This window comes from Anguilla anguilla, chromosome 15, assembly GCF_013347855.1.
Source record: "Anguilla anguilla isolate fAngAng1 chromosome 15, fAngAng1.pri, whole genome shotgun sequence".
In the NCBI taxonomy this organism is placed as follows: Eukaryota; Metazoa; Chordata; class Actinopteri; order Anguilliformes; family Anguillidae; genus Anguilla; species Anguilla anguilla.
The window spans coordinates 12,172,802-12,292,452 of record NC_049215.1 but is presented as its reverse complement, the minus strand read 5'-3'; the positions used below and the strand labels follow the sequence as shown (position 1 = coordinate 12,292,452).

Sequence of the window (119,651 nt, the reverse complement as noted above, 5' to 3'; positions counted from 1 at the left end):
AATGTATACTGTGAGGGTGGATCTGTGCAGATAAATGTACAGAGACTTCATGTGTTATGTGATCAGTGATAGATCAGTGTGGATTCTATAAAAACATGGAGAAAGCTGGGATAGATCAGTGTATATGAGTGAAAGAATGGCTCAGTGCATTCAACTTTTCCCAAAATAAAGGCACAAGCAACTCTGCAGTCATAAACTGTTAGGAGGTACACAGAAAACCAGTTCTACAGCTTCAATCTGAACCTGTCACATGTTTACAGGTTTTAGGATTTATGATTTTACCCTTCTGAGTCACCCTCACCTTTCCCTCCTCTCCCACATTCACAACCAACCTGCTTTCTCAGACACAGGCCTCTCGCACACACACACACACACACACACACACACACGCAGGCGTGTCTCTCTCTCTTTCTATGGTTATGGTTTCTGTCAGTGGCAGTTTTTGTCTGTCTGCACAGTGCCATTAAAGCTGAGTGATTCCTCAGGGGGTGGAAAGGGAGAGTGAAAACAGCTGCAACAACACAATCTCTGGGGACTGAGTTTGTACCTGTGGGTCACAGCCCCTCCCTCTGCTGTCAGTAACTCACTCTGTACCACCCCCGCTGAAGAGACGTGCGTTTACCGGAGGAGATGGTTAGCGTGAGGCTAATGGCTCATTTAGGCATGTCTGCTTAATTAGCAGCTAATTACACTGCTGTCCATCACACCAGACACATTCCACTGCCCCCTTGACAGAAATATTATCTTGCCCAGATCTGTGCATGCAGAGCTTTGAGGTATGGTCTATGGCTGCTTTGCTGCATTTTCTGATTGGTTGACTTGTGTCAGCTCCTTCCTGACTGGCTCCTGTTAGTCCCTCCTACACAGCTCTGCTGATTAAGTACAGCGCTGCTTCCTTGTTTGTATGTTTCATTCTCATATCCCGTCAGGTGTTCATTCCTGCTGCTTATTCCACACTCACTCCAAGAGCAGAACACGCAGTCTTGGTTCTTTGAGTCTTGGAGCAGTTGCCACCAGCTTTGCGATTTCCAGTTGTAGACCCCTAGATCACAGAACTGCAATATAACTGGAAGAGCTGACCCTTGTCCCGCAGATCAGTATTAAAGACGGAAATAAATGAATTTATAAATGAATAAATGTTAAAATATTAAATATGTTTCATTCAACAAATTGCATTTCTTGAAGTTCAAACTAGTTCTAATATTTTCAGCATGAGCTTACAAATGCTCTGTTATGAATCAAAATCAGTTAAGTTTACAAATGCTCTATTATGAATTGAACTCATTTTTATTCACAGTACGATTTATTAGTTTTATCAGAACGGTTTCATTTTTTATTTCAAGGCACCCCTGGGGGGGGGAAATGTTGGTCTAGAGGTTTTAGTCTAATCTTAGTCAGTCACTCACCCTCTGTTTTTCCTCTTTCTGTGGTGCATTATTGTAAGATTATATCAGTCAGAGATAGTAATTCTACAGCACCAATTTGGACAAAGAATTGTGGAGCTCTACTTAACCCTGTTTTAAGTAGATGGTCATTAGTAATTCATGCGCAGTTGCACTGATACAGTGAAACATCTATCTTTCCCATTTCACTAAAGAGCCTTTTCATCATTAACTGAATAAGGAAGGCTGGCATTACAGAATTATAAAAATGTTGTTGAATAATTCAATAAAAGGTTAAGAAGCTCAAAGACTAATGCCTGGGTGTGATGCAGTCCTGTACAGCCCCTGACCTCACTAATGAACAGTCTAGAGTGCTACCCTAGGCACGCACACACACATTGCTGAGCTATCAGTAAGCCATACACACACACACACACACATTGCTGAGCTATCAGTAAGCCATACACACACATACACACACTCACACAAATACATGGACATGCAAACACACTCACATGCACTGCTGAGATGTGAGCATACCCAGGCACGACTCCAGCCATTCTGCCAGCCGAGGTGAGCTTGCACCTCGGGGGGGGGGGGGGGGGGGGTGGGTCATTGACCACAAACTACACCACAAGGGCTTCATTCATGATCACATTTCATTGAAAACTGCGTGTAAGAACGTTTCCAAGAACATTTCAGCATTCATCATTTTTTTGTATTTGATATTTCTTATTTGTATTTGTTCATGGCTGTTTCCTTATGCACTCACATGAACAGGATCCCGCATAAAACAGAAACAGCTTTCATACAAACAGCTAGCTTTCATACACCTGGGATATGCACAAAAACAAAGGTCTGCACATGTCATGAATCTCATTATTATTTTTTGGTAGGAACATTTTTAAGAACAAAAGGAAGAATAATTTAAGAAATGTTTTGGGAATGAGGCCCAACGTGTGGATCTCAATTTTTTTTATCCCACTTCCTTTGCTGCGCTCCTAGACAGATGCAGGTCATTTAGGGCACCTATGCCCAGAACCAACTCTTCTCATTGACCACAAACTACACCACAAGGGCTTCATTCATGATCACATTTCATTGAAAACTGCGTGTAAGAACGTTTCCAAGAACATTTCAGCATTCATCATTTTTTTGTATTTGATATTTCTTATTTGTATTTGTTCATGGCTGTTTCCTTATGCACTCACATGAACAGGATCCCGCATAAAACAGAAACAGCTTTCATACAAACAGCTAGCTTTCATACACCTGGGATATGCACAAAAACAAAGGTCTGCACATGTCATGAATCTCATTATTATTTTTTGGTAGGAACATTTTTAAGAACAAAAGGAAGAATAATTTAAGAAATGTTTTGGGAATGAGGCCCAACGTGTGGATCTCAATTTTTTTTATCCCACTTCCTTTGCTGCGCTCCTAGACAGATGCAGGTCATTTAGGGCACCTATGCCCAGAACCAACTCTTCTCATACACTCACACATGAACACACACGCGCGCGCACACAAACATGCACACAAACACATACACACACACATTCACACATGCACACACACACACTACTGAGCTCTCAGTAAACAGGAGGAACGCACATATCAACCTGGAGCTTTATTCAAATGGAAAGCAGTTACACTCACCTCACCTCCTCTCTCCTCTCAACTGGGGAAATATTGTTGGCTTTGTTTTTAGATTTTTAAATTTATAATATCTGACATTTTGATGTAACATCAAACTATTTCTTGACCAAAAAAACTTACAGTAACTACTATATATTTACACATTGTAATTATCTTATTAGCCATTTCTCACTTCATAGGATATTGATTATTATTTATCTGCTGCAGCATGGTTGCCCAGGGGTTACAGAAGAATAGTGTTATATCATCTTATTTAAATAACAGTTCCCATAGATATTCTGGCAGTTTTCCTTTTTCCACAGGTTGATTACAACATAAGGCAGTCCTTATATTAAAGAACAGGAACTCCAAATTATCCAGTGTTACAACAATTCACTTTTCAAAAGGTTTTTTGGTATTTTTGTTAACATGGATCCAAATGGTCCCAGTTAGCAGGGAGTTAATGAAAGTCAAATAACAGTAAAATAACACATTAATGAGGATTGAATTCCAGTAAAGGAGCACATAATTAGGAGGCCTAAAACAGGAGGAAAGGGTCTTATTAATGAGAGCTGAGTTAGAAAAGGCATTATGGTCTGAAGGGGCAGCTTGGCAGTGCGTTCATTCAGGACCCTGCTGGCACTGACAGTAAAGACCACCAGACCAGCTCAGTGTGTACATCATCAAATTCATGAGCTGGAAGTCTCTCATTTAAGAGCAGTGAGATACCTCTCGGTTGTACTATCAACTCTTGAAGTAATTCAGAGCTTTAAATGTCCATTTATGTTATTTTGTCATTTGGAAAAAATTGAAGTTGCAGACGATATATTTACGTACAAAATGTACAAAACTCTATAAAAGCATTCAGGATAGCTTTCTCCTCTGGGTTTACCTTGCTTCTTCCCTGAACAAAATCCAGCATGAGGTACTCTGGTGAGGTCATTAAGATTGGCTCCCAGAATTCATAGTTCATAAATTAATCATCGTCGTCGTCGTCATCATCATCATCGTCATCATCATCGTCATCGTCATCATCATCATCGTCATCGTCATCGTCGTCATCATCATCATCATCATCATCATCATCATCGTCATCATCATCATCATCATCGTCATCATCGTCATCATCATCGTCGTCATCGTCATCATCATCATCTTCAGTGTTGACCTTCCCAGACAACACATCCTCAATCCAGTCCTCCAGCTCTTCTGCAGAGGGCAGGTCTTCATCGTCTGCCATATCCAACCAGATGCTGTCCGCCTATCAAAGAAGAATTGCAGTGGGGTCAAGGGTCACAGTCACTTCCTGGTGACATCACTTAATTTATAATAATCCCACAGCCTTATTAATTAATATCCAGTAAGGGTCAGATCTCAGCCATTTACTAAAGTATCGTCTGATGCTCAAGAATAAATCAGTTCTTTGCAGAATCTTGAGTGTTTTTGACTTACATCGGTCACATTCACCACACCGATTTGAGGCTTGAACAGGTCCACCTTGAAGGTCTTCTCCCAGTACGTGATCAGCTGAACAGCAGAGACAAACACACAAAACTTTCAATAACACAGAAGTGCAGAACAGATGACTCTAAACATGATAAATATTGGTGTGTTTTTATAGCACATGCTGGTGTGTTTTAGTATGTTTTAGCTCTCTATGTGTCCTTCACCAGGGGAAAGTCATCCGGGTCGATCCACACGATGCTCAACTCCGTGTTGTGGGTGTTGTCTCGAGCCACTTCTTTCAGGATCTCCAGGAACTCAAAACCATCTGGAAACAAAATGAATGATTTTTTTAGATATTAGACAGTCTCCGCATAAACGTGCCATTTTGACAAGGAAAAGATACAGTATGAAGAATAAGAGAGTGTGTGAATGTCTCACCAGGATCTTCTTCCTCAGCAAAAGCAACAATGTGGATTCCGTCCATGTCATCTTCCTGAAAATGGATGTTGAGGGGAATTTAATGCATGTGCCAGCTGGAGCAGAACATGTGAATCTCCTTACCACTTCTACTGACATTTCTACAGATTTCAATCCATCAAAGTATCTATTGCTCTTAACGAAACACACATAATAACCCTCTGTAGCCTCTACAGAAGGACAGGGTCTGAAGAAAAAATATGAATGCAATAGTTATTAAAAAAACATATGAATTACTCTAGGTAAAATGCAATCATCAGGCACAAACACACACATACACTGAAAAGAATCTCCCAGGAAGAGGCTGCTCACCCAGGTCTCAAACATGTCTTCAGCACGCAGCTTTCTTAGTGTTGGCCTGTAAAAAAACAACACAGCTTCACTGATAATATAGTAAGATTTGTGGTAAGAAAACTTTCAGAGCAGGAAAGAAATGTTTCTGTTTGTGATAAAAAGATTATTTAGATATCCAGTTGCTACCCGTAATGTTCTGTCTTTGGGTCTTTGGGCCATTATGTGGCATATGAGTGTATCAGGTATGCCACTGAGACGGAAAGCAGGGACTAGGTGCATCTTCGGGACTATGGCCAGGTGTCTGGGCTCAAGTACTTCAGAGCACAATATTATTATATGAGTTAAACATACACAGCATACATTTTTTATGTACAATTTATTTATACAGCTAGATTTTTCACTGAAACAGTTTAAGTACATTCTACAAGGGAATCTTAGTGCCAACCTGAGATTTGGACCAGAACCCTGATTTGCAAGCACAGGTTCTTCACCGCAGAGCCACGTTATTTGATTTGTACAGATTCAAGGTGTCTGAACTCTACCGTTTGTGCTTGTTAACAAAGTCGACGATCTCCTTCTCAGAGTGGGGCTTGCCAGGAAGAGTCACGGGCTCATCCATGAAGGGCTCGTAGAAGTCGACCTCGTTCATCTTCAGCGTCAGCTGCTTGGCCACCTGCAGCAGTTAACACAGCCTCATCTCTGTGACCAGAGGCCAGGACTTGGGGGAAGGCACTCGTGAATCACTAACTCAGCAGGGGATCCCCCCGATGTGTGGCTGGGGGCATGACAAGGGATCTTTCATTGGGAAATGAAGCTGTATGCTTCATAGAGAAGACCACTTCACATTGGCATTCACATCTGTCAAATAAACTACAGCGTTAGTCACATGTTCAACACATGTCTGCCTGCTTCTTTATGATGCAGGCTAATGTGAGTTGCAATAAATTCAGTCGCACAATAAATGGGTTGTGGACTCATAACTCTGGGAATTCCGCTCTAGGAAAGGCCATCTGTCATTTGGATAAAATTAGGTGAATTATTTATACAACCTTGTCGAGGAAAAGACGCAGAAAACTCAAACTCAACATATGTCTTTAGGTTTGACTAACAAACAATTATAGTGTCATATTTCTCACAAATTCCATTTGGCTAGTTCATTTTGGTGATAGTTGAACTCCACATTCTGTGTTTGTGAAGAAAAAAGAGAACAATAGTATTTGTGAGAAAGACAATTGTTGAATCCAGTTTATTGTGCCATGAATAATCATTTTTGTTTTGTATCAGTGGATATTTTTATTTGTGTTATGAAGACAGTTGTGTTGCTTAGAGAGTTGTGTAGATAGGAGGGCCAGCGTGTCTGCAGTTTTTTGTGTGTTTCAGCAGCAGTAATTAATTTAAGAATCCACACACCTGGTGCTCACGGCCTTAGTTGGCAGTTGATTTGTGTCAATGATAATCACTGATAGTTTAGTTGTGTATGTGATAATCACTGATAGTTTAGTTGTGTATGTGATAATCACTGATAGTTTAGTTGTGTATGTGATAATCACTGATAATTTAGTTGTGTAGATGGTTATCTTGGTACTCACTGTTTTATCAAAGGTGGCAAAAAACTTGATGAAAGGCTGGAAGTGTTCAGCAGCTTCCTGAAAGGCACTGAAGTCTGAGAGAGAAGAACAAGGATGATGAGAGGAGAGAGAGTGAGGGAAAGAAAAGAGAGAGAGAAAAGTGGGAATGAAGGATGAAGAAGAGAAAAGATGAGGAGAAAAGAGTATACACAAGGAAAAAGAGAAATTGGTGAAAGAAAAGAGGAGCAAGAGGGTATGGAGATGGAAACAAGGGGATTTGGGAGGAAAGAAAAGAGAAAGGGGTTTTGTTTTTATTTATTTATCACAGCTATCCTGCCAAACTGTCTGAGTAAGAGTCTGGACACAATGCAAACCAATAAAATTTTGTGTTAAGGATAATGATCCCACTGGCACCAACTGCAAAACCCAGCTTCACTCCTGTGTATCTACATGCTCATATGGCCTTTGGGTGTTCAGCATGGGCTGTAAGGAAAGCAGGAGGTGTGGTGGGTCCAAGAGAAGATACACCTCCCTTATGTATCTCTCTTTTATGAAGAGCACAGCAATTGCTGTTGTATACCTGGCTGCAGAACAAAGCTATTTTAGGGGTGAATAGTTACAGGGCCTCTTGCCTTGGCAGGTCTATTAACTCTCTGTGTTTTCACTGCTTGCTGCCGTTAGCTTCTGTGCAGTCACTGCTGTGATAAGTGATGTCATTCTTTTAGGGGGAGGTCATTATAGGATGGTCGCATTACATGCAGCCGGTTGCTCACGCTCTGAGTCCTCGTTTTTAAAGTATCCAATGAGCCTGATGTCCTCGTCCATGCGATCAAACGCACGCAGCTCCAGGGCATTACTGATGAGCTCCACGGGGTCATCCAGCAGCTAGGGGGCAGCACAGCACTGTTACTCTCACATGTAAAATACTACGGATGACACACTCTGCAGTGCATGCTTAAACTGTGTCTAAACTGTGAAGCTGAGGGCTTGTTTATTTAAATCAGTCATTAATACTGTACTGTACCTGCACCTAAAAGGTTAACTGGGGAAACATTAGCTGGGCTGTCAGGAAAATAGAGAGATGGACGGCAATTTTGTGAACCCTGTCCAATACTCACATCCAAGAGGAACTCCACAAGGGTGTCTGCAGAGAGCTGTCCATCGAACTCAATCACCCGGTCATTTTTAAAGACGTACACACTGCCTTCCTCATTCAAACCTGAGAACTCAAGTAGACTCATTTCAGCATTAAAAATCTACACTTGATTAATTTAAGCCAGAAGTACTGTAGAGCATAAGACCTAACTGCTTTAAAATTACGTTGAGTCAATAAGAATGTGGAAATACATATATTCTATGTGAAAAATATGAGTGATTGGTATTTATTGGTGATTCTGTTTATAAACAATATTGCATATATATTTTGGCATATATTTGGGTTGCATTTACTGTACATATAAGAAAATGTGGTGGTCTCTACAACTTTACTTCCTGTGCTCACCCAATTTCTTAGCGACTTTGGAGTCTTTGTGTGAGTCGACCATCCCAAACCCAATGTCCTTATCCTCCAGCACTTGGGCAGCCAGCTGAGGATAAAAAACCACAACAACAGCATTGAGTTTCAATCTAACATGTTACAAAGCAAAACAAGTTTTCATCAAGTTCTAGCTTTTAGAAGCCCCAAGAAGAAAATCCATACAACTGTTCAGGATTAATCAACTAGTATAAAGGCACTGTGAATTATACCCATTGAATTGACTGAGAGTACAATTATGTGAAGGCAGTTGTTTAATTGTTTTAGTGTCTCTGTCTCTTTAAATAGACCCATGAGGCATTTCCCACAGTGATATCAATAAAGGCAACAGCCTGTCTCTCAGGCACTGACAAACAATGTGTAACACAAGCCCTAGGACTAAGAATAAAGGGGGCACCACCCACATGGCAGACAAAAAAAATTAAGGAGCTAATTTTTCAACCTGGGTGTGTCCCCTTTTTCAATTGAACTGCATAATAATTTGTTATTAATGAGTGCAGTTTGGGGGTGCAGGAGGTTCAGTCAATTTTGACTGGGGTGGGAGAGAATTTGTGCGTGCAGAACTGAATAAATGCTTTTGCTGTTTTGCCTGCTTAGTAATGCTGCGGATGTCTCTTGCCCTGGCAGGAACTAACGGCTACCAGGCCTGAGTGAACTGCAGTGCATGTGGTCTGGTGTGGCAAAGCTGCTGTAAGTTGATAGGGTCGAGGAATTACAGCAGCTGAACACTTCAATAAATAGCCAAGGAAAAGTCCAATTGTTCTCAGTAGCTACTATTAACATTTCAAATATAAAGAGATGGTTGAAGTTCATTCCTTCCAACTGCCTGTCAGTATGGCAAGATTTATGCGCATTTTCAATTTTTGTGGGTATTTCACAGTCCCTAAACTTAAAAAAACATAATAGTGGTCATAACAAGAAACTTCATTAATAACAGTGCCATTCACTTAAAAATAATCAAAATGCCAACTTAGAGAGGGGCCAAGAGTAGGCCTAGAGCTGTGCGGAACACCTTTAAAATGGGACAGGGTCACATTTCCAACTGTTTTCCTGTGTCTGTGCTGGACTATATTTGTTAATGCCTCTCCCTTTGGGATGCAGTAAGTATCTGACTTAATCCATCACTGGCCCTCAACAAAATTAAGGGTTCTTAATGTCAGTTCAACACCAAGGCTATTTAGAGTGGTCAGAATGAGATGACTGGCCAAAACAACAATCATTCATACACATAAAAATCTATCAAACCACCTTTATTTTCCTTACAGAAAAGGAATTTTAACTGTTCAGAAAATGTTTATGAATGTCCACTTAGCTAGATGAAGCAACTTGTCACATGGAAATGGTTCTTGATATAGCCCATTCCAAAGAATGTCACCAGTCTGCAAATCTGTGTAGGATTATCATATTAATTTAGTGAATTAACTGAAAAATTGCAGTAACTATATTTGATTGCAGGTAAATTAGATGTGGGTGCAATAGACTTTAACAAGGATTTATCTGTGGTAGAGTTAACCATAAATCGACAAGTGGTCATTCAAACATGAACCTCAGCGCTGAGGAAATGCAGATAGAGTTGCCAGTTGCAGTGAAAATATTTTTTTAATTGTTTCATATATCAAAATACAGCAGTAGCTAACTTTCACGACTTGCTTTTATTATTCTGATATGCCATGACCATTTGTGTATCTTGGCTAATCAGAGGACACAAATACCATAGACATGTCATACTGCAATGTTAGAGCAGAAGTTCCCTAAAATAACTGCATATTTTATAGATTCTCAAGCGGGTAGATTGTTAGACATCTTGTTATATAAATTCTATACATTTCTCGATGAGCTCAGCTGTAAGACATCTATATCAAAGACACAGAGCTTTGGTTGAACGACCTCGTTCTGGTTGTAAGCTCAGTGTTTCTGTGTGTTGAACATTGTTTTGCTGTTTCGGATTTCAGGAGTTTCTACCAACGTGCACTTTCATTTCATATCAAAAAGAAAAGAAAAAAACCTAGAATCTATGACGTGTCTTGCACAGTGAAATTTCCTCTGAGCTCAAAAGACTAATAATTGATAATGGATTCATTATTCTGAGCAATTGTACAAAATTAGGGTTCCTCTTTATCTGCCTGTCTGAAATTTGACTATAGAGGCACTTGGGTTAGATGATGAAGCTCATTACAGATAGTGGGAATGACAGAACAGGAAACCCAATAAATCTACCTGAACTTCCTCCTCCCAGGAGCTGTCTGAGCACAGTCTGCTCCTAATGAAGGCCTGTATCCAAGGGGATAACCTGCCTACGCTATTCACCAATAAGGGAAAGCAATAATGCATTCAGATCTATTCCTCAATAACCCAGATGTGCTGCCCATATTTATGACTCCAAGCGCAGTTGGCATGACTGAACACATGAATGCATGAATATAAATAACCTGAGCCAGAGTCCAGCAGAAAAAGCAGCTAAACTCAGAGTCTGACCTTGGGAGCTACCAGTTCTGTTAGTCATGGTTGAAAGTCATAGATATATTTATGCTCAGGGGAAGATGGTTATCTTGAAACCCAGTAACATGTAGAAGCAGAGAGCAGACTGAACATGTTTTGTTTTGGTAAATTTTGCTATTATCACTGTGCATTAAACAACATGACATTCAGGTGTAAGGTTACAGGTCTACTGCTGTGTGGCCGCGCTGTCTTTGATGGATAAATGTTACATTGCAGTAATTTTGTGAGGTTTCTGTCTGTAGGCTTCTCCAACCTCTCCAAACAATGCCAACCAATGCACCTATATCCACATACATCCTTCATCTACCTCCACTAATGAACCACCTGGTCTACTGACCCCTTCATCCTGCAGCTATACCTACCCAAACCCACCCATCCTCCACCCTTACCTCCAGCACCAGCTCAATCATCTGGTACTGCTTCTGCAGCTCCTTGCTGTTGCCCAGGGGCTCGTGGTAAAGCAGACAGAGCATGTCATACTTCTTCAGGGCCTTCCTGTAGTTCTTGTCATTGATGTTGATAACCCGGTCCTTCCCATCAAAGGTGGGGAACTGCAGGCCCTCCTCGGCCACACAGAGGGAGGCCAGATACAGGCAGAGCAGGGCAGACAGCCACAGGGCCTTCATGTTCTCCTTCAGAACCAGCGGCCTGGGAAGAGAGAGGGAGATGCCAGGGGCTGGAGAGGTAACGCTGGACTGGGCCTTTGAGGACAGGGAGCCTGCAGGAGGGGTGCTGATGACCTGTCAGCAGGAAAATGGACACCGAGGGGTGGAAAAAAGGGTTTAAAAATAAACAGCAGCACCTTCAACCATGAATGATTCTTCCCAGCCTTTTCCTCTCCGGTATTTTCCAGTTATCCTGTCTCCTGCAGAAAAGCAAAGGAGTCTGTTTTCTGCCTATCTGTCTCTCTCTTCTCTCTCTCCTTCCGTCCCTCTCTCCCCGAGACAAAGAGGAGACAAAGGGGTGGACTGGGATCGGGATGTGGGAGCTATGGTGGGATACCTTACATAGTGCTGCCCCCCTCCCCTGCCATTTCACAACCATTTTTAGGAAGCCAGTTGTTTCTGAGCTAAAAATAACCCCCTGAACTAGAGAAGAAGAGGACAGATAGGAGCGCCATTGGGGGTCTTGCTCTGAACCAAAAATGAGGATCGTTCTCTGAGGGAGTTTTCACAGGACTGTCACAGGTCTCAGGACAAAAGTCAAATTGGGGCCTTGATTTGTCCGCTGTCCTTGCAGGTGCTTCTGACTTTGGGTTTTGTGAACTGGTCTATGGTCCCAACCTTTATGGAAGTTTAAAGACCAGTGGGGGAACTTAACGGACACTTTACACGTTAGGCTACTATTATTGCACATTACTGTCAATGTTATTCCATAAGGCCAGGTTTGGTGTGTACTGTACAAAAGACTGCACTGCCAGCGAGCGCTAAAGTGTTGCAGAACACATTGTACATGACTCCACTGTGTAACCAGAGCTGCAGGAGAAATAGACAGTTAAGTACTGTCCACAGAAATGTCAGCTTGGACAGAGAGCTCTGTGGGGTGGCCACGCCCACACTCACTGCTAATGGATAACATTTGTACAACCACACACTGCTAACAACTAACAGTTCAACACCCACACTCTCAGCTTACGTTCTACACATATGCTCTCTGCTAGCTGACAGTTGACATTAACATTTAACAGTTTTACACATTATTTCACTGGTGCTAGGTTTATGAACAAAATTACAGCTCTCAGATCAGAGCATGAAACTCACTTCGGGTGTACTCTACACCAGCTGATCTGTGTCCCAAAATGTGAACAGTAGGAATAGACTGTGGGCCGATATGGCATAGGACACTGTGTATCACCCGTCTCTCTCTCTCTCTCTCTCTCTCACAGTTAATCAGCAAAAATGCTCTATCATTTGATAGAACATTCCAGTACTCAAAGCTTGCAGCACAAATATTTATGATGTTATTTTGTGGAGCAAAGAGCCCAGGGCTCAGTGTGTAACTCTGAGAGAATGCTCATTCAGAAGGGCAGAGCCTGGAAATAGACATCCCATCAGAAGATGGGCTGGTAATTAGGGCTTTAATTAGCATGTGAAAGTAAAGCAGCAGCAGAACCTGTGACACCCCATATGGGATGACCCTGAAACCCCTGTCCATGACCTTTGCCCCTCGAGGTTTCTCACAGAGAGGATCTGATAAACACGCCAACAGCTGCAGTCTGTCTGTTGCCAAGCATTTACCGCATAGCCAGACTTTTTTTTTAATCTGTGAGATGGGCCTTTAGGTTAGAATAGCTCTCCATGGAAGGAAAGGAATTGCATTTGGCTACAGATAATGAGTGGGCTGCTCTGGTTTTCGAATTTGGAGATTACTGCGTTTCAGTGAAGGGTGATTGACTCTTATGTGGGGTAAAATGCTGCTATGACCCACCTCCCTCCCCAAATAACATTGACTGTGACCCTAACGGTCCCCTGCAGTTACAATACCACCTTACACTGGACCACTACAAGCTAGTCTTATAGTTTATGTCATCAGTGAAACTGCAGGTTCACTGTTAGAGTCAGTCTGCATGAGAAAACAGGTTCACTGTTAACTTTGGTATAGTTTCTTTCAAAGCACTGCATCATGGATTCAAGCTGTGAATGTTAATAACTATCTGATATCTGTTATATTATTGTGTCAAATTTCAGAACCCAAAGGAGAATGATTCTTCATGCTGACGCTGTCCAGTGTACGGTGAAGAATATTTGACTGTCATCTAGTGGAAAGGACATGGTCCTGCAGTCTGTGCAAGACTGTGTGCATTTCCATATGTGTTGATTCCTTAGTAATTTTTGCTGAGCTGTGCAGTATGATACTGTAAACCCCGGTTTTTTTTTAACTCAATTTGTGGCTGGGATACAATTAATATTAAAGTGGAAAGGTTAAATGCATCATAACTAGAAGCCAGATACTGCTTTTATGAATGGTTTGTGGCTGTTTGAAGCCACACAGTCAACATGGTGTCCAGTACTTCACCTTTGCTTTATAGATTCCATGGTTTTTTCCTAAAATTGTGTCAACATGCAGCTGACAGCTAATGGCCAGAGGCTGCTGGGAAATGTTGCAATGAACATTATGCTCCACTTCCAAAGCAGGAAGTTATAAATAACCACAGTTCAACACAGGAATTACATGTCAGAAACAACAGCTAAGAAAGCTAAAATTATCATACGTTTCAAAGGACACACAACCTTTCAGAGTCATGAAATGCATGGTACAGGCAACCTGTAAACAAGATTTCCACTCTTCTTTGGTGTGCACTTGCTTTTATTTTTGCAAGCTGCCTATAATCCAGTGCATATTTAGCAAAGAAAATCATTCACATCCAAAAAGCTGCTAGGTACTGCTTTATCTGTGTGACTTCACTTCACATTCATTTAGCAGATGCTCTTGTTCTCACCAGTTTTGCAGATCACAGAGAAGCACAATTAACTTCTCGGAAATAGCTTTCAAATGTAGCTCGATAGTTGGCTTTGTGCTTTGATTATAAAAACTAGAAAAGTAAGATAAACCCATGATTTAAACCACCGATTTAAATTCTTCAGTTACTTCATATGTTTACTAGTATTTGTCATGCTTTACGTAGTCACATATGGGTAAGTAAAGCACAATTGTGAAGGAGAGTGATGTCTTTGGAATCTAAATTAATCACAAGTATAAATACAGTAGCTTGATAGATAATGGATGGTATTCTTGTCTTGTGGCACCAGGCACCAGTGTTTGCACTAGCAAACTTCTGAAACTGGCAAACTGGCCCTTCGGAATTTTGTGCCAACCATCTTTAGAGGAGAGCAGAAGCAGCTTTCTGATGTCTTTGTCACAACACTACAGCTCTGGATACACAATACATCAGCATGCCTTTACCCTTGTACATGTTTATACATCAACACCCCTACATATAAACACACCTACAGCCCCTGTACCGCTGTACTCCTATAGCCTACCTGTACACAGTGATGTATCATAGTGTAATGCATGTAATGTATCATTGTGTAATCATAGCCTTCTGTTGCATTTTCAGTCAGACAGACTAAACAGGCATTTCCCTTCAGGGTGCTGTGGATGCTTTGATGCTGTAGTGAGTTTGTTCTTCTGTTTGTGTGGAGCCGTGTGCCCGGGAGGCAGGGGGAAAGGTGTTGTGAGTGCCTCGCAGCCGTGCGTAGTGTAGCGTAGCGTCGCGCACTGTAGCGTAGCCTAGCATAGCTGGGATTTCACAGACCAGTGAAGCATGACGCACTGTGCTCCGATCTGGCTGAGCTGGCCACTGGGTTACTGGCCAGCTACCAATACTCCTTCAGTCCTATAACTATATATACCTACAGCCCTATACCTCTGTAGTCCTATACGTCTTTACACCTGCTGTCCTATACCCATACACACCTACAGTCCTGTACCCTATATACCTACTGACCTATACCTCTGTACACCCATACACTTGCACCCTGTATGCCTGCACCCCTGTAAACCTATGCACCTGTACATCTGCTTTTGTACATAGTATACGGATGTAGGCATACAGGTGCTGTTGTGTGTATGTCAGGACGTCTGCTTCTGAGGCATCTATCCCCTCCTCTCCCCACTGTGTCCCTGGGAGCCCCTGGCAGGCAGATGCTCCTCTGCATATACCCACCCCCCTCTGTCTCCCAGCTGTACACCTCCATCCCACACATCACCACCCCCCCACAGCAAACGCAATCCAGCCCCCTCAGTTGCTTTCTAAAGATGGGACTTAATCCCTCTCTCTCACTCTCTCTGCCTCCTCCCATCTCTGTCCATCTCTCCATCCGACCCCTTCTCTCTCCCTCTCCCTCACTCCTTCTTTCTTGCTGTCTCCACCTCTCTCCCTCTTCATATCTCTCTTTCTCCTCCACCTCCTTCTTCAACTCTCTCTCTCTCTCTCTCTCTCTCTCTCTCCGTCTCTCTCTCAGCTCATGGAAGTGGAGCTCATGCGTGGAGCAGAAGCAGTGGTGGAAATAAACGTGCAGCTGCTGCCCCTTACTGCCCTCATTATTTCTTCCCCCTCTTTTTTTCCATCCCTCCATCCCCCCCTGTGTGAAGCCCTCCACGTGTGCTGCCCAGGGCCGTGTAATCCAGAAATGTTGGGAACAGTCATGCGTGCTGGGGGGGGGGGTTACTGGTTACCATGGGGACACGGCGAGCACACGGTGTAGCCAAACTGGCCTTCGCCTCGCCGCGCATGCACCTGGGCGTTACATGTGCACACACCTAAATGCACACCCAGGTGTGACGGGCACACTGCTGCCAGCCATGTGGATAATGCAGGGACTCAACAGGCTCCAGCTCAGAGCCTTACTGCCTGTTTGGGCCTGCATCGGGGGGAAGGACAGGTACAATAACACAGGCACATTCACATGTACATCCAGACCACGCAGCAATAAAACACTGGGGCCAAGGAAGTAAACACGCTGCTAATGAAACATTCAACATTTCTACTATTTCAACTATCTTCATCAGCACTTACTTTGTCTTGAAATGTTGATTGTGCGTGTGTGCAAATAGACACAGGTGTGTGAGTAAGTGTGTGACTTTACTTCCTTCTGTTTGTGAGGCAGAAGTTTGGTGCGGTAATCTGCCCTCTGTAGCCTGCACAGTGTTGGTGTCGTGCCCGTGTATGTGTGGCTTTGATTTGATATACCTGCATATAACTCAGTTTTTTCTTGTCATTCATATTCATGTTCATTATCATTGATAACTGAAACTGAGGAGGCACAGAGTGCTGAGCTCTCAGCTTCCGGGTTTTACATTGTGAGCATGCGTCTCCCATAATGCCTCTGTGCTGTCAGGGGAGATCTGATCATTTTTTAAAATGTTGTGACGCACAGTTCAGTGGTGCAGTTAAGCGCTGCACAACCAATGCATGTGAACCTGATAAACAAATGGCCGATGTGGTGTTGAGCAGGAAAGACAAGTTTGGGATGTTAATGTGATGAGCTTGTCCAAGAGGACTGCAGCACAGTAGCATGCCCATACGTAGCCTCACGCTTGTTATTGGATAAAAAGATACATCTATTTGTTTATTTTCTTTGAAAATCATTTTAAATCCCACTCTCCACCCACAATGAAAATTTTTTTTTTTAAAGAATTGAGGGGGAGACTGCTTTGGAGATATGACATTGATGATAGATTATAGTCTGAGTAATTCCAAACTGTATTTTCCTTCTGACTGCACTTCAGTAGAAGAATAGATGTGCCTACATGTATTCATCTTGTGTGTGTGTCAGACATCATTGGTGTATGCAAGTCAGTATTAAAATGGGTGGAGGTGCGTTTGTCGGTGTGCAGGTCTCTGCATCTCTATTAGTGTTTGTGTCTCTAGCTGTGTATGGCTGTGTGTGTGTGTGTGTGTGTGTGTGTGTGTGTGTGTGTGTGTGCTTGTGTGTGTGTGTGTGTGTGTGTGCATGCGTGTGTGTGTGTGTGTGTGTGTGTGCTTGTGTGTGTGTGTGTGTGTGTGTGTGTGTGTGTGTGCATGCGTGTGTGTGTGTGTGTGTGAGTGATTGAGCCCTGGGCAGGTCAGCTGCTGGGTGGTATACAGACACCCCACTCCCCCCTCCTCTGTAAACAAGATGTGACACAACAGCTGTGGCCCTCAACATATTCCCACTGGACCAACACACCGATAGCACAGCTCAGAGGACAAACAGGGAATTACAGCCCCACTGGTGGTACACAGCCAACAGGACATCCAGGGAACTACAGCCTCAGTGGAGGGACACAGCGAGAGCACAGCCAACAGGACATCCAGGGAACTACAGCCTCAATGGAGGGACATAGCAAGAGCACAGCCTAGGGGACAACCAGGGAACTAGAGCACTGGACTGTACACTTAGATTTGCGTCAAAGCACTGGAGTTCAATAAGCACAATCAAAAGCTTTAATATAGCTCTGTGTTCACTTCGACAGCCACCACTGGTTTGTTTCCCAGTTGCATTTATACATAGATAGCGATCATGCTAACATTTATACTGATCATTATAGCATTTATACAGATCATTATAGGGTTCATACAGACCAGGGTGCAAGATGAGTTTGGAGCTGATCTAATGCAGCGTGGAGTCCCTGTCTGTAGATTTCATCAGAATATTTAACCTCAGGAAAGGCCGCAGCCACAAATGAGGCTGGTCAGAGGAAGAATCAGCATACCTACAGACACGCTGATCAGGAGAGTAAGAGATTTCAGTGCGCTGGCAGTGAGCTGATCAGATTTTAATCTGTGGTTGAGAGGGATTATGGGTAACACATGTGAAAATCAGACTGATTTACCTCCATGCACTCAGGCAATCAGAAGCAGCAGAATCCCTTGTTGCTTATAAAAGACAGAATAACAGATTACTGCCATGTATGCCAAATTAATCAGGGTGAAAACAAACATTCTTTTTGCTGGTATGTCCAGCTGATCAGTGTGAATGGAATGTGTTATATCCTGTTTAGCCCCGGTGCATCAGAGCAGATCAGGCGGAATAAGGCACATCGTAGGCCCTGGGTATGGGGTTGGACTGGACGTAAGGGTGGATGGTGGTCTCGTTCTTGATCTGGGCGGTCCAGTCCTCCTCGATGTACTTGTGATACGGGTCATCGGAGTGCTCCCTGCGTTTGGACTTGACGGTGCTGACCAGGATGGCCACGATGATGAAGGCGAACATGCCGATCATCACCACCAGGTACCAGACCACGTCCTGGAAGTTCTCCTGGGCCATCCGCTCGCTCAGGGCTCGATCCGCCTGCGTCACGTTGTGCCGCCAGCGATCCAGGTAATCGCCCAGCGAGCGGGTCAGAGCGTCCTCCAGCTGCTGCGTCAGGTTCCGCGCCTGCAGAGCCATCCTCGCCCCAGCCTGAGTCGCGCTGGGCTGGACCGGGAGGGGTCGGGCCAGAGACCGAGCTCGCTGGAGAAAGACAGGTGAGATCTGCAGTGAGAGGCAGATGTGAGAGGGTGGAGTTTCAGACTGAATTTACAAATAAAAGCAGTTTTCTTATACAGTAAAGTACAGTTGGGATTTAAAATACCTGTACTTCTGCAATTTGCCCCAGTTACTGACTCCACACCAGGTAAATGAAATAACAAGGTCTGCCTTTCATCAAGAAACTGGCTGACTGCTGAAACAAGAAGTGATTGTGTTTTCTATCAAATAAACATCTCTTTAAGCAAACAGACCAGAAACCCATTAATCTTCAGAGGACAAATATGAATTGAAATGGCATCTTTATTATTTTGCACTTTAATATGTTTTTTTTCCCCAACTGCCGACTCGTTCTGGGTACTTCTCTTTCACTAAGTGTTTACTGTACAGTGCATATTTAACAAGCACACTGGTTTTAAAATAAAAAACAGCAGCTGATGTATGTTGTGGAGATTATTTCATAGCAGATGTCAGTCATTTGTCACTGTGCATTCATGGTTAGACATTATTTATCATTTCACTGTTGTTCTAGAATGAAAGGTTATCATGCTCTGTTATCTGTGAATAAGTCATTGTGATTGATTGAGGTTTACACTGCAGTTCCTTGCTTAATATGTCCCACCAGAATTTACACAAAATGAAAGCTACAGATTTCTTGCACAGAACTTTAAATACAAAATTTAATGTGGTGATGAGTGTGCGGTATCCTTTTTATATTTATAGTACTTCATGTTGATAGTAAGTTCAGGAAATACTATTTAAAAAAAACCTCTATGGAAGGAAATGAGGTACAAAAAGAATTTTATTTCAGAATACGTTGAATTTAATCAAAATCTTAAAAAAGCAGGCTCACAAAAAATCTGTTGTATTGAATTCAGATGTATTGAATTCACAGATAAAAATTCAAACTTATTAATTTCACAGTAAAAAAAACATATCAGTTAAATTCACCATGTCCAATTAAAATCTTTTTGCTTATTTTCTTCTATATTCCTCCTTTTCCTACTCCACTTGATTTCCTTTCCATCTGATTTTAACCCTTCTAGTTCCACATATAGGCCAGACCACTGCTCTTTTCTACTACTCAAATGCAGATTCATCTATTCATGTTTACAGTTTAAAAACACAAATATTTTAAATAAGATCACTGATTTACAGGCTGGGCTACTCTAGCTCAGTGTGTGACTGTACCAGAGCCATATGCATATTCGCTTGTAGGTGGTTCACTTGAGGTTAAACTTACGGTCTGAAGCGGGGGACGATGCCGGCCTGGTTTGGCTGAAGAATGCTGAGCCTTAGAGACGAGGAGTTAACCTGAGTGGGGAGGAGAACCTGGTACCTCCTGCCACATAGTTACTCTGAAACAGTTTGCCGGGAACTGCGTGTGCAGTGATGAAATTGTATGGAGGCTGACCCCTCTCCTCCTATCAGCTCCCTCTGCTCCAGGAAAACATTTTCTCAAGGTCGATTACCAAGGTTGTCCATGCCTCATTGCCTCTACAGCGCAGTGTATCTTTACCTCAGTGGCAGCCACGCCCACAACTAAAAATGTGGACATAGTTTTGGTGGCATCGGGTTCTTTTGTCACTTCACAGGGCTGGATATTGTTAGTACTGAAGCAAACCAGGGTAGACCTTTGTTGGCACTGAAATCAAGCAGGGCTGGGCTTGGTGAGTACTGAAGCTAAGCAAGAACCATGGTTAGTGCTGAAGTTAAGCAGGGCTAAACTTGGTTATTGTTGAAGTTAAGCAAGGCTAGTCTGGGCTTGGTTATTACTGAAGTCAAGAAAGCTAGTTTGAGTATGGTTAGTACTGAAATTAGGCAGGTCTGGGTTTACTTAGTACTGAGCTGGAAGGCCCTCCTAGTGAAATTATGTTGGTGGTGAATATTTTGTTGGTGGGCCAATAGGTGGCACATTCAAGGGTTTGAGTAAGCCATTGCCAAAGCCAGTGACAGGGACAGTGACAGATGCACTTTCTTTGATATGAGCTCTTAAAACTAGTGTGTGTGTGTGTGTGTGTGTGTGTGTGTCTGTCTGTCGGTCTGTCTGTGTGTGCATGCCATTTACATATAAACAATGCCAAAAAAATTAGTTAAGATAAACTATATTTCTCTTTTTGTCCCCATATCTTCTTGTATTCTCTAACAGATCCTTTTGAAACCATTGGGTCATTAATTCCACTGAGTTGGTCAGAATCCAAAACTGGCTCTCTTTATCTTGCCCTTTAATCTCTCACAGTGCCAACACTCATTGGTTGTTGTAAGCGCTTAGTGTGTTATCACTTGACCTTCTTTGTTAAATAGTCAGATAAATCAAATAAACACGGCTTGAACTTGAAAATATCCTTTAAGTTTTTGAGTTTCCCATTTTGTCCACTAGGTTGCAGAAAAGATTGCAGAATATGTATATTTTTTAAATATTTCCTGCTTTACAGTATATGTAAATAATTATGTCTACTTGTTTACAAGTGGGATTTGTATTAGTGAGTTTCACAGTTTGAAACCGTGTTGCTGCAGGGAGGGAATGGTAACAGTGTGTGTGTGTGTTTTGGAGGCAGTGTAAGCTCATGGGACTAATGTCACACAGTCAGATATAGAGATAAGACCATTGCCGCCTCTCAGGCACCTCAGACTCACATGAGTCAGTGAGAACAAGGACACATGTGGGGCAGATACAGTATGTGTTATTTCACATATTTTTAAATATGTATAACAAACCTTTAAAAATCACTCTGTACGCTGCAAAGGGTGTCTACTTATTTGTTCATACATTATTTGTCAGTCACTCTGAAGTCCTGATGGACAAAGTGGAATTTATTAATCTCAATATAATTATAAAGAAGGAGTGAGAATGTACCTCAAGCATGGTACATCTGATCAAGACTTCAGCTTTCAGTTAGCGTGCCAGTCAGTCAGTGTGAGTGATTCAGCTGGAAGAGATTTTTCCAGGGACTAACAACTGCATCACTTAAACACCTTCACTGGCCATAGTATGCAAGCGGACTACATTTCCAAACACCATTGAGTTCAATAACATCTCCTTCCCCTTTTATTATACCCACAAGTAATCACTCTGATTGTGGGAGGGGAAAGCGATGCCAGGCAATCTCGTCAGAGGATAACCTTACCCTCTGGGTGAACAAATCAAGCAAGTTATAAAAAAGTACATTTAGAAGGAGCTGATATACGAGATACAGTGTGCAGGGAATAACAGGATTTTTCCCTTCAGATTCCCACAGAGGAATGAAACACATTAGAACATCACTGTCTCAAACCCCTACACCCTGCTCTGTCAAAGGCAAGCACCTCTCAGTCCCCACTTAGGGAGGGTTGGAAAGGCTGAACCCTCTCAGTGCCACAGGGCGACACACAGGTAAGAAGGAACTTCCACACACATAGAACTTCCACACATAGGTGAGTCTCCCATTTGCACTGCCAGGTTTGGTTGGGTTTTTTTCCTATGTCAAGCAGTAATTCTTTTAGACCAATGAAGTCCTTGCACTAACAATGGAAGGTTTGTTCCTCATAGGCCCACAATTACATCATTTTGTTGCCTTTAGTCAGGCCACCAAGAGACAAAAAGCATGTGGCAACCCAGCCTTCACCTGAATGGAAACATACGGTATATATCATTCACAAAGCTCTTCAGCCTTCTGCTGTTCATTATCTCCTATGTCCCCTCTCATGCCTTTACTTGTGCTGACCAAACTGGGTCTGAACCGGACCTGAATACTGAAGGAAACCTGCAAGCAAAACAAGGCTTCTGTGAGCAGTGACATTAGCAGGTCTGTCAGGGTAATCTTCTCACAGGGTAAGTAAAAACATCCCCAGGTATGCCAGTCGGTGCAGTACTTCTGATGACACATTAAGGCACTGTTCTTGTGCACAGCAGAGGTTAGAAAGCATTAAATAAATGTTAAATTTAAGAAACACTATTTTTTCTTAAACTCTAGGAACATTTAACTCAGGTGAAATTCTTACTGTCACTTTGAACTCTTGGCACTTTTTAGGGGGCACTATGCCTCCACCCAAATCCTGCTCACGGTCCAAAAAAAAAAAAGAAGATCATGTATGTAAGACAAGATTAAAAAAAGAAAAGATACCTGTGCACCAATGTGATGATCCCAAATAGTCACCTTCATGTCCACCCGCATGCCTCTCTGGGTGAGCACATACAATTGTTGTGTATTTCATAAAATTACAGGCAAAGCTATATCACAGCATGTATGTACACATTGAATTGGGAACATTTTGTATTTTTATGCATTTATATGCTACATAATTGAATGTATTGCAACTGTAATGTCACCTTGAAGAAAATGTAGTGGTAAACAATGCTAATTTGAGGGCATGTGCAGCTTTCTGGCCTGCTGAGGAATGCTGGGAAGTTTGGACCTCCTCAGAGGTGAATCATCAACCTCTCTTTCAAAGGCACCATCTCCATGGTAACAGTAGCTTTCTTCAAAGGCACAGGGCCCTCAAGCTGTGGGCTGCAAAAACAGTAAGCATCAGCACTGCCCATCATGTCATGACATACAGTATGCTTATACAGACAATCTAATTCTCTCTGTCTCTCTGTCTCTCTCTCTCTCACGCACACACACACACACACACACATGTTCACATGGAATCTCTCACTCTGGCACACAATCACACAGAAACTCTCATACACAGACACACAGAAACTCTATCTCTCTCAAACACACACACACACACACATCCATTCCACCCATGTAACTCCATTTTTCATCTCCACTCTAATATGCTGGATGATGTTGGCTTCCATCCTGGAAATGGTCTCACTTGTGTGAATGGGAAAAACAAAGGGATGTCCCTTCTGGCTGGTACATTCAGTTCAAAATCACCTTTTTTCATTTTCTTTTTTCTTTCAGTGGGAAAAGTCAAGCCAGAGAGAGAACAAATATTGGTATGGTAAATGTTACAGCTTTAATCATCCTGGTTGACGCAGTCAGGCCCACCCAACCTTGCATGCAAATGCCCCCTGTTGGCTCAAATCTACTCTACCACCTGCTGGTCCTCAGAAGACAGGTCAAGGGCAGTGTTACTCCAGGGTAATATGCCAGCAGGAGTTTCATTTATTAAAGTCCTTATCATAAATGCAGTCATTAAAATTATGAGAAAATAAGACTAATAAAAGTTTAGTATTTTTATTAGTCAGGCCCATTTAAAACTCCACAAAAATAATGTCAAATGTGCCTGAGCCCAGCTTATAAAAACAGGACAAAACAGGTGCTTCACGGCCGGGACACTGTCAAAAATGCAAAAAGAAGAATGATTACCCAGATTATTTCTATGTCTGGAACCGTCCTCCTCAGAGTCAACAGAAAAGCAGAAATGTTTCTATTCTATGATCCATATCTATCTGTTATCCTCTTGTTTTTCTAACTGAATAAAGTGAAAACGTACATAAGGAGGGAGGACTCTGCTCTCCTCTCTAAAGAAAATTGCACGTGTGTCCTGGCATAAAACTTGAAACCAAAGATGATAATGACAGGGAAAAAACTCCTTGCCGTTATCTTTCAGAAGCTGATCAGTGTGTGATGCCAGTGGTGGAGATGTTCAGTTATGAAATATTTAAACTCCAGCAAGCTTTGATGCACTATTTTAAAAGTTATCATATGTGTTTCCCTGTATTTTCACTGATTTAAAAAAAAGAAAAAAATTATATTATTGAAGAAAAATTAAGTATGAACATGTTTCTGAGAATGTGGCATTAAGAGTACAAACAATCCCTAATTAATAATATTTTTAATTAAAAACACTTAAAAGCTCCTTTTACTTCCGAAATTGTAATCAAAGTTGGACAAAAAACCAGCACACACAGAAGTTCTCCTGGATCAGGGCTGGGAGCCTCTGCTGTATGCAATCAGTTGAATGGGTTGGGAACCATTAAAAACGTATTTTTGATGACAAACATTTAACCTCTTAGGTGCTTGGTGTGCTTGTTGTAGCTCAAGATGAATCCTGAGTAAAGTATGTGGGTGTGTGTATGAGAGAGAGAGAGAGAGAGAGAGAGAGAGAGAGAGAGTTACCCCAATAACTACCGAGGCATTTGTGTGAGCAGTAATCTGGGGAAGGTTTTCTGCAGTATTCTTAACGCCCGAATACAAGCCTTCCTTACCGAACACAATGTCTTGAGTAAGAGTCAGATTGGTTTTCTTCCAAAACACCGCACAACTGACCATATTTACACCCTACACACCCTAATCAACAAACATGTATACCAAAAAAATAAAGGAAAAATCTTTGCATGCTTCATTGACTTCAAAAAAGCATTTGATTCAATCTGGCACGAGGGCCTATATTATAAAATCCTACAAAGTGGTGTAGGGGGTAAAGTGTATGACATAATTAAATCAATATATGTAAAAAACAAGTGCGGAATAAAACTCGGCAAAAAAAGAACTGATTTCTTCACGCAGGGGCGTGGGGTGAGGCAGGGCTGCAGTTTGAGTCCAACATTGTTCAATATATATATCAATGAATTAGCGGTGTTACTGGAACAATCTTCAGCTCCTGGCCTCACCCTAAACAACACAGACGTTAAATTCTTGCTCTATGCAGATGACCTGGTCCTGCTGTCACCCACTAAACAAGGATTACAGCAGAACCTGGATCTGCTAGAGCAATACTGTCAGAACTGGGCACTGACAGTAAATTTGAAAAAGACAAAGATTATGATCTTCCAAAAAAAGCCCAGATCTCAGGAAAACAGATACCTCTTTACTCTAGGAAACACCGTCCTAGAACACACACTAAGCTATGATTACCTAGGACTAAAAATCAGTGCGTCAGGGAGCTTTGGCCTAGCAGTGAATGCATTAAAAGAAAAAGCCCGCAGGGCTTTTTATGCGATTAAAAGGAGATTCCATACAATAAATATTCCCATTAGAATCTGGTTAAAAATCTTTGACTGTGTCATCCAGCCTATCATGCTGTATGGAAGTGAAATATGGGGTCCACTCAGTCAGCAAGACTACACCAAGTGGGAGAAACATCCAGCTGAAACCCTGCATGCAGAATTCTGTAAAAACATACTAAAAGTACATAGAAATGCCCCTAACAATGCATGCAGGGCTGAATTAGGCAGATTTCCGACTCTCATTCAAATTCAAAAAAGGGCATTAAACTTTATTGAACATCTAAAAATGAGTCCAACAGACTCCTTACAATTCTTGGCACTCCAAACCCAAGAGCTCAGCCCAGGAAAGTATCCCCTCAGTCAGCTGGTTCTGAACCTCTCTAGACTAACATTAACACATACTAATGCAAACCAGCTTCAGACCAGCACTGCTTCACAACAGCCCATTAGAGTCAACCAAATTATAAAACACATCAAAAACTCCTATCTGGACCACTGGAACAAAGAAACACAATCCCAAAATAAACTGAATTGTTATCGGGCCCTAAATAGAAAATACGCACAGGCAGAGTATCTCTTCTCTGTCAGAGATACAAAGCAGAGACGGATCCTGACCAAGTACAGGCTCAGTGACCACACACTTGCAATTGAAATAGGCAGATACAAAAACTCATGGGTACCAAAAGAAGAGCGAATATGTGGTCACTGTAAGACAGGAGAGGTAGAAACAGAGATGCACTTCCTCCTTACTTGCACAAAATATTTACAAATTAGAAAAAAATATTTCCAAAAATTATCCCAAATTATAAATAATTTTAATTACAAATCAAAAGAAGAAAAATGTGCAATTCTTTTAGGGGAAGGATCAACAGCCCCAATTGCAGCACAGTTCATTTCAGCCTGCCATAACCTGAGGGACAGTGAGTGACCACCCACCCCATATAAACATTGTACATACTTATTGATTTACTTCTGTTGCTGTTATTGTATATGCTGTTATTTGTATATATTGTTACATTTATCATTATTATTTTAATATTACTCTTATTTTACATATTATATATGTATGCTTTGGCAATAAATATGTCTGTATTTCATGCCAATAAAGCAACTTAAATTGAAAAATTGAATTGAATTGAGAGAGAGAGAGAGAGAGAGAGAGAGAGAGAGAGAGAGAGAGAGTCTTATTAGGAGACTTAGTGTTTGGGCAGACACACCTACGCATATCCAAAAGGGCAGGGCACTGAGTAAGTGGGGAGATGTATTAAAACACAACACCCAGTGTTTCTTGCAGCTCATGTAGACTAAACAGAGAATGATAGTCCACTGTACCTAAATGGAACCATTATATTTCAAGTCAGACTGGAAGTAATTTGATTACCATCTATTCAACACTTGTTTTCTTTCCAGTTTTTGCTGACTCAATCAATCGCTGCAGACTACATTAATTTAAGTGGGATGTGCAATATGTTCTTGACACCCTCTTGGAACCGTATTCCCCCAGCAACCAACAAAGGACTACTTCACTCAGACGCTCCCTAAATCCCCAATACACGAACAAATGTGTACTGTCTCCCAGCACAGCACGTACACGGTACAGCTTTAACCATTTGCCCTCTTGGATGCCAATCAAACAATTTCAGTAAATCTTTTCATTTAAAGGTTATGACGAGAACTGCCAATCTATTGACACCGCCCCATATAGGCGTGACTACACGTAGCATTTGCGTACTGTGGTTGCGTACCAGGACGGCGGTTTTGTGAGTGGGAAAACGGGAGTCTGGAAGAAGATACTGGCATCGGCTTGGAGAATTGGATTAAAAAATATATATATTTTAATCTTATTTACTTAAATATTTTTTATTATGGGGGACCTATGATGAGGTAAGAAGAACCGCTGTGTTTTCACTCTAGTGTTTCCCCAGCAAATATTGTTGGAATCATAACGTTACATGGTGCTAGCTCACTAATTGGATCATTCTTATGGAGCATTCATTGCCTGATGCTGCAAGAGTAGCTAACAATTCGCTAGCCAGGACTTTAGCCGCTGGCCAGCTTTAGCACACTAGCTGGGAAAATCAGTGCTGCTGTGTTAGTATAAGGACCACACATTTATGCAAAAAAAACTAAACGGTTGACGTTTCCGGTAGATATACCGTTACAGCTTACTGTAATGTTACCTATATCGGTATGATTTATGTTAGCTGTTTATGTCGCTGTTTATCAATAGCTTCCCAGCGAATCGGAAAAAGCTTGAACATCGTGCAGCATTTTCGGATGGTAGCTAACCGTTATACTTGAAAATATTTAAGTTGGCTGATGTTAACTAGCTACCTGAATAACACCCTGTGTGAATTCATTCAGAATTTAGCTATGCACCCCAGAATTGCATGCAGGAGATCTGGTAGGTCACTGTCAGTTTGTTCCTATTCAGATAGATAGATAGCAGTTGGTAGATTGCGAGTTAATTCTGTCCGATATTAACGATGGATCTATTGCTTTTTCTGCAGCAAGTGTGAACATATGTATCCGAGATGTTAAATTACAAGACGTGGTTTTATCTAATTAAATGGCAAACTAGTGAGATAACGGTACCTGTGCAGTCATAGCTACAACCTGCAACCTTTCATAGGTAAGTATAACTTAGCTAATTGCGAACATGCATGTTCGCGAGATTCTGGTTAGTTCGGCTGCGTAGTGGAGGTCGGCAGGTCTGGATTGCTCAGTGAATTATCTAGCTATCGAGCGTTACACATGACTAGGCCATAGCTATGAAATAGGGATGGTACAATATGCATTTTGGTGGCTAGTTAGCTAGCAAAGAAAGGTGCCCATCTAGGTCAGTGTCGCTCGAATTTGTATTGTGTCTGAAACTAATGTTTTGGAAACCCAGGTATTCAACGATTTATCAAGAGATCGAAGTGCCTTTGCATGCGGTGTGCTTTCTTGCCCATTTAGTGATTGACAACCTCATATTATTCTAATTCGAATGTGACCGAAACGCTACCGCACACGTTTCTGCTGAAATAGAAACGATGGAGCCCGCGATTGATACAGTTCGTCACTTCATAATTTGTCTCCTGCTGACATTGTGCCCAACATATTGTCCTTTTATAACAGGCGTGTAACGGTGCGCCTGCCTTTCACACTGTCGCGACCCAGCCCCTGGTAGCGCATCGTGAATGTATTCCGCGATATATCTCGTTCGCTTACTGATTATGAACATAACAAGGCAGTTATGGTCAATTCAGGCTTTCATCATTATCATAACAATAAACCCGCTTCCTATCGTCTGGATCCGGGTCCTACGCTGCTGAAGCCATCATTCAAAACATGATCTGATGCCCGTCTTTGTACCGGATGCCTTGAGGGCTGCATTGGTCAGATACTGTATTATTGTTGAGGCTCAGAAGCCTGACCGGTTGTAGCCTTGATTGGCAATATTGTTTCATATCACTGTGAGTCACTGTAGATTTGCGGTGGTGTATATTGTTAATTGCAGTTGTGTTTGGTTTTGTTCTTGAGTAACAGAGTAAGATCAACATCATGCCACTCCCTTACTATGATCTCATCTACATGTAAATTTAAAATGCACCATATAAAACTATTACGTGTGGGATTTTTGTCTTCTCTCCCTCCTTTGCTTCCTTGTCCTCTTAGTCTCCGCTCCTGTTTTTGCTACCTCCCCCAGCTCCTTTAGGCGTGACTGTTCTCCCACTCCTCACCCTTTTGGCCTGGTTCCCTGTGTTTTAATTAGACTCACACTCAACCTAAGTGACAAAAGAACGTAGAGACATGCATGTGCAAAGCTCCCTAGCCTGAATTTCTCGAAGCTTGCTGATGGAGGTACATATCTAGGTCCTCCTGTGTATTTGCTATTCTTCCTTGTTTGAATGGCACTGTATAAAGGAAACACGCTACATTTGCTTTATGTGATAAATTGTGTAGTTATGGATATAAATGGCTTTCATCATTGTATTGCAAGACTAGAGGAGAATTAACCAGCACAGAGGTTTGGTCTTATGTGTTGATTTGGATGTGCAGTTCTGATGGCTAATTGAGCTGCTGTATCCTGGGATACCAGCCCAAACCTCAGCATTTCCCCCTGCTGATGAGATTAGTGTCATTATTACATATTTCACTGACTCCATTCCAGACTGGTGTTTCCCAGCCCCCTGCCAGCAGGGCTGTGGTGTTTCAGCTGCAGCACTATGTTGTGGGGAATCACAAGGGAGAGCATCTTTCAGTAATACTGTGCATAACTGAGCTGTTCACCTGATGGTCCTTTATGTGAATGAAATTGATGGATACATTTGGATTGGCCTGAGTCTAAATAACTGTGAATAGTCAGGGAAAGTGGGGGAAATGCTTGTATGGAGTCTTACTGTGGTTTGCTTCGGTCTGGTTGTGGTGTGATTTTACTGTGGTTCTCTTACCTTTCTAGGTAGGTGCGAGTGAGAGAGAAGGAGAAAGAGAAATGGAGGAAAAAGTGGTCAGTTCTCTCTTGCTACCTGCTTTCTTTCTGTTCCTCTCTGGAGTGAACTCGAGCACAGAGACACTGGGCCCGTTTTTCTGTGGTCCACAGTGAGGGTCGCCTGTCCAAGGCTGGCCCAGTGTTCCTGTGTCTAGATCAAAGGAGAAACGCAGATGAGCTGGGCCGGGGGAGGGAATGCGGACCTCCTGCCCCCTGAAATCACTAAGTTAGGAGAGACATGTCACAGGAGAGGTTGTTTGTGTCGCCATCAGTCAGTTTCTTTGGCTGATCTGGGCTTTGTTTGGCCATCAGATCAGGAGCCCCCCTCCCCCACCCCCCTAGTCCACTGTCCACTGCACCGCACTGTTCCACAGCTGGGAACATGTTACATGCCCCTTTGTATCTCACTGTGCCTCACAGAAGCTGTGAGTGTGTGTGTGTGTGTGTGTGTGTTGGGGTGGGGGATTTTAAGGGGGCAGGAATGTGGAAGTGGGCGTGAACAAGTGCTGAAGGGGGCTGGGCTGAACGCTGAAGGGAGGGTGGCTGATTTCCGGAGGAGGTGGGATTTGGTGATGAAGGGGGAGGGCCTGGGTGCTGAAGGGGGTTGGGCAGTGCTCTGAAAGGGGCGTGGCTTGTATGAAGGGATCTGTGTGAGTTTGGCTGCAGAGCACACCTCCTGCTTGCTGACTCAAAGTGGTCATTGTTTCTGATTCAGGGCCCTGGCAGTTTCTCCCCCCCTCCATTGCCCCCCAGCTGTGAGCCTACCGGGGTTCTCTTTGTACGGTTGTGACAGGGCAGCTCAGGGGTTCTGTCAGTGTGTTTTTCCCAGTGTAATTCAGGAGAATGAGTGAGACTGAAAGATGTGTGTTTTTAAGGCCTTGCCACTCTTATGTCATCTATTCCCACCCACACTGGATGTGGCCTGACCAACATGGTGGTACACCACACAGTTCGTTAAGACTGAGCTGGGTACAGCACACAGTGCCTTGGGTGGCTTTCAGACAGCCCGTGGTGTGGTCATTTGTACAGGTAGGGACAGTATTTTCACACTCCCACTTACAAAACAGGGTTTGTTATCCCTTACTCACTATAGATAAATTAAATAACAATTATTATCATTGGTAACAATGACCTGAAGTAAAGAAAAGTCTGTCTGTATCATGTGCCGACAGTCTTGATTGTGTATTTTAACCTAACAGTTAAACCTTTATTTTGACCACAACATTGTCATCTGGTAAGAATCGCATGAGGAACAAAATGGGCTACACTGGAATTAAAAAGTCATGAAAAACAGTTCTGTTTCAGTTTGGCAGTGATCAGCACAGTCCTTTTAGCGATTATTTGCCAAAAAAGTTCGACGATCCAGTTGGTAAGAGGCCAGTGTTGGGCGTGTTTATTTACAACGGTACCTGCTGGGCAAAAACACGCTCTCCTTGAACAGAAGTGCCAGGAATGCTCAGGTATTTCTGCAGTAGCTGTGCAATGTGAGGGAACCTCCCACAGTCTGAGTCTTTCTGCCACACGTGAGGATTCTGGTCAACTGGTAGTGCCACTTCCTTTTCTTTTAGAGGGGAATAATTAACGGATTTCCTGTATGGCAGCCGATATGGTGAATTTTTGAGCTGGAATGAAAATGGACCATTTCTGTGTGGATTGTGCACTAATATGACTATTGCAAAGGCACTACAATAGCTGCTGTCTAAACAAAAACTTTCATTAAAGAATATTTTGTTAATAAAATTATTAACATCATTCTAACATTGAACATTGGGACCTAAATCATTAGTGTGTAGATTCTCTAGAACATCAATCAATTATTGACCGACCGTTATTACTGCTAGTCAATGTTTTTTCCCCTATTCAAGGAATATGCTCTTATAAAGTCTGAATCTGACAGCCCTAGTATAAGACCTGCACTCGGACAGTTTTAGGGCACTATGCTAACTTTGTCTGAACTCCAGCTTGTCATCCTATCATGGCCGATCTTATTAATAATAATAATAATAATAATAATAATAATATTATTATTATTATTATTATTAATAATTACATTTATATAGCACTTTTCGAAATGCTCAAAGTGCTTTACAGTGAAGGGGTACTCACCTCACCCACCACCAATGTGTAGCACCCACCTGGGTGATGCACGGCAGCCATTTTGCGCCAGAACGCTCACCACACATTAGCGAAGGTGGAGAGGGAGAGAACATTTATTTAGCCAATTAGATCTGGGGATGATTTTTCATGATCTTACATGAGTCCTCTTCTGTGGAACAAAGCCACTGTAAACATGTCATTGACGGCATGCATGTGGGCGGAGCTTTGACTATAGTCTGATAGCAGTGCGCTTGGTTGGGTACTGTAGTGTACAGCAATCAGGCTTCTGGCTATCTGTGTGAGATGAGTCAACTGTATGTGTGCTGCATTGTGTGAGCAGTGTGTGTGTGGGGTGTTTGTGCTTGTGTTTGCGTGTGGGCGTGTGTGTGTTTTAATACTGATGCCCAGCCTGTCTGTCCTGAAATCCAGGTGGGAATTGTGCTCTCACTGTGCAGCAGTGACATCCATGCAGGGTTTTGGCAGAAACGTCCCAGGACAGTAAGGTCTGTAGCAGCTCACAGCACTGGGCATTTAGGAGTCTCTTTAACATCCCTGCTCTGTACACATTCCAGTGTCGCCACGGCGACCCTGGATGGAGATTATTCCCTTCATTGTTTGTCTGAGTGGATTCTAATCCTCTGCAGGATTTGAGCCACAGATGAGCCAGCAAGCTGCCTGCAGTAAGCTCCCACCAGGCCAAGGGAGGCCTTGCCACTCCTCACTTTAAGAATTTCTTATTCATACTTTCAAAATAGGCTAACTAAGAATGCTAACCCAGACTGCGGTTTGCTGGAATGCTGCATTAACAGGCAATGCAGCTTTATGTGCTTGAGACTGGCTGGGGATCCAGTTAGGCTGCTAAGGCAGGAAGTGGTCACTATTGGGTGGGGAAAAAAATCCACAGATTGGTGAAACTGTGTTTTGCCTCCTACATATTAACAGATGGCCGTAGCAAACCAGTGTAGACGTCAGGGTCTGTTGTCATGTCACAGTTTGTGTTCGGTTTTAAATAAAAGGCACAGTGTAATCACTGGGCTTGATGTAATCATGGTTTTCATGATTTAAAAGGTGTTTATTCATGGAGTAATATTAAACCTCATTATATTTAGGATCCCATGCCTGGCTGTCTATTGTAGCAGGGGGTGATGGGAAGACTCAGGCAGTGGATGCAGATGGGATGCATTTGGCTGCACAGATAGGGCACCAGTGACCTTGCAGTGATCCGGGGTGCTATAGGCTCTGTAGCGGCTAGCTCAGTTGAATATACTCTACTGCACTGTACCCTGCTCTACTCCCATTGTAGGGTACTGTCCCTGCTATACCCTACTATACTGTACCACACTGTATCCTGTTCTACTCTACTGTACTATAGGGTACTGTCCCTGCTATACCCTACTCTGCTGTAGGGCTGTCTGATAATGGTTCGATATTCAAATTGTAGAAAAGAAAAGTAATTTGAGTGTGAAAATGAATATTTGAATGTGGAAGAAAGGAATGCAGCATGTCTTTATTGCAGCTGTCTTCTTTTCAACTTGGATTGTGTTAAACCAAAAATAAATCTTACATTTTAGCACCACCTCTGCTGAAAATGGAAGTCGCTGGGTCATATTGTTGCTGTGTTGTTAGTTGACAGACACGGCACTTTCATTTCATCTCTGGTTCCTTGGTGCAATCGAAACGCGTCTTTTCCCCCGCTGGGAGTATAGTAAGGAGACTGGCACGGGCCTCTCTGTAAGTTGACCGTCTGGTGTTTTTGGCAGATAACCTGCTGGACTGACATTGGCATAAAATGCTTAACCAGTTAAGTTAGTTTTACTGTTTTCTTTTTCCATACTAGTGTTTTCGGAGTTCTAGCATTTTGGGAGGATATTGTTAAAACTATGCTAATCTTAGCTCTCCCTCCAAAAGATCCAAGAAAGTACTTTTCAGTTTTTGATAGCACTTTATTGTAAATTATTCATCAAGATGAGGGGTTGACGGAAGTGATACGCAAGTACGTATGGGCGGCAAAAAGCTGAAAATGCGCAACAATTGTAGTAGCCTAGTTCTTAGTTCCTACAATATCATACAGTTACAGTGTACAATATCACTGCACAGATGTTATCTCTTTACTGTAGCACACAGTGTATCAGTATGGCTGGGCTGCTTTGAGCTTTCCACTGTAGCACACAGTGCATCAGTATGGCTGGGCTGCTGTTAGCGCTCTACTGTAGCACACAGTGCATCAGTATGGCTGTGCTGCTGTTAGCTCTCCACTGTAGCACACAGAAACCTAGTGGAGTTGAGCATATACATAATGGCTGATCTCCAATTGGTCTCACTGACAAAGCAGGAACTGGTGCGTGAAATAGCAGGGTGACAGAGGGGCGGCGTCTCGGCTTGGCAAGTTTGAGTCCACTGTCAGTTCATCCCGTCAGCTGGAGTGTAGCGTGACCCCCACGTGACACCCCCCCCCCACTCCCTGTTTACTGAGAGCGTATGTGCACACCCACATGCACGCAACGCACGCATGCGTGCACACCCACACCCACACATCCACACACTCAAACCCGCCCGCGCACACACACACACACGCACACACATGCGTGCATGGACACCCACACACTCTCACCCACCCACTCACACACACAGACACACACACACACTCACGCATGCACACGCACACACTTGCGTGCGTGGACACCCCCACACACACACGCTTCTGCTGCTCTCACTAATTAATTTTAGGTACCCCCCCCCGCCCCCCGCACTGGTCTTGTGTACTTGTCTTCCTAAATTTTTCTGCTGCATGGCTGGGAAGGCATGTGAAATTCCTCATTTCCATTTGAGATGGTCACAGCCAGGGATAAAGGGAGGGCTCATTCTTACTGAGTCTGATGGGAGCCATGGGGACAGTGAGACCAGGTCTGTGTTTGAGAGGGACGTATAGAGAGTACTGGGGGGCATTCATAATATCCCCAGGTCTGTGTTTGAGGGAACATACAGGGGGGTGTTCATGGTGTCCCCTGGCCTGGTGGGTTTTGTGGTGAAATGGTAATGAGGCTCGGCAGGGAGGGGGGGTGGGGGGTGGAATGCAAAGTGTGTCTGGGAGACGGAACGCTGGGGGAGACAGTGTTCCGCTGGGCAAGGGCCTCGTCACAGATATCTCAGCACTGAGTTGCCTTAGCAACCAGAACCAATCAGTGGGTGGACTGCGAGAACAGGGGACAGGTAAGAGCTGCTACCTGGAGCAGGGGTGATGTGTGCCCTTTGCCCCAAGCGCAGATACAGACACATAAGCAGGGTGTGTGTGTCTGTACCATGCACACGCATGGTTTGTGTACAGGACTGGTTTGTGTGTATCACGCACACATACAGTATGTGTACAGGACTGGTGTGTGTGTATCACGCACACATACAGTATGTGTACAGGACAGGTGTGTGTGTGTATCATGCACGTGTGTTAGTTTATACGTTCCTGCACTGCTGCTCTCTGCTCTAAAGACACTGAGCTCTGCTCTCTGCTCTAAAGAGACTGAGCTCTGCTCTCTGCTCTAAAGACACTGAGCTCTGCTCTCTGCTCTAAAGGCACTGAGCTCTGCTCTCTGCTCTAAAGGCACTGAGCTCTGCTCTCTGCTCTAAAGACACTGAGCTCTGCTCTCTGCTCTAAAGGCACTGAGCTCTGCTCCCTGCTCTAAAGGCACTGAGCTCTGCTCTCTGCTCTAAAGGCACTGAGCTCTGCTCCCTGCTCTAAAGACACTGAGCTCTGCTCCCTGCTCTAAAGGCACTGAGCTCTGCTCTCTGCTCTAAAGACACTGAGCTCTGCTCTCTGCTCTAAAGGCACTGAGCTCTGCTCTCTGCTCTAAAGACACTGAGCTCTGCTCTCTGCTCTGAAGACACTGAGCTCTGCTCGCTGCTCTAAAGGCACTGAGCTCTGCTGTCTGCTCTAAAGACACTGAGCTCTGCTCTCTGCTCTAAAGGCACTGAGCTCTGCTCCCTGCTCTAAGGACACTGAGCTCTGCTCTCTGCTCTAAAGACACTGAGCTCTGCTCTCTGCTCTGAAGGCACTGAGCTCTGCTCCCTGCTGTAAAGACACTGAGCTCTGCTCTCTGCTCTAAAGGCACTGAGCTCTGCTCTCTGCTCTAAAGGCACTGAGCTCTGCTGTCTGCTCTAAAGACACTGAGCTCTGCTCTCTGCTCTAAAGGCACTGAGCTCTGCTCCCTGCTCTAAGGACACTGAGCTCTGCTCTCTGCTCTAAAGACACTGAGCTCTGCTCTCTGCTCTGAAGGCACTGAGCTCTGCTCTCTGCTCTAAAGGCACTGAGCTCTGCTCTCTGCTCTAAAGACACTGAGCTCTGTTCCCTGCTGTAAAGACACTGAGCTCTGCTCTCTGCTCTAAAGGCACTGAGCTCTGCTCTCTGCTCTAAAGGCACTGAGCTCTGCTCGCTGCTCTACAGACACTGAGCTCTGCTCTCTGCTCTAAAGGCACTGAGCTCTGCTCTCTGCTCTAAAGGCTGTCCCTCTGTTATTAGCCTCCTTTATAAATATTAATGAGATGCCGTTTCTGAAACACAGTTGTTTCTCTCCTTCGGGTCTTGAACAGCAGGCAGCTGACGGAGATGGTTGTATATCTCCATAGTCCTTCGCCTTATTGTGGGGATGAGTTGGAACATTTGCATTTTTGTGTGTGTGCGGCATTCAGTTAGTTCTCCAGAGTTGTGAAGCAATTTAAAGTATTTTTTCTTGGGCACCATTAACAGTTTTTAACTGTTCGAAACTCGAAAGACCAAAGGTTCTCAAACACTAAATAGCCTAGTATTTGGGGGGGGGTTTGAAGGAAGTACTGTACTTGATAATAAATCTATGTGAGTTGGTTTTAGACCCATCGTGCAGCTTTAATAGTTTGTTGTTTTATGGGTTGTAGTGTTGCCTTCCTGAGTCCGTGCTCTGTAGTCTGCAGTTCAACAGCAGTTGTGACTCTAAAGCAGTGCAGTTTTTAACATTGCTGGTGTTGTCAAGGATACAGGCAATGACACTCTGGTTCAGTCCTGCTTGATTGTAAGGCACCGTTTGTCAGAATTCGATTCAGCAGAATGACAGCATGAATAGGATCTATAATGAAATTTTATGGTTCTTATTGAACATCATCTTGAACTCTATTTGAGCTGAGTGTTTTTTCCCCTTCTAAATTGTCATGCTCGTCGTGTTGAGGGCATGATGGTGACTTGCCAAGGTTATTGCCTACTTTTTGTCCTGCCAATGATGACTCATGCAGACCTGTTGCAGAATGATGGTTTGTGTAGCTAGCTACCTATAGCTAATGATTCCAGTTTTTTATTTGTATTTATTTATTTTTTCTAATTTTCCATCACCAATCCTGCCCCGATTTTGGAATGTCCAATTCATAAACTATGTACAAGCGTGCTCATAAATGCCCCCTCTAGCACATACAGTATAGGGGTGGAGGAGACCCAGTCACCTCTGTGCACACATTGGATGCCCAGACGGCCAACAGGGGTCCCTCAACCAATGAATAGTGCTATCCCCACCCCTGGAGTTCCTTCATGGACTGACTTCTTTTTACAGTAACTTTTTGAATGAAACTCCTGTATGTTTTCGTAAGTTTGTGTTTAAGGGTTACATGTGCATTGCTGCTGGAAACACCGCAATGAAAGTGCTATGCGTGATAAGGACGACTTTTCATAAAAAACAAATATGTGTAGGTAGAAGATAAAGCATGCACTAGGCTATGTCCTTCACAGGTCTCTATGCATACGCTCATTTATACGCAATGGCAGTTTGCTTTGTTCGACAGCCTTGTTACAATTTGGTCATTTGCTTAAATCAACTTATAAAAGTACCTTTCACAGGTAAGGAACACGGTGCCTGCGCCAGATATGCAAAGTGAGTCTTATAAGGGGCAGTATATTGTGCCCAATGCCGGCCTGTAGCGCTGTCACGGTGTGGCTCTGTCCTAACTGCCATCTTTTCTGGTCTCATGTTGTGTTATTTCATTGAGCTGCTCTGTTCTTCAGGCCCTTTACCACCAAGCCATCATTACATTACATTACATTACATTACAGGCATTTAGCAGACGCTCTTATCCAGAGCGACTTACACAACTTTTTACATAGCATTTACATTGTATCCATTTATACAGCTGGATATATACTGAAGCGATGCAGGTTAAGTACCTTGCTCAAGGGTACAACGGCAGTGTCCTACCCGGGAATCGAACCTACGACCTTTCGGTTACAAGCGCAGTTCCTTACCCACTGTGCCACACTTCCATCAGAGTCTGAAAAACATTCAGAATCCTCTTCAGTCACTGCTTCGGTCTCCAACTCTGTTTTTACCAAATTTTAAAGTGTCATGGTTGCTTCTTGCACATCCATTTACTTTTATGTAATGGAAAATTGGAAAATGCTCACTGTCTTGCAACATGTAGCCTATAGTGCAGTACACAATTTACTCAGCTAAGGTCATCTGGATTGTTGTAGGTCTCTGCAAATCAACTTTATACAATTTCTGTGTATAACATTCACACTACATGGGCAGAACTACGTGGACACCTGAACACCACACCCATATGTACTTGTTAAACATCTCATTCCAAAACCATGGGCATTAATATGGAGTTGGTCCCACCTTTGCTGCTATAATAGCCTCCACTCTTCTGGGAAGGCTTTCCACTTTATTTTGGAACATAGCTTCGGGGATTCACTTCCATTCAGCCACTAGAGCTTTAGTGAGGCTGGGTACTGATGTTGTGCGATAAGGCCTGGCTTGCAGTCAGCATTCCAATTTATCCCAAAGGTATTCAATGGAGTTGAGGTCAGGGCTCTGTGCAGGCCAGTTAAGTTCTTTCAAACCAATCTTGGCAAACCATTTCTGTATGGACCTCTCTTTGTGCACGCTGGTATTGTCATGCTGTAACAGGAAAGGGCCTTCGCCACACTGTTGCCACAAAGTTGGAAGCATACAATTCTCTAGAATGTCATTGTATGCTGTAGCATTAAGATTTCCCTTTACTGGAACTAATGGGTCTAGCCCAAACCATGAAAACTGCCCCAGACCATTCTACTGCCGCTGTTTGTCTGTGGATATTGCATGGCTGTATGCTTGATGTACCTGTTAGCAATGGGTGTAGCTCAAGTAGCTAAACCCACTAATTAGAAGGGGTGTCCAAACACTTTCGTCTCAGTAGTGTTGGGCAGGATAGAAAGCAAAGTTCTTTTAAGGTGGTATGGAAGGTATAGGCTACATCTTTTAAGATGGTGTGATAACCTTGATCGTTTAAGGCGGTATGGAAGGCATACATCTGTCAAGGCAGTCTAGAAGGCTGACATTTTAATGGTGGTATGGAAAGCTTAGGCCTACATATTGTTTGGCAGTATGGAAAGCTTGTATCTTTTATATTGATGGTATAGCCTACATCTTTTAAGGCAAAATAGAAGGCATTCATCTTTCAAGGAGGTCTAGAAGGCATACATTTTTTAAGGCTGTATGGAAGACATTCTTCTTGTAAGGCAGTATAGAAACTGCACAGTGTGAGTATGAAATGGAAGTATGTGGAATGGATAGTATGTGGTATGGGAGTATGTGAAATGGAAGGCTTGGATCTTTTAAGGCGGTTTGGAAGGCATTCTTCTTGTAAGGCGGTGTAGTAGGCGTACAGTCATACTGTGTGAGTATTATTCTGCTGTCGGCTGCGTGAGAAGAGGAGCCGCTGGCTGTGATCACACCTCTGTGTGCAATGCCCTCTTCATGCAGTCATCCTCAAAGCAGGAGCTGGGCCGGCGCTGGGCCGGTGTGGGGCCGCTGGCCGCCCTGGTGTCTGTCACTACCCCACCCTACCCGCTGGCACGCCTGTGCTACTTCAGGCCGGTAGTTAGGCTTTGTGGGGTCTGCAGCTCTAGGGAGAGATTTTAGAAAATTTGTGTGCGGCGCTGCTTATTGGCTGAGAATGTTCAGACACTCGGCTGTGGTTTTGTTTGCAGGTTGCTTTGAAACTGACATCTGGCAATGAGAGAGAGAGAGAGAGAGAGCGCGCGCGCGCACCTGTGACCAGGCAGTGCCTCTGTTTTATGTTGTGCTACCAGAAGGTATTGATCTTCTGCACTGGTGTTTGCTGTCTCAGGCTGCTTTGGGCCTCTATGTGCTCATATACCCTACAACCCTGACTAATCACTCCAGTGAATTATCACAGCTCAACAGTGCTGCTGCACACACACACACACACACACACGCTCACACAGACACACCAGGGCTGGCGCCAATTCTGAATTGAAATGTAAACTGCTGATAAACTCCAGTTCAATTCTTGAATTTGAATTTGAATTTAAATAGGTGGCTGGATATGTAATTTGAATTTGAATTTGAAAGAAAGAAGAGTGAACGTCTGTGGAATAACTGGATGTAGTGTGTGTGCAAGAATTGGGTGTGTGTTAGCATGGTGGCATCTGCAGAGGACTCAGGAGTCATTCCACAGGAAATGAACCAGGCTGTTCTGGTGGAATTGATGGAGAGACCCTCAGGGGTGTGTTAGCATGTTAGCATCTGTGATAGAACTGGGTGTGGGGTTACATGTTAGTGTTTGTGACAGGCTCTCTGTGTGCTTACAGGAGATCTTCGCTCTGCTCCAGGTGACAGACTGAATCATGGCTCAGTTTCCAACACCCTTCACAGGTGAGTAGCTCCGATTGACAACTGTCAGTCTTCAGTTTTGAAACTCTATAGGACACACTGCAGTAACCCTGGTAACTGGTCCAGAAGTACGTTTGCGTATGTGTGCTCACGTGTGTGCATGTGTGTGTACATGTGGGTACGTGTGTGTGCGTATATGCATGTGTACGTGTGTGTGTGTACGTGTGTGTGTGCGCATGTATGTACGTGTGTGTTTATGTGTGCATGTCTGTGTATGTGTGTAGAAGCAGAGCACAGTGAGAGGGGTGTAAGTATATGTGTGTGCACGTGCGTGTATGCGCGTGTGTGCCTGTGTGTTTGTGCGTGCATGTCTGTGTACGTGCGTAGAAGCAGAGCACAGTGAGAGAGGTGTAAGTGTATTGCTCTGATCAGGTTACCTGTCTCCCAGGTCTGTGTGCTGAGTGTCAGCCAGCGGAGCTGTCACTCACTTTCCCTCCTCCTTCATCCCTCTTTACCTGAAAGTGAAACCTGTCTTCCTCATGCAGCTCTGATACCTGCTCCACTCAGAAACCCCATCCTGCTGTACACACACACAGACAGTACATACATGCACACATGCACATACGCACACAAACACACACACAGTACATGCATGCTCACTTACACGCAAACACACACAGAGCACACACACACACACAAACACAGTCCTGCATTCATTAATTACTAGTTCTGGCCGCTAATTCATAAATACCCCTGTAACAACTAATAATGCAATAACTGACCGATAATGTGATAAAATGCTGCTCTGTGTCAACAAAAATGTAATAAAGTTCAATAATGTAATAAATCAGCCAGTAGTGTTGTAACGTGACAATTACATTATTGGTGAGTAAAAATAAAAAACCAATCTAATAATATTGACTAATAGTGTAATAACAACTCGGAGGAGTAGTTATTACATTATTGGGCCTGGTGTTTCTGGTGTTTCTCGGTGTTTGGTGTGCTCTGGCTCAGAGTGGCGAACATTAAAGGAGGGCGTTGGCTGTTAAAACTGCTTGATTCAGAAATGAATCATTTTACTCCATCCTCGCTTCCCTGACAAGTGTTAGGGTGAATATTGTCTCTGTTGCACAGAGAACACTGTCAGACAGCTCGTATTGTGTGACATACTGACTCTCTCTCCCTTCTTCTTTTTCTCTCTCTCTCTCTCTCGCTCTCTCTCTCTCTCAGGGGGCCTGGATGCCTGGGTCATCTCTGTAGATGAAAGGGCCAAACATGACCAGCAGTTCCACGGTCTGAGCCCCACCCCAGCCGGCTTCATCACAGGTCAGTCTGTAGAAGGAGGCAGTAAGGGCCGTAGGGGACAGCAGTGAGGGTAGTGGAGGCAGCAGGAGGGCAGTTGGAGGGAGGGCACACTCAGGATTTGAACCCTGTCACAGACGAGCTGCTCTTCTCTCCGCCTGGGGATTGTACCCACCTCCTACTGGTTTTGGGCTGGTTTGTGTGCTTGCTTTGCTGTTTTATTTGTCTTTTTTAAAATGAACTTTAGAGGTCCTCTACAGCATCAGGTATGATTACAGAAAAGGTCCAGATGAAAAGAAAGCCAATATGCCGCACAGCAGCAATGACTCCTACTATGATATTCCATTATGCTCATTGTAATGGGATCGTTATCGTTAATGGCAGTTATCCCATGGTTAATCGCCCCGCCCTGCTTTCTTCCTCTCTCTGTCCCTCTCTGAAGCCGGACTCTGAAATAAGCGGGCCCTTGTGTGGTCCGGGCCCCAGCATGGGGCATGTCCCACAGACAGAAAGGGAGCCTGTGTTGTGGTATCACAGTCGACAGAAATACAGCAGCCTGCTACAGAGGCTTTTTTGGGGTGCTTTGCTGAAAGAGCTTTCTGTGCCGAGTGGAACATTGGGGTTAGGGGATACTTCCTGTGCGCCTGGGACACTTCCTGTTTGCCTGTATCTGTTTCTTGTAATCTGCCGGAACGGGTGCTGGCAGGGGACCCGCGATGTCGACCTCACCCTGAACCTCTGCCCCGCAGCTCAGCAGAGCTGGCTGCCCTGTTGCTTTCTTTAATGAATAAACCTGTGTGCTTGGATGTGCCTCTTTCAGGCTTTTTACCCATGCTCAGTGTGTCAGAGAGCCAGACTGGCCAGTAGGATGTACTGTCACCATACAGCTGGTGCAGAGGGGGCGGGGCCTGTGAGTGTGTTGTCATGGCAGCGTGGGAGGGACAGTCCGACTGGACCTGAAACAGGGATGCAGGGGGATGCATCCCTCCCGTCTCATTCTGTCTATGTGTTACGCTGCCCCCAGGTGACCAGGCCAGGAACTTCTTCCTGCAGTCCGGCCTGTCCCAGCCCATCCTGGCGCAGATATGGTAAGAGCCTCAGTCGGGCCTGGTTCAGCCAGCCTGGTCCGGCCTGGTTCAGACAGCCTGGTCCGGCCTGGTTCAGCCAGCCTGGTCCGGCCTGGTTCAGACAGCATTCAGCCTTCACTTTCACTCTTATTTAAATCTCTCCCTCTTCCCCCCGTGCAGGGCTCTAGCTGATATGAATAATGATGGTAAGATGGACGCCCATGAGTTCTCCATCGCCATGAAGCTGATCAAGCTGAGGCTGCAGGGTCACCCCCTGCCCCCATCGCTGCCCCCCGCCATGAAGCAGCCGCCCCTCCCCTTGCCCTCGGCCCCGCCCTTTGGTAAGGCTGCCCCGCCTCGTACCGGGTCCCCTGTCCCTCCAGCCCCTGTGTGTGTGTGTAAGTGTAAGTGTGCTTTTTTGGGTCTGTCCTGCAGGTATGCCAGGGATGCCAGGTCTTTCAGGAGTTCCCCCTGTGCCCATAGCTCCTCTTCCAGGGGTGGGCGTGTCTCCCCCCCTCATCTCCTCTGTGCCTCCTCCCGCCGTGCCCCCCATGGCCAATGGAGCCCCCGCCATGATCCCTCCCCTCAGTGGCTTCTCGCATCCAGGTATGCACTGGCCCCTCCCCCTGCAAGAATGCTCCGCCCTTCCCCAGGCAAGGAAAATTGATTCACCATAAAGGTTTTGTTAATGTGTTACCAACAAACCATATTCAACATTTTAATGCTAGTTTAGTATGGAGTGTAATCCTGAGGTCCTCGTGTGAGTAGTATCATGTTCAATCCCCTGTCCTCCTCAGCCGCAGCTCTCAATAAGAGCTCCTCGTTCAACCGCTCCAGTCTGAAGCAGCAGAAAGGCCAGTCCTTTGATGCGCCCAGGTGAGTTCAGAGCTCAGGTAAAAGCCTGCTCATTCTGGTGATGCCCGTGTGCTCTTTCTGAAGGGAGATTGTGTATATGCCATGCCTGGTAGCACAGGCCTATAGGGGTATGTAAGACTGACTTCCTCCTCAGTCTGCCTCTCTCCTTTTCTCTCCCTCTTTCTAGCTCGGCAGCGCCCCCTCCTGACTGGGCTGTCCCACAGTCTTCGAGGTTAAAATACCGGCAGCTTTTCAACAGCCACGACAAAATGATGAGCGGCCATCTCACAGGTACACTTGCTCGCTTTTGCGAAGCTGCTCTGGGTGTTGTACTCTAGCACACATACACAGCTTTCACAGCTGGGCTGTGCTAATAGGAGGAGATGGGGATCGCTGCAGCCCTGCTGCCTGTGCTTATGGCACCCCTGTGGACAGGTCTGTGTGCTGTGTGTATGAATATATGTGTATATGTGTGTACAGTATGTATGTGAGTGTGTATGCGAGTGTGTATGTGTGTATGTGTGTGTGTATGCGAGTATGTAGGAATGTATGTATGTGCGTATATGTATGCATGTTGATATGTATACTGGAAGTTTTTTAATTTATTTATTTTTTTTAGGACCACAAGCAAGAACCATCCTGATGCAGTCCAGTTTACCTCAAGCCCAGCTAGCATCAATCTGGTGAGCCCTAAACTTGTGTGTCTGTGTGTGCGTGTGTGCATGTGTGTGTGCATGCGTGCGTGCGTGCGTGTGTGCGTGCGTGTGTGCGCGCGTGCGTGTGTGCGTGCGTGCGTGTGTGCGTGTGTGCATACACGTGTGCTTCAGAATAGGAGCAGAAAGCTGTGAGTCTGAGGCAGTCAGGTTCTCTTTGTTCCCCTCCCTGCTTAGTAAACTCTTCTGTAGATGTGCAGGTAAACTGGGTCTCTGGTAAAGCCTGCTCTCTCCTCCCTGTCCAGGAACCTGTCGGATATCGACCAGGACGGCAAGCTGACCGCTGAGGAGTTCATCCTGGCCATGCACCTTATCGACATGGCGATGTCCGGCCTGCCCCTCCCCCCTGTACTGCCCCCCGACTTCATCCCGCCCACTTTCCGGTGCGTTCTGTGCATGTCTGTAACTGCTCTCTGATTGGTCTGTGGGTGTAACAGTGCTGTGATTGGTCTGAGTGTGTAACTGTACTGTGGTTGGTGTCATTCTAGAAGAGTCCGTTCGGGCAGCGGAATCTCGGTGACCAGCGTGCATGCAGCTGAGCAGCGGGCACAGGAAGAGCCTGAGGAAGAGGAGCAGCAGACTGCAGAGAAAAGGCTTCCAGGTCAGAGGTTACAGGAGGTGTCATTCCCATAATTCCCATCATTTTTTAGCATCTCAACATGTCCACACTGTGACCACAAGCATTTTTCCAATCCTGACAAAAGCAGAGCGTTTTGAATGCAAATGGATAATCAGGAACTTATTTAGATTGGTCTCTCAGTGGTGAATGGTGATGGTGCTTTTATATGCATCACTTTGCATCTGAGTGATGATGTGTTCATGTGTAGCTATCTGCGTCTCACAGTGATGATGCGTTAAGCCCCTCCCTCGCTCCCGCAGTGACGTTTGAGGATAAGAAGCGTGAGAATTTTGAGCGAGGGAACCTGGAGCTGGAGAAGAGGAGGCAGGCCCTGCAGGAGCAGCAGAGGAAGGAGCAGGAGCGGCTGGCTGCCCTGGAGCGGCAGGAGCAGGAGAGGAGGGAGCAGGAGCGCCTGCAGCAGGAGAGGCGCAGGCAGCAGGAGCTGGAGAAACAGCTGGAAAAACAGAGAGAGCTGGAGAGGCAGAGAGAAGAAGAGAGACGCAAGGAGATAGAGAGGAGAGAGGTGAGGAGTGGGGTGTGTGTGCGCACTTGTGTGTGTGTGTGCATGTGTGTGTGTGCGTGTGTGTGTGTGTGTGCGTGCGCGTATGTGTGTGTGTGTGTGTGTGCATGTGTGTATATGTGTGTGTGTGTGTGTGTGTTTGTGTGTTTAAGAACCTTGTGCTCTTCTCCAGGCAGCTAAGCGGGAGTTGGAGAGGCAGAGGCAGCTGGAGTGGGAGAGGAGCCGCAGGCAGGAGCTGCTGATCCAGAGGAACCGCGAGCAGGAGAGCATGGTGCAGCTGAAGGCCCGCAAGAAGACCCTGGAGCTCCAGCTGGAGGCGCTGGTACCATATATACACCTCTACCACTGTACTGTATATACCACATACTGTACTACCACTGCCACATATACACCCCCACCACTGTACTATATATACCACATACTGTACTACCACTGCCACATATACACCCCCACCACTATACTATATATACCACATACTGTACTACCACTGCCACATATACACCCCCACCACTGTACTATATATACCACATACTGTACTACCACTGCCACATATACACCCCCACCACTGTACTATATATACCACATACTGCACCACTATATGTACAGCACATACAGTTTTCGACAACTTTGCCATGACTGCTCCGTGACTTCAGCCAATATTTTCCATGACAAATGGCCAGCCTTATATATACCCCATACTAGCCCACCAGTATATAGACCACATGCTGCACCGGTACACCCTGTGGGCCATGCGGACTCTGCAGAAGCCTTATTGCGGTTTTCTTCCTGCAGAACGATAAGAAGCAGCAGCTGGAGGGGAAGCTGCAGGATCTGCGTTTCCGTCTGTCTGCGCAACGACATGAGATCGAGAGCACCAACAAGACCCGCGAGCTGCGCATCGCCGAGATCACGCACCTGCAGAGGCAGCTGCAGGTACTGCAACGCACGGTTACCCACAATGCACTACAGCACACTATCAGCCACAATGCACTGTACTATAAACTATTATGAACAACGCAGTGCACGGTGCACCATTACCCTCAATGCACTGGCTTTCTGCATGAGCTTGAAGTGTGTTTAACGTGCAGTGGCTAAGCTGTGTGATTGATGCTGTAGATTTTAAACCATTCTTATGATGTGTTTCAGGAGTCACAGCAGTGGCTGGGCCGGCTCATCCCTGAGAAACAGTGTCTGAATGAGCAACTGAAACAGGTCCAACAGAACAGCCTGCACAGTAAGTACCACACAGCACTGGCACTGTCGCACCACTATAGGCCGTGAGTCACTGCTTGTGCTGTTTGAGGTTTTGTGTGTGTGCGATAAAGCGTAACACAGACACACCCGTGGTTTCCTGCAGACGACTCCCTGCTAACCCTGCGGAAGGCTCTGGAAGTGAAGGAGTCCACCCGGCAGCAGCTCAGAGACCAACTGGATGCTCTGGAACGAGAGACTCGATCCAAATTGTTGGAGATTGATGCCTTCAACAGCCAGCTAAAGGTACAGAACGCAGAATGAAACCCTGCTAATGGTACAGAACACAGAATAAAACACAGCTAATGGTACAGAACACAGAATTAAACACAGCTGAAGGTACATGACACTGCATTAAACACAGCTGAAGGCAAATGACAGCATTAAACACAGCTGATGGTATATGACAGCATTAAACACAGCTGATGGTATTTGACAGCATTAGACACAGCTGAAGGTATTTGACAGCATTAAACACAGCTGAAGGTATATGACAGCATTAAACACAGCTGAAGGTATTTGACAGCATTAAACATAGCTGAAGGTATTTGACACCATGAAACATAGCTGAAGGTATTTGACAGCATTAAACATAGCTGAAGGTATTTGACAGCATTAAACACAGCTGAAGGTATTTGACAGCATTAAACATAGCTGAAGGTATTTGACAGCATTAAACATAGCTGAAGGTATTTGACAGCATTAAACATAGCTGAAGGTATTTGACAGCATTAAACACAGCTGAAGGTATTTGACAGCATTAAACACAGCTGAAGGTATTTGACAGCATTAAACATAGCTGAAGGTATTTGACAGCATTAAACATAGCTGAAGGTATTTGACAGCATTAAACATAGCTGAAGGTATTTGACAGCATTAAACACAGCTGAAGGTATTTGACAGCATTAAACACAGCTGAAGGTATATGACAGCATTAGACACAGCTGAAGGTACAATGCACAGGTGTGATATCTCCACTGTCCCTGCTGTAGAGGGTAGGTAGGTGTGTGAGTATGTGTGCATGAGTGTAAGTGCCTGTGCATTCGGGTGAGTGTGTGCTCATGAGAGGAGAGGACTGAGATGGAGGTGAAGAGGAAGATACAGAGGGAGGTGGTGTGCGCCTTGTGATCACCTGTTCCCCTGTCCTGTGCCCCCCTCCCCCCTCGGCTGCCACACTCCCTTCCTTGCCCCACGCTGCCTCGCCCCCCAGGCTCTGGGGCTGTTCTATAAGGCCCGGGCTGCTCGGATTCAGGGCCTACACCTGAAGCTGATTCTGGAGCAGCACAGGGGGCCACAGGTAGTTTCCATGCCAACAAGCTCTTACCCTGCCTCGCCCCCTGCTGCCTGCCTTCAGCTGGAGATTATGTTGCTACATCCTGACATGTCCATCATTATCATTAGTTTTATTTTGCTAAGCTAATCAAAGCTAAAGCAATCAGTGGTGGCAAATATGGTGTGATTTTACAGCAAATGTTGTAACCCAGAGGCACGTTTGGCTTCTTATGATGTGTGGGCATACCAGATAACGCAGCACATTATTTAGAATGGAAATAACCTCGTTTGCATCTTTTAGGATTCATCTAATCCTGACATCGGTGTGTTTGGCCTGCAATCGGTTTCATAGGTTTTTAACGAAGCCAAACCTAGTTACAAAGATATCATTCTAACCACTGTCAAATGAAGCTTGTTCTTGTTAACACCCCTTGCAGATTTACCAATGTGTCCTTTATGTATTTGGTCACAGGTAACGCATAACCGAGTTGATATGTGAGCGTTTGATTGACATGAGGTCTGATGGCAGCAACTTCCAAATGGAGATGCCTTCTGAATGCCTGAGATGCATTATGAAGCTGTCTGTAAAGCCAGAGAAGACTGTCTGGGTGTTTGTTGAGGTTTTCTCAGTCCTACTTTTCACACATGCATTAATTGCTGGTCTTGTAAAACTGTTCTGAAATTGACTGAGTGAAATGTAATTGGATAGCAGGCTGAGGCTGGAGTTATGGAAGGAGGTTCTCAGATTCAGACAACTTTATTGATCCCAAGAAGGGCAATTAATTTGCAGCTTACCCAGTCCATACACACAACTCCAAAACTCACAGACAAGGTAGTTATATGTCAAGGCAAACAGATCAACATACATGGGTCTATACAAGGAAACAACGAGCAGCAGTAAATAATAAAAAATAAATAAATAATAATAATAATAAAATATTATTTTATTATTCTCTGGAGTGTTGACCTTTATCTGAGAAACCATCATCAAACTCATATGTCTCTTCACCCTGTGCATATACCGGTCCCTCAGGCGGATTGACTAAATGGGAAACAGGACCTGCAGGATGTTTATTCTTATTGGTTTATATTTCTTCCCTTTGATATCCGGGGCTATCCTACTCCCACTGCTGGTTGATCCCTGACCCCTGACCCCCAGCCCTTTGTATCTCTTGCAGTCTGTGGGGCTGGTGGAGGAAGCACTGCTGGTCTGTCTGTCCTCCCTCCTGGACTGTCTGCAGCACTTAGGCTTCTATCTACAGGTGCCCCCCCCCATCCCAACACCCCAGATCCCCAAATACCCCCCCCCCCCCTTCCCAGCTTTCTTTGACGGCTCTGTCAGAGATGCCTGCGCCTCCGCTTTGGTGCTTCCAAGCTTCCAACACAAAAAAGCTTCCTCATCCACACCTGCAGGGGGCGCTGTGTTTAACTTTCTGGCCTCTCTGCTTCTGCTCGAGCGTCTCCTGAGCCAGGCCTGTGTGCTCCCTGCGAGTGTTGAACTCCCCAGTTCTCTGTGCAAGCAGCTTCTTCTCGAATGTGTTGTGACTCTGAGGATGCAGGAGACCTGAGTAGAACAAAAAAGTTCTTTTAAAGGGACAGCATCAAAGCAGAATGCCTTACTAACGCTTGGTTTTAAAGAACAGTGCAAGACTGAGCCCGTATACAGTATATTTATTGGTTACTGCAGTATAGAACTAAATGTATAATTAAAACATGCTGGGAATTGTAGTACGCATGCATTCCCTTTTCATACACTTGGCCACTAAAACAAGTGGCTTTACAATGTAATTGGTGAGTTGCAAAAAATTTGACCTGCACGTTGTTTACGTGTCAAATTATTTTTTTCATGTGTATTTATTTATAGTCACCCATACCCCCGAGTTGTAAGTCTGTGATAAAGCACAGTTCTCTAGTGCCACACATGGTTCTTGGATAACTGCGTAGATGGCTAGATTTGAGTTTTAAGTATGGCTTTGTGTTCTAATGGCTGCGAGATACGTGCTATAGCAGCTTCTGTGCAGATTGATGGCAGCAGTTAGAAAGAAGATACAAAACCTCCCATAAGGAATGGAATTTGGGATTTTCTAAAAAAACAAGTGTTCTGTATATCTGAAAGTGGTATTAATGCTGTCTAAGCAACAGCAATCTAATTCTGTCGCCATGGAAACATCTCCAGCCACAAGCAGAATCTATTACAGGATGCTCTCTGTTATATTAGCATTATTTATGGGTGTAAGATGTCATGAGCAAGCAGCTTTCTGCTCTCTGTTTCCTTAATGTTTCCATAGGAACGTGTGGGCATATCCCGTCAATTTGATTGGAGTAAAAAATTCCTTGATTGGTTCACTGTTGGAATTTTCCAAGGAACTTCTCAATGATCTGTAGGACATGCTTGGATGCGGGACTGTTCTTAACTTCACAGGCCTGCAGGCTTTCATGTTTAAAAGTAAGCAACCCTTTTCACAGCAGATAGATCTCTTTCCTTCTACAGGTTTTCCTAGCTCTGGAATCATTGAACCACATTCCAGTGCTTGAGCAATCAATGATCTCTTAGTTTTTGGGAAGTCTGTTTTTCCTTCTGGCCCAGTGCGCTGTTGGTTGTACCATTCATTTGTACATTGAGCTGTGAAGCTGGTCTGTTATCATTAGCAGACTGTTGAAAACAAACCAGCTTGGTGTACACAAAGAGCACAATAGCAGCAGCTAACCCCTCAGAGGTATTGATGCCTTTGATTGGTAATGAATTTTAGAGACCAGTATGTTTTAACAATAACAAGAATAGGATTTGCAAATGTATTTTGCTATTAATTAAGGAGAGAGTAATGTGTGGAACAATGCATTCTGGGATTTTTTAAGAGAGTTACAGGGCCACAAAAGGAGTCTTAAGCAGCCAATCTTCATAGCTACAGCAGTAAACTAAAAGCTTTTCCGCGTGGTGCCTACCGTGGTGCAGGTAAGGAACGGCGTAGGTTGTACTTCATGATGGCTGGATCCCTGTGGGGATCTGCGCGAGTGGTTGCTCTCCCCTACTCTTCACTGCTGGCTTTAAGGCTTGTGTGCTCCTGTCAGCGCTAGTAGCCTCGGGCTGTGATAACACCAGCGGTTCATGTGTGAAGCACAGTGAACTGAACGGCAGCTGTCCCCCTCAACCTCCGTCCGGAAAAAACGATAACGTTTCATTTCCAGTAGCGGTGACCGCGCCTTGTTCCGTGCAAGAATGCCCAACATAGCTGTTAGTCTTTCTGATCATGATGAGAATATCTGAGTGGGGTAAATCAGCTCTTCTCTTTCTCATCAGAAGTGTTCAGGTAAACACCGCAACGTTTCATGGAAATGCATTCATCTTTACATTTTGACCTTTCTCCATTTACCTTGACTTGTATTTATATGATACATTTATACACATTCGTAAATTGAACGCAGAATATCTGTGTGGCTGACGGGTGTCCTGCCTAAAACTCAATACTACAACCTTCTGGTTATGAGGCCAGGACCCTAAAAGCGCTGGTCTGCCTGCTGCTCAGGACAATGGATGACCCACAGGTTGAAACCACAAGGGGGCGCTTGCAGGGAACAACAGTGGCTGTGAACGAAGGAACCACAGATGTTCTTAAATTCCTCTCACCGCAACACTCCTCCACAGTCCCACAATTCTGGACTCACCTTAACTTTTCTCCTCCACTATCCCACAATGCTGTACAGGAGCTGAGGGAGATCCACAGTAGGCAACAGAGGCAGAAGCAGAAGGAGCTGGAGGGAGAGCTGGGCCAGGAGTCTGACATGAAGGGGGACCTTAAGGAGGACAGGTAAGTGTGTGGGGTTCTGGAACATTCCTAGAGTCCCAGGAGCGTTCCCAGTGTTACATACTGACCTGATGGAGGCCACATTTATCCATATTGTTTAGTTTCTCTCTTAATTTGGAAGGCCCGGCAGTATCAGAAGAATGCAGACTAGCGGTCTCCATCTAAATTTCAATCATTCTGTGGTGCCCCAGCTGAGCTGTGCAGTCACACTGTGTGTGCATGTGTGAATGCGTGCATGCACATGTAAAATAACCCATTTCTGTCTCCCTCCACCCCAGGCTGGACCCTGTGCAGGAGGAGGTGTCAGTGGTTTGGAAGGGGGAGGAGAGAGAACAGGTCCCGCCCCCTACCCCACCCCCTCAGCCCTGGATGGCGCGGGTGTCGGAGGACGAGGGGCAGAGCAGGAAGGAGGTGCAAAACAAACTCAACAAGCTCTTCCTGCAGCAGCCTGACCAAGTAACCCCTGCCACACAGTCCCCCTGGCCCACAGGTGTGTGCCTGTGTGTGTGTGCACCTGTGTGTGTGAGTGTGTGTGTGCATGCGTGTCTACTGGGCCAGAGCATGCCTTACTCTGTATTGGGTGCTTTTTTACACACAGAGAAAGTTCCGGTGAGCGGGTTTAACCAGGACAAGGTGAAGGTGGTTTTCTACCGGGCGCTGTACCCATTTGAGGCGAGGAGCCACGACGAGATCACCATCCAGCCCGGGGACATCGTCATGGTAACGATCCTACCTGGCACCTCCACTAGCACTCTTCGCTAATACACTGTATGGGGTACAGACCAGACCAGGCATCTCCGCTTGCATTCAGTGCTAACACACTGTATGGGGTACAGACCAAACCAGGCATCTCTGCTAGCATTCAGTGCTAACACACTGTATGGGGTACAGACCAGACCAGGCATCTCCACTAGCATTCAGTGCTAACACACAGAGACTGTATGTGGTACAGACCAGACCGGGCATCTCCGCTAGCATTCAGTGCTAACACACTGTATGGGGTACAGACCAGACCAGGCATCTCCACTAGCATTCAGTGCTAACACACAGAGACTGTATGTGGTACAGACCAGACCGGGCATCTCCGCTAGCATTCAGTGCTAACACACTGTATGGGGTACAGACCAGACCAGGCATCTCCGCTAGCATTCAGTGCTAACACACTGTATGGGGTACAGACCAGACCAGGCATCTCCGCTAGCATTCAGTGCTAACACACAGAGACTGTATGTGGTACAGACCAGACCGGGCATCTCCGCTAGCATTCAACGTTAACACACAAAGAGACGCTGTGAGTGTGCAGTGACAGTGGAAGGACAAGAGGCGTTAGTGCTAGCAGAGAGAGAGGCTGAGCATACAGACCAAGCTGCTTTGCCAGAGTCACAGTGGCAGGGAAAGAGGGAGATGGCTGTATATTAAAACCTGGCTTTGATCACAAGGGATGTGGTATTCCCTCATTTCCTCCTGCCCTTAGTTTATTATATTAGCTGGCTGCAGCTATTGCCATTCCAGTGGCCCAGTTTAAGATTCATGGTAAAGATCTCATTGATGCAGATTAGTTCCACATGGGATTTTTCCGTACCTGCACGGGGTCTGGCCCCACCCACATGTGGTCTGGCCCCTGCTTGTATGTGTGTTTTGCTCTAACCCCTGATTCTCTCACCTGTGTGCTCTCCTTCTGGAGGTGAAAGGGGAGTGGGTAAGTGCAGGTCAACCCTGTCCCCAATCCCGTCTTCACGTTTCCATGCCTACCACATCTGTGCTGATTGGTTCACTGTCGCCCCATCACTGTGCTGATTGGCTCACTGCTCTCTTACCACTGTACTCACTGTCACCTGAATGCTTTTGCTACATCTGCATGCTCCTGCTGCGATAGATTCACTCTAGGGATGTATTGATAAACAAATATTCAAATACTCAAATAATTAAAAGAAATAGCAAGTATTTATTTCCATATAGTTTTACTAACTTTTGTTTGAAAGGAACTAAAACATTACACATCCTGATTACAAGCGGCCAACACTAAACAAATAAATTGTTCTGAGGTTGACACAATCCATGTCAGCAAAGCAAGGCTCGGTTATTGTTTGTTTATTCATCTGCTTGCCAAATTCGTCAAAATCATGTGTGTGTGTATGTATGTACGGTTTCCCATCGGTCCGGATGAGTGCTGACCCCTGACCCCTGGCTCTCACAGGTGGATGAGTCCCAGACGGGCGAGCCTGGTTGGTTGGGCGGGGAGCTGAACGGGAAGACGGGCTGGTTTCCCGCCAACTACGCCGAGAAGATGCCCGAAGCAGAGGTGTCCGTCAGCCTGCGCTCTGCGGCGGGATCGGGATCCGCCCCCAAACTGGCTGCCCGCACCACGCCCACTTCTGCCTCGGCCACGCCCACCACTGCCCCCACGCAGCCCCCGCCCCTGGAGGCCCTGCCGACTCCGCCCCCAGCCACGCCTGCTGCCCCAGCTGTCCCCACACCCTCCACGTCCTCTTCCTCCTCCAGCAACTGGGCAGACTTCAGCACCACGTGAGTGACTCCTCTCCATCTCTGCCTAGTCTGATGTAATTGACAGGTCACCCATAGAAGGAGAGAGAGATTAAATCAGTATCTCGAGGACAAAAGTTTTCTATTTCAGCCACACAGTCCCTTATAAATTATGACATTGTACGCCGTGCAGCAGTGTGACTAATTCTGCAGGCTTGTGAATGCTGCACACAGCTGTATTTTTTCATAAATTAATCTTTCATTTAAAAAATCAAATAAGATGATTAAGTAATCGATTTTGTGTTTTTATATTTACTGCCAGTGTCCAGTTCTGACAGTATTGCTCCAGTAGATGCAGATTTTGCTGTTACCCTTGTTCAGTAGGTGACAGCAGGATCAAGTCATCTGCTCAGACTTGACTTCTTTGTCAAGCAAGCTCTAGACTGTTCCAAAATCATTGCTAACCACCTGCTAATTATATGTATTGAGCAATCTCTCGCTCTTGCTCTCTCTCGCTCTCTCTCTCCCTCCCTCCCTCCCTCAGGTGGCCCTCCAGTACGGTGGATAAGTCGGAGGTTGATGGCTGGGACTCCTGGCCCACGCAGCCCTCTCTCTCAGTCCCCTCTGCTGGCCAACTCCGGCAACGCTCCGCCTTCACCCCTGCCACTCTCACTGGCTCCTCCCCCTCCCCCGTCCTGGGACAGGTACACAGAGCATGGGGGTAGGAGGGGTGGACGAGCCAACTCTGATATGACTGCTCATTTAGTTTATCTGGATATTTGATTTTTCTGACTGGAGATGGTAGTGAGTTAACTGTCCTGTTGTTCGTTTTGCTCTTATAAACCAATTTCATGCGCTTGTACTAAAGAGATAAAAGAACCGGGTAAATGCCTTCAGTATAATATAGTCATTGTTACTCAAATATAAATATAGAAAATTCTAATATTTATATTCAAATTATAATAGTCAATTAGCAATAATGTTGTGCTACAGTTCTTCCTCACTTCTTCGCTCTGCTTCTTCCGCCTTCCCCTTTCTCCCTCCTCCTTTCCCTATTCTATCTCAATCTCTCCCCCTTTCTCCCCCTCCCCCCCTCTCTCTTAGGGGGAGAAGGTAGAGGGTTTGCAGGCACAGGCACTGTACCCCTGGAGGGCTAAGAAGGACAACCACCTGAACTTCAATAAGAGTGATGTCATCACGGTCCTGGAGCAGCAGGACATGTGGTGGTTTGGGGAGGTGCAGGGCCTGAGGGGCTGGTTCCCCAAGTCTTACGTCAAGCTCATCTCCGGCCCTCTGCGCCAGCCTATCAGGTCGGAGTCTATCAGGTGAGCACCTGAGGAAGCTGCATGTTTCATACGGAAGCAGACAGCATACTGCACACAGCGTGTGGTACTGAGCTCGTGATACAGGAGTGTGCTGGGCAGTTCAGAAAGGGCTGCTGTGACTGTGACTGAAAATAATCATAGTGTTCTGATTTATTACAGTCAAAAGTTACAGTGCTGTGAGAAAGTATTTGACACCTTCCTGATTTCCTCTAATATTGCATATTTGTCACACTGAATGGATTCATCTTTAGAAGAAAATGTAATATTAGGCAAAGTTTACTCGGTTTCCTTTTGTCTAATATTACATTTTCTCTGAAGATTTGAAACCAGTCAGTGTGACAAATGTGCAATAATACAGGAAATCAGGAAGGGGGAAATACTTTTTTCACTGCTCTGTTGATTCTGACTCTGTGTTACAAATAGATTGATTTATTTTCTTTTTTTTGAGAGTTCAGAGTATTTCTGTGTGTTTAATGTGTGTGTTTTCTCCCGCCATGCTGAGTGTATTCCTGTGTGTTTGATGTGTGTATTTTCTCCCTCAGTGTTGAGTCAGGTTCAACTGAGAGCCCCCCCATTGTGAAGAGACCCAGCCCGTCCTCCAGCAAACCCTTGGAGCCTGGGGAAGGTGAGGATCCCTCTCCAACCTTACAGCCCTCTGCACACCTCCACCTGCTCAGCTCCACACATATCAGCCCACCCAGACACACACCTCCACCCACCCACACGTCCATCCCTCCACACAAACACTCACACCTCAACCCATATACACACACCTCCACCCACCCACACAAGCACACACACCTCCACCCACCCACACAAACATGCACACCTCCGCCCACATGCACACTTCTCCACCTATCCAAACAAACACACACACCTCCACCCACCCACACAAACACACACACAACTCCACCCATCCACACAAACACATACCCCTCCACTGACATACACACACCTCCGACTGTCCACTCAAACATGCACACCTCCACCCACGTACACAAATACACACACCTCCACCGACATTCACACAGACACCTCCACCCCTACACAGACCTCCACCTGTCTATGCAAAAACACACCTCAACCCACATACCCATTCTTCCACCTACACGTACACTCCTCCGCCCACCCACATGCATGCCTTCTCGCTCCACAGCGATGCCCAGAGCCAAGTTTGGGTGTGTGTATGTAATTGAAGCCCTTGCATTGTCTTTTCCCAGAGTTCATAGCGATGTACACGTATGAGAGCAACGAGCAGGGGGACCTGACCTTCCAGCAGGGCGATGTGATTGTGGTGCTGAAGAAGGAAGGTGACTGGTGGACCGGGGCAGTGGGGGACAGGACCGGCGTGTTCCCCTCGAACTACGTCAAACCTCGGGACTCTGAGGTGAATCCACCCACGCCCAGTCCCAGCGCATCCTCACTTGTTTCAGAGAGATTTAAAAACCTGCTAAGGACTTTGATGGGATTTGTGTTTACATTTGTTTAACGTAGACTGCCTGTTTTAGTTAGAGTGAACGATGTGAGCAGTTGTAGCGCTGCCAATTAGCAAAGCAACTATGGCAGTATTAGGGGTTCCATACAGGCAACTCAAAATATAAAAAATCACAATCTAATGGAATAACTTACAACAGGTATCAATGAAAACAGAGTGCCAACTATCCTGTACCCTATCATAGTACCAGAATCTAAAACAAGATGTATTTGTAAATGTATATGTAAAAAAAAATGCCTGTAATTTCAATATAAGCCAGAACTAGACAGTATTTTTGTGAATCTGTGTGTCTGTCTGTCTGTGTATGGGTGTGCTTAATACTTTGTTTCTCCAGGGTCTGGGGCCTGCTGGAAAGACTGGCAGTCTGGGTAAGAAGCCAGGTGAGTGATGGGGATGAGGACCATGGGTTTTTGGTATTGAGAGTATATGGTTTATTCTGTTTATTGCTTTTATTGTTTGTTTTTATCCCTTTTAGTGTTTTGGTCTGGGTAGCAGGGGTTTAAACATGATCAGAAACGTGTGCAACTTGAACTGCGTTTTGTGCGGCATCCTGGGTCAGTTAGAACAGAGGGAAAAGAGGTAGAGCAGTCTGTTCTCTTTCCTGACCGCAACCGTAGGAATGACCACACAGGACCTCAGTAAGAGCTCCCAGGAAAACTAACTAACTATTAAATATGAAAAACTATAGCTCCTCGAACATGGGGCTTGGTTGTTTTAGCGGTTATGCTGCTGAGATAGTGGTGTGTAGACTAATGTTAATGTTGTCCCCTCCTCCCTCTTCACTGCCCTGCTCCTCCCTCCTTTCCTTCCTCTTTCCTTTTCCTCTCTCAGAGATTGCGCAGGTGATCGCCCCCTACAGCGCGACAGGGGCGGAGCAGCTCACACTGGCTCCCGGCCAACTCATCCTCATCAGGAAGAAGAACCCAGGAGGCTGGTGGGAGGGAGAGCTGCAGGTACAACTGCAGTACCCACAATACCTTTCACCAAGAATGAAGATACTGACAATTATGAACGCATGATAATATTGGCGTTGTATCAGCATCAGCTGATAGTAGCTTGAAAGAAACGTATTGGTATTGGCCTGATGCTAATAATATGCGCTAGAGGCAACACATTTGATGAGTTGCTGATGCTGTAAATGAAGTGAGTATGTCATGCTTGAAAAGATGCCTTATCATAATCTGTTTTTTACAGACACACTCATAGTACTGTTCACCAAAGAACTACAGTACCCATGTTACCTTTCACCAGGAACCAGAATACTCAATACCATTCACTATGTACCACAGCATATGGAATACCTTTCACTAGGGTCGATATTCAGAACACCCACAGTACACACAGTACCTTTCACCAAGAGCTATATTGTTCAATAGGAGCAGTTATGTTTAAGTCGGGCAAGACTTTTCAAGCTCTTGTGATTTTGATAGCCTAATGATTAATCACAAATCAGTATTAATTCATTATTAATACTTTAATTACTTTATCTAATGCTATGCTGTGGCTGCTATTAATGTTTCCCATGCACATGTTACAGTGACTCAGTGAATTTACCCCCTCTATCACTCAGGCTCGGGGGAAGAAGCGCCAGATTGGGTGGTTCCCAGCCAATTACGTGAAGCTGCTAAGTCCCAGCACCAATAAGACCACACCCACAGAGCCCACACCCCCAAAACCACCAGTTCCCAGCGCAGGTATGGTCACGCCCAGTATGGCCAAATCACAGGGCCCCTGTAAAGGGCCCAGAGACTCCTGTTACCAGCTGGAACTCTCCTGGAGCGAGGAGGTTATTAGGACAGAAAGACTGTATGGACTGGGCTTGTTACTATAGTATCTGTCCTTTAGAGGAAATGTATCTTACAGGTATATACTCTCAGTGCAGTAGTGATACTTCAGCCCTTATTGTTTTTATAATGACAATAATGTGTAATTACACAGAAATATGCAGGCAAAGTACAAGTTTGATGTGTTGTGCAGGTGACTGGCTGTTTATGTTTTACACATATTTCACAGGTGAAAGCATGCAGTTATATTTACACTGACCGAAGGAGTAGATGAAGACTGCTTCTTCAGGTTTTCAGATTAAGATGACTATGTGACCTACTCTGCCCCACCCCTGTGACGTGTTTGTCATGTAGTGTGCCAAGTGATTGGCATGTACGACTACATCGCCCAGAACGATGACGAGCTGGCCTTTGGGAAGGGCCAGATCATCAATGTGCTCAGCAAGGAGGATCCTGATTGGTGGAAAGGGGAGCTGAACGGGTCCGTGGGTCTCTTCCCCTCCAACTACGTCAAATTGACCACTGATACTGACCCCAGCCAGCAGTGTGAGTACCTTATTCTACACACTGACCCCAGTCAGTAGTTTGAGCACCTTTTCTACACACTGACCCCAGCCAGCATTGTGAGTACCTTATTCTACACACTGACCCCAGCCAGCATTGTGAGCACCTTATTCTACACACTGACCCCAGCCAGCATTGTGAGCACCTTATTTTACACACGGACCCCAGCCAGCAGTGTGAGTACCTTATTCTACACACTGACCCCAACCAGCAGTGTGAGGACCTTATTCTACACACTGACCCCAGTCAGTAGTTTGAGCACCTTTTCTACACACTGACCCCAGCCAGCATTGTGAGCACCTTATTCTACACACTGACCCCAGCCAGCATTGTGAGCACCTTATTTTACACACTGACCCCAGCCAGCAGTGTGAGTACCTTATTCTACACACTGACCCCAACCAGCAGTGTGAGGACCTTATTCTCCACACTGACCCCAGCCAGCAGTGTGAGGACCTTATTCTACACACTGACCCCAGACAGCAGTGGGTAGCCCTTCTAAGTAAAGGTGGTTAATAATGGGGTAAAATAGGTTTTTCTATGACTGCCAGGTTCAGCATCCTTCAGCCTGGCTGCTTTGAACACTGTCCAGGGCTGCTCCTCCAGTCTGCTGCTCTCTCTGCTCTTAGACCCCCCTCCCTCGGTGTAGCGTGTCTGTCATTTGTGTACTTGTGCTGTGAACGTGTGTCTGGTTTGTTTAGTTTCTCCTGTATTTGCACATTTTTCGTGTGTTTCCTTTTTTAGTTTTTTCTTCATTTTTTTTTTTTGCTTATGTGCTGTGTTTCCTCCTCTTTCTAGGAATCATATGTTGCCAATTTCCCACTGAGCCCTGAAAGTCCTCAAAGAGACCCACTATCCCTTATACTCTGCCCCGAGGGATGATGGGAGATGCACACCCTGATCATGTGACTCCTGCATGATCATCACCTGGCCCTCTGGCTAGAAGAACACTGCAGAGTAGTTATAAAGTTCCCTCATTTGAGGCAAAATCAACAAACGGATCTCTTCTACCTCTAATTATTTCAAACAGTAATTTGATAATTACGTGAATTAAATTTGATTTTATGAAACTGAACACTAATTTTTAAAAATAAACAATAATAACAAAAGAATAATCATTAACGATAATGATTTAATGGATAGTGGGTCTTTTTGTGGCTTTCTTTTAAGACTAATATCTTTAATCTTTCTTTTCTGCTTTGTCATTATTGTTCATTCAAGCACCTCCCTGATTTACATCCTGGAGCAACTGCTAAAGAAATGACCACCTTGTCCCATTCCACTGGATGTTGACTTGCTTCCCTCCTCACTTATGCCCTGTCCCCTACCTTACTAATCCTCTACCCCACCCCCTCACCCCACACTACCTCCCACAGCTCTACAGAAAGACCCACTATCTCCCAGCGCTGTGTGTGCTTACACTGTATCATCAGAGCCTGCATCTGAAACGCTGTGTTTTTGTCTCTGCTGACCTGTCACATGGGCAACTGGAGGAGTTCAGAGGTCACAGACCCACAGAGGAGATGGCATTTGGGAGCGGGGGCTTATATTTGTGTTACATACAGGATCCGGCACTGGTGCTGTCATTCAAAACTCTGTGGGTGTGACTGAACTCTTTAATTTGTCCAATTGCTTTTCAGCCACTTTTGTCTGTTATACCAAAAGTTCTTATGTTCAGTGTTTTGTTCATGTACTCCACTTTTCCATTTGTTTCATAGCATTTGTGTGGTGGGGTTGAGAGCAGTGTTTTAAACCAAATGATCCTTCACAACCAGAAGGGGGAAAAACACACCTGTGCACACAAACACGCACATGCACAGACATGCATACATGTGCACGCACACACGCACACACTTACACATACACACACACGCATACACACACTTGCATGCACATTTGCGCACACACACATGCATGCACATACAGCACCCATTCTCACATGCATTTTTACACGTATTCACACGCACTCATGCGCACACACTCTCACATATGCACACACTGCTTGCTTGCATGCACACTTCATTTGGGTGAGCACGCACACGTTGTGTTTTTAAGTGTCTATGTAGGCTAATTTATTCACCGTTTAAAACCTTGACCTTTATTTGCTCATTGTAATGTGTCATTAATTGTTCAAAGCAAGTTGAGGGCAATTCAGCTAGTTTACATGATGTTTTCACATCAGTTTTTCTTTCAGCTGTTTAACTTGGAAAATGTTTGAATTGTTGTGTGAGTCAGAGAACGCTTGTTGCCTAAGTCATTCTGTAGTGGCCTAGTCTATTTTTATATCTGAATGAAATTGTAATAGTGTTTTTTAAAAATATCTACGGTATGTATTATTTTACATTTTCCCCACTGACAATGGATTGCAATAAAACCTCAGACAAGTGTAGCTTGGAATCACCTACTGTGAAATCTTTTTTGAAACCGCATTCATTTTATTGATGCACTTTTTGTTTTGGGGTAACTTTTTAAAAGAACAGCAATCTTTTTGGGAAAAAATGCAGCTCAATGGAAATAGTTCTACCCTCTGTGTAATCCAAGTGTTTGCAAGTGAAGAAAAAAACACTTTGAGAATGATTTTTTAATTAAAGCGACGGAGCTTTCCTCCTGTATCACAGCACAGAAGGCCTGTTTTGTTTATTTTTCTCATGCAGTAAAGCACAGGGCCTCATCCTTGGCTTGAGATACAGAGACTTAACTCAAATTTCTTAATTAAACATTCAGCAGTTTGCTCCCTACACGTGTCCTGTCTCGGGTGACATATGGCATAAGTCACCAAGTGGGGATATGATAGATGCTTGTGGGCGGAGTCTCACTGAAAAGAAGGCGTGTTCCATGTAATTTTCAGATCTACAAATCCACAACAGCTCTCACAGACAACAGCACTTTTTTTACTTTTTATCTAGTTTTATTTATGCAGGAAGTCCCATGCAGCTGATTTTATACAGAGAAAGCACTATCTCAATCAGGATGGGGCCTTTGCAGCACAAACACAGCTGTCATTTCCTGTTTTAGTTTTAGTAATTTTTGCATAACAGTTTTGCCATTTTAATATAATTCCATAATGAAATGAACAGCTTATGCTTCTGTTGTTGCGCGAGAGTACTGGATTTTGCTTCTTTATGATTGGCTGGTTGGACTGTCAGGCATCTGGGATCATTTGTAATTATGAGCAGCCTAAGTGTGAACAGCACCGAAGTGTGAAGAAGTGTGTGAGCTGTGTCTGAATGCAGTGAGCTCTCCAATGTTACTCTGCACACAAGAAATCTCACGAAAAGAAGAGAAATAAAAGCAAAACCCTGTCGCTGTGTTCTGGCTACTGGAGTATTTCATCATGAAGAAAGAAAATGTGTGTACCAACATACATCTGCACACACTATTCAGAACTTTACCAAAAGAACCCTTATAGGGAAGCTGCCAAGGGCACAGTAAAGATTTAGCTTTTCTTCATTGGTAGCGTTTAATGCCTTCCGGAGAAAGAGCGATGCTTCTGATATTTTTCTCCTGCAGTGCTGCGAGGATGATTCAGGTGTTTCTCCTGTGCCATTTTCTTTATGCGAAATGCTGCAGAATTTATTTGCGTTCATACGTGTACTTTATTGAAAAACCCACCGACGTTATGAACTTCAATTGATTCAGAGTGTGCACCCACAAGTTTTAAACACTGTTTGTGTTGAAACAAACACAGCATCTGCACACAACCACGAAAATCAGAAAACGCACAGAAATCACAACAGTGTTGACATGCAAGTTCAAGAGGGCTTGCACACAGAAAAACAACAGCTCTCAGACACGACAGCACTTTCACAAAGATGAGTACGCTTACAGGGAACAGCGGATGCAGACATAGGTGACCACAGGGGCATTTGGCAATGGCGTTTTAATACAGCTGAACTTCAGCACTCTTTGAGAAACGGGCAGAAACTGATGCCGGATTTGAGCTCTTGTGCCATGGCTGGAACAGGTCCAACTGCAGTGTGGTGCATTTGGAAAGGTGAAGACACATCTGTGGTGCTGTTGCAGTTAATGTCAGTGGAACAGTGGAAATGTATGTAGACAGTATCCTGCCGGTTAGAACCTGGAAGAATAACACGGGAAGAAAAACCAAATTGTTTCCACTCCACAAACAACCATGTTTGGTCATGGTTTGTTTGGATTTACTAGCATGGTCATTTTAGCATCCAGTTTTGGACAACCAGAGAAACAGCCATGGCAGTGTCTCAGTGTCTGTCCTGTCAGCGGGTGCACATCTGTCACAAGGTACATCGTTGCTTTTGTGTGTGTGTGTGTGCGTGCGTGTGTGAGATGTGTGTGGACAGGAGAGGAGAGCTCACATTTGCTGCCATCTCATTCTCAGGGTGTGCTGACTTGCACCTGCTGGACATGCTGACCCCCACGGAGAGGAAGAGGCAAGGCTACATCCACGAGCTCATCGTCACTGAGGAGAACTACGTCAACGACCTGCAACTGGTCACCGAGGTACATACACAGCCTCACACACACACATACGGCACACATTCAGCCGAGGCTCAATGAATCAGTGAGGTACAGACACACATACACTACAGCTGCTCAGTTACAAAAATGCACACATGCTGCAGCTAGCCACTGAGACATACACAGTATATACAGTATGGCTGTGTGTTTATATACAAGCAGACAATATGGCAGTGTGTTTATATACAAGCAGACAATATGGCTGTGTGTTTATATACAGTACAAGCAGACAGCATGGATGTGTGTTTATATACAACAGACAACACGGCTGTGCGTTTATATGCAAACAGACTGCATGGCTGTGTGTTTACATACAAGCAGACAGTACGGCTGTGTGTTTATATACAAGCAGAAAGTATCGCTGTGTGTTTATGTACAAGCAGGAAGTATAGCTGTGTGTTTATATACACACTGACAATATGGCTATGTGATTATATACAAACAGAAAGTATGGCTATGTATGTGTTTTTGTATCTGTATGTAATGTTACTGCTGATAAAATTTTGGTAAACATTGATTAATCGTTTTGCTGCCGTTTGTGTAGGTCTTTCAGAAGCCGCTGTTGGAGTCAGAGGTGCTGACAGAGAAGGAGGTGGCCATGATCTTTGTCAACTGGAAGGAGCTCATCATGTGCAACATCAAGCTGCTCAAGTAGGCCCCCTACCGGCATTATGGAAATTGTGTATGTTGCTTCTGAGAATACATTTATGTGACACAGGAAAAAGATATACATCACTTCTCTCTACCTACCTCCCACTCTCTGTTTCTCTTTCTCTCCCTCCTTCCCTCTCTCTCACTTTCCCTCTCTCTGTCCCTCCTCTCTCTCTCTCTCTCTCTCTCTCTCCCTCCCCTCCTTCCATCCTTCCCTCCCTCCCACTCTCTCTCTTTCTCTCCCTCGTTCCCTCTCCCTCCCTCTCTCTCTCTCTCTCTCAGGGCGCTGCGGGTCAGGAAGAAGATGTCAGGTGAGCGGATGCCGGTGAAGATGATTGGTGACATCCTGACTGCGCAGCTGCCACACATGCAGCCGTATATCCGCTTCTGCAGCTGCCAGCTCAACGGCGCCACCCTCATCCAGCACAAGACCGATGAGCTGCCTGACTTCAAAGACTTCGTCAAGGTAACGGGACGGAGCTGGTCCTGAGGGTGGGGCTCACTCTGGAGATGAAACGAATGTTGAGCAGGGGTGGGGCTTGAGCCGAGGGGTGGAGCTAAAGATGGGCGGGGCTTGCGTTGTCGGGCCGAGCTTTATGGCTCTAGTTCTGTGCTGAACCCTTCGTCTCCTGTGTGTTCCAGAGGCTGGCCATGGACCCGCGCTGCAAAGGCATGCCTCTGTCCAGCTTCCTGCTCAAACCCATGCAGAGAGTCACCCGCTACCCCCTCATTATTAAAAATGTATGTACCCTTACTATACACGTACATGCAAACACACACACACATGCACCTGACACCCTCTCATCAGAAAGAACATGCGTACACATACACAGTGTGTGTGTAAGCTTGGCTGAGTGTGACGCTCCGGTCTCTCCAGATCCTGGAGAACACTCCGGAAAGCCACCCGGACCACAGCCACCTGAAGCAGGCCCTGGAGAAGGCGGAGGAGCTGTGCTCTCAGGTGAACGAGGGTGTGAGGGAGAAGGAGAACTCGGACCGGCTGGAGTGGATCCAGGCCCACGTGCAGTGTGAGGGGCTGTCTGAGGTAAGGCACATTTACTTCCACTCTCTACACGCACCACACACTATATGCACGCATATACACTGATTGTACTCACATACAGACACACTTGCATGTGTAATCAGATGTTACTGACCAGAGCCAGTAGGTGGTGTGTCTCAAGGTTGGCGTGTGGATCAGCCCAGCTCATTGATAAAGTAAATAACAGCAGCCCCTTTCTCTCATGTGCAACCTCAAGCTGCTCAAGGACACCCTGTATTGGTATGCCTGCATTATGAAAATTGTGTATATCGTATCAGAGGATATATTAAACATGTGAGGGAGAAATAAATGTATATCACATCTCTCTCCCTCTCTCTGTCCCTCCTCTCTCTCTCTCTCTCTCTCTCTCTCTCCTATAGCAATTGGTATTCAATTCTGTGACCAACTGCTTGGGACCGCGTAAGTTTCTGCACAGTGGCAAGCTGTACAAGGCCAAGAGCAACAAGGAGCTGTACGGCTTCCTGTTCAACGACTTCCTGCTGCTGACACAGATCATAAAACCCCTGGGGTCCTCTGGCTCCGAGAAGGTCTTCAGCCCCAAGTCCCACCTGCAGTACCGCATGTACAAGACTGTGAGTAACACACCTGCAGTACCGCATGTACAAGACTGTGAGTAACACACCTGCAGTACCGCATGTACAAGACTGTGAGTAACACACTTGCAGTACCGCATGTACAAGACTGTGAGTAACACACCTGCAGTACCGCATGTACAAGACTGTGAGTAACACACCTGCAGTACCGCATGTACAAGACTGTGAGTAACACACCTGCAGTACCGCATGTACAAGACTGTGAGTAACACACCTGCAGTACCGCATGTACAAGACTGTGAGTAACACACCTGCAGTACCGCATGTACAAGACTGTGAGTAACACACCTGCAGTACCGCATGTACAAGACTGTGAGTAACACACCTGCAGTACTGCATTTACAGTGCCAAAGCACCAGGCTGTGCAGCGCTATAGTGCTAAAGCACCAGGCTGTGTAGCGCTATAGTGCTGAAGCACCAGGCTGTGCAGCGCTATAGTGCTAAAGCACCAGGCTGTGCAGCGCTATAGTGCGACAGCACCAGGCTGTGTAGCGCTATAGTGCTAAAGCACCAGGCTGTGCAGCGCTATAGTGCTAAAGCACCAGGCTGTGCAGCGCTATAGTGCCAAAGCACCAGGCTGTGCAGCGCTATAGTGCGACAGCACCAGGCTGTGTAGCACGAAAGTGCGACAGCACCAGGCTGTGTAGCACGAAAGCGCTAAATCAGGCTGTGTATGCAGGGCTAAAGTGCTAAATCACCAGGCTATGCAAGACTAAAGTATTATGGCACAGGCTGTGTAGTGCTGAAGTGCTAAAGCACCAGGCTGTGCTCCACTAATGTGCAGCAGATGAGCTGATAGGTGTGAATGCAGCTTCTCCTCTGGGTTAATGACTCTCTGCCCCTTCCCCACAGCCCATTTTCCTCAATGAGGTTCTGGTAAAACTGCCCACGGACCCATCAGGAGACGAACCCATTTTCCACATCTCCCACATCGACCGTGTCTACACCCTACGGGCCGAGAGCATCAATGAGAGGTGCTGTACAACCCCAGATCAACACTACACGCAGTCTACACCCTAAATCATCATTACACAATCTACACCCTAAATCATCACTACACAGTCTACACCCTAACTCATCACTACACAGTCTACACCATAAATCATCACTACACTCTACACCCTTAATAAACACTACACAGTCTACACCCTTAATAAACACTACACAGTCTACACCCTAAATCATCACTACACAGTCTACACCCTAAAGCATCACTATACAGTCTACACCCTAAATCAACGCTACGCAGTCTACACCCGAAATCAGCGCTACACAGTCTACACCCTAAATAAACACTACACATAGTCTACACCCTAAATCAACACTACACACAGTCCATATTACAGGCGGGCTATGACTGTGTTTGTCCCTGTTGTGGTGTATGATTGAGTGTGGTTGTTTTACAGTTTTTGGCAGTGTGTGGCTGTGTGTGGCTGTTGCAGTGTATAACTGTGTTGCAGTGTGTAACTGTGTTGGTGGCTGTGCTGCAGGACTGCCTGGGTGCAGAAGATCAAAGCGGCGTCAGAGCTCTACATTGAGACGGAAAAGAGGAAGCGGGAGAAGGCTTACCTGGGTAGGAGCCTCAGCCTGTACCGTTGCCCCCACACCCACTCCCTCCCCCAACGCCCCACAGTGAGGGGCAATATTGTGACTGGTGCCTATGCTGTTGCTGTTGGCAGTTCGCTCTCAGAGGGCTACTGGCATTGGGAGACTGATGGTGAACATCGTGGAGGGAATTGAGCTGAAACCCTGCCGATCTCATGGTATGTGACCCCTGCTCCTTCACTGGGGAAAACACATGTGTAAAGTCTTAGCTGTGCATTATGCTTTGTGCAGTCTGCAAGCATTCACAGGCAGTGTGTATCTGTTGTTTTGATTATGGAGGTACCCTGATTTACAGTGTCAATGCTGTCTATGAGGAGATGAACAGACAATACAATAGAGGCAACATATCCTCAAAGGAGGACTTATTCTTAGATTAGGCTTTAGGCTTCAATTAGAATAGGCTTTCTCTTCGGACAACAGCTGGTGTGGTGTACTGTATGTGTGATAAGCAGTGTGTGATGCACAGGGTGTATAGTGTGACGTACAGTATGCGATGTACAGTGTTCATGGTGTGATGTACAGTATGGAAGTGTGTGCATGTGTGTGATGTATATTGTACTGTACTTGGTGTGTGTGTGTGATGTAGACAGTGTGTATGATGTACAGTATGAATGTGTGTTTGTTTTAGGTAAGAGTAACCCGTACTGCGAGGTTACAATGGGGTCCCAGTGCCACATCACCAAGACCCTGCAGGACACGCTGAACCCCAAATGGAACTCCAACTGCCAGTTCTTCATCAAGGACCTGGAGCAGGACGTCCTGTGTGTGACTGTGTTCGAGAGGGACCAGTTCTCCCCTGACGGTCAGTGCAAAGATACACTCTCGCTTGGTTATACACACAGACGTACCTGCACACACACAGTCACAGTGGCACACACAACGTGCACAGGCTTGCTCATCGGCTTACACACACATACACAGACACACAGTCATATATGTATTCATCATCATCACATTTGTAGGGCTGTGAATTCAAGCTGGAGGGTTTGTGGCTGTAGTAAGAGCTCTGATCTGTAAGGGTTGTGATCTGTTTGTAATGGAGGATTTTTTCCTCTCTCTGCAGACTTCCTGGGCAGAACAGAGATTCGGCTGGCGGACATCAAGAAGGACCAGGGCTCCAAGGGACCAATCACAAAGCGTCTGCTCCTCCATGAGGTCCCAACGGGGGAGATAGTGGTGCGGCTGGACCTGCAGCTCTTTGACGAGCCCTGACCCTGTTCCCCTGATCCCTGCAGCCCTGCAGCCCTGCAACCCTGCAACCCCACCCAGTGTTTCCACCCCACTGCTGTCGCCTGTGTGTGTGTGAGTATGTGTGTGTGCGTGGTGGGTGTGTGCTTGGGTGTGTGTGTGTGTGTGTATGTGTGTGTGTGTCTTTGTGTGTGTCGTTGTGGGTGTGCACGCACACACGTACTCACAGTTGTGGTGATGCACATGTGTGTGCTTATGAGTGTTTGTGTCTGCAAAAGCTGTTTAGATCATTTTGAGTGATTAATTCACTTGTTTATTTTACTGATGTTATTATTATTATTATTATTATTATTATTATTATTATTGAGAGTGATGTAATATTGTGTTTTTTTACATTGCCATGATTCGTGGATCTGACATTAGTGAGATTCTATCTTTACTGCCATCTTGGTTTTTATTTATTTATTAACTATGAATATTTAAACAGAAGCAGTCATAAGACACACACACACACACACACACACACACACCAGCATAGTACAATTTTGTAGCATTATTTCACCGCCCCAACACAGTGTCACATGGCTGGACTATTTACAATCAATCAGTGAAGTTGGATAGCAAAGCAGACCTCCAGGGAACGTAGGTGTTGAACGTGTGAAGCAATCAAACACAAGCACTCCTCTGGGTGCTGACTCAGTGAAGGAGTGGAGGAGTGTAATTCAGCGCAGGTGTGACTGAGGTACGCTGTCAGGTGTGTTCTGCAGATTCAGACAGGTAGGGGCACCTGCACAAAGTTAATCAGGTGTAATCAAGGGGTTTCTGAGTATCTGACTGAGTAGTTAAAAAAAACTAATTTTTAAAAGGATGGAGACAAATGTGTACATATGTCACTGGAACAGACTATGAAGTGAAGGCTTAAGGCCTACAGAGAGAAACAGGGCCAGCCTGCAGACTGAAATGTTTCTTACAAACACGAAGCAGCAAAGAGGTCCTAGACTTGGGGTGGGTTTTGGAGAGCAAAGAGAAAGCATTCCTTTCTCAGCCATACGACTGGCCGTTTTCTCAAATGCTTAAATTAACCTGTACAGTATGTTTTGTAGCTCGTTGTAGCTCCTCGATCTTTTCGATTTATAGAAGGCGTTTGTCTCAAACCAGGAGAGTGGCGTTGTGTTGCGAGCTTTTCTGTGCGGGGTTCTGACAGTGGAGCAGAGTGTCAGAATCTCAGAGACGTGTCATTGAGTCTCTCCAGCGTGTGCTGTCTCTGAGCCCACAGTTCCAGCTCATAAACCTGCCACTTCCTGCTCTTCATCCTGGTAACATTCCACACTCCAGCTCCCTGGAAAAAAGGGACATTTTCCCTTTTCAAGACTTGCCAGTGTTTAAGATGGCAATTGATCTGCAAATATTTTCAGACAGAAAAGGTAGATCTGTAATTTTTTTTAAAAATGTGTTTGCATTGGACATATCACTTTCATACGACTTACTCACAGGTTATTTATATTTTGTAGATTTTAATTGGTTGGAGTAAAGGTTTCATATCATGAAAGGTATTTAATAAACAGTAATATTTATTATGAAAGTAACCATTACTGATTTTTACAGGAAGGTTTACACCATACTGTTTTATAGGATTTTGTGGCAAATTTTGAATTGGGCACATTATCTGAATTAGTTATGTTGTGTTGTTTAGAATAATTGCACTCTTTTTATTTGTTTTGAAAACTGGCTAGTGCAGTGACTGGTAGAACTGGTTGTTGTTGATTTGAGGTTATCTTCAAATCAAGTGATTATAGGTCATGCTTACCTGTGAATGGTGATACGCAGTGGATGGTACTGTAGTTGTAAATGTTTGCAAAAAAGGTTGTTTTGGTGTTTTTGTACTTTGTTGATTTTGTACCTCTTCAAGGGAACATTACTTGTATGAGCCAGGAGAACTGAATTCCTATACTTTCATGCATATTTTCCTTGTGTAAAATAGCTGTTAAAATCATGTTTTGCACTTAAAATGGAAGGCGTGAGGGCCATGTGTATCAGTCACCACAAACACAGGATAATATTGCCATTACAGTCACCACATAAGACAATATTACCATGCTTTTTCAGGCCCACCCACGTCCCATGAGTCTTCTGGTCTTGAGGCCTTTTGGTTCCTGAATTGTGGGTCAGGACTGTTTTAATGGTATTTCTAGGAAGGAGATGAAAGTGAGCATCACACTTCAGGTGTGACAAAGTTACAGGGAATAGTGCAGGTCCTACTGTAGAACAGTGTGGGGGTGTGGGTGCCCCCTGCTGGTAAAGCAGTATAATCACCCATTCATTAGGATCGCTAGGTAACAGGGAAAGAGTGAATGTCTCTGCTGTATGGAAGCGTCAGGCCAGTAAAGGTGGGGAAAGCACCGGTGGCTGTTTATTACACTGGGGGCTGTAATGCAGGTGTTTGAGCTCCATTGGCTGTCTGCAGGTGTTTGAGCTGAAACAGACTGTGTGTCAGTGTCTGCCCTGGATCAAATGATGCAAATCCAGGTTTTGAGCACAGCTCTACAGCCAGAGCTCTCCTGCCTGGACTAGGTGATGAACCAACCAGCTGCATGTGTTTTATAGTTTCGGGGTTCAGGGTGTAAGTGGGGGGGGGGTGCAGGGAGGTAACTTTGCTCTGTTTCCTGGCAGGGCAGGATATATAGGAGGGCGTATTGCTACAGACAGACTACAGACAGCTTTTGCAGAGCCTGGAAGTAACACTGTCAGTATGTTTGTGTGTTAGTAGTGTGTATGAGTGTGTGTGTGGGTATGTGTGTGCGTGTGCATATTGGGTGCACTTGCATTGCGCAAGAGGACGTGGTGGAGTAGATGTGTGCACTTCTCCCTCCCTCCCTCCCTCCCTAGTGCACTTTCTCTATTCCAACTAAATAAGCAATCCTTTATTTTTCAGTCTAGGAAGTTCTAGCGTATCAATTGTAATTGTTCAGATAATTTATTAAAGCAAAATGAAGAATAATTCATTATGACCATGATAATTGTGCGACAGTATATTGTCTTAAATGTTGAAGATAAATACTCAAATCAGCCGAGGAAGAGCTAGATGTGCTTTGGCTGGTAGACGGGGTGGGCGGGGCGGGTCTTATTTTCCTAAACACACACTAGGGGGTATGCCAGTTAATTTGTATTATTTGTAATTTGTACAGTAGCTCTTACAGTAATTCCCCTGGATTTTATTTTCTGCCCCTCCCTCAATGCCCACCAGAGCATGCAGTTATTTTTTATGAAGTTGTAAATCCATGTGTTGGGTCCCTAGTACTGAAGACCATGTCAGCCTGGATGTGCAGTATGGTGAGATGTGACAGCCTCATTAAAACCGCCTTTTCTTTAATGCGATTCCTGTTGACACTGACTGTGCAAATGAGAGCAAATGCTTTGCCTGTTAGCAGTTTCTGCATTGTGTACAACAGAAACACCTTCTGTTGGAGTCATATAATCATTTCATTTTAGTTTATATTTGAGCATATAACATATTATCTTTTAAGCACAAAAACTTTGTGGGACCCAAAAATGAATGGGATGTTGTGGGGCTAGGAGTCTGAAATCACTATATCATATATCTGAAAAGCCATTGTCCAGTAAATGCTTTGTGATGCAACTCATTTCATTGCCTACTGATGTAGAGAAATGATGATGTAACACTGACTGGTCTTCGTTTTCCTTACATGACAGGATATTTAAGGACAGAGGTAAGGATGGAGAAATGGACTTATCAGCCCTTGTGTAATGGGGCCCCTGAAGTTGTGTAGGCCTGCATTAGCTGATGCCTGACTATCATTGTGCCAGTTTGTGGTACTCTACGTACTCCTGTCTAGACCAACTGAAGTAAGGATTTGGTATAGTTGAACACAATTTTGTACTTCTTTGCAAAAAAAATAGGAAAAATTGATGTCAAGTTATTTAAGCAAACATTCTGAAAAAGGCCATAGAGAACAGTGGTAAACTAAATATTTGAATTCCAGCTTTAATGTTGGTTTGTGACAAAGTCTCAGATTTGACTAATACTGTAAATCGGTGTAATCTTGGAAAAAAGAAGAATTGGTATCATGTTTAGTTAAAAACATCACCTCTGAGAAGGAAGGGCAGTGAAAATCTGAAACGTGCATGCTTACCTATAACCACAGTTTGTGATAACATTCATAAAACAAATGCAACCACAGATTGTATGTGTAGGCCACAAACACGGATAGTACTTTATAGAATATTTATTATGAACACAGCAAGAAGGCAGTGTCACATTACAGGAAACTAGGCTGCTATACACAGGAATACTCCACACTTCTGAGTCCACAGGACTTATGTATCTCTGATAATCTTGGTGAGCTTCTGGATCTTGGTCTTGGTGGACATGTCCACATACTTATCCCCAATGCTGACAATCATCCCGCCAAGGATAGACGGATCAGACTGAAAGAAGAGAACAAGGCATATAGGGATCACACAGTGTATAGGACAAAACTGAGGTCTGCTGACTGCCTGCTATCACTGTAAAATGTAGTTAATCCTCCCCATACCCCAATATTCTGACATAACTATAAGAACTTAAGTGTTTGATGAGAAGAACAAGCTATTCAGCCCATCTAGGCTCATTTACCTACAGAGTATCCAGCTCTGTGTCAAGCCAGGACTTGGACACCACAAGGGTTTCTACTTTTACTATGCTTTGAAAAACAGTTCCATTCTTTAACTGAACAGAAAAACTATTTCCTGAGATGCTATGCTGTTGGGATGTAGATGTACCTTCATTTTTATATGTAAAATTGTCCAACCGAAATGAAACCTGACTTTAGGTGGTTGTGGATTAGAGCTGGCTATAAAAATATTATGACACTGTCATGTGAATAATCATCATATGATGCTATGCTTATTTTTAAATATTGCATTTTAATTATTCCCTCACCACACCTGCAGGTCTGTGGGAGTTTTGCAGTGGGCTGATTACATGGGTCATTTAGGATAGAAAAAATTACATTGGAGAAATGTAAACATCAAAGAATAAAAAATAATACTCAGCTAGAATTCTGGTAAGTAGAACACTCCAAAAAGTAGAATGTCAAATAGTAGAGGTTCTATTGTAATTTCAATTGTACACAGCCCTACAGCAATTTCCTTGGAAGCGAACTTAGTAATGTAAATATTGCCTGTAAATCACAATATCCAGTTCCCATTATGACAGCTGCCGATCATTGTTGATGTCCGATACCACTTTTCATAACGCCCTGCCCTGATTGGAGTGAACCCGGTTTGCACACTTCTGGGTCTGTCTCTACTTTCCCACCTTAGTCTCCAGTTTCAGCGTCTCTCCCTTCTGCAGGAAGCCATTCAGAGCAGTCTTCAGCTCCGCCAGGTTGGCCGCATCCAGGGGCTGTGGGTGGGTGAGCACGTACACGCACATGCACGCACACACACAGCATAATCTGATCAGGTTACAGTACTGAATGGCATGCATACACACTCCGTCCACAGGCTCTAACACTGCAGAGGGAGTCATACACCTGCACATATGGAGTCTGGGATGTGGTGAATGAGCTCAGATGCACACGTGTGTGTTTGTGCCTGTTGTTTTGGTGTATGCATGTGTGTGTTCATGATGTGCTTGTGTTTAGGTGTGGCTGTGTGCTACCTGTGCAGTGGTAACGGTACAGGTGACCTCTCCCCGGTGGGCACTCATCATCTTGCTGAAGGCGGAGATGACATCAGAGGTCAGCTTCAGGCGCCCATTCTCAGCCAGGACATCTGAGGAACACGCAGGTTACACTGAGCACAGTGCGGCTCAGCTGGAGCCCAGCACAAGCCTACTGTACAGCTCTGAACACCATCCCACTTCTCCTGCCTCAACACACAATCACCCTGCCTCAACACACAAAACCTAACCCAGCCTCAACACAAACGCTTACCCAGCCTCAACACAAACACTCACCCTGCCTCAAAACACAAATGCTCACCTAGCCTCAACACACAAATGCTCAGTGCCTAGTACAAAAAGGGCCGCAGTAAAGGCTCAGCAGGGCGAGTAGCTCACTGATGAGGTTGATGGTAATGGGGGACATCTTCTCCCTGGTCAGGGCATCGCTGAAGGTCTTCTGCTTCACGCTGCGCTTCACATGAGGGTTCATCGCGATACTGGAGAGCTTAGGGTCTGCAATCAAGGTCTTGGGGGGGAGGGGGGGGCCACAAAGTGAGCACCCATCAGTTAATTAGCACATACCCAGCTCCTATCAGCAAGTACAGTTAACTTATGAACTTAAATGCATTTCAACCACAGTTTAGTCAGCATCACTCTCAGGCACTGAGGTAATGTTTCACTTATGTTAAATACCAGATTTTGACCAGTGTGCCCCTTTAATATCAAGCAGATACCTGTACAACCATGTATCAGCTGCAGACATGGATCAGCAGATCCCAAACTAATGTGTGGAAGGGCGGTTTCAATGCGAGACACTGCAGTCTGGGGTCAGTTTTAGTTCTTGAACGGCAGAGTGAGTTGAGAGCTCCAATGTGCGCTGAGACTCACAGACACATGGGCTAGCTCTTTCTCCACCAGCTCCAGGTTCTTCTGCTTGCTGGCCGCGGAGAACAGTGCCGTGGCATAGCGGCCCTCCACTCCATACACCTGAATAGGAGGCTGGAGAGAGAGGTGGCCGTTACGCTTCTAATTTCCATGGATTTCAGCACATCTTCACAAACTCAATATTTTATTCACATAAACACAAAGGGAATAAAGTAATAAATTAATCAAACTACAGCAGGTCACATACATTTAAAAGCAAATTAGATACAATGCATTTAAAAAGAAGAAACTGAGCAGCCCTAATATACTCAGGTAAGCCAATCCAAAGCCTGGAAGCTCCAACCTGAAAAGCCTGATTTTCGTTTGATAGTTTACTTTCTGGATTTTTAAAAAAAATACAATATTGGAGTAGTTCAGACAGTTTTTGTGTCCAATTAAAGATATTTCAGCCCACTGCGAAGAAACACTAAGAAATGAATCATTTTATATGTACAACATCTGTGCAAGATGCTTAAAGGTTTATTTATTTGCTTTAGACCACAAAACCTTCAGATGCCCCTATACCAGCCATTGTAACTCAGCTGGTAATCAAAATGTATTACAAGCATCCAAGATATCCTTCACTGTACATAAAAAATGTATGGGCCAAAACGAACTGCCTTTAAGTCTGGTGAAAGGGTATAGAGATGGGCCTGCAATGCAAATACTGGGGGAAAGGGGGGGGGGGTAATTATGACCGTAATTATTTTATTTTACCCGTTTCTAAACTGATAGTAGCCAAAGTGGGCTAGCTTATTTGTGTGAAATCCCTAACTCAAGTACAGAATCCTTCAATCGCCCTATGCTTCAGGAAAAAGTCAAGGTGAATGACAAGCTAAACTTTGAGTAGCTTACCTCATCTGTAAGCTAAATACATTAAAAAGAGAATGATTTCTAGGCTGTCCGAATAACCGCACAAACCCTAACTGTAATGCTATTTTTCTTACCTTGACAAGTTTCGCCACTGGTCTGCTTGCGGTGGAGCTGAATTGACGCACCTACAGAGAGAAATAACTCATGCTACCAAGGTGGCTTGACTTTGGTAAAAGTCATGTCGCTCTGAATGCACCGTTAGTAAGGGGTAACAGCTATAATATATAAAAATAATTATAAAGATTAAACAACACGTCCAAAATGATCTCATGACAACATCGACGAGAACGGTTACATGGCTGCCCTATGAAGTTGGAATCGAAACCTCAGGCTACGACTTAAATCGTTCGCTCGTTAAGACTGGTGATATATTTGTGACGCCGTTTTTCATTCATAGAATATGCTTGAGAAAACTTGTCAGCCATCATGCAGATGCAAGATATTAAGGCACTATGTGAGCTATATTACTTTCGTCAGAAATCGATTAACTAAATAAAATTAGCTATGAGCTAGATGTCGTTGGAAGAGAAGTTCAACCCACGTTAATGTGAAACGCAAGGCCTAGCTAGCAATGTTGCTAACGTTAGCTTGTGTTATGAATTGAGTACAGCAGTTCATCAAGAAAAAAAGCCACTACCGTTTGAGTAAATGTGTAATTTTATGGATTTTGCATAAGAAGGAATGATAGACTTACAAAGATTTTTCAGAATTACATACCTGCAGCCCCAGCCTAGCCGCTGCCATTTTCTCCTAAGTGTAGGTCAATCACACTGCGCTGCAAGAACGGATGTAACGAATAAAAACTTCCGGAACACTGGGTATTGTAGTTTCACAATTTATTTAAAAATAGCCCTATGTGGATATTTCCATGTTTTCAGAATAAGTCTGCATAGAAGGAAAAGATTATAATGATAAATATCATATGACAAAACAATACAATCTATATGAGCAGATTGTAAAGGCACCACTAAATTCCATCTTCTAACTTGAGGTTATTGAATGGAATCTTGCTTATATCTACTTAGAGAAATACAAGTGGATGCCTGGAGGTAACCCATATGTTTGACAAGACCTTCAAATACCATAGTATAGCATATGACTATTCTGATTCTGAAGCTATAATGGAATACCACAAATTATTTGGCTCTCAGCAGTTTGGAGCCTGTTCTCATCATCAAACATTCCTTTGTTCTTAAGCTTATAGGTTATTTAAAGGTAACTAAGCTTAACATTTCTCCCAGATTATTTCTATCACACTACCAAATAAATACAGTGCTTATGCTTTTCAGGGTCATCAGTGCAGCTATTTTTTATTTTTGTGTCATCTCCCTGGCTGCTCTCCTCTCAAAAAGGAGAACGCATAACTATTTATATTTGTTTTACGAGTGGCCTATCCGCGGTCCACAGCTGTAGCACTAGACAACTACAATAACCCTTGTTAAGGTTTTCAGCTTGTATATGTAAAGAGTTCAACACTGATATGTTTGAGTATGGAGTTTGCAGGGAAGACTGAACAGTGGAAACCACACCAGCTGTGGTGTTAGTGTACAGCTGTTTTACATCCAATATAATTTCTAGCGAGCATGAAACCAAATGTATGCAAGCCAGTTGTTGAGAAACAGATGGCTGTTCTGATTTAGAATTCCAATTTAAATTTTTGGGTAGATTCACTTTTGACGGATCCAACGGCTCGAGGCTGCTAACCAAATTTTTAATGGAGCTGGAGCTGATATGATTCACCAAGTATAGGCCTACACAAACGTACGAAGATTAGGAATTGTACTTAAAAGAAAGTATTTGGAGAACAACGTAGGCTATAGTCATGTACATAAATATAAACTGCTTGAAAACGCAGCAAATGATACAAATGGTTTACACAAAAAAAAAGATGATCTAGCCGTATTCCTCCAGGATCATTTCCAATTGCATTTCACACTGCCTATTTGCGCACGTGCGAGGTTATTACTGTACGTATATCCAGTTATTCACGGGGATAGCGGGTACGGCAACACAGCTAATACAATTCTAGCAGGCGTAGACAGAGTGAATTCAAAAGCTACCAAATGCAGTTTGGACCCGGCGAGTTTGAGCTTTAATCGGCAACACAGGACCCCTTTCACGGACGTCACCCGTCGGTATTCGAAACAAAACGTAACGAAAAAAAGGAGACGGGTCCAAGTGTCTCTTACCTAAAATACCTGGCCGGGTAGGTGGGCGGTCCTGGGCCATTGGTCGTTTAGGGGAACGCCTTCATATCACTATCGCCTTCCACCTCAGGGGCAGGTTCCGATAACTTTAATAAAATATTAAGCTGAATTTGATTGGGTTGTATAAGTATTTAACTGTAAAAGTTATTTCGACATACTTTCTTCACCGACCCTAGTCAGGAATTTTGAAGAATAACCATAGCAAACACGATTACTTTATGTACCGGTTACAGGAAGATGATGGATCATTTCTCAGTCGTGGCATCGAGGGAACTCGCAACTGCGGTACTGTCCGATTCTAATAACCTGCACTCACTTCGAGTTTTTATTTTTTTATATCAATTGGGTATTGGAATTGTATTTGTTAATTATGTTTAATTGGGATGACAGATATACCATCCAGCCAAGTTACGCTTTTCTGCTTCTGCTTTTCTCCGTTCGTTTGCGTGAATGGACGGGCATTGAAATTCCGAGGGTGCCCGCTAGTCGTCAGTAGTGTTCTATGGGAATGTACCGCGATTGTCCAGGCGTCGAGCGGTCCCAGTCCGAAACTATCACACCGCGGGCGGTTCACACCTCATGCATGGTTAACAATGCACCAACATTTGTACCTATGCCTCCGCTATATGCAAATAGGTTGTTAAATCCCCCAGTGTCATCTATTGGTTTTGATCTCACAATCACGGGTGTCTGGTTTAAGTGATCTGGAAATCAAGAAGGGAAGTGGTAGATAAGGGTGGAATGTTGAAATTAACATGCTCATTTGGGAGCTTACAAAGGGATACTGTTTTATATCCTGAGAGAGAGGGGAGGAAAAAAAGGACAGAGAAAGTAAAATCATTTTCAGCTGTCCTACAATAGCAAATCATTTATTTTTGAACACTCCTTTGATTTCTACATCATTTATCATAATCTGAATTGTGAATTGATTGCACATTTACCAAATACAATTAATTTAGCTTTACTTAATTCAATGATAGGGCATTTATGTCACACCAGTTCTTCAGAATGTTCAATTCCCTTTCAACTGTATCCAAGAACAAACTATTCCCAAAGCAAAATAAATTAGTGTCATCTGCAAAAATGCAAATTTTAACCATTTGGGATACCTTACAAATATCATTTATATGTGGAAAAACAGTTTAGGGCCCAGTGAATCTTGAAGTACTCTGCAAGTAACCTTCAAGGGTTTGGATTCTTCTCAATGTAGCTACTCAACCAGGAGTAAGCTGCCCCTCTCTAATAGCACATCTTTCTAGTTTCTTTATTAATAGGCCATGATTAATAGTGTTTCATGCTTTTTTTTTTAGATCTATAAAGACTGCCATAGTATATTCCTTATTACCTACTGCAGATTTTTTCCTTCACTAGTTCCATTAATGCCAGTGATCTCAAAGGCCATACTGATGGTCACGCAATAAGTTATGCTTATCAATCAAATTATCAAGTCTCGGGACTAATTTTACAGGGGAAGCACAATCGCTTGAATGGGACCTGAAATTATGGCATGTGTTCATCAGGTATATATTACATTACTCTCATTACGCCCTCTGGAGGAGAAGGAGTGAACTTCAAACTGAAAGACTAAGTACACCTTGGGGAACAAACCACACTTTTATTCTTTTACACAAACCTACAGAGGGGGAGGCAGAGACTGATGTCCAGGATCAAACCATCATTTTGGAGTGTTTCAAATAATCAAACCGTTACAAAAAGGTCACTTGGAAAAGACACTGAAATGTACTACACAACCACCAGTCGTTGAAATACTGCAGTCCACTGTGCGTTTCGGTCTGAGGGACAGCGGATTATGCCGGAAAAAAGTGAAACAGGAAAGCTTGCTGCCCTTCACGATGCAACACATGCCATTCTCCTGAGTGCAGGTAGAACCATTAAAAAAACAGGACTTTTCAAGTAGGAAAGTGGAAAATGAACAGCACATCAGACATTCAGCCCATGGGAAGAACAACGCCCAAATAAAGACAGACAACAGCTGATAAATACATAACCTACAGTATGTAACAACCAGTGATGATAAATGAAATGAGGGAGGGAGAGAGGGAGAGAGGGAAAGAGAGAGAGACAGACTGGGCCCCATTGCTTTTCCTCTCACAGTGTGATCTGTGGATCCAAACGCTGTCAAACTTGCCGCAGATTTAATGCATCAGAAAGGTTTACGGGTACCTTTATAAATAAATACACCAAAGTCGGGCCCCATCTTCAGTGATGCTCCAGTATACATTCAGAGTACAGTTTATTTGATAAAGAGCGGTTCAACTGCTGAGCAGAGAACAAACAGGCCCAAGGTGAGTTCAGCTGCTGAACTGCGACTCTGCCAGGGAATAAAAACACACCTCCAATACTGGCTCTGCAGTAAATGTCCAAAATACACCTCCGGTGAAGAGTCTTTCGTTAAGCGCGTGCCTTTCTCCACAAGTCGGTGTAGTCCTTTGTTCCTCTGCTTTCAGCTAGAAAACGTGTTTTGCTGATTCTGTGCTCCGCTCCAGTCTACAGCTCATCCTGTGTGCAGAAAAAAAGTTTAAACCTTATTAAAATTTTTTATTTATTTATTTTTTTTTTAAACAATCAATAAAAACATTTACCTTGCCAACACCTAACCTGGAAAAGTTCTGAACAGGTCTTAAGAATCTTAGCAGACCTTCTCCGCCTGATAAAGAAACCACTGTAAAGATGCTCAAACTGTAAAGATGCTCACACTTTAAAGATGCTCACACTGTAAAGATGCTCAAACTTTAAAGATGTTCACAGTGTAAAGACGGTGACTGCAGTGTACACTCACTGCACCCAGAGAGAATGGCTGTTGACATTAAAAAGCATTCGGTTGAAGCTCCCCTTCTCACAATGAGATTAAAAGCTTTGGAAAATTCACCCCCCTTTTGTAAGAGGCTCACCTTGAGTTTGGAGGACTTGTCCTGTAACCATGGAGACAACTGCTGGAGCCGCTGTCGCACCACGTCAGCAATGACGTTCGCATCTCGGCTGTTAATGTACTCTCCTCCCTGGTCTCGCTGTGACATCAAAAAACACAGGTGAGCTGCCAGCGTATTAGCGCTAACTTACATGAATAGGCCACTAGTATAACAGTGCTAAATTACACAGATGGGCCACTAGCGTATTAGCACTAAATTACACAGGTGAGCCGCTAGTGTTTCAATGCTACATTGCACAGGTGAGCCGCTAGTGTATCAGTGCTATTGCTATCTTGTCCCTGGATAGGGGCATCTTACCTTGTTTGTCCCCAGGTAGGGGTAGAAGCGCACGGTGGGGTAGGCCCTGATGCCTGCATTCATACATGTCTGTGAGTGAGCCTGGCAGTCCACCTTCCCAGCCCTGACGCTCCCTTTCAGCATCTGTGCACAGAGCATTACACACAGCCCAATTCAGTATCATTACACACAGCCCAATTCAGTATCATTACACACAGCCTAATTCAGTATCATTACACACAGCCCAATTCAGTATCATTACACACAGCCAAATCAACTTCCCTGTACTGGATAGTAAAGAATCATTCTACTTGAATACAGCTTGTTTTGTCACACATTTCCCTCAAATATCAAAGCATAAAATGTGACCTGCGTTAGAGAATAAGAGCAGGGTAGTAATCCTACCCGAGCTAAAAGCTCAAACTCCGGGGCAAAGTGCTGGCAGGGCCCACACCAGGGGGCGTAGAAGTCCAGCACCCAGTGCTCTTTCCCGCCCAGAACCTTCAGCCTGAAGTCCTCCGGGGTCAGGTCCACAGACGTCCTGGGGAGCGACCTGACAGAAAACAGAGATTAAATAAAGAAAACGTGCAGGAGATCCAGAACCCAACCGCTAATAAATGCTTTTACTCCATTTTTTTCTTTTATGCCTTAATTTTGGAAAGTGTGATTGTAACCCATCGGTAAGCCACACAGCCAGGACGGGTGCAGACATCTGCAATCCCACTGCAGCACGGTTTGGGAATCCTGGAGAATGCGCAGGTATGCGCATCGTGTTCCTGCAGCTCCCTACATGCATCAGCACCGATGCAGTCAGGACTCCATTACACACCATGGGGCTCCACTGAGTGCATTTTAAGCCAAGCTCTCTCAGGACCACCCAGAATGCACTGTTAACAGTGCAACGTTCAGCTGAAACTGAAGAGTCACTGCTTACCCCAGCGCCCAGGTCTTCAGAGAGTGGGCATCCCGGTTCCAGCCATTGTAGCTTCTGTTCAACAAGACCGACACACAATTCATCAGCTAGAAGTACAAATACACCAACACACAGTTTATCAGCTAGAACTACAAATATACCAACACATTCAATTCATCAGCTAGAACTACATATACACCAACACACTCAATTTTTCAGCTAGCACTACAAATACACCAACACTCAATTAATCAGCTAGAACTACAAATATATCAACACACTCAGTTCATCAGCTAGAACTATAAATACACCAACACCTACAATTCATCTGTTAGAACTACAAATATAACACTGAATTTACCATCTAGAACTACAAATAAATAAACACACTCAGAGGTCGCATTAACACTGGATTCTGCATGTTTTTTAAAAAGAGCCAAAACACAGGGGAAAAAATGCACTGCATTCTATAAATACAGGTATTCTGAGGTCTTTTTAAAGAATGCAACAGGCAATGACCCAGATTGACCACAACAAAATAATTACTCCTGTTTCTTTGAGCCAATCATCTTTCATTTCGTCTGACATTTGTGTTGCTTATTGATCATAATTTTTACACAGCTGTTGGTAGCATTGCCAGATTCAAAGAGAAAGCGCTTAATTTGAATGAAAACGAGATGTGATATGCTCCAGCTAGCTTTTTAAACATTCCTTTGATTTGTTCTCTGTGCGGGTCATCATTGTGGCCTATTAAAACTCAAAAAGAGTTGCTGCACGCAGTAAAAAAAGAAGGCTAGTAGTACTGAGGTAAGGTTGCTGTCTATATGTGGAAGTGAACTCCGAGTTAGCGTATCACAAACTACCTCCTCCACAGCAAGCCGTAGATGGTAAACTAAAATTATATCAAAACATTATTTGTAGCTTATTTCATCCCTCTTCTGTTACAAGTGTCATAACAAAACTATGAACGGCATGCATTTATTGTGCTATTGTGATTTGGCATGTTATGGAAAAAAGTTATCAGAACGCAAGTATATCAGTGTAAGAAGCAGATTCTGAAATGTCCTGCGTTCCAAAGACGCAGCATTCCATGGGCTAGCATGACCACTGACACTCATTAGCTAGAACTACAAATACACAACACACTCAATTCATCAGCTAGAACTACAAATACACCAACACACTCAATTCAGCAGCTAGAACTACAAATAAACCAACACACTCAATTACACTCAATTCATCAGCTCGAACTATAAATACACCAACACCCAAAATTCATTAACTAGAACTACAAATATATCAACACAGTCAATTAATCAGCTAGAACTACAAATACATTAATGCAACTCATCAACTAGTAGAAGGAATACACATTTAAACAGGCTGGCCTGAACACACATTAGACCCGCGTAAGGCATCAGGGGGCAGGCCGAGGTACTGACTGGTACTGGTTCTGGTGGGAGGTGCTTTGCGGGAACAGCCGAATCTCGGGGTAGGCTCGGACGCCCTGATTCTGGCAGAAGGAGTGGTGCTTCTGGCAGTCCACCGTACCCACGCTGATCAGCCCATTTAAAAACTGGAAAGGTTCAAAGGTCACGCGTGTTAACAATACAGCTTATGAAGCCTTTATGGAGGTGTCACATGGTTGTTACGTAGGGCCCCCGGTAAAGGGCTGAGTCGTTCCCCTCGTACCCGCGCCATCCTCCGCCACTCAGGCAGCAGCGCCTGGCAGGGCCCGCACCAGGGGGCGTAGAAGTCCACCATCCACGTCTCGCCGGGCTTCCTCCTTGTCACCAGGGCCTGGAAGGAGTCCGGCGTCAGGGAGACCACTGCCGGGTTCACCAGGTCCTGGGGGGGGGGGGGGGGGGGGGGCGACAGGTGGGTCAGGCCATGGAATAGTTTTTGTAATTATGTTTTTACCCCTTTTCCTGGAAAATGGTATTTAATGGATGCTCAGTAGAGTAGCTGTGTGCACATCCAACCAGTATTTGGCCAGGTGCAGGATAAAAGTACATGTGAAGGTTGAAAGCAACCATTTAATGGATGCTCATTGGTCCAGTGAGCACACACAGGAACGTGCTCTCCCCTGAGGTGCCTGACGTCAGCTGCTGCTTCCTTCTCACACCGCAGAACACAGTACAGTAAGTCAGACTCGCACAGACACAAGCTGGAGGAAGACTCGAACTGACACCGGAACTGCTGCGCATGATCATAGCTGTCCAGAAACGCCCCGTCTGAACCACGTGTCACCCCGGAGCGGGCAAACGGGGTGAGCCGTCAGGGGATATGGGGGTACGGGGAAACAGGTACAGGGGTACGGGGAAACAGGGGTACGGGGGTGCACTCGTCCTCCTCACCATACCTGGATGAACTCCAGAATGCCGTCGGCTGAGTGGTGCCCCTCATATTCGTGGATGCTGGACTTGTTGAAGATCACCGTAGTGGGGTACGCGTGAATATTGTACTGCAAAACAAGAGGGTAAAGAGGGAGATTGAAGGTCATGCACTTAATTACAGGGCCTCCTGAATTCACTAACACTCTTAAAAGACTAATTCAGTTTGAATCCTGAAATGAGTTTACATCATGAAATGAGTTTAATCTGAATTAAACCCGAATGAAAGGTAATGCTAATGAGACGGTGATCGTTAAGCTCAAATCCACACAGCGTGCGCTTAATGATCAGAAGCCCGAATACTGCGATGAACGCAAAGATGCTACATGCACAGAATTAGCCACCCTTTTAAATTATTGCTCCGCTTGGGTGAACCCCATCTGTGCTACGCCTTTCCGAATCTGGCAGGTTCAGCAGACTGGGCGACCGAGGCCAGGTGTAAGAGCAGCGACCGTGACCTCGTAGCCGTCAAACAAGTCTGTCGACATCAGAGCAGAAGAGAGGCCATCTCTGCACAGAATCTCCAAATGTCCTGTCCATATGTTCCACTTCCCCAGCTGAAAACCTGAGGGGAAAACCCATCTCTGTTCTCCAGCGAGTTTTCATATTTTTTGTGTTAACTCCAGGCAGTATGAAAGCCTTGGTTTTGGTTAAGAGGAAATGGAACCCCAGACACAGACACGGTACTTATTTCAAACACCGGTGACATCCTGGATAGGGCAGGGGAACTTCCACTTAAACAGGATCACAGGTGCGATACAGGAACTAAAGCAAACAGTGGAAGAAGCCAAAGTACACAGCACACCTCCACACTGAGCTCTACTGCGTCCTGATCACACTCAATACACCACAAAACAGCATTTAGTTAAACAGCTCAAGGCATAACGGATTCATTCTCTCTGTGTGACTGCCCAAGGCAATGTATGTAGAGAGATATCGGCAGCCAAAGGTACAAATTTGTAGTTCCTAATTTTTGAAGAACTACAATACGAGAGTAATTTGAATTTAGATATACCTCCGACGTAAGCTAAGGTGGCGTTGACCGAACTCACGTCAAAGTGAGATTCAGAGGAGCTGAAACTGTAAACGGTATTAGCTTAGCGTAGTGGACTTGCTAGCTCTCCTGTGCTCTCTGTGGCCCTTTTCTTACGAGGATCCACTGTCTGCGGATGAGGCAGGGAACATGGACGGTATTCACAGTCGGAATATAGGCGTACCTAGTGTGCAGTTCATAGTGTGCAGACATACCTCTCTTGTATAACTCATCATTTGTTCCCGAGTCCAGTTAATCTATCAGCACCAGAGACATGTAGCTTTATATCTTTGGTGCTGGTAAATGAATCGTAGTGGAAAGAATAAGCAGAGTCAGACTCTCCTTATTCAGTCAGATTGTGTGTGTATCTTTCACTGAGGGAAGAAACACCCGGAAGTGTTTAACCCATCTCAGAACCACCACCCAATGGGCTGAACTGAGAGCACAGTCATGTCTATTAGTCTGCTTTCCCCCTACCCACAGTGAGTACTGTCCTGTGTAGGGGACACGCAGAGCGAGGCAGCGCTGGCCCTGGGTTCGAGCGGCGTTATTTCGCCCTGCACGCTCACCATGCTGCAGAGTCCCTCGTGCACGGTGCAGTCCAGGGTCCCAAACTTCAGCTGCCCAAACAGCTGCACCGAGGCCTTCCTCAGCTCGGGGAGCAGGGCACGGCAGGGGGGACACCACTGAGGGGGACAGAGAATCATTAGGCTAATAGTTAGCCAACGTCAGATGGATAGCTAGCTCACTTGGCTACCGTTAACCATGTTTACATCTTTCCTCACCGCTCGTAGCTACCTAATGCTACACTGAATGTAGACTTAAACTTAACCAAATCTGACCCCACCCCTGCCCCAAGGAGCCAATCCTTACATAGTCCAAATTTGACCCCGCCCCCTGCTCTAAACACACACACACACACACACACACCTGATTCTGACGCTGCCCAAATCTTATCCCTCCCCCTACCCCAAACACCTAATCCTTTCCCTACACAAATCTTACCCCGTTCGCCAAACATGTGCACACAAACACACACACACGCTCACACACACACACACCCCTGACACACACACACACACAGCAGTACTCACGGGGGCGAAGAAGTCCACCAGCCAGGGCTCCTTCTCGTGGCTGGGGAAGTTCTCGGGCCTCAGCGTGGTCACATGGGCGCTGACGCTGTCCTTGGCGAAGGCCACGATGTTGTACAGTGCATCCTTGCCTGGAAGAGCCACGACAGCAGGGCGTTACCGGGGCTGCTGAGGAAACGGGGCCGCCCCCATTCACCTGCGCTCTGGCGCGGGGGGCCTCACCGTGGTGGATCTCAAAATCGCTCACGCCCAGCCCTTTGAAGACGGCGATGCAGGGCTTCTGGATGTAGAGAGACCTGCACAGCTCCGCTTCCGACACGCAGTCAACCTTCCCCACCTGAGAGAAAACAGACCGCCATTTTACTCCAGTAAAATTCACAAGCCCCTTTGGCCCAGCAGGATTTGCACTTGTTCAGTTTGGATCTAGCCTAATGCTCTACAGAAATTTGCATAGGACGTCCTGAATTATACAGGTAATAAATCTTTTACAGGTTATGACAGTATGCTCAATGATACTACACACATGAATCCTCCAGCTCCTCTTCTTTCTTTAAGTGTGCTGATTAGAGTCGGTCCTACCTGTATATGATACTGTTTCAGAAGTGCCTTCAGCTTCTTGTACTCCTGCGAATCCAAGTCCTTCTGTCCAAAAGTGAAGCTCACCAGCCAACGATGGTGGGCCAGCTTAGCCTGTAAAACAGGTGCAGTAGAGCTTACTGTGCAGCAGCACTGACACGGTTTACTGTGCAGCTCTAGTGTGGATTACTGCGCAGCACTGACAGGGTATTACTGTGCAGCACTGACAGGTATTACTGTGCAGCTCTAGTGTGCCTTACTGTGCAGCAGCACTGACAGGATTTACTGTGCAGCAGAACTGACAGGGTTTACTGTGCAGCACTGACAGGGTATTACTGTGCAGCACTGACGGTTATTAATCTGCAGCACTGACAGGCTCACACGCACCTCGAACGTTTCCGATGTGAGAGTCTGCAGCTCTGGCAGGCGCTGCAGCACTTGACTGTAGATTTCTCTCGCATCCAGACTCTGGAGGAACTGTGAACACATGACCCATTTTACAACTGATCCAGTTATACAGCTGAATAAAAGGCACAGGGCCCAGTAGAATTTTTGTCCACAAAACGTTTATGCTCAAACGGATATTTCAATATTTCTAGAAATAATGTTTTCAGTTGCTTGGGGGATGCAGGCTATCGCTGCAAGAGCACAGAGCGCCATTTTCACTTATTTTTATTCTCTTGTGTTGGTAGGCCTTCCCAAGTTTCCGGAACTTCTTCCTCTGCAGTTGTCAGTCAGACAGGGGTGTAGTACAAATTTGGATTCGCTACCACCGCCATCGTGGTATAGTATTTCTAAATTTTGACCTCAACTAGGTACCGAAGTATCTGTTGCTGTGACATCCCCAGTACCCAAGCATAGTTGGAATGAGCCTCTGGGTGCCTCTCCCTCTCATCCCTCCTGCTCCCCCTCCCTCTCTCTTCCCCTCTCACCAGCACACTCTCTCTCTCCCACCCTCTATCCATACATCTCTCTCTCCCTCCCTCCCTCCCTCCCTCTCTCTCCCTCCCTCCCTCCCTCCCTCCATATCTTTCTCCATCCTTCTCTCTCTCCCTCCCCCTCTCACCAGCACACTCTCTCTCTCCTTCAGGGTGCTGCCCGGGGGAAAGAAGGCTGTGACGCTGGCCGTCACTTCGAAGCTCTCGCACAGCCCAGAATGCATGGAGCAGTCCATCCAGCCCACGTTCACCAGGCCCTCCTGCAGCCAGAAACCAGGGCAATGAGGGCACACACAAAGACATGCAGGCCAGCTACACAGGGAGGCGTGACCAGGTACACAGTGAGGTAGCCTTAAGGTGGCACGGCCAGGTAACACAGCAAGGTAGCCTTAAGACCAGGTACACAGTTAGGTAGCCTTAAGGTAGTATCGCCAGCTACACAGGGAGGTGTGACCATGTACACAGTGAGGTAGCCTTAAGGTAGGATGGCCAGCTACACAGCAAGGTGTGACCAGGTACACAGTGAGGTAGCCTTAAGACCAGGTACACAGTGAGGTAGCCTAGAGGTAGTATGGCCAGCTACACAGCGAGGAGTGACCAGGTCAGACCTTTGGTCAAACACGTATTTGTTTGGGATTCAAATACTTTTCTACGCTTTACTGATCTTGGTGATCTGGTGTCTTGGAACAAATGAAATACTCTCAAAAAGTACAAACCCCGCCTTCTGGTCATATTGGCAGGCTCAGTTACACCAGGCAAGATCAACAGAGCACAGAAAAGTATTTGAATCCAAAATTTGACCCAGGTCTGGATCAGGTACACAGGTAGGCACCCATAATGTGGCATCTCTTAAAAAGCACGTGTGGGATGTGTACTGCTCCAGGGCTGATGTGCTTTAAAACAGGACCAAGCTGTTCTCATTTTATTTCTCAGACCTACCAACATTCCTGCTAATTTCTGCCTCGTTTGTGGGGCCAAACAGTCTGTAAAACAAATCAAGAACAAAGAAGGATAAGGACCTTCAGCACAAATACACATTTCATCCATTTTTAAATGTCAGCTTTTGCAACATGTAAGTGATGTGCACCGATGAATTTTTAAATATTACACTCTACGTTTCAGAACTTCTTGTATTAAGAATATATACTACACGTTTCCAGTAACTGTAACACACTCCATAGTTTTTCCAAAAGGGCAACAATTAGGATATTCACACTTTCAGTTTAATTTTACTGTCATTAAACTTAATTATGCATCCATCTGTCAGGTACATTTATTTGCACAAAGCATAAACCTTTGTGCCCCAAACTGAGGCTGTTTATACCTCCGCTTTCGCCACAGAAAGATATGATCCATCCTATCCGGGAGGCAAAGGCATTTTCAATCTCAGTGAAGATATTGCCTGAAACACAAAGGACAAAAACTGAAAGCCTTGCATTGTAACTGTAAAAGTCTGCTTAAGAAGATTTTATAATCAATATTCCCATTTCCAATAAGTTGTGAATGGACACATTTACACATGAATACAGCTCATGTTTCTATCAGCAGTGCAGAGTCCTGTACGTGTGCAAGAGCATGCAAACAGCACTCACCTTGCCACAGCTCTGTGACTTTGCTCTTCACAAACTGCATTGCAAACTTGGTCAAACTCTCCTTTGATCTGTCTCCATAGTATTTTTCAGCATTCTGACGGGTAACAGACGAAAACAGTGGCACAGCTTCCCAATTCAGTCAAAATAAGAGTCAAATCCAATAGACCTCAGTGCATTTAAAATGCACTCCAAAACCAGCCTTAAATATGTAGAGGCTGGAGTAGCCATTGAGTAAACCTACCATTCCAGCCTTAAATATGTAGAGGATGGGGTAGCCATTGAGTAAACCTACCATTCCAGCCTTAAATATGTAGAGGATGGGGTAGCCATTGAGTAAACCTACCATTCCAGCCTTAAATATGTAGAGGCTGGGGTAGCTGTAGAGTAAACCTACCATTCCAGCCTTAAATATGTAGAGGATGGGGTAGCCATTGAGTAAACCTACCATTCCAGCCTTAAATCTGTAGAGGCTGGGGTAGCTGTAGAGTAAACCTACCATTCCAGCCTTAAATATGTAGAGGCTGGGGTAGCCATTGAGTAAACCTACCATTCCAGCCTTAAATATGTAGAGGCTGGGGTAGCCATTGAGTAAACCTACCATTCCAGCCTTAAATATGTAGAGGCTGGGGTAGCCATTGAGTAAACCTACCATTCCAGCCTTAAATATGTAGAGGCTGGGGTAGCTGTTGATGCCTTTGCTGCGGCAGAGCATTCCGTTGTCCCCGCAGTTGACGGCCCCGATCCTCATCACCCCGTCCATCTCTTTAGCAAACTCCCGCCACTGAAAAGCACAAGGAAAACTGTCTGGTGATATCGCTGTAGCCCCTAGGTGACAGAAAGTAAGCAGTAAACAGGCCCTCACGGCCCCAAAAATTCTACGAAGCGGAAAGGCCGGGGGCTCACCGTGGGGGCCAGGTCGTGGCAGTGCGAGCACCGGGGGAAGTAGAAGTTCACGAACCACAGCTCTCCAGAGTTCACCGCTGCGTCTGGGGAGAGAACCATGTCAGCTTTTACTGCGGCAGGGACTGGAGCCAGGGACACTACCGGCATGAAGTCACTCACCAGCAAGGCGGACATTTTGGAGAGTTAACACCATACTTACCAAAGTCTCCTCTGTCCAAAGTGATGATCTCCTGGTCATCATCATAAATGCCTGTGCAAACAGAGACATCAGAACACACACAGGTCAGTATATTTCATACTCAGGATAATACTTAGTCAATGTGCAAACGTTTGGTGAGATGCTGGTTAATGAAGGATTTCTTAGATGCAAAAAGTTCCATTGACCATTAACAATAAGTCTTGGACTGACATGCCTTCATCAGGGCATCATTTGATACCAAACAGCAAACTGGATTAACAATTATTTTCATGCAAAAGTTTTTACAGTATTTTAAACTGTAGAGCAATACCAGCTTTTGGCCTGTCTACACCAACTCCACAAAACATTGGGGTTGAGAGCGAGAGCACAGAGGGAAGGAGGGAGGAGGGAGGGGTGACAGAACCAGAAGTCACAGGTACAGTACATAGGCAAAGCCAGCGATGGGGGGGGAAGTCCTGTGTCCGTCATTTCCGAACAGGAACCCACCTTAGATAAAGCTAGCCCTAACTGCAATTTTATCATAATTTCAACAAATTATTTTGAATTGTTGTTTCCTAAAGGCCAGCAAAGGTATTTTTGCTAAATAAACTGAATATGACTTGAGGGCTGTCCTAATGCGGTTACAGGAAAAGTTACGTACACCTACAACTACCTAAATCTTAACAACGACCAAGCTATAACATTCTACTACTAATGACTATTAACAAACAACTCAAATGCCAAATAGACAGCTAAAGACCAGCATAGAAAATGGAACTGGAACAGAAAAAGACACTGTCCAGGCTGTCACGACTGGAGTCGCAGGCGATTTGAAATGAGCAGGGTAATCAGCTCTACGTTACGGATGTGGGCTGGGCTCCAGGAGAAACAAAAGGAAACCTAAACTTTGCATGGCTCTTTTTTTTTTTTTTCCCCCCGCACAAAATGCAGTGGCAAGGTTTAATTAAATTTATTTATTTATTTATTTTTTTTATCAATGGGACTAATGCGATGTATCAAATGGACACATGATGCTCTGCATTAGAACTCAAAAAACGTGATTTAGTGTTTATTACCCCTTTGCATAACCAATAAATAACATTTCGGCAAAATGAGTTAAGACATTTTCTTTACATTTGCGGTTATCTTATCGCATGCCCTAATTGCTAATGCATACCACAGAGGTGAATATGTGGCAAGCTCAGAGTAAATAAAGGAGGTGGCTAAACTGTGGAGGGTGTGGTCTGTGCACTTAAAGCTGACACACCCCAACACGCACAGGTGACCTGTACCCTGGGTAGCAGGTGCCTCCATTCTTTCTGAGCCCATGAGCCACTGTTTCCCATTCCATTACACAGCAGTAGCAGCACCCCGCTGCTCCAGGGATGGATACGCTGCCGATGCACTGCCACATGCACCCACGCCTGTGCCTTAATCAGCAGCAGTATTCATAAGGGCTCGCAGAGTAAGCATGCTGATCTGGAATCAGTTCTCCCTTTTAGCTCATGATGGATCAGGTCTGGATTTGGACCAGGGGTGCACAACTCCATTCCTGCAGAGCTGGTATGTATGCAGGTTTCTGCTGTCACCAATTCAGCTAATGAGCAGAATATGCTTATGCTGGTTTAACCATAGATTAGACCATAATAAAAATGTTTCATGCTGGAATACAGAAACAGTCTTCAGATGTCATTCAAGAACATATCAAAAACTACACTTAAAATACAAATTACTAAATGACTGGGCTAATTAAATAATAAAGAGCAGAAGTTGACATGAACTCCAGAAACAGACACGCCCTCCTTGCCCACCCCTGAATTGGAACGGTTCTATTAGGAGACCCTTCATAAATACAGGCCTGGTCCTTATTTCCCACGCTGCGTGTAATGCTAGCTGCTCTGCCAGGGGGGCCCACCGAAGTCGTATCTGTAGTAGTTCCAGCTCTCGTAGCGGCCTCCCTGCTGCTCGTCCTGCAGCCCCTTCTCCCCGTACTTGTCGTACTTCTTGCGCAGGTCCTCGTCCTTCAGGACCTCGTAGGCCCGGTTGATCTTCAGGAACTTGTCGTGGGCGCTTTGGTCGTTCTGTGTAACGGTCACAAGGGAAATCAGAGTGGCTGTCAACGCAGTGGCCCGCCGCTCTGTCTCTCTGTGAAAGAGCTTTTACCCCCGCATACTCACCGGGTTCTTGTCGGGGTGCATGGTGAGGGCCAGCTTTTTAAACGCCTGTCGGATCTCTCTGGTGCTGGCTTCTCTGGATACCGCTAAAAGCTTATAATAGTCTTCGTCTGAAGAAATGACCGCTACCAAGCATCCTACTATTAGCAAGGACAACAGCGTTCGGTTCCAAGGCTTCTTGTGAGCATGACCGGGCCGTTTTGATTTTAAGTTCTCCATGGTGCTTTGGGCTTCTTTTTTAAAATGTCTACAGTCTGTCTTCAGACCTCAGTGCTGTTCTTTAGCTGGATTCACAATTCCTCATCTTCAGGTAAACTGCACAAATCTCCAACTGAATGGACACACCATTAAGACAAAAAAGAGGCAATAAAAAAGGAGTCAGTTTCAACGTGCATAGCCCACGGTTTCACAAGTCATGAGGACACTCCTGCATAAGAAATTAAAACACTGAAAGGTCTCCCCCAAACAGCAATCAAAAGTATGGTTGCTTATCGTATGCAACAGATGAGGTTTTTGTTTTCTTCAGATCAACTAAAATGAATTTACAGTGTTCTCTTAGTTAAGATCTCTAGGTAATTATTGTTTTTATAAATTTGGCCTAATCTACGAAAACAAGGCATGTGCAGCGATAAATTGGCTAATTTACGATACATACTCCATACAGACGGTTCCCAAGCTATATGAACTCACAAGCTAGCTGCACAACGAATAAACACTGAGCAAAGTTACAGTCAGCATGAAATTCTTGCTAACTGTGCATCTGTAATATTTATAAATAACATAACTAACTCTTTGCTAACTGTCAGGTTACCAAGCTAATAAAAGTTATAAAAAGGATAGACCTAAGCTAACGCACCGTGTGTGGTTTTCTGTTAAATTAGCCTATAGCTAAGCTAAGTCTTCTTCTGTTACAAACTATGTTTAAATAGACTCACGTGGTTAAGAATTAAACATATTTTCAATTACAATTAAGCCAGAATAATTAATCGGTTCTGAAACAACAACTAGCTTAGCCTTTTAGGTTGTCGATTCTTGTCCGGATACACATCCTCCTCCGCCTGCGCCGGTGTGCCTTTGCGTGTGTGGGAATGAGTTCACGCTGCCAGTCACACGCCCCTGCTTCGATGACGTAAACACGTTTCGCGACTGCCACGTTCACCACAGCCGAACCGCCCAAGAGTACATAGCCGAACCAAAGCATAGATATTTCACTTCAGTGATTTAACTGGACAGACAAGCACGCCTTCAGTTTACCTAAATTTGTCTCGGAAATAAGTCTGTACTGGGCATGTTGAGGGCAAAACATTGGAGCCACCGTTAAAGTGAATGGGGAATATCAAACTTTTGAAGGCAAAATAAAACATCCCTGATCGTATTTTGAAACTCAATTAACGACCGTTACGTTTCACATGAAAAGCAGATTGCAAAAATATGTATTATGTCGTAAAATATGCATGTGTTGATAAATATTTAACCCAAAACTCATGTACCAACACAACCATTGTTTCAGAAACTTCTGCACATAATGAAATTTATGATCACGAAAGATGGACCGATTAGGTTTGCTTTGGTTGTTAAATCACCTTGATTTTCTGCATTGAATTCAACGGGCAGCAAGCGCTTTTGCCCTCAAGCATTCGCAGTAGAGGCTGTTTCCCGTTACTTCCTAGGCTTCACCGCCTAGACACACCTACCCTCTCCAGTTCCTATGGACGCTCCACTGAACTGTAGTTAATTGGTACGTTCTATGAACCAAATCCGTGCCGCACCACCGCAATGTCCTCATTATAACATGTGAATCTTGTCGTAAAATTCACCGTCTTTGTGACTATTCCATAATAGCCTGACGTCAGTACCATGATGCATTGCCGCTGACGGTGTGCGCTACGCTCTATTTCCGCCACTATTTGAAAGCTGATTATTGTCGTACGGCCAGCATTAATGTCACACGTATTTCAGTTGTAGCACTTAAATCCGTGATTTTCCACGTGTAAAGTTATATACTCTGTATACCACTGGTATCCTGTAGCTGATGGACTTCCAAGGTTGGTATTGTCCTTGTCAAGCTAGCTTTGCTTCGTCAAAGGTTTTGCCATGTTGCTAATAAGCTACATTGCTAAGTTAGCTATATAGCGAGATTAGCTCGAAACGCACGCTCCCATGGAAGTTGCTTAAGAGCACCAGTGGCTGACTTAAACTTAAAGTCTAACTAGGTGTGCTGTCTGTGACTTGATAACATAACTAGCCAGATGTAGCTATGTACTTTATATATCTGAAGGTAGCTAGTTTAGGTGGCTAGCTCATCGACGTTAGCTGGATTGTTGAAGAGCAGCGTAGTTGGCATTCTTTCGAACTATTTAGCGAGAGCGGGCGGATTCAGTCTGGGACCTTGCATTTAGGTAGCTTACGTTAGCTGTTACCGAATATTGTGTTCACAGGCAGTAAGTAGACTGCTAGATACCACCACATAACTTCCTGTAGCTAAGTAACCAACTAGCTAACACATTTATTTATTTATTAATTAGGTACGGAGCCAATGACTTTGGGGTCTCCTACCTCACCCAAGCCTGGAGCACAGTTCTTACCGGGGTTTCTAATGGGTGACATCCCGGCACCCGTCACCCCTCAGCCACGATCCTTCGGTGGGAGTGCAGCTGGGCTGGAAATGAGAACGACTGGCTTGGCAGGTGAGGCGTGGTTCACTCTTCCCAGATTTCTTATGTACCGTACTCATCTCTCTGTTCATCCAGATGTGAACATTGAATCAAAAGTCCATATTACGGATGATGGTGCATTATTCTAAATATGAATGATTTGAATCTAATTCTTTGTTTTGCAGGGTGATAATAAATAAAAACTTACTGTACTGATGAGCAGTATGTACTCAGCCCAAGTATAGTATTGTACTGATGAGCAGTATGTACTCAGCCCAGGTGTGGTGGTGTACTGATGAGCAGTATGTACTGAGCTCAGGTGTGGTACTGTACTGATGAGCACTATGTACTCATCCCAGGTATGGTACTGTACTGATGGGCACTATGTACTCAGACCAGGTGTGGTACTGTACTGATGAGCAGTATGTACTCATCGCAGGAGTGGTACTGTACTGATGGGCACTATGTACTCAGCCCAGGTGTGGTACTGTACTGATGAGCAGTATGTACTCATCGCAGGAGTGGTACTGTACTGATGGGCACTATGTACTCAGCCCAGGAGTGGTACTGTACTCATGAGCAGTATGTACTCAGCCCAGGTGTGGTACTGTATTAATGAGCAGGACGTAATTATCCCAGGTCTGGTACTGTACTGATGAGCAGTATGTAATCATCCCAGGTGTAGTATTGTACAGATGGGCACTATGTACTCAGCCCAGGTGTGGTACTGTACTGATGAGCAGTATGTACTCAGCCCAGGTGTAGTATTGTACTGATGAGCAGTATGTACTCATCCCAGGTGTGGTACTGTACTCATGAGCAGTATGTACTCAGCCCAGGTGTGGTACTGTACTGATGAGTAGTATGTACTCAACCCAGGAGTGGTACTGTACTGATGGGCACTATGTACTCAGCCCAGGTGTGGTACTGTATTAATGAGCAGGACGTAATTATCCCAGGTCTGGTACTGTACTGATGAGCACTATGTACTCAGCCCAGGTGTGGTGCTGAACTGATGAGCACTATGTATTCAGCCCAGGTGTGGTATTATTGTATTGATGAGCACTGTGTTCTCTGTGCAGGTGGTTCACCCCCGCAGCCCGTGGTCCCCACGCACAAAGATAAGAGTGGGGCCCCCCCGGCGAGGAGCATATACGATGACCTCACCAGCCCGGGCATAGGCGCGTCTCCTCTCAGCGCACGCAAGCAGGTGAGCGCCTGCGGCCCCCCTTTGCGTTTCGGCCGCATCGGTAACCTGGCTGTGTGTGTTCACACCGCTTTAGTCCTGATTCGGTTTGATCCAGTTCCCCTCTTTCCCTCCAGCCTTTCACCGCTATGCAGTCTCCTCTGACCGGCTTGGTAGCCGCCACTCCAGCCACACGTAAGTCACCTTCACGTTTTCAACATACAAAAAGCCAAGTGACTCACGCGTACAAAGCACTGTCTACAAGTCATTAATTAAAATCTAGGCCTGCCATTAAAAGTATTGATATCATTACATTACATTACATTACAGGCATTTGGCAGACGCTCTTATCCAGAGCGACGTACAACAAAGTGTATAACCATAACCAGGAACAAGTATGACGAAACCCCTAGAGAGAAGTACCGGTCCAAGTGCAGGGAACAACCACATAGTTCAACTTGGACCCTGAAGGTTAAACTGATTAACACCAACAACAAGAACGGCAACAACGCAGTCTATGGAAAAAAGTTGCGCCAAGTTACATGAAACAATCTTGGCTATCTTAGCTCACACAAATGAAACAAGCTGTATTCCAAAGCAATGCTATCCAATGTGTCCTAAATAGTTTCAAAGTGACTTGGCCCTAATCCCATTTAGCGAGCAGAGCTATCGCACGTGGAACTGAATGGTTGGTATTCCTGGAATGTGAATAATGTCACAATGTTCACATAGTACCACTGTATCGCCGTTCTTCACGTGCGATTGGATTCCTCTGTAATTTCTGTGGATGAGTCCTAGCAGCATGTCAAATTGGCTTAGTTTGCCTATCAAATTGTCCATTCAAATTATTGCTGTTCTTCTAGACTGAGCCACGTGGTTCAAACCAGATTGATGAGTAGTATTAGGACACTAATTCTTGAACAAGGCCAAACTTAAATATGGTCACTATTCTAATATTCGAACTAGAGTAAATGATTTAGCCAAGGACATTTCATGCGTAAAAAACACCTAAATTAAACCTGACATGATGAAGAATGTTTAATTTAGCCTTTTTCATCTTTTCAGTTGTGTATATAAATATTAATCTTTATTATTATTCTGTTCAGCTGTATTATAATGTATTATTATAAAGTAGGCTCATTTGTGTTCCAGCTGATGACCCCATTAGCCAGATTATCTGAGGCTTCATGTTTGCTGTAAACGGGTTTAACCGTCATCGCTGTTCTTTCGTTTCGATTTGACAGTGTCTAACGTGTTCAGTCCCGCCAGCGCGGGGGTTCAGAGGGCCCCGGTTCTGTCCCCGGCCCAGGTCGACCCTTTCTACACCCAGGGGGAGACCCTGTCCTCGGACGATCGCCTGGACGACACCTGGATCACCGTTTTCGGGTGAGCTCCTCCCAGACCCTCTCATCGCGGTAACCGTACTGAAATGTTTTTTCCAGAAATATGTTTCTAATTGTAGTGAAGATTATTAAATATAGTGGTGCGCTTTATTTTTTTTTGTTTCAGTGATGGCAATATAAATCGCATATCGCCAAAGAAAAAAACAATTTAACGGCAAATCACATTTTTAATCACCGCAAATTTCGTAATGTACAGCATTTGCATCTGAACCGGCCATCACGTGGTCCATTGAAAAGCAAATAAAAATAAAAATCTCGTAATGGTTCTGGGTCGAGAATTGGGGATTGCAGAATTGGGATGTCTGTGACCCAGATGAACGGTTTTGGGGCGCGTTGCAGACGGTAACGGCCTTCTCTCGCGCTAACAGACGGCAGCTCTTTGCTTAACGCGCCAGAACGCTAAGCCATTGGCTCTGCTTTTAAATGTGAATATCCTCTAAATCTGAGAGGAGTTATGCCTGGTATGTTTTTACAGGTTCCCCCCGGCATCAGCCTCTTATATCCTCCTGCAGTTCGCCCAGTATGGAAACATCCTGAAACATGTGGTAAGAACCGATACCTGTACAGTGTATAGTATACACTATGTTCCTGATGAACGGCTTTAAACATATTGGTAGAGTGGATGCATGTATGTGTTAGTCTTTGTGATTGGCTGTAAACATGTTGGTACAGTGGATGAATGTATGTGTTAGTTTCTATGATTGGCTGTAAGACATGTCTGTTGATTTTTTTCTCCACAGATGTCAAACTCTGGAAACTGGATGCACCTTCAGTACCAGTCTAAGCTGCAGGCCCGAAAAGCCCTCAGCAAAGATGGAAAAGTGTTTGGAGAGGCGATCATGATCGGGGTTAAGCCTTGTATAGACAAGGTGGGTCTGAAGCGTGTGATGTCATGTATACATGTATACATACATGTGTGATTTTATATATATATATAATATACACGCAAATATACGTTTGTTGTCAGTGTCTGGGCATACGTACACACATAATTACAAATTGTCATTGTACATATGTACAAGTGCAAGTGTGTCTATGCGTATGTATTTTGAGTGTGAATGTGTGTGGCAAACTACATGCGTGTATTTTGAGTGTGACTGTGTGTTTGGCAGACTGTACATGCGTGTATTTTGAGTGTGACTGTGTGTTTGGCAGACTGTGTACATGCGTGTATTTTGAGTGTGACTGTGCGTTTGGCAGACTGTACATGCGTGTATTTTGAGTGTGACTGTGTGTTTGGCAGACTGTGTACATGCGTGTATTTTGAGTGTGACTGTGTGTTTGGCAGACTGTACATGCGTGTATTTTGAGTGTGACTGTGGGCTCTTTGGCAGACTGTGATGGAGGGTTCAGACAGGGGCAGCTCCTCCTCGGGTTCGGTGTTCACGTCCCCTCTGAAGGGCGGGAACACGCCCAGCCAGCCCGTCTCCACCCCCCGCTCCGCCATGAGGCCCCTTAGCGCCGCCTACAAGGCCTCCAGCAGCGACTACCAGGTACGGCCAAGGGGCATGTCTGAGAGATAACATTCATCTGAGATATAACATTCAGCTCTCTACAGTGAGGTAGCATTCTGCTCTCTTTAATGAGATAACATTCAGCTCTCTACAGTGAGGTAGCATTCTGCTCTCTTTAATGAGATAACATTCAGCTCTCTACAGTGAGGAAGCGTTCTGCTCTCTACTACGAGATAAAATTCAGCTCTCTTTAATGAGATATCATTCAGCTCTCTACAATGAGATAACATTCAGCGCTCTACAGTGAGATAACATTCAGCTCTGCAATGAGATCACATTCAGCTCTCTACTACGAGATAAAATTCAGCTCTCTTTAATGAGATAACGTTTAGCTCTCTACAATGAGATAACATTCAGCTTTCTTTGAGATAACGTTCAGCTCTCTACAATGAGATAACAACGTTCAGCTTCCTTTAATGAGAATATTCAGCTTTTTAAAATTAGATCACATTCAGCTCTCTACAATAGGATTACATGCAGCTTTCTGCAATGAGACTTCAGTTCTCTTTAGTGAGATAACAGTGATGAGATAACATGCAGTTCTTTATAATGAGAGAACATTCAGGTTACTTTGAGAACTTTTTTTTTCTTTCAATATTTACCAAGATATGGAAAACCTTACCTGTGACATGTCGTATAATCAAAAAACACAGAATGGTCCTGATAAACCAATGTTAATATTTTTCTGTGTTTTTACATGTCTGTAAGGGTGGCAGTCGGCACATTTGATTGGGCATTCCAAATGTGACAAAAAGGCAAAAAAAATTGCCTAAAGTGCAACTTTTTCCTGCAGTTTTTAATGATGCGATGTCCCTTCTTTCCATAGGTGGTTTCTGACAGACAGACCCCAAGAAAAGACGACAGTTTCGTTTCTAAAGCAATGGAGTACATGTTTGGCTGGTGAATCGCTGCCTGTGCAGATCATGAAAACCTTAAATATTTAATGAGCAAAAGTAATGCTGTCAGGCTTGTCATTTCAACGCTGCCGGGACACAGCTGCTGTTCCTTAAGACTTCTAGATACAGATGGGAATATCGCACTTTATCTTATGGTTGGTGCAGGCTATGGGCTGCAGGACATGAATAAGTGATCCATTGTATATGTTGTCTATGATTTGAAGGCTAAGCGGAAACTTAGCATGCAAACAGAAACAAAGTCCTGCAAACTGAAGAGTGCCATGTGGTCTGTGAAGCATAAGGATTACCAAAGCCAAGTGAAACCATGAACTGGTGCAGATGGCTACTCAGGTTTGAAATTGTGGCCAGAATTGGAAGAATGCAAGTGATATCAGGACTAGGTTGTTAATTTGTCATTATGGCATAAAGCAAAATAATTACATTTTTAAAAATGATTTGCTTAAATTGGAATGGTTTTCTGAATTACACTTTTAAAAATTGCCAATTATTCAAACTCCTTCAATGTTGGCATGCAACTCTTGTACTTTTCTTTTCTTTTTTTTCTTTTCTTTGTATTTTTGTATTTTTATAATGGCCCAAACCTACAGACATCAGGAGATTCCACTAGTACTTTTTCCTGTCTCTTATCTTTTTAAAGCTGTTTGTATATAAAATTTGTGTTTCAAAATAAATCTGTAATAAATGGTGCATATAATGATCATCTGTGGGATCTCGCTAGTTCTTTTTTGGATTGAATGAGAAGTGGTGTAGCAGTATCTGAGAATTCACAAGGATTTCAGAATTTCAGTGCTTAAATCTGTGGACTGTAGCCCTGTCCCTGGAGAGCTGTAGTTCATTCTGCTGTTACTTGCACTAAAATTCAGGCTGATGATTGCGCAGTCTGGTTTTTCTGTGTCTGAGTGGATGTTGTGGTTAAGGTGAACACAAAAGCTCTAAAGGGTTTATGCTGGAGCTCTTGTGTAAATTCAGTACAGGCTGCATGTTTGTAGGCCCCTTGGATAATTTATCAGTGCATGCTGCAGGTTTGCATGCCCCTTGGATAAATTAGTGCAGGCTGCAGGTTTGTAGGCCCCTTTTGTAAATTATCAGTACAGGCTGCAGGTTTGTAGGCCCCTTGTGTAAATTATCAGTACAGGCTGCAGGTTTGTAGGCCCCTTGTGTAAATGATCAGTGCAGGCTGCAGGTTTGTAGGCCCCTTGTGTAAATGATCAGTGCAGGCTGCAGGTTTGTAGGCCCCTTGTGTAAATGATCAGTGCAGGCTGCAGGTTTGTAGGCCCCTTGTGTAAATGATCAGTGCAGGCTGCAGATTAGTAATGATCAGAACACCGGGGCAGCAGTTTTATATTGTGGCACTTAATGCCAGTTTCTGTAAAAATAAACGTTTGCTCTCCATAAAGTTCTTGGTGGTGTAATGTGCATAGTTTTGCAATGTCCCATTTAGAAATGTATTAGAAAACATGCTTGTACCTTTGCTTGAATCTTGGATGGGGAGGATGGGTGAGATGTGGAATGTATATAATTCCCAAGTCCTTAACCTCGGTGTAACATAATGCACGCACATTAATATCAGTTTGATTTCTTTGGTTGCTTTGTCATCTTTCAAAGTCCACCAGATGGCAGTATTAGTCATCATTTTCTTGCCCGAAAATCATTTGAGCATTGGCATACTTCATTACGTATGGACTTATTTGGTTTATTGCTGATGTGTTGCTTTCACTCCACATGAATGCATTCTGCTCAAGTTCAGTATTACTGGATGAAAATAGTTTTTTGGGGGGTGTTCATTGTTCACCTGTCTGTGAAAGAGTTGACCATTTTGGTTTTAAGAGTTGAGTGTTTCATTGGACAGGGAAGTCTCAGAGTAAGAAAAGACTATGAACCTTATAATTGTTTAGAGAAAAACCCATGTAGGCAGCTCCAGAAAATGGATATGCCAACATTATGTACAATAAAAGTGTAAATATAAGCAATTCCAGTATTTATGTCTATATTAAAGCTCCCTGTTTTAGCTTCATATAATAAGCTTGCATTAGTTTGGTGTAAACAACACTGACCAAAGACCGTGAGGCCCAGGTTAAATGCACAAAGCAAGTGCAGACGTACTGTAACTATGGCAACAGACAAAGACGAGTAATTAAACAGATTGTATCTGCCTGGTAGCAGAGAGAGTTTGCATCCAAGCAAGGTGCACTCTGAAGATGTCTGATAGCCTTGTTAAGCTAGGCTGGGTTTCAGGGGGTTCGGAAAGGCTGAGGGGGGCGGGGGGGGGGGCTCTAGTTTGATCTGAAAGTGAGTTGCCAGCTGCTTAACTATTTCCAGTCACAAGACCGTCAGTGATTTGAAAAAGCATGCTGTGTGTACTGTACATGGTTTATGACTGATTATCATATCTGATCATATATTACCGCAGCTGTGATTCCAGTATCAGATACAGTAATTCACTCGTGATTTTTCCTTTCCCTTAATGTCTTATCTATTAGAAAGCATAACAGTGGTAATTGGACCAGACAAATGTGTGTTTGGTGTTTTTTGGTGGTCAGCTGTGTAGGATGATTGGCGTTCCACAGCGACTCCATGTTCTGACTCACGGTTTCGGGCAGATGTCACTCCAGTGCGTTTTCCTTTGCACTTGATGTGGAGTAGCATCAAGTGGTGGAGCTTCCAACCATCACACACGGACCTTGCTTATCAAACTTTCTGGGCTGGTATCCCATAAATATCCATCGATATGATTTAGCTCAAGGTCATTATTGATTAGGTAATTATGGGATTGCCAACGAGCTGGAAAGAAAACATACTTTACCTTCGATCAGCTACACAATTTTAACATTAATCAAGTGTGTAAAGTATTAATATGTATTTGTGCACTATATTGTGTTTATAGTGTATCCCACAGTGAGGATATACTATATTGTGTTTATAGTGTATTCCTCAGTGAGGGTGTACTATATTGTGTTTATAGTGTATCCCTCAGTGAGGGTGTACTATATTGTGTTTATAGTGTATCCCACAGTGAGAATGAACTAGATTGTGTTTATAGTATATTCCTCAGTGAGGGTGTACTATATTGTGTTTATAGTATATTCCTCAGTGAGGGTGTACTATATTGTGTTTATAGTATATTCCTCAGTGAGAGTGTACTATATATATTGTGTTTACTGTGAATTGAGATTGACTGTTTGGTTGTTGATTGAGACAAGAGAAGCACTGAAACCCTCCTTACTGTAAATTTGGTATTAAATTAAATGGTATTCTTTAGCAGTTTTCTGAGAGGGATTCACGCTGTTCTCTCAGACTAATCCACAAAGCCTCCATGACAAACGTTCTGATTTTTCAGCCATAATCATGTCTGCACATGCCGAAAATGCTACAGTCTCGTCGGCACCGCGAGATGAACAATTCTAACAGGATTTCATACCCAGTGATGTGTTAATGAAGCGAGCAGACTGCCTCATTAATGACAGTGATATACCAGATGGCAGACAACCTAAAAAAAAAAAGATGCGTTCTCAGTTTTAAGACAGACAAACGGTCAGCTGGGACCGACTGAGAGAAATTATGATGGGAATAAACGGGTTTCTCCACCCAACAGGTCTTCTGGCGGCCCTACCATCCAAACAAAATAATGTGTTTAATTAAAGTGGGAGAGGGGTTATTTAACGCCTTTAGATCCGTGGCTTGATCCACGGTAATGGTGGGCAGGGCTGGATTTGTTTCAGACCACAATGAGAAGAAGAAGAAAAAAAAACAATGGGAAATACAGATTCTGTATTCAACGCACAGACAAAAGAAGACAGAAAATCGATAACTATATCTGCCAATTACAATCACCTGAGTTTATGTTCTTTTTGAAAATGATAGCCATCAATTTCCTTAAGAGCAGCGGCGTACGTGTGAAAGATCGATAAATTACTGCTGGTTCTGCTTTGCTCTGCTAATGACATTTAGCCTTTGCCTGCTGATTTGTGGGGATAATATTTGAATCTTTGTTTATGCCAATAAAAATACAGCTTCAAATACCTTGTTTTTGCAGTTATTTTAATGTATTCTTTTCACAGTTCAGTCACAGATGAGCTGAGTATTTCCAGGAAGACGGGATGCATCTGCGGATGCAGTTTCCTCTAATAAATGGATCCTTTTTTAAAGCTGACAGGTGTTGGGATTCCACAGCAGGTGAAGAAGCAGGCTCATAACTGTGAGGTTGCTAGTTCAGCTCTCATGGGTCACTGTGGTTATACTCAACCTGACTGATTTCAGCAACTATCCCGCTACATAAAAAACCTGGTATGGAATCTGGACCGGGCTAGTGTCAACTCTGGCCGCCAGCCCTACAGGACGAGAGGAAACTGGCTCTGGCATCACCCTTCACCCAGGAGTCCGATTAGGTTACATTAGCGGTAAAGCTGCAAGTATTGGGCCAGGGCGCATGGCATTTATTACTGGCTGAGAGAGGTGGTGTGCAGGTGCTGCAGTTTGTATACTTTAATCGTACTGAAGCTACGCTGTGCGGCTCTTGAGTCACGTGCCAGGATGACCCATTATGAGTATGAGTATGAGTGCATGAAATGCCCAAAGTAAGTTTGAACAGGACCAACCAGTGGTCGGTCTCAGCAACTACATGTTGTCGTACTCAGCCAATCACATACATCACTACATGTTTCCATACTTCACCAATCACATGTACATTTCACTATTGGGGTGCCTTTTTAAACCAACATCAGACCTCTCCAGAGCTGCTTTTCCATGCTTGCTTGTTGATGCTGCTCACAGAATTGCGCTCACCCTCCACCACCTCCGCTTCCAACTGCTGCTTGAATCTGCTTCTAGGTACTGGAGCAGGGGGGATTAATATTTCTCCTGTTAGTAGGGAGATGTAGTGTGCTCCTTGCTTGACAGTATAGTGCATGCTGGTGTGTGCACAGAAGTACCTAAAGCAGATCCATTCAGCGCCAAACCAATATAATAATTAAATAATAATTACATTGCACATTCATGAATATATTTAATGTATATATATTAAATATATGAATTGTCCTGACTGAAATCATTTTATCATACATTGATCCATCCATCTATCCATTATCTATACCCACAGGGTCGCGGGGGGTGCTGGAGCCAATCCCACCGTGCAGTGGGCGAGAGGCAGGAATGCATCCTGGACAGGCCACCAAATCTAGCACGGAGTACACTCACCATTCACTCACACAATGGACAATTTAGAGTCTCCAATTCGCCTACCTGCATGTATTTGGACGGCGGGAGGTAATAGGGAGAACATGCAAACTTCACACAGAAAGGCCCGGGTTTCCTACAACATCCATTCAATATTTTACCTGAATGAACTGGCTTAAAACAAAAATGTTTTAAAACTAAAGATTAATGAAGCTTAAAATATCTTTCTTAGATTAGCCAATGTAATGAATTAGCTACTTTCCAAATTGAGCCTGCTCAAATGGATCTTAAAAATGAAATATTGTGTATAGAATAAAATGTTTCTTGCAGAGAAAGATTTATGCTGTATATACGAGTTACACATCTTGGTTCTCAGTGTTTAGCGATCATAGAAATACAGAAAGTGAAAAAATATAACAAACCCTGTTGGCAATTTTTTTCTCTCCTAAATATCAAAACTCATATTTTACGGAAGATGAAAGAGGAGTGAAACATGCTTACGGTGCACATCCTCGGTGTCCGTTTTCACTCATCGACCTTCGCTTTTCTCTTCTCCTGTCTCTGGAGCCGGACGTCAGAACCGCTAGGCAGCGTGTGGAGTGTCACGCTTATCTGGCATAGATATTCTGATGTTCGTCGGGTATGAAACAAACACTTTGTTTTTCACTTTGTTTATATATATATATATATATATATCTTACTCACAGTCTCTCTCTCTCTCTCGAAGAGGATATCGACAAGTACTGTACCTTGAGATTTATAGCATGAAATACCAGCCTGCATTCTAATTTTAGATGCACTTTCATGCGTACAAGCACACTTGTGTACAAATGCATGAACGCAGCGTTTCACATTAGAAGACTATTTGAGATAACAGCACTCATAGGTGTTGTCAGAGATTCCCTTTCAAGCTCTGGCCACTTCCACGGGCAGGTTTAACGAAATAATGATAGATGTAATTTCAAAGTCAGAGCGAATGCATTATTGTCTTAAACTCAGTATCCTGGCATTGGCCCTGGAATTATAAGAGCAATGTCTTCTAATGGAGAAGTTATTCTGTAGCAGTAAGAGCCACATGAACCAGCTGTGCCTTTGTGAAAACGATGTGAGCGTGGAGGCATGCAGCTATGCTAACGCGATCTTCTTCACCCCCTGTTCATCATTACCCGGCATGCCTTCACACAAAACGGAACACTTCTCCCCAGGTCAGCCCCGACAGTGTTTACATAACAGCCTGCGGATGAACAAGCGCGGATAAAATGGCTCGATGCGATGGTCCTTTACGGGATTTAACAGCTGCAGCGGAACAGAGGGCAGTTTTCAGAATGTGGCGTTTGCCATATGTGGTTTGTAGGTAAGTGCTGAGCCTAGATGGGCTGAATGGCCTGTTCTTATTATTATGTATTCCCCAATGCATCTGATAAGAACACAGAAGCTTGGTCAGCCATTTTAAATATAGCCAGTACAACAAGGAGCATAATTGTCCCTAAATAATCACCAGACGCTGTGCATAGGAGCTCTACAGGGACCTTAAATCACTGGCCTTCACGCAGGGCTTAGCAAGTGCACACAGCTTGGCACTTTGTTCATAATGTTGCTCTTTGTGTTGCTTTATATTACTTATATGGCTGCCAACTCATTAGGTGCCTGGTTTTTCCAAAATAAATATTCATCCCCACCCACCACCGCAATCCAAAAGGTTTTTTGTTTACTTCAATAGAGCCCAGAATGCAAACAGTATAAACTCAAAAAATTACTCAAATATGCACAATGGGATGTTTGCTGATCTAGTGACCTTGAAGAATGTATCTTTCATATACAACGTGGTGGTGATGATGGTAAGTTATGAGTGAACAGGGAGAGATTTGTGCTCATGTTGCATTGAAAAAGTCAGACCACCTGGAAAGGTGCTATTAGTTTAGTTCCCTTGAAGTTCTTGTTTACTTCAAATTCCTTAGGATTGTTCACACCTCACAGAAATGTTGGCCAACCAAACGGCAGATATTGTGTTCAAATTCACCATGGGTAAAAACATTTTTTTATTTTTCAAATCCACCCCCACCCAGCCTGACAGGTACACTATCGTTATCAAACGCAGCAGGTGATACGTTGAGGCCACCGTAACAGAACCATAACAGCACCATAACAGCACCATAACTGAGCTCAACGGCTAATGATGGAAGGCTGTTTTTACCCCACCCAGAGATCCATCACTCTGCTGGATACAGTCAATGACCACCCATGTCATCAGTGTCAATATCCCAACAGGTCTTTAATTGGGTAGTGCCCTTTTGTGTTCAGTTGATAAAGACCATTCGTCCCAAAATAAAATAAAATAAAATCAGGAAGAGCAGCAGTGATTGAAGTGTATGAGGGCACATGAACAGTATGCCACTGCTCAACATGGAAAACTGGCAACACCCTCACAGAAAATATTACAGAATGTGAGGAGTACGTTTTTGATGCGTAGTGAATGCCAGATGAATCCATTGTTATTGTTATGTTGTTTTACTTTTTGAAACTTTTTACACTGATGTGCTTGATGCATTGTCTTCCTTGATACATTGTCTTGAAATCCTACAGGTTGCACTAGATACATTGATTTGGTTGTTACATTGTCTTGCTTGTTACATTGTTGTACTTGTTACATTTTGCTTGTTACGCTGCTGTATTTAAACCAGTAACTCTTCCGATTCTCCACCTTGCTGTGTGCACGTGCATTTCTCTGAGTAAATAAATGCTGGTTAAAAGCAATGCTACCGGTTCAAATAGCATGATAGCAAGTCAACATAATATGAGTGCAAGTGTAGAAATGGGACACAGACATTAACAATTATATTATCAAGAGAATTCCACATTGACTTACCAAGAAGCAGAGTATGCCCTGGGAATGGGTGGTTTGTTGAAACTTACATATTTTATCTGCAAATGGGTGGGTGAAGTGTTGTGTATAGTGTTGTTCCTGTTGTCCTCAGGTCATTTTGGATTGACGTGTGTGCAAAAATCTACACGGCTCATGGTTTGGGGTTTCTGCTCAGTTTCATTCCTAACTGTGATTTGAGAGGCCCTTCCTTGTCATGTTGTGTTTTGTTGGGGGTATCGCTGTGACACCGGCCTCCCGCCATGGCATCTGAAAACCATTTTAGGAAAGATGAGCTTCAGTGTAAGGTTGGAAAAGGAAGAGACAGGATGTCCAACTCTTAGGAGGGAAATACGAGCCACCTTAATGACCAGATACACAATGAAAGCTGCCAATCTGCAGTACCAGTAGCAGATAGGTCGTACTGCTGAACGTAAAGAAACATTTGAGTAACGTTACAGATAGTCCACAGCCCGTAGTCTTCACCTGTTCCCTGTAGTCCAGCAGCTGTTGGATATGAAAAGACTGGCAGTTTAGAATTTATGGCCGTAATTTACTGCTGGCTTGTATAATAACAACTTAATTTGTGATACAGGCCAGATAAGATAAGGTCCTACAGTGTGATTGTTTAAAGAAAATATCACACAATTCGAACTCAATACATAGCAGGCTCGCAGCGCGCTGACACTTCATTTCTGTTAAGTTGAAATATCTTTATTGACTTGGAATGGTCTGCAGACAAACACGAAACTCGGATGTGTTTCTGACTATGTATCTGTCAGTTGCTCCCTGATGGAGGCCTAGATGGAAACAAATTCATTTTCATCTTTCTCTTCACTGTGTCAAATCAATAGCCATTTTAACTCGAAGCTCATTTTGTTTCCCCACGGTGCTGTAAATGTCTTTCGGATACGTCAGGATTCCAGCCTGTTTGGCCCTGAAACTGCTGCTAGGTTACCAGGGGAAGGACATCCATCTTACAGGGAAGCAGACGGCCTGGCTGAGAGCGAATTTGTTGTTTAATTAATCTAAACAAAAACACGTTTTCGGCGTACAAAAATGCCAAGTTGCGCACGCATACAAAGCACTTGACTCATTAATGTCACTGTGTCATTGATTAAAACATGCAAAATCTAAGCCTGCTGTCAAAAAGTATTAATACTGTATCAAAATGAGGTCAAGTTACAACAAATAATACTGGCTTAGATCTTAGATCACACAAATCATACAAGCTTTATTCTTGTAATGTATTTCTTATTTCTTGTAACTTGGCCCTGAAGAGAATGTAGTCATTCAAAGTTTATTTTTTAAATTATTATTATTATTATTATTATTACTCTCTGACTGACTTACATTGTAAGTAATTAAACACCCTTAATATGTAAGTGTATTGTTTTTGGTTCTCTCGGATGTCGTTGAAGTCAATAATGCCATCTTCCTTTAGGACGGGGTGATGTCCTTGTGGGTGATAAACAGAATCTTGACCAAAATATCTCCCCCCTCCACCCTTCCCCTCCCCAAAATTCGGCCTCATCTCCAATCAAAGGAAGAAATATTGCGTTTGAGCTGTCATCTCAGTTGAAAGGAACATCTTGCCTCAGGCACTGATGCTGAATTTAGCCTTTGATATGAAAGCTCAGATGCTAATGATGTGGTTTGGGACCCATGTCAATAAGGTCCCCAGGGAACCGGATGATTGTTATTCATTTCTTTATCAAAAAGAAGAAGGGAGGGAGGAGGGGACTGTGATCTGGCTTCTATCAAAGTCAAGCTGAAGCACAATTACTGGTTCACAAGTGCGTTCCTTCACTGCAGTCTAAATTGTAACTCTGACATTAACCATAAGTATGCTTATCCAGTTCTGCCCTCGAGGGCTGTGTTCTCAACAATCAAAACAGTCCAAAGAGATGAGATACTGTAGCGTTAAACCACAATCTGTTTAACACACAGTGACAAGAACATGTCACTCAACCCCTGTCAAGTCATTATTTAGACATTAATCCTCATATGAAACTACACTATTTATACACCTTTAAGTGGAAAGTTTCCAGTATTTTATGATGTTGGTGTCATGTTATCATGCTGAATTATGCTTGGAGTATAATCTTCTTTTCCAAGGCTCCGAAAATCAATCGCAACACCACACAACTTTTTCCAGCGGCCATCTTAAATATTTTAGCCAGCATTATAAAAAATGGCATTATTTTCACCATATATATATATATATATATATATCTTCTTATGGCTTAACAAACACCAGTGACTGCAGGTAAAAATGAGTGCCCCAGCTCTTTAACATGGACAGCCATATGTCAGGGAGGCTTTAAAGCGCTCCGATGTTTAAACGAAAGGAGGATGAATCACTCTGAAGCACAGTAGCTTAGTCATAAATGTGCGAAGGTTCGGCTGAAATATGATTCAATAAGTCTTTTTTTTTTGTCCCTGGAGGAAATGAGCTCAAATTGAACTTGCTCAAAGAAGTGCATCGTTTAATTTTTAAGATAGATTTGGATAGGATTTGCGCTCGAAGGGTAATTTGGCTGTTGTAAGCTTGTCTCTGCGCTTTTGATTTTTAGCCCTCAGGAGTGTCCGACTTGAATAAAATCCTGCCAGCGAGAGGACCTTGGTGCTGCTTCACTGTCCACTCAGTCTTTCCCCCGGTCCCTGGTTTCTGTCTATGTACAATTTTATGTGTTGCCGCCTGGGTATTTATTGTTTAGAAAATTTCTATCGACTGAGATATATCTGAAGATTTTATTGCCATGTTTCAGGGTAAATGATTCATTTCAGGAAATGGAACCCAAAAGTGATTGAGCCTTTTTTGGTTGCGTTTCCAAGCACGAAAATGAAACGTCGGGAAATCTCAGGGCTCGTTAATTAAAGGAAATCGAACTGGAGCGTTAGAAGAGTTCTCCCTGCCAAGTCTCGGGTCCTTTTAAAATTTTATGACATCTCTGCTGATCTCCTGAGTGTGCAGCTACGGATTAATTAGCAGAAGAGCTGAAAATGAGACGTTTCATTTTTGGTGGTAGATTGATTAGTTGGTGGATGGAGACAAGTATACTCAGTTGGATCTGTACTGTATAACCTAAAGCTGACTTGCAAATGCAATTGCACTTCATTTACAATCATAGAATGTAAGAATCACAGAATCACTGTAACATTACAGAGCACAGAATCACTGCAGCATTACACAGTACAGAATCACACACACACATGCACACACACACAAATTCCTTTTTCATGTATATTTGCCTTGAAATAAGAACTGACGCAGCATTTTATCCCAGAAGCCCTACTGCATGAGCCACGTCTCAGGGATCCAAATTGAAATCTCTACTGACTGGAATACATAATTTATGCACTTAGCCATCAGTGACCCTGTATGTATTTATTTATTTACTTCCCTCAGGGTGGGTAAGAGACGGGCCTCTCTCAGTGCTCCTGTCAGTTCTGACAGGCTGGAGCTGCAGGGTTCGCAGGCCTGTTTGTTTGTCCTGGGACACAGCAGTGATGTGACAGGTGCCAGACAGCCTCAACCGACTCAAGACACTTCAACACCTTCTTTTTTTTTGAAAGCTTCAAATGGCATGCCATTTGGAATTATATTAATATTATATTAATGCTGAAAAAACATAAATTCCCTCTATAACCAAATAAGAAATGTGCCCATATAAAGCAGCGTGATTTTATTTAGTCTGAGATATTTTCAATTTCTTATGACCACGGAATACATCTCGACTAATGCAATGACTCAGGCTAAGGGGTGAAATTTGACAATATTACTGTAGAGAAATCACAGACGGGTCAATGGCAAGCAAGACATCAAAGTTCAATGTGAGGCTCTGTTAGTTGAGTGGGGAATATGATTGGACCGCAGGAGTCACCTGACAACATAAGCTGCAGACTGGCTTCATTCTAATGGCTCTTAAGGAAGTAATCCCATCTGTTACCATTCACCACCACAACTCAATTCCACAACTCACTCACAAAATTAATTTAGACTATTTTTGTATATAATTATGCCATTTTTATATGAAATTGTATTATTTAAATAGATATATGTTTAATTTAAAAGTGTATTTTCTGTTTGAATTTAGTTGTTATCATTTATTTCTGACACAATTCAAAGAAGCCAAAAGTCAGCTGGAGTTTACCTTTTCTTTTTTAGCTACAAACATGTAAATTTATTTTACGATGTTATGTGTCAGGCAGTGAAATATGCGCTTAATTTATTTTGCTTGCATGTTTGAGGTGATGCTAGTAACATATTTCTGCAAACACCACCAAAAATGTTACCTTTCCGTCTGTAATTCTTCGACTGTATGGAAGTGAACTGAAAGGATTGGCACTCCAGCAATAAATCAACGGTATCGATTCGGTCCAGTGACTGCTGATTCAGCGTTAACTCTCACTTTCATCAACGCAGAATGATGAAAGCACACCTAGCGCAGACCAACCGACCTCCATTACCTAGAGAAGGATACACACTGCGAGTCTCTGCTCTCAGCAGGCGATATGACAAATTGTAACGTAATCCAATATGTATGAGCGTAAGGAATTTCAATTTCAGTAGTGCTCCATTTCATTTTTAGTGATACCCCTGTATATGCTAGTTAATATTATCCTGGGATACCCCTGTGTATGCTAGTGAATATTATCTTGGGGTACCCCTGTATATGCTAGTGAATATTATCCTGGGGTACCCATGTGTATGCTAGTGAATATTATCCCGGGGTACCCCTGTATATGCTAGTGAATATTATCCTGGGGTACCCCTGTGTATGCTAGTGAATATTATCCTGGGATACCCCTGTATATGCTAGTGAATATTATCCTGGGGTACCCCTGTATATGCTAGTGAATATTATCCTGGGGTACCCCTGTATATGCTAGTGAATATTATCCTGGGATACCCCTGTGTATGCTAGTGAATATTATCCTGGGATACCCCTGTGTATTCTAGTGAATATTATCCTGGGGTACCCCTGTGTATGCTAGTGAATATTATCCTGGGATACCCCTGTGTATGCTAGTGAATATTATCCTGGGGTACCCCTGTGTATGCTAGTGAATATTATCCTGGGATACCCCTGTGTATGCTAGTGAATATCATCCTGGGATACCCCTGTGTATGCTAGTGAATATTATCCTGGGGTACACCTGTGTATGCTAGTGAATATTATCCTGGGATACCACTGTGTTCACTAGTGAATATTATCCTGGGTTTGCTCCTCATCAAGTCTAAGTGACATTAAATTTCAGCATTCAGCTGAGCAACTTATGCGGATTACTTTTTTTTTTTTTTTTGGTGCATACAATCCATTAAGTCGCTGAAGATTTTCTTAAGCAATTCAGGTTAAGGCCTTGCTTAAGTGTACAATGGCAGTTGGGCAACCCAAGTGTAACCCCCACCCTAACTCTCACCCCCACCTCCACACCCACCTCCTCCCCCTTCAGCAGGGAGGTGTGAAATGCACGCCGGGGTCTGGTAGATGCTGTACTCCCTCTGTGGGTAATGAAGCGCAGAGCCTCGTTATGGGCGTGGGCTCAGGGGCTGCTGTGACTCCTGAGGGCAGGTTTCCCCTCTTCAGTCCGCCCCGCGCCCAGCGGACAGGTGAAGCGAGATTCCGGAAGCTTCCGTGCAGTGCGAATCTGCGGCTGTCTCGGACCGCACAGGCTGAGGGGATCGCCGCTCCCGCCAACAGCTGAACGGGGGCGGGGCCGGAGCAGGGACGGAGGCTTCCGGGCCTGACGCAGGAGTTTTGCCCAGAGCTGGGCTACCGCTTAAGATATCTGTTACAGCAGGGGGACCATGCAGCTTCCATTTTCTCTGAGGCAGTAGGTATCGATTTGTTGGTTTTTTTTAATTTTTTTTTTTTTACTTTCGGTCTTGTCTCCGGGTTCTTTGGCGTATCTGAGCGCGCCTACACCTGGACCTGGGCTGAGTAGCCAGCCAATCAGGAGCTCTGCCCTCTCTCCACTGCTGGTGATGTGAAACCACAGGAACACATCCTCAAGCACAATGCTCCAGGCAACTAAGCTCAGACCACAGGGGGTTCGAAAAGCTGCCAGTTCAAATCTAACAGTCAGCCTGATCTAAGATGCAGTAACAACCCTCTCCACTAGGTGGACCAGTTGGGAAATGGCGTGGAAAATGGCGATGGACAGACACTTCGTTGTTGAATCAAGACAGTGTTCTGCGGAGCTCCTGAAGGAAGACAGCGGATGGAGAATCTGGCTGTGATTGGCCAGCTCACCGACGAGTTCCTATGGCATTATAATGTTTGTTCACCTGTAATAATGAAGGAATGTATGATTTGCACATGAAAACGTACATATTAATCATTCATATTTCGTGTGTATATTTAAAGCGGAGAATGTACAGGGTCATTTCTTTCATCTCTGGGTAAAATGTTTGGGAATGCCCAAGTGGAACATATTTATATCACAACAAAAGCCTTGTCTTATGCATGCCAGGATTTTCTGGCATTATAGCATTTCTTTGATCTTGTTTATCTGTGGTGAACATTTTTAGTTATTTACAAAGAAACAAACAAGCACGCAACAAAGATAAAAAAAGAATTCCAAGATACCAGTGGTGAATGTTTTTTTAATTTTTATTAGTGATTTATAATTATTATGGTCATTCATGGAGCTAAGAGTGCAAGATGTACCTGCTTATATTGATGTCAGATTTTATTTAACTGTAATGTGCTCTGTCCTTTAGTTATTTTAAGAGCATTGCCAATCAACCCAACTAGAATATAAGATAAAAATACATAATTAGGTAAACAGACCATCTAGAAAATAAGAACATATGATTACAGAATGAGGAGAACATGCCATTCAGCCCAACTAGAACCTAAGAATACATAATGAGGAGAACAGGCCAATCAGGCCAACTAGAACATAAGAATACGTAATGAGGAGAACAGGCCACTCAGCCAATCTAGGCTCATTATTTAATTGCATGCATACTAGAGAACATCCAGCACTGCATCAAGCCAGGATCTGAACACCCTGAGGGCCTGTGCCTCTAGATTTGACAAACTGTTCCACACATTAGCAGCTCTATGTATAAAGAAATGCCTCCTGATATCTATGCAGACTATCTTTAGCTATGCTGTATGCCATTTTGTGCCAGAACACTCACCACACATAAGTTGGGGTGGAGAGGAAGAGAACAATTTTTAGCCAATTAATCGGGATGATTAGGTGGCAGGCTGATAATTTAGCCAGGACATTGGGAAACCCCCTACTCTTAGCGATGAGTGTCATGGGGTTTTTAAATGACCACATTGTGTCAGGACCTCGGTTTAACGTCTCATCCGAGTAACAGCATCTCCTACAGCACAGTGTCCTCTTCACTGCATTTGGACATTGTTATTTATTTGACCAGAGGGAAGATTGCCCCCTGCTGGCCTACAAAAAACACTTTCAGTAGCAACTTAGTTTTCTCAGGGGTTGTCCCATCCAAGTACTAACCAAGCCCACACTCGCTTAGCTTCAGCTATTCAGCAGGAGCAGAGAGCACGGTGGTATGGCTGCTGAAATGAAGTATAAAGAGCTGTTCCGGGGGATTTACTCAGCGCAGTTATCCAGCTTACTCAGTAAACCTGCTTTGTGCAAGACCCCACTGGCCCACCAGTGTTAATTATCGGATGGACAGCTGCGCAGCTGCAAGAAAACCTCTAACCTTACAAAAGAAGACCTGCCAGCTGTGTGTTCACCGGCAGAGGAGAGCTACGGTGTGTGCTACGCCCCCTAGTGTGAAGGAGTGTCGGGCATACCCTGATCACTACACCATCAACACCCATTGCGCTCATTGCACTCAAAACACTATATAGCAGTTTGGCACATATCAAAATTAAAATGTGATTCACTCATGAATATTAATAAGGACCCATGAGGCACTCGAGTGGCTCTGTTTTGTAACATGTAATTAAACCAAAATCTGCAACATGTCTCAACAGCTTCTCTTTGAACAGAAAATGCTATCAGCAGCGATTAATTAGATTAAAAGAGTCTCATTGGAACAAATTATTGTTCAGCAGTTTTGAAGCCAATGCAGAGACTGTGTTACACAATGACAAGGCATAGGTTTAGAGCACCAGACGTTTATAATGACGCATGTTTCTTGTGACTAAGTATCAGACGTCTCCTTTAGCAGGAAACTCAGTTAGAGGGGCATTACAAATCAGAGCCTCGGCCTTCAGGTGGGCTATTAACAAAACTTAACGCGTGGCAGCAAAAAAGTAAAGCGCATTTCATATTCACTTGGAAGCTACTTTAATTTCACCATTAATTTCCTGGGGGTAAAAAAAAAAAGATAGGTGTCTGCATCTGAGGAATTCAGCAACTACATTCAGAAAAGATCCTCAGTCAGCGTTTTTGGTCAAGATGAGGTGAAAAGATTCAAAAATATTCATAGGTGTTGGCACGTTGCTTTCATCAGCAATGCGGACTTTCTGGCGTGAGTTAGTGTATTCATTAGCATTGACATTAAATTATCACAGAGCTGACTCGAAACGCATTAACTCTGCACAGGCCAAAGCAGAGTTACGCTGTGGACCTTTGGGAAAAGTTTGCGCCCCGTTGCTGTTGTCCTACAAAGATATTATCAAAATACCACAGAGTATTAATTAGGAGAATGTAATTTACAATAATTTGCTTGTTAAACTGATTATGCGCTTGGTAGTTTAGTCTGCAATTTTAGACAATACCTTGTGAAACAAATGCATTATTAGAGTGAAATGATGTGTTTTAGTTATAGAATGCAATATCGATGTGGGGATGGCAGTAGTAGAGCACAAACATTGGCAGCACACCAGGACACTTTGTGCCCCGCTCTTAAAGGCAGTGAAAAGAAGTCATTTGATTGGCTATGAGTGAATTCAGTGGCAACATACCACTGATGACATTCATCAAAATCCGGCCCATTTTCCACCTGCACTGTGCACTTTCATCTGTGCGCTCCTCCCCTCTGGTCACGAAAAAATACAGACATACAGTAGCCACGCCCAGTTTGCCCACCAGCGGCACCCATGCACCATGTGACGTTGATTTTGGAAAACAGACCCCTAAGACTGATTATCTGAGAGTACAGTCAGCCCTTCTTATACCAGTTTAATCTGTGAAGTTGTAGTACCGTATTTAATCCCTAGAATATCAGTCATCTACAGCCCCTGCAAAGAGAAGCTGAGAGGATTGTTCAGCCCTGTCTTGTGCTGGGTTGTGGAGGGCTTGTTGATATTTTCCCATCATAGTTACAGTTTTTCTGAAGTGCTAAAACACTAAACCCCATTCTCTGAACCAAATGCTCAGTGGCCTAAACCCATTTGTCGAATCAATCACTCTTTTGGCAAAACTCTAAACACATTCTCACTCACTAAAACACATTTCGCACTGTGATGCACTTGTGTTGTAAAATGGTAAACACGGGCGGCAAAAGTTAAACACAACTACAACACAGTTGTCATCGTTTGCACACAACTCAAAATTGTTCACACTTGTTTCTAATGATGTGATCAAACCAATTGTACAGAATATAAGCCAGTTCACAGGTGGCACAGGTGCGCTGAATGTTGATACCAACAATGGATGGAATCAATGTGAGAAGCAGAGGAGGAAGAGTATGTGTAAGAGGTGGTGGACGGGGAGGAAGAGTATAAGGATGAGGAAGAGCAAGACCAAGAACTGTAATTTCAGATGAAAAAACAGGCAACTGTCGTGT

General features: G+C 44.2%; 6 protein-coding genes and 1 long non-coding RNA gene across 16 annotated transcripts; 3 read left to right on the top strand and 4 right to left on the bottom strand.

Moving 5' to 3' along the window:
* Positions 1 to 2,993: 2,993 nt before the first annotated feature.
* On the bottom strand, positions 2,994 to 12,292 carry LOC118213777 (calsequestrin-2-like). Its single transcript, XM_035392936.1, has 11 exons — positions 11,228 to 12,292; positions 8,307 to 8,391; positions 7,924 to 8,024; positions 7,579 to 7,690; positions 6,827 to 6,900; positions 5,780 to 5,910; positions 5,256 to 5,301; positions 4,905 to 4,959; positions 4,691 to 4,791; positions 4,473 to 4,547; positions 2,994 to 4,281 (listed from the first exon to the last, which is right to left on the bottom strand). Exons 1-11 carry the CDS (start codon positions 11,462 to 11,464, stop codon positions 3,997 to 3,999), a joined length of 1,302 nt encoding a protein of 433 aa, XP_035248827.1. The 5' UTR covers positions 11,465 to 12,292; the 3' UTR covers positions 2,994 to 3,996.
* Positions 12,293 to 17,755: 5,463 nt separating this feature from the next.
* LOC118214439 (potassium voltage-gated channel subfamily E member 2-like) lies at positions 17,756 to 20,174 on the bottom strand. 3 transcript variants are annotated; one of them, XR_004762614.1, is made up of 3 exons: positions 20,037 to 20,174; positions 18,159 to 18,778; positions 17,756 to 18,038 (listed from the first exon to the last, which is right to left on the bottom strand). XR_004762614.1 is itself a non-coding variant. In XM_035394382.1 (2 exons), the coding sequence occupies exon 2, from the start codon at positions 18,713 to 18,715 to the stop codon at positions 18,347 to 18,349; it is 369 nt and encodes a 122-aa protein (XP_035250273.1). In that variant the 5' UTR covers positions 18,716 to 18,799; positions 20,037 to 20,174; the 3' UTR covers positions 17,756 to 18,346. The 3 variants fall into 3 exon arrangements, 2 of the variants coding, with proteins under 2 accessions (XP_035250273.1, XP_035250271.1); XM_035394382.1 differs by having other exon boundaries at positions 17,756 to 18,799; XM_035394380.1 differs by having other exon boundaries at positions 17,756 to 18,778.
* A 7,247-nt stretch (positions 20,175 to 27,421) lies between these two features.
* On the top strand, positions 27,422 to 72,892 carry LOC118214339 (intersectin-1-like). 5 transcript variants are annotated; one of them, XM_035394238.1, is made up of 40 exons: positions 27,422 to 27,560; positions 40,850 to 40,913; positions 42,102 to 42,197; positions 43,198 to 43,261; positions 43,421 to 43,581; positions 43,685 to 43,846; positions 44,038 to 44,116; positions 44,283 to 44,386; positions 44,715 to 44,778; positions 45,054 to 45,191; positions 45,297 to 45,409; positions 45,688 to 45,950; positions 46,120 to 46,269; positions 46,740 to 46,880; positions 47,094 to 47,181; positions 47,305 to 47,444; positions 52,173 to 52,276; positions 52,552 to 52,763; positions 52,872 to 52,993; positions 53,958 to 53,972; positions 54,471 to 54,799; positions 55,302 to 55,461; positions 55,862 to 56,082; positions 56,625 to 56,707; positions 57,303 to 57,469; positions 57,912 to 57,957; positions 58,409 to 58,530; positions 59,148 to 59,271; positions 59,716 to 59,907; positions 64,283 to 64,404; positions 64,967 to 65,073; positions 65,356 to 65,539; positions 65,716 to 65,814; positions 65,951 to 66,118; positions 66,496 to 66,708; positions 67,582 to 67,703; positions 68,220 to 68,302; positions 68,409 to 68,492; positions 68,963 to 69,136; positions 69,398 to 72,892. In XM_035394238.1, the coding sequence occupies exons 2-40, from the start codon at positions 40,886 to 40,888 to the stop codon at positions 69,544 to 69,546; spliced, it is 5,193 nt and encodes a 1,730-aa protein (XP_035250129.1). In that variant the 5' UTR covers positions 27,422 to 27,560; positions 40,850 to 40,885; the 3' UTR covers positions 69,547 to 72,892. The 5 variants fall into 5 exon arrangements, with proteins under 5 accessions (XP_035250129.1, XP_035250127.1, XP_035250130.1 ...); XM_035394236.1 differs by having other exon boundaries at positions 43,676 to 43,846; XM_035394237.1 differs by lacking the exon at positions 27,422 to 27,560 and adding an exon at positions 28,128 to 28,308 and having other exon boundaries at positions 43,676 to 43,846.
* An 858-nt stretch (positions 72,893 to 73,750) lies between these two features.
* Positions 73,751 to 77,791, bottom strand: LOC118214109 (ATP synthase subunit O, mitochondrial-like). The gene is made up of 7 exons (XM_035393679.1): positions 77,702 to 77,791; positions 77,059 to 77,109; positions 76,076 to 76,186; positions 75,584 to 75,713; positions 75,185 to 75,297; positions 74,840 to 74,926; positions 73,751 to 73,968 (listed from the first exon to the last, which is right to left on the bottom strand). The coding sequence occupies exons 1-7, from the start codon at positions 77,726 to 77,728 to the stop codon at positions 73,858 to 73,860; spliced, it is 630 nt and encodes a 209-aa protein (XP_035249570.1). The 5' UTR covers positions 77,729 to 77,791; the 3' UTR covers positions 73,751 to 73,857.
* A 2,997-nt stretch (positions 77,792 to 80,788) lies between these two features.
* On the bottom strand, positions 80,789 to 95,924 carry dnajc10 (DnaJ (Hsp40) homolog, subfamily C, member 10). 4 transcript variants are annotated; one of them, XM_035393676.1, is made up of 23 exons: positions 95,904 to 95,924; positions 94,213 to 94,540; positions 93,951 to 94,116; positions 92,057 to 92,107; positions 91,858 to 91,940; positions 91,604 to 91,735; positions 90,955 to 91,048; positions 90,687 to 90,764; positions 90,302 to 90,345; positions 89,491 to 89,622; positions 88,812 to 88,901; positions 88,428 to 88,538; positions 88,071 to 88,185; positions 87,852 to 87,979; positions 87,327 to 87,443; positions 85,694 to 85,795; positions 85,024 to 85,179; positions 84,774 to 84,907; positions 83,353 to 83,406; positions 82,824 to 82,971; positions 82,440 to 82,562; positions 82,104 to 82,220; positions 80,789 to 81,711 (listed from the first exon to the last, which is right to left on the bottom strand). In XM_035393676.1, the coding sequence occupies exons 2-23, from the start codon at positions 94,426 to 94,428 to the stop codon at positions 81,700 to 81,702; spliced, it is 2,403 nt and encodes an 800-aa protein (XP_035249567.1). In that variant the 5' UTR covers positions 94,429 to 94,540; positions 95,904 to 95,924; the 3' UTR covers positions 80,789 to 81,699. The 4 variants fall into 4 exon arrangements, with proteins under 4 accessions (XP_035249567.1, XP_035249566.1, XP_035249565.1 ...); XM_035393675.1 differs by lacking the exon at positions 95,904 to 95,924 and adding an exon at positions 95,066 to 95,361; XM_035393674.1 differs by lacking the exon at positions 95,904 to 95,924 and adding an exon at positions 95,145 to 95,361.
* Positions 95,925 to 96,079: 155 nt separating this feature from the next.
* LOC118214108 (nucleoporin NUP35-like) lies at positions 96,080 to 102,583 on the top strand. The gene is made up of 9 exons (XM_035393678.1): positions 96,080 to 96,254; positions 96,735 to 96,896; positions 97,946 to 98,073; positions 98,187 to 98,244; positions 99,294 to 99,435; positions 99,928 to 99,997; positions 100,193 to 100,321; positions 100,787 to 100,945; positions 101,793 to 102,583. The coding sequence occupies exons 1-9, from the start codon at positions 96,242 to 96,244 to the stop codon at positions 101,868 to 101,870; spliced, it is 939 nt and encodes a 312-aa protein (XP_035249569.1). The 5' UTR covers positions 96,080 to 96,241; the 3' UTR covers positions 101,871 to 102,583.
* A 5,581-nt stretch (positions 102,584 to 108,164) lies between these two features.
* Positions 108,165 to 116,510, top strand: LOC118213597. The gene is made up of 2 exons (XR_004762456.1): positions 108,165 to 108,409; positions 116,045 to 116,510. It is a non-coding gene; the product is annotated as an uncharacterized LOC118213597 (long non-coding RNA).
* The last annotated feature ends 3,141 nt before the right edge of the window (positions 116,511 to 119,651 follow it).

Bases quoted from the DNA above. Each gene is read 5' to 3' on its own strand.
- LOC118213777 (XM_035392936.1), bottom strand. From the start codon at position 11,464: ATGAAGGCCCTGTGGCTGTCTGCCCTGCTCTGCCTGTATCTGGCCTCC. The intron at 8,392-11,227 runs GTAAGGGTGGAG...TTTTATCCTCAG, and splicing joins TGATTGAGCTGGTGCTGGAG to CTGGCTGCCCAAGTGCTGGA. The intron at 5,911-6,826 runs GTGAGTACCAAG...TAACTGCTGCAG, and splicing joins TTGCCACCTTTGATAAAACA to GTGGCCAAGCAGCTGACGCT.
- LOC118214439 (XM_035394382.1), bottom strand. From the start codon at position 18,715: ATGGCTCTGCAGGCGCGGAACCTGACGCAGCAGCTGGAGGACGCTCTG.
- LOC118214339 (XM_035394236.1), top strand. From the start codon at position 40,886: ATGGCTCAGTTTCCAACACCCTTCACAG. The intron at 45,192-45,296 runs GTGCGTTCTGTG...GTGTCATTCTAG, and splicing joins TTCATCCCGCCCACTTTCCG to AAGAGTCCGTTCGGGCAGCG. The intron at 52,277-52,551 runs GTAAGTGTGTGG...CCTCCACCCCAG, and splicing joins GGGGACCTTAAGGAGGACAG to GCTGGACCCTGTGCAGGAGG.
- LOC118214109 (XM_035393679.1), bottom strand. From the start codon at position 77,728: ATGGCAGCGGCTAGGCTGGGGCTGCAG. The intron at 74,927-75,184 runs GTAGCACACAGC...ACCCACCCACAG, and splicing joins GTACCGTTACCACTGCACAG to CCCCTGGATGCGGCCAACCT. The intron at 73,969-74,839 runs GTGGGAAAGTAG...CTCTTCTTTCAG, and splicing joins CGCTGAAACTGGAGACTAAG to TCTGATCCGTCTATCCTTGG.
- dnajc10 (XM_035393676.1), bottom strand. From the start codon at position 94,428: ATGGAGAACTTAAAATCAAAACGGCCCGGTCATGCTCACAAGAAGCCT. The intron at 94,117-94,212 runs GTGAGTATGCGG...ACCGTTACACAG, and splicing joins TGCACCCCGACAAGAACCCG to AACGACCAAAGCGCCCACGA. The intron at 91,736-91,857 runs GTGAGCCCCCGG...TGTGCTTTTCAG, and splicing joins GCCACGACCTGGCCCCCACG to TGGCGGGAGTTTGCTAAAGA.
- LOC118214108 (XM_035393678.1), top strand. The intron at 98,074-98,186 runs GTGAGCGCCTGC...CTTTCCCTCCAG, and splicing joins CTCTCAGCGCACGCAAGCAG to CCTTTCACCGCTATGCAGTC. The intron at 100,322-100,786 runs GTGGGTCTGAAG...GCTCTTTGGCAG, and splicing joins TTAAGCCTTGTATAGACAAG to ACTGTGATGGAGGGTTCAGA.